A 142,450-nucleotide genomic window follows, 5' to 3' on the forward strand; every position below is an offset into this window, starting at 1 on the left:
TATTTGGGGGTAGTTGGAGGGCCCTCCACACAATGTGCAATCCCACCCCCCCCAGAAGCCGGATGAGAACAAACGCATTACCTACATTGGTCATTCTTAACCTGTGGTCTGTGGTTTGCAGACCTCTAGCACTTTTCCAGCGGAGGTCCTGATTTATATTCAATTAACTTACACCATCTGCTTGCTTTATTACTTACCCAACTAATTACCAAATGGTCAGTTCACCAGGGGCTTGTTGAAACAAGAAACAATGCAGTACCTATATTTTTACATTTATTTTGTGTTATTATTTATCGCAAAACAAACTTATTCTGATACCACTCAGTTGCAAAATTTCATTGCAGTACCACCTATAAATAACATAATATCCTTCCATACTGTTAACTCCAAGCAGGAGTAAATGCAAACACATATTCTTGGTTACACAACATTCCCTCCCTCCATTTTCTGGTCTCTAAATGGGAGCATAACGCCTCGCTGATCCTGTTTCCCTGACCACACGAGGCAGCTTGCCAACATATCCTCTTTGGCTTACATATGTCCAGAGGATCTCTTGACCTCCTGTTCCCCACAGTCCTTCAGCATCTTTCTCTTACACTCACAAATGTGCAAAACGCAGCAGGCACTTGGCATGATAGACTCATGATGCTAAGAAACATCGGCTTTTACACAGACGTTGCTACCAACTTCGGCTATTTCAGAGCATATTCATAGCAGTCTGCAAACCCATAGTTCAGAATGAGACCACTGTTTTCTCCTGTCCAACCAACAGGCAAAAAGCTTTAGAAAGCAGAGAAGCGTAAGGTGAGGTGCCTTTTCTATAATGATATGGGGCACTGAACTGACATATGTCAAAATCCACTAAGAAATAATCATTCTCACCAATGATATCTTTGCATGAAGGGTGTGAAAGGAATCTAGGTTTGCATAAATAACCTGTTGACCAAAGAAGGAACCTGTGACTTGGGGTCTGTTATTTAATTTTGTGTGGTCATCTTATTTCTATGTTATTAGTAGTAATCAAAGGATTAATGTGTCACCTGATAAAGGTGTTTGATAAAGCCCATTTGTCTGACAGTGAGGACTTTTTCTAAACTGAAGTGCTGTGCCACTAATAAATTCCTATGCATTGCGATGTGTTAAGTGATACAGCAGCAACCTTCTCACAAAATCCCAGATAACAACCACCTCCGCAGCTGATCAGCCATTGCAAAACTGGCTTGCTGCAGCCATTAGCAGCCCGGAGTGGCAACTGGAGAGGAGCGCTGTGTGTGTGCCTGTTGCTGACGCAGGCGTGAGTGGAGCTTTTAGCTCTCCCATGGAATATTCACTGTTGTTGGTGACCCCAGGACAGTGTCTGTACCCTGCCGCACCCACCACTGCACCCAAAGCGGTGCTGCTCTGAGCAGACCTGTTGCAGATAAATGCTCTGCTGAAGTACTCGCTCAGGTCCATCACAACTAACACTTAGAGAAGAAGCAGGGACATTAATTTCCAATCCCCCAGTCTGCATGCTTTGTGGTGGTCATCCATGGTGTACTGCCAGAGGAACCACTGGGTACAGAACCAAGGGGCATACCATCACACCAGGGGCTCTCTTCCCAGAACACCATGCCGTTAAGTCAAACAAGGTCATAGCTACGTCAACACTGTGGTCAACAAAGGAGGATGGTATAAACCAGCATTGTGGCTTGGGCATATTTAAACTCCACAGAGTTTAATGAGGTTTAAGCAAACAAAGTAATGCAAGGCATTATCTATGTGTAAACTCATAGTTGTCACAGACAATAATGCAATGTTAGTTCTACAGAGGAGACCTCTGCCTTACGCACTTCCAGAACGGACAATAAGCCAGTCCAGCAGCCATCCCGCAAACCGTCCTCCCATTACAATGAATTGTATGAATGCAGAGGCAATATACATTAGGACGTAGCCCATAGGAAAATGTTTCAGGAGCCTTTTGGCTGAGATCCAGCCTCGGGACAGCTGAGCGTCTGTGGGAGCGCTGGGCTCCTCGCCGCAAGCATTGTCTTTGGGCTGACAGCGTCGCAGCTGTGAAAAAGCACACCGAGGAGCCTTGGCAGAACACTCCACATTACTCGGCGCAAAATATTGGTGTAACATACGATGTTTTGGAGTAACTATCTGAGTTATCACTAAAACTCTATAAATGTGACGATATTCCTCCACTGCCTGAGGCTCACAGAACCATCTGTTTATCAGATACGAATGCGAGGGACTGGATCACACTCCAGAATTTTTTCATGTTGTCCTAGTACAGGCTGCCTTAAGAAAAAGAGAAATTGAAAAGGAAATTCCTGAATAAAGGCAAAAAGTTCATACCATATATGGCCAGGAATATTTGAGGAAGATGTGCTGATTAAAAAAAAAAATAAAATAAAAAAAAAATTATAGCTACACAGAAGATTATTGTCAATTTGTTCTGACGAACACTTTTGGCACATCTCATCTGATGGTGTCCAGCACTCCTCAAGCACTAAAAAGAACTGATGTAGAGACAATTAAGATAAATGGAATCTGTCTTGTGACTCCACTGGGATTTGGAATTTAAGTGCCAGAATGCTATCAGCATTTTATCACAAGCTTATGCACTTCCTAGTGGTCTTTCTGTCTCCTGGATTTGAAGATCACACCCCTTGAACAGAGCACAGGAACTCCAGAAAGAGGCAGGCAGGGAAACCTTTATAAATATATAGTAAGAGAAATACATAGATCTGGTAGACTCAAAGCATGACAAGCACGGGCATGAATAAGGATGATATAATTTCTGTATGATCAGAATCATGGGCGGTTTGGGGTTGGTTTTTTGTTGGTTTGGGGTTTTTTTGTAGTTGACCTCTAAAATGCAAGGGGTGACATTCTTGCCCTATTGAAACCAGTGGGATTTGTGCCATTGACTTCAAGACAGCTGGGATTTTACTCCATGTAATTAGCTAGGAAACCAAGCCAAAATCCCAAGTCTTCCTTGAACTCTGACTGACTGGAAATCCAGAGCCCAGGTTCAGCTGTATGTAACAGACACAAAGCAGAGGCTGTCACCTGGAGAAATACATCTGTAGGGGAGCTGGTCCCACAGACAGCTTCGAGGAAAAAGAAAACCACAAGCAAAAAATCTGTTTTTCATGTTGGTCTTGCTACTGCAGCTAACTGTTTAAGTCAGCGTGCCTCTCCGGTTCCCTCCAATCCAAAAGTCTTTCCCTCCTTTTTCTTGAAGAAAGGCATTTGAAGCACCAAAAGCTATTGCCAAAAATTTGCTTGTTAATGTCCCAAACTAATCAGGGGGATTTTTACTAACAAAAAGGAAAATATGATTTATGACCATATTTAGAAGATAACCAGGTTCATGATCATTTTTATGGCATATGGGAGTTCCCCGTGGAGAATTTTCCCATATCCAGTTCCCCATTTAATAGAAGACATTCCTCTGTTGATGACTCTGTAACACAGAAGAACTTGGGGTTTAATCATCACATTTATAATATGATACATGTCACTTTATTTGCAAGTGTAATAGCTAGCTGTACATAAAGAAAGGGCTGTATCGCCTCATCGGCAGTATACAATAAATTATTGACACAGTGGCTGCAAACGCCTTTCTAGAGGGAATCTGGAAGGACCTTAGTTTCTGGAGGAAATCCCCAAGTGCAATAATTAGTAGGCTGTTTTCACTGTCCTCTCTCTATTCCATCATTAATCTGTCCTCTCATGTCCATGTTCATTGTATATTGATCTCAGTGGACTTTAAACTCAAATGAAGAGCTGAGAGTAGTGCAATGAGACTCTGCTATGGGGAAGTGAGAAAAATATGCTGCAATTAGAAATTAATAATGGATTTAGGGGCTTGTCACAGACAGATGCCTTCTCCTATTTCCTTCTTCTGCATCTCATAAAAGGGAAATTTTACATCTCCCTTGAGCAGATGTTAGCAGCGTGGAGAATCTCTGCCTCAGAGTAAACCAATGTGTGGAAAAATAAGTCAGAGCTGGCCTGGGGCACGGCTGATGTGACGCAAGAGGGCTGCCCACCGCGCAGGATTGGCCATCTTCCTAAGGGACTAACTGCAGAACCGCCAGTACAAGGAGCCATCTGAAAGTTGGGATGCATCCTGGATGCATTCCTGACTGAGCATATTGAGAAATACGAACAGCCAGGGTGAAGACTTGCAGAAGGCTCTTCGTCTGATTTGCGGACTGAAGTTAGGAAACCCTGTTATAGTCAGGCCCCAACAGCAACATCATGAAAACATTTAGCAAGAATATGTTTCCATTATATTCACAATATGCTTTAAGACAGCTATCCACATGCCGTTGCCCATCAGCAGCATGAGATTATCACTATCCTTTTCCCCACAGAAGACTAAAGACAGCAGCTTTCACCTAAGTGTCAGCCCTTTAGCTTTTCAGCAGTTGTATGTTTCTGTTTAGTCTTTCTCTGGATTTTATTAAAATCTCAGCTGTACAAGCACTCTGCAAAATTTTTACTCCCTACTATAAAGCTTGATAAAGTATTTTGCAAGCAGGGAAATGCAAGTGAGATTTTAATGGAAGCACAAAGCTGTATCCTGGATACAGTATGGTCCATTTACCTGTATCGGGAAGAACTGTCCCACTCCAATGTGTGTGTGTGTTACCATGAGATAACACATGCCTTTGGGAATTAGGAAATACTTTGCCTTGCTTGTGCCTTCAGCAGACCAGCAGGAATTATCTCATGGTAATAAGTAACCCCAAATGTCTAATTCCTGCAACAAAATGGCAAGGAGAAAATAAACAATTACTTCATTGTTATGAAAGATCATGTTCCTTCCCACTGACAAAAATATTTACAATTGAAGATGCCTTGGGAATGTATCTGGACTATCTATATGCCTGTACCTAGTGCATCTATGGGTGTGCAGTTTATTATGCATACAGGTATAAATATATAGCGGTAGGTACCATTTTCAGATGTGCATAGACATTTGAAAAAAATATGCCTATATCTAATAAACTATGCACATATATTTCACTTTATAACTGTTTAATGCCCTCAATTCTTTAAACAATACAGTGCTGTTAAATGTCTGCAATTCGGGTCAGAGCAAGTTTCCCACATGCAGTAAAATTCTTCCTGAGGAAAAAATAGCTTCGTTTTCAGCTGGTTCCAGTCGTGGTGTTTATCATCTCTCTGCTGCTCTGCTGCACAAAAATCTGATTTACTGAGATGGAGAAGACATCATGCCTGACATCATGTTCATTCTGTGAGCTAAAGCAACTTTTCCAACCAGAACTACTCTCTTCGCTTTCATTCTTTGCAGCAGTCCCTTGTAACTAGGTAATTTCAGGTAAATTTGCAACACTTGCTTTCTTACTCTCCCTTCAACATTGGGAAAGTATACTATTAATTTCCCCTTAGCTGTTACTAGGGGGTTTTCCAATTCATTCCCCACGGGACAGAAATATAGACTTACCCATACAACTCTGTAGGAAACAAATTGGAATTTGGAATTGCTTTGAACATGTGGCACTATTGCACCTTTTAAAATGCTCTAAATGTTACTGCTGCAAGATGAAAATGGAGCTTTTACTACCTGGATTTATGTACAGGTTCATAACTCAGTTTTGGAAACATTTAGCAATACTTAATTTTGAAAATAATTAAATAAGCATATTTTAAGAATTATATTAATGGAATTGTTTCTATAAATGGCGATTAATTTTTTTACAGACTTTGAGAAAGAAGCAGCTTTATTCCAGAGAAGAATACCTTTTGTCCCCAAAATTTCTTGTTTTATAGGTACCAGGTATTGAACCTTCTCTTGATTAGAGCATCCTGCAGTATTCCGACACATCATAAAGCACTTCCCTCCATACTTAACTTCTGAGCTTACTGTGGACTTATATGCTTGGAATCTGGCACACACAGGCAGGCACATGGCTGTATCATTATTTTTGTCATCTGTGGGCAATATTCTACCACTCTCAGCCTTGGGCTCTTCAGGAATTTGCCAGAAGCAAAAAAAAAAAAAAAAAAAAAGAAAAGAAAAAAAAGGAAGGGAGGGAGGATGTTAATATTTGACTTCAGGATGAGGAAGGGTTTATGTTAATTATTGATTTGTGCCCTTTAATGTATATGATGTGTCCCTTGAGACTGATGAGATTGCTATAGAATACTAATGACCTTTCTCTAGACTAACGTTAAGCAAAATATTAACAACAAAAAGTGCATTCCTTTAGTCTTATTATTGGTAAGAGATCAAAGAACAAATTTGTAGCTCCATAAACATGGGCCTCGAGACACATTCCTCATACCAAGGTGCAGGAATCGGCCCTATTCATCCATTTACAGGATCCAGCCTTTGGTGCTCATTATTATTTGATAAATGACTAACAAATATATTGCAGCCAATGGCTCACTAATGAACTATGCATTAGGATGATTGCTTAGAATACCAGCTGCCTATAGTTGGCCTGATTTGTCAGATGGCACCATTTCTAATCCCTGTCTACATGACTCTCCAAACCATAGGAAGGTTTCAAGATGGTCAAATCATGCAGTTTATCAACTAGATCAACATTTGCACAAAAATTTGCAAAACTTTCTCGCTACCTACACATGCCTGCAAGTGAAATTCCGTTGATCAAAATTCTCAGAGGAAGCAAAAACACATTCAAGACTCAAAAATATGAAAATAAGAAAAGACAAGCCTGAATTAACATGTAGAAAATACAGCTCCACAAGAAGAAAATCTTGGTAGCTGGGGTAACAGCCTGCATCTGAGAAGATTCATTTTTTGGGTCTCTCTCTACTGCAGACTTTCTGGAGAGCCTCATTTATTCTTTCCATGCTTCAGTTCCCATTAGTATGAAGGGCATAAAATTTCCCAAGAATCCCAAAACAGATGGGTAAACGTGAATTTTGTCTTGCACTGAGCAGGTCTGAAGGGAGAAGGACTGCTAAGATCAGTGAAATGCAGATGGGGATAGGAAGAGTAATAAATTACTTTCTTTCCCTCTCCAAAAAGCAACAGCTCTTTCCTTTCCTCTGAGAAGCAGCAGTCCCAGCCTTCTCTCCTGTATCTCCCATGCTGCTGAGAGAGAAGGCTGAGATTGTGGTGTAGTTCTGCTGCATGGAAACCCAGAGCAAAAGTGAAGAGAGGGATGGGATGGGATGGGATGGGATGGGATGGGATGGCATGGCATGGCATGGGATGGCATGGCATGGCATGTGATAGCATGGCATGGCATGAGACAAGGTGGAATGGGATGAGACAGGGTTTGACGGGATGGGGAAGGCTTGAAGAGCTGCTGCTATGTGATGGTACCAGCAGCTGTGCTAGCAGGAGGTAGGGGTTAGGCTAGGACAACCCATCTTGGCTGTGCCATCCCTGGCAGCCTGCCCCCCCTCCCAGGGATGCCTGCTGCTGTGGGCCTGGTCTAAAACTTCCCAATTGCATGGAATATGGGACTACTATGATGCTCAGGTGCTATGGTAAAAGAGGCTGTATAAGTACCGGAGGTAAGATTACATCCCTTTTCATCTTGTCAAGGAATTCCCATATTCGCTGATGGCATTGTTTTGAATCTGTAATAAGGGGCTCAATCAGCACATTTCTCTAGCCATTCATTAGTGTTTTTCTTATTGCTGGTCACAATAAATTACTCTACAGTGAGTAGGTGATTGTTAAATATCAGTCAATTTTGTTGAACCATCTTCCCTAAACCAAACAATCATTTTTTTGGCTTTGTCCCTTGGTATTCTGTTCTCGCCCTGCTATTTACTATGCCCATTTATTGCATTGTTTGGATTTTAGACTGCTCTTCCATTTGTCCTCCACACCTTGGCATGGTAGGTACTGGTAATAGTAATAACCAAGATCCATATTCTGAGCCTGTTAACAGAAGAATAAATTTGAAGCTTCAGGGTTGGCTTCAGCAGATGTTTCGAGAGCTTGCAAGGACTGTGATCTTCACACTGAAGTTGCATATATGCATGGCTTTTAGTGCAGATCATGTTGTAACATCAAGGCTTTTGTTTGTATGAACCCTTAAACACACTACACTCCCGATCTCTCTCAGAGTATTAAAACAAATGAGTGTTATAAAGAATAAGTAGCACTTGTAATTACTAACACAATTACGACGAGAGTGGAACCTATCACCATGCACTATTTTGATATTATTACTATGCATTAATGTTTGCTTTGGCCCATGAGATGAGTCACACAGAGGACGGTCTACATTAACAATGATGGGGACCAGATTGTCTGCTGGTATGTACTGGGACAGCCCCGGTGGGGTCAACAGAGAGGAGCTGTCTTACAGCCTCAGGGATTATGGCCTTGGGAGCTCCACCACGAGCCTCGCTGGGAGTCAGATCCAGTCCCAAGCATGTCTTTTCTAAGAGGCAAATAAAATGAATAGCTAAGTAGGAATGAAAATTAGGGAAAGAAAAAATACTTGCACAAATGTGTGGTTCGCTTTCAGTGATTCAAGTTTACTGTACATGCTACATCAAAACAAATCTTTGCAATTACATTTTTCTTCAGGCAAGGGAGGTGGTGGTTTTGTTTTTTTGGTTTTTTGTTTTTTTTTTTTTCCTGGACTCCTACACCCTGGTTAAAAGCTTAAAACAGGCTGAGTTGTGCAAGGCTGTGTTGAGACTGATTAGGCAGGAAAGGGCGCTGTGACACTCCCATCCGTGTGAAAGAAGAATGGACCGGCTCCTGAAGTCCGTCCTCGCCGGAGCTTGATCTTCCTCCCACTTGTTCATGTCAGCAGTCCTGACGCAGGAGCAGGAGCCGCATCCAGGCCTTACTCAGCAACAACTGCTATGGAAATCAGAGGGAAGGGTGCATGCTCAGCTGCTCTTTATCCATCAGGATTTGAACTACTGCGAGTTCTGTTTCTAGTAAGAGCTCAATAAAAACTGACCAGAAGGCCTTAAGATTTGATCCGGTGGATTTTCAGCGTACTTCTGCAGGGCAAATACTGGCAATGCAGGAACGGTGCCAAAAGTTAGGCTTGAGACAGAAATCTAACCTGAAAACTTCGTCTACCTTTTTTGCAACTGAAATAAACTTTGGTATTCACAAAGTTGGACTTGCGAACCTTACTGGAAAATGTTTTGGTAGTCCAGTGAGATCCTCTGTCCCATACTGCAACCATATCAGATCTCTGTGAAAAAAAGAACTATTATCTTAAGTAAACCATTAGCTTGCTAAACTTATTCTCAGATATTTTTATTATATTTTTAGTGCTCCTAAAAGGTGCTGGACTTTACAGGATTTCAGCTATAAATATGTCCTTAGTTCGTTTTACACCACTATCGCCAACCCTGCTTATTTGAGTTTTGAATAGGTTATCCCAGACTAGGGACTGGCATTTTCTTCCCCCTCCCGTAAGCGCTGGCATCATCACAGAGCATTTTCTTTGGCACTAAACGAAGCTGATGAGTTACAGAGGGGAACAACTTTTCCTCTAGCAGCAGAAGCATACCAGGTGTCAGAGAGGAATGACTAGCCATGGTTAACCCCTGACAGATTTGAACAGTGACCTAGATATCAGAAGCAGCATATCACCTAACAACATGAAATACAAAGATAATCCATAACCTTTATTAAATGTAGTGTTGCATTTCATCCCACTGCAGATACGTCATTATTGCGCTGTGGGCAAAGATGAAAATAGCATGCCTGATATTATGGATTTATATAATACATAATAATGCTTAGCATACATATAGCACCGTTCATTCTCAAAACACTTAAAATCATTTAAACCTCAAAAAAAGCTGTGAGGTAGATCGATATGTTGCTTCTATTTTTTATTTTTTTTTAATAATTATTTTTCCACTAAAACTGTGCATCACATCAAGGAGCAATAGATCTATGGCCAAATCCCGATCAAATTACTTTGGTGAAACTACTGATTATCTTTGAAGCCAATGGAAAACTTCCAGCAATATAACCAAAATCAGACTCTGTATCCTATTCCTACATGTCGTAAAGCTGAGCTGTTATTGGATAGCTTGGTACATCTAAAAATAAACCCTTTGGTTTATTTTTAGCTCATTCTGGAAACCGAGTCGACATTGTTTCTTACTTCTCTGGCTAACTTAAAAAGTAAAACCCAACAACGTGCTGCTTTTCTTGTATGCCATGTTCTCCTATCTGTTTCCAGGCACCCTCCCTTCACAGGCTGGGGAAACAAGATGATGTGGTTTTGCAAGACGATGGTACCGGTGGCAGACTACGGCCCTGTACAGTCACCTATCACATCTCGGGGCGACCAGGTAACTCAGAGTAAGGTCCTCTTTCCTCTCCCTGCGCCCGACTTCGGGGTGTTGGGTTTGTGCAGTCATTTAGTCAATGCAGAGTGAACCCTGCTGCCTATCATTCTCATCTGGTTGTTTTACACCCTCCTAGGACTCTTTGAAAGAGACCTCTAGAATCCGTCCTCTTTTAAATCCATCGCTGAAGCTATTGCAGCCAAGGTCCTTGCCAGCTCCAACTCGGCAGCTCCAGCTCGGAGGTCCAGATGGCCGTTCTTTGCTCCTGATAACCTCGGAGATGGTGGGATGGATTCAGCTTAGTCTTCGGTCTGCTGTAAGATGTGGTCAGTGTGACTCACGGCAGTAAGCTGTTCTTTGCTGTTTTGTTCCATATACAAATTCTGGGAGAGATAAAATTTACTTTCTCTTGTGGGAGTAACGTGTTCATTTAAACAGACCATTGTGGTTTAACTGTTAAAAAATCCAGGAATGCCTGTGTCAGTTCTTCCCTTCCAACATTTTATTCTATCCTGTCATTTTGTCAATTATGTTTAAGGCTATTCTGCCAGTTCAGTGCAGTCAGCAGAAAACAAAACATGGAGAATGCTTTTTTTTTGGGGGTGGTGGAAAGGAGATGAAAAAAAACCCAACAAAGTACCCAACTTCCCAAGCCATTTTAAGCCTCAAAAGTGGTTGAATGACTCAGTAAAAAATGAAACCCAGTCCACTCAACAAGGTATTTTAACCAAATAAGATATTATAAAAATATGGAATAAAAGTTTTCCTAAATAAGAAAAAAATATTCCGTCACACAGACACATGCTTAAATCTTGCAGTCAGGAGTTTAGCTCAAATCCTGCTTTCCTTGGTCACCTTAAAACGGGGGAGAGGAAAGATGACTGGAACTGACCCCACACTCACTGAGGATTACATAGGGTCTTTGCAACAGTTAGAGATGTCCACGTTACAGAATCATTTCTGGGATTAACTCATATAAAAACCTGAAATTATCCCTGGATCAAAAGCTGTTTCAGTTTGAATCGGAGTATGCAATGCTGCTGCAGGATAGCTTTGCACCTTTCTGCATCAACAAGCTCTTGGTGCACTACTGTAGAATACATCTCTGGAAAAATTAGATCCTGCCAGGGATAGCAGCTCCATTTAGCACAGAGTTTCTGTTTCCACAGAAACCACACCACTGAAGTCTGCAGAGGGCAGATGTAGAGTGAGAACATCTGTGACCACTTAGGTTAATTGCCTTTCCCAACTCTTCCCCCACTTCTGGTCTCTGATGGCCCTCTGAAGATCAATGGCAGATCACCAGGCATCTTGTTGCAGGCTTTCTGCCATCCTGTCCCATCTCCTGGGGTTATCTAAAGCCGGTTTTAAATCTGTACCCAGAGTGTCCCAAAGGACTACTTATAGAGAGTCTGCTGTCTCCTTTGTCCCTGGCTTCCTCTCTGTTCCTGGACAGACCGTTTACTCTCTCTGCTCCTCAGATCTATGGCTGTAGCAACAGCTAAGGGAAGCTTCACAGGTCTAATGCAGTGGTGCGTTGTGTCTTGTGTGATAGGCTCAGGTACAGCTCTGATGGGAATCGTGTAAGTACCTGCTTTAAATAGTTATTTTAGTCTTTACCTTGCTTTGATAACAAATATTTTCAGATAAAAGGGATACCAAGATATTGCATTATGTTACAGATATTTCAAACACACTACGCTAAGTATACATGTTCATTGTTATTACTCTCTGATATGTAGTCTTTTCTTAGCACAATGCTAAAAAAATTAATGTGAAAAATATATTCACAGTGCTGATGCATGAAAACAATTCAAGCCTTACCTCCTCTGCCAATGTACTTAATCTAAACTCAAGCTACAAAACACAAAGAAAGAAAATGAGATTTTTAAAAAGCAAGTTTGAAACCACTATTGAAACCCACAACAGTCAAAAAAAGACTGCAGCAAATGAAAACAAGGGCTAAAATTCATGCAGTTGCCATCACCCCAGGTTTCGTTGTGGTTCTACCTCAGTGCTACACCAGCTTGCTAGTTTCCTTTCTGAAACTCTTCAGATGTGGGAAGAAGTTGGCTGTGGCTGTAGAGACTGGGGGCGTCAAAAGAAAGATGAGATATCAAAGCTGAAGGAAACAATTGAAACTAGTTATTTCTGGTGATGATTATTAAGAGCCGGAACAGGGATCTTTAGCAACATAGCACCAAGTTATAACACCCTTCTGTTTTTTCAGGCCATCAGAGGTATGTCCAGGGACAGAGCGAATGTCCTTACTGGCTTCTTCAGACCATTGGCAACCCACGTTATATACAGGAGGTGCCACCAGGGCTCGCTCCTGAAAGGTGCAGCTCTTCTTCAGGTGGCTTTCCTTCTGTGAAATAGATTTGCTGATCCCATTTGAGAGGCCTCGGGGTTGTGCAAGCAAGCTCTGTAACTACAAAGTTTTAGTATGATTTTATTACACTCCTCCCAGAGATCCAGGCTGATCAGTGACAAATGCTGCTTTTATTTACCGTTTTCATATGAAGTTCTTACGTGGACGTTCTTACGGCAGTTCCTCATAATGGCATCAAAATGATAAAAATCTTCAGTTACCCAGAAAACGTGGAGACACAAACTTAACTACATTTAAGGACAAATTTCAGTACGATTGACCTTGAGACAAATTCTGGCCTGTTAAATATGTGTAAACCTTTGTCTGCATATACATGATAAGAGTATTCACAAGAGGCATGTGTTCCTATTAAACTGAAAAATTGCTCGTTTGTTTGAAGGCTTAAAATATTCAGGGCAAATTATACTTTAACTTTTCAGTGAGATTGTACTCCCCAATGGGTCTTACGGCAAAATCAGAATCTTGATTGTAATAAATAATATATTTACAAAGTCTACATATATTCAGAGTACACATAATTTTGTTCTGTGTCTCCCATGAAAGCAAATAATCCATGGAGCCCTGTATCTGTAGTTTGTGTTGACCTCTGAAGTCCTTAATGCTATTTCAGTCTTATTACATACAGCCGGAGGTATATTGTTCCTTACATGTTTACCAGGTCTTTCATTTTGTTTTTCACAATATAGTAGATATCCTGGTGATGGCAAGACCAAGATTTTGCTGTATCTTGCTCACATCTCAGTGGTCACCTGTTCCTGCCTTATTTCTGAACGTCTCACCCTTTTGCTGTTGAGAACTAAATCTGAAAATTGTGGGGAAAAGCTTCATTCAGGTTAGCGTCTGAAATTGCTACTACAGTTGTGGATGGGATTCAGTCACTGTTAAAGCGGTGGAACATCCACCCTTCCAGTGCTGAAGTTCAAGTCAGACACTAAATGAACCGCAGACCATCTGAGGTGGGTCCGGAGGAAGCACTGGAGCCGGGATGCTGGTTTTGTGCCAGGGTGGGGGGCACTGGGGTTTCTTTGCTCGTCTGGCTGCGCTGCTCCCATCCAGCACATCCCTGCGAACAAAAAGAAAAGCGGGCCTAAGCACCAGCCAGCTGGCTTCGTGGAGGAGGAGGAGGCACATGGGCTTGGCTTCTACGAGGCACAAAGCTTCTGCCTGCGTGCAGGGAAGCTGGAGCTGACTCACTGCCGGAGCTCCCCTTGGGAGGGACAAGTGCTTACAAAGCTGACTGACACCTTAGTTTCCTCACTAAACAAAGTTGTCTAGTCATAAATAAACATGTCATTTCTGGCAAAAAAAAAAAAAAACTAATGCAGAGAATGAGCGCATTTCAGAATAATACTAGTGTAACAGCGAAAGTCTTGTGCTCTGCATCCTCTCTCTTTGCTGAACACCCAGCCAGGAACAAAAGAACCGGGCACTTGCCCAGGCTGGAGAAGGAACCTGTACAGGTTTCTCAGAGCTTGGGGTAAAAGACCCCAACCGCTACACAGGTCTTTCTACTGACACGAGTCTGTCCTTTTCACTTCTGATGCGAGGAGCCAAGGCTTCCTCCAGCCTCTCAAAACATGGATCCCAAGCAAAACGCTTCTGCCTTCCCCAAATGACAGCCTTCCCCTCGCTGCCTGGTGGTTGCATCCCTCTGCAGCCACGGAGGCCGCGCTGCCGCCACCATTGAGCCCTGCCTGTGCTCTGTGACTGATGCTGGGCACCAAGCAGGACTTAATGCCGCTTGAAGCAGCGATAACTTTCTGCATATTTTAAAGCAGGTCTCAGACAGTTTGGAGCATCCTTCTTCCAGGCCATTTTGCGCTCAGACCATTGCCCATCTTCTGTTTTGTCTCGTTGGAGAGCGGCTGGAGGATGATGGGACCATCTCTGTGGTCACCTTCTCCTCCATGCAGCTCCTCAGTCATTGTCCCTGCATTTTCTCACTCAGGGGAGACGAGAGCCTGTAGTCATAACCAAACAAAATTAAACCAAGCTATTAAATGAATGAGTGACCTTACTAATGTGAAAGAAGATGATAACAGTAACAACCATGGCCAAAACAACTGCAAAGCAGATCTTCAGATAACAAGAATTATTACACCTTTAATTTCTGATGAACCAACATTTTCCTATGAATTACTGACCAAAACATATTCAAATTCTAAGGCAGGAAGTCTTTTTAAGCTTTCCCTTAGTCACTGGTGCCATTAAACACATTTAGAAGACATTTGAGTTTACGCTCCTTTCTTCTCCGACCACAAGCGCGTACACGAATCCATACCACGATGGGCTTGCATCAGTGGCAGTTTTGACCAAGCGAGGGTTGCAGAGTCAGGCCCCACGCAGAGCCCTAGACACAGTCTTGTTCTTATTTGGGATAAAAGTGAATGCATTTTGATGAGCTAAGCAACCAAACTGGGTTAATATCCAGTTTGTCAACAAACTTGTTTTGGCATGCTGGCTAGACCATGGCTGTTTACCCCAACTAAACCCAATCTTGGATTATTTTGTTCCCAGAAAAATGAAGGACCCTGAAATATCCCTTAGCAGCCGGTAGTGCTATGTGAGGAGAGAGCCAAGAGCTCACACAGGCCCTTGCAAGGATTTCAGAGGCTTTGGGCTGAGGACTAGCTGGGAACCTCTATCATTCCAGACGGACAAATCATGCATGCTCAGAGCAACACGACGCTGAACGTGCAAAGAGCGAGTCCAGTCACACTGCTCGTACACCATGGGGGTGTTCTCTGCCTGTGCCTGCATCAGCTGCAGAGGAAGAGCTGTTTTCCCAAACATCTGGAAAACTCCACTGCCGGCTGACCAGTGCTGAGGATCCAGGGGCACCCTTTGAATCACCCCAGAACTAAATAAACTCTGTTTACTGTGTTTACCTATAAATATAGGCACATATATATATATAAAACCCATAAATATAGGTAATAAATAACCACCAATGCCCTTTCACAAAGATATAAGGGCTTCCTGGAGATAAGACATGCAACCCATCAAGTGCCTTCCAAAGTATTTTTTGTAAGGAAGGTCTTTCAGAACAAGGGTTGTGTTTACAGGATTTATGAAGATGTTAACAGCCTCAGCTACAAAAATCTGTCGAAATATTGTAATGGAAATTCAGGCACATTGTTTTGGTTTTCGTGCAGGGGAGGTTATTTTTTTATTTTTACAGATTATTTTTAGAATTTGGTGAAGGGTCTGGCTGCTTTTATACCGAGAGCTGCTGTCATGTAAACACTAGTAACTTCTCAAAGACAAAAATGTGTGTGTGGTTCTAATTTTAAGTACATGAGGTCATCAGTTAAGTGTTTGAGGACTGTGTGCCGGTCGGACACGAGCGGATAGATGCATCGCATGGAGTCTTGTTGATCTGATTTCAGCTTCAAGCGGGTAAAGGAGGCTGGCTGGCTCAGGCGCACAAATAAACGGCTTGATTTACACAGACGCTGACACAGGGTTTTACGAGCCTCCGGAAAGTCTGTGACTTGTGGACCCGGAGCAGTGCGGGAGGCGGGCAGGGCTGCCCCACCGCCCTTTCCAGGGCCGGCTCCTGGTAATGGGCGAGCCCCTGTGGCAACCCGCTCGCCATGCTGCAGCGAGGCCCAGCACCCCCGTGGGCCCCGTCCCGCGTCCCTCACGCAGGGGGCTGAGGGCTTCACAGGCGACTGATCCCCCGAGCCCCGCTGGCCTCCTCCCGGGGCCCCCCGCATCCCGCCCGCCGGCGGGCCCCGACCCAAGGGCAGCAGGACGCCCCCTCCCCTAGGCCTCCCTCACGAAGCGGCACACCTGCCCCGGCCCCGCTTCACCTCGGCCCCAGGCCCAGCGCACCCTCCCGGCTGGTCCCCACCCCGCCTGGGCCCGGCGCGGCGCCACTCGTGACGGGTGCCGCGGCGGGAGGGTCAGTGGCGCCGGCGGAGGCCTCCCACCCGCGTTTGCCGCGCCCGCCCGCACTGCCCGGCGCTTCCTGCGGCGCGGGGCGGCGGAGCCTGGCCGGCGGGGCCGGGCCCAGCGCGGCGGGGGGGGCGGGGAGGAGGAGGAGGGGAGGGGAGAGGAGAGACGGGGAAGGGAGCGCGGGGCAGCGGCGGCAGGAGGAGGAGTCGGTGCCGCCGCCGGATGCTGCGAGGAGGTGCCGCGGCCCCCCTGCGCTGCCGGCCGCTCACCTGAGCGGGCAGGAGGGAGGAGGAGCTGGCATCTGAGCTGCGCGGAGCCCGGCGGCGGCGAGGCGGGCGGGAGCGCGGCGGACTGAGGGTCGGCCGGGCGGGCGAGGCCATGGCGCCGGGCGCCTAGCGGGGCCGGCAGCGCGGCAGGAGGCTCGCGTCCCGCCGTGTGCGCCCGGCTGCCGGCGGGGGCAGCCGGCGGCCTCCGCCGCGGCCTAGGAGAGCGGGCGGCCTTCCCCTCAGCGCGCCGGGCGCGGCGCCGCCGCGGCCCACAAGATGTCCACTCGGACGCCGCTGCCCACCGTCAACGAGCGGGACACGGAGAACGTGAGTGCCGCGCCGGGCCTCCCTCCGCCGCGCCCCTTCCCCCGCCCGCCGCCCCCTCCGCAGCCGCCTCTCCCCGGCACCTGGCGGCGGCCCGGCCTGTCCCGCCGCCCAGGCCGGGTGCCCGAGGGGTGGGCGGGCCGTGGCCGTCCCCTCGCCCGGCGGGCCGGGCGCTCCCCAGCGCCGGGCCGGCACCGCCGCCTGCCCGCGCCTCAGGCTCCTCCATGCGGCGCTGCCGGGGCGGGTCCGGCTCGCTGCGCTCCACGTCGCCCCTGCCCGCCCGCGGCCCCGGGCCTCCCGCAGGGTCGGTGGGCGGCTGTCGCTCCGCACGGCGGCCGGGCAACCCCTTCCACCCGTTGTTGGGCCGGGCCGGGCTGGGCTGGGCTGGGCTGCCCTTATATGTACTTGGCTGGAGCCGGCGGCTGTAGGCGCATAGAGGCAGTTGGCTTCGGTCCCCCGCCGGGGAGAGGCCTCTGGCCCCCGCGGGCTGCAGGCCGGGCTCCCCTGCCTTCACGCATCCCCCAAGCCTGGGTCGGGGTACCCACTCGTGGGCTTCCTAACTGCCTGGCACTCGGCCCCGTCTCGCCTTGTGGGATTCAGCCGTACTTGCTCTTTGTTTGGTTTGCACTTCGAAGATGGTCCCCGGCGTTGCTGTTGCTGTATTCCTTCCTCTGGTTTGCTTTGTGTTGCATTTGAGTGAGGCTGTCGTTGTGTCCTTGGTACCTCCCGAGTTGATTGTCTCTTCCTTTGTGCTCTCTTTAAACATCTTCGCACTCTTCCTCTGCTCCGCCCGGACTTGATGGAGTAGAAGCATAGTGGTGTTGTCTGTTGTGGTGGTCTTCCTGCAGAAAATAACCAGTCTTGGTTATGATGGTGTAGCTGAGAAACTTTAAAATCCTGGACCATGTCTGGTCCTGTCCATCGGTGGTAATTATTTAAATAGGCAGTAGTATGGGAGGTGTGAAATTTTCATCTTAGGTGAGGGGACCGATGCTAAAAGAGGTATGTTTGGAATGTGTGGTAGATATCATTAGTTGCCTTTGGGAAGGTGACAGAAGGCGCGGGAGGGAAAAAGGAGTCATACGAAATTTAACACATGCAATCACGCCCAACTTCTACTTGGGTGGAAAACGATCAGTAAGAAACGAAGGAAGATGGATTGACAATCAGTTGAAGATCCTTGTTTGCATTGCATCAATCTATAGAAGTTCTGGCCAACAGTAGGAGCTTACAATGTTTGTTTACTGTACAAGCCAAAGCAGCAGGGTCAGCTGAATAGGTTCCTGAATTATATGAAATGAAAAGTGAATATGAGAAGAGGGTTTGGAAGGCAAAGGTAACAGAAATGAGATAATGTAGTTAAAGAAGTGAAACCCTAGCTCGGTGTCTTATTGTAATGAGCTTTTAGTATCTGTCGCTCAGTGGAAGTTTAATTGACGTAGCATATCAGCCTGGTTACTAGTTAAAGCTTAAAGCAAGTGGATGTATTTGGTCTGTCCTTACTCTTCATGGACTGAGGGGTCCTGTATTAGTATCAGAATGAAAGCAAATCCTTGAGATGAAAATGAAAGTTTAGATTTAATTAAATGACCAATCCAGGTTTGATTGATACATGTTACTCATGAGTCTCCATTTCAAATGTATATAGGAGTGTAGATGAGAGATAGATGACAGGAAGAGATAAGGAATATTTATGCATAAATCCAGTAACATAGTACATAAGACTTGCGAAGTACGCTTACACAAGGCAAATGGAAATATTCTCAAATGTTGTCAACTTCTGTAGAATGAAAACTTCAATTAAGTGTTAGTAGCTAATTTAGAAAATATTATGCTACTTTTGAATGCTCTACCTAGAGATAAATAAGGATTTTTTTTATTATTATTATTTCAGAGAGTGCATTGGGTATCTAAAAAAAAAGGCAAACCCATGTCTTTACAGGATATCAAAATACTCAAAATTGCCCATTTGCTCCTGAAAATCTTGGCATAAGTCTGTAACCTAATACTAATGAATATAATCCTCCAGTCAGATAAACAGTAAAGAGCCATGCAGTAGTAAGTTCCCAAATCTGTAATTCTAGTGCTGTCATTAGTATGGCGTCATCTGGGTTTTGGAGCAGAGATCTCCAGGAGGTTGTCACTTCTGCCCCTTGGGAAGCCCTCTCTGGTACCTGTGGTCTCCCTTACTTAAGACCTTTTGCTAAAGTGGCAAATGTGGGATGGAGGAGGAGGTGGCCCATTGCTGACTTCCCGAACAGCAGCATTCCTTGATGTAAAATGGACTCTGTCAGGGTGAGGCGAGACTCATAATTTACTTTTAATGTGCTTCCTCCTGCTAATAAACACTAATGGACTTAGGGAAGTGTTTATGCTGATGGGTCTTGATGCACAAAGTTTAGCCAGTAAGCTCTGGGTCACTGAGGTGGTAAGAAGTTGCAACTAAAGGGAGAAATCATTGGAAAGAGTGAGGAGTTAGAGCAGCGTAAGTATGAGTGGTTTTGGCCTGGTGAATAAATCCATCTTTGTAGTGCATATTTCCAATTCCCAAGTATGCATATTAGTGAAGCTCTCCCAAGGTCTGCAGTTAATAATGGTGATCTTCAGGAGAGAGCTCTTTTCTTCCGTCTCGTACGCGTGGCCGTCTCAGCAACGTTGCTCCATTGTGTGACTCTCAAGGGACAGACTGTAGCTCTGTATCCCGGAGAGAGCTGATTGATGGTTCTGAGCACAAACCTACGTACGCGTCCAGCTGTGCTTTGCACATGGCGTGAGGCTGTTGCATGAAATCATGGGGAACTACCCTACCACTGCCACCCCTGTCTTTTGGCAGCTGCTTTGAGTGCTCTTTAAAATAGAAAATAAGTAAAATTTCAATGGATGCTTTTCTCAGTGAATATTGAAGTGTGTGGTCTGTTGTTTGGAGAAAAAACAAAAAAGTAATAATCAGATATAGCACCTGTCATAAGAGTATACGTTCCTTGAAGAATTATGGGAATTCCTTGTGGGATGGGCGAAAAACGTGCCTATTTCCATAATTCTTTGTGCCTTTTATCACACAGTGCCCTTTGAAAATAGTCTGCAAGGGAGAATAAGATCATGTAGCCGATTACTTGATAAGGTCTTATCAGAAAGCTGGAGTGAAAGGTACGGGGACTGCTGACAGCGGACAAACAACAGGTGGAGGGAAACAGTGGTCGTGAAGCAGTCAGTATGTGTATAACTGATAGGTCTGTCTTACAGAAATTCACAGCCCCTTTTTTTTTTTTCTTTTCCTTTTTGCTATTCTTTAGGTCTCCCAGTGCTGTATTTAACTTTTCTAGCATACATCCATAAATATTTTTCATTGGAAATGTTGTTTCTCTTTCATTAAAGCTATGTTTAAGGAAACAGAATATGATTGTCAAACACTTACTGCTATTGAATGGTTTATTGGGAAACTTGGAGAAATTAATGGGTGGAGGCAGTACACTAAAGATTATTTTCATGTCTATTACCGGATTTATTTTTTTCAAGTGAAGGGTAAGAGTACTATTCAAAATAATTTTCTTGCATTTGGTTTTATACATGTAACTATTTACAGCTTCCTCTTGATACTTTTTATGTAGGCTGCAGTAGGTAATGTTTCAGTGCATTCAAATACTTGCAGTTGGGGTTAGTTTGGGTGAACTGAGCTTCCCATCTCTGCTGGGGCTAGAGGAGGAGAGGGACAGGACTCAAAAGCTTTGAGCTAGAGTAGCTCTTTTGTTTTCATTGAGTTGGTATTAATTGAGGAAAGAGGGGCTTTTATGTTTTTCCCTTCGTATTGTATCATGCCATTAAATTGGGGAATGATGGTCCTGAATTAATATATTACATCGGTAATATATTCCTTTAAGTGTTTTTGGGGAGCCCTGTATAAGAAAAGACTCAACAGTTGGCTGTATACTACTTGCTTTAGTAAAATTAATAAAAATGAGAATGCTGTAGTTTATTTTTTCTGATTTAAGGATCTCTCAGTCTGGCATAAGAATACATATATTTTTTTCTATAGTAATTGTAACTTAATCTTTTGAAGGTATTACTATTATTTGTGAAGGTATTACTATTTATTTGTGTTGTGGTATGACCCAGCTAGCTAAGTTTTAAGGTATTATTTTGCTTTGTACTTTTCAGACACATCAAAGTCGGTTAATTCTACTGCAGAGATCTTGCATGTTTACAGCGGAAGAAGGAACAAACAAGGCGGGAGCGCTGGATGATAACAGCTCTGGCCAGAGTCGAGGAGGAATGTGGGAGTTGTGGTTTGTCTTACTGGCCAGTGCCATATGAGAATGACTGAGAGATGTCATGGCAGAGGGAGTTTTAAGGAAGGATAGTACAGTGACCTATGATCATGTGATTTCCTTCATTATCATACAAATAATTATAATTTTGACACACATGCCCCCGTTTGCAGGCTAGCAAGGGAAGGGCGATGTCTCAGATGCCAGCTCGTGTGGGTGTGGTTAAAGATGACTTTCTGATAGTGGGGGTGAGTAGACAGCTGCATTTTAAAGAGGGAAAAAAACTTGAACAGGTAAGAGATAATGGAGGATGGAATAGAGTGGTCAGGTTGGGGTAATAATAATTATTCCATGTTTTAATTTCTTTCTGGTTTTTGTTTTTCCTTCTGGATTTGCCTTTGCACAATAAGAACACATGGTTTTGATTTGGACAGAGGGGGCGTGGGAGAAAGTATCTGACAAGAATTCTTTCGTTCAGTGCCTTAAGCAGAAGAATGGCCTAGTTTCCAAGCCTTATGGGTTCAAGAGTACAGCTGTATCTTTCTTATCCACAGGAGATGGGCTTTAACAAAGTGGAGAATGCCTGTGTTTTTTCCTTGTAAGATTATTTTCCTTGATAATAAGTACACCATTAGGTTGTATGTTTGTTTGAATGGTAAGAACAGAGTATGTTCTCCTAATCTTATTTCGAAGGTTTGTGTTTTCTCTGTGCAGACTTTTAGACTTTTGTTTTGGTTCAGGTCTTGAGCAAGCTCCTATGCTGTGGGGTAAAACACTTGTTTAGCTAGAGCATTATGCACGGAGAGAGCGAGGTTCATTTTGAAGTAAGTTATCCATTTTGAAGTTAACCTTCCATGTGAATCGGAGAGAGTCATGGGACAGGTGATTATAGATGTTTAATTTCATTTTCCTTCTGTAAAGAGAAATATTTTTGAACAAATGAGTGAAAATGTAGCTTCATGCTTCAGTGTTCTAGGCATCGTAAAAGAATATATAGGGTTAAAGTTCAGAAAGGGTTAATGTAGTTTGATTGTACAACTTGTTTCATTTCATTCTTCATGGGGTTTTTGAGGTTCGTAGGTAAACATAAAGTTAGATTGTTTGTGGTCAGTGCTCGGAAAACTGTACTTACGTGGTCAGTGGAGTTAAACGCTGAACTAGGACAAGGAGATTATGTTCCATGGAGCCTTGTTATCAGTGGGGGTCTCTACCATCATATTTTTCTGATCACATGGACTTACTGTTTATATCAATATAGCTATTTTCATTTTCTAACTCTGCATTTAAAATGTTTTAATCATTGGTAAAGGCAGGATTTTTTTTCCCCAATGGCACCCAATTATATTTGGAAATTAATGTTTCTACTATAAATGTGGTAGGTTTCTACCATCACAATTGCTGTTGTTTAGCAGAGGGAGCTCCTGCTAACTTCTAATTGATGTCAATAGTTTAAACACAGAAAAAGTAGTCACTTGATTTTTCTTTTAAGTGCAGATACAGTGATTTCTGTAAAATTAGTTCTCAATCAGTGATTTGTGTTTGCAGTTGCAGAGGTTTTTTTCCTCATTCTCAGAACTTAGTGTAGACCTAGACTTAATATCTTACTGATATTTGAGAGAGCTTTAAACACTATTTTCCAGTAGAGCAGATTTATTGAGAAACGATCCTATAAAAAGGAGAGATGATTTTATTATTTTGGAGCTAGAAATCTATGGTGCAACTAAAGCCCTAAGACAGATTTCTTACAAATTGGCCTATTAACAACTTGAGAGTTTGAGCAAACTTTTCAAATGTGATATCAGACAGAAAGTATTTTATCATTTCTGTTTAGATATTATCTTTTAGTAGCGTCAGCCTTTTTTTTTTTAATATACATTTATGCTCTGTGCTGCCCTCCGGGTTAAATATACTACTTGTAAGTTGCTGCAGACAGAGACATGTTTCAAACTTAGCTTATTTGTGTTGTGGTCATGACACAATATTTTTTTTGTTGTTGGAAACACAATGCTTGCTTTTTGTGGTGTTTTTTTGTTTGTTGTTTTTTTAATCTTTCTGGAATTACAGAATCACCCCAAAAATTTTTTTATGACTTCACAATTTTTTCTGAGTCTTCATTCTAGAATGTTTACTCCCCTCTAGATAGTGGTAAATTAAGAAGCAATGTTCTCCACAGTTGAATGTTTCTGAAAACAACTATAAAGCAGGAAAGTTCCATCGAAACATTCACATCGTTCAGTGTAATGAATATAATGCAACCGAATCTGAGTTTTAGTAATAAGCTCTTTCTCCACATCAGCTACCAAGCCTGTTTAATTGTTAACATTTTTCTATTTTTTTCACATTCTAAATTAACATTTTTTTTGTGTTCTCTCTGCTCAGTGCTAAACTGAGCTTTAAATTGGACCACTTGTATTTCATCTAAGAAAGAAAATTTCTCCTTTTTTTGTTTTTCTGTGAATAACTTAGTAAAGTAGTAAAATCAAAGGATTGCTGAGATCTCAAGGTCAGTTTAAGACTTCCTAGGTACATGTGATGATACAGCTTAGGTAATTTTGGTGAGCATCCTAGCAAATCTAAAGTTAAAAATTCCAAGAGGATAAGATGGTCCTTGTTCTTACAGCAGGTTTCCTTGTGCTTGTTTAATCTTATTTTTGCTAAGTAGTGACCAAAGACACTATAGCTATCATGGTAAAATAGTTTAATGCAGAAGCATTGGAAAGTACTCTCTGTGCTTATCATAATCCTGCTTCTTTTTGAACTGAGATGGCAGCTGAAGGAAAGGTTTTGATTTTGGGTTTGGTGGTGGTAGTGGTTGTTTTTTAGATGAGCATTTTGTCAGAGATTTCTTTATGTATGCTTTCAAAGAAAACACCAACTTATGCTGAAAGGCATATGTTCACAGTTGTAGTAAGGTGTCTGCACAGTTAAATTCAGCTGGGCTACAATTAACCTTTCAAAGCAATGAACCGGACGTGCTCGTGGAGCAGTGCCATGGCTTAGGCTGTAACAATTGATCAATAGAGTGTATTTGTGTAAAACCCAAAAGCGCAGGTTTTCTGTGCCTCTCTGTAGAACAGAAGATCAGTATGTTATTGTAAAATTCTTGATCTTACTGGGACAGCTGATCGACAGTCACTTTACATCACTTAAATCATTGTGGAAAGCAGGCTGTCTGTTCTGCTGGAATGAATGCATTGTCTGTGTGTTTTCAAGTTCTTGTGTTCTATTGTTTATTGTATAGGGATCAAGGAAAAAATAATTTTCCTTCTTTTATCTTGCCATTCCTATGCTTGTGGGACACCTTAGGTGTAGGCTGTGGGTGACGCAGTGAGAACTGGTCTGCACTTGTAAAGACTCCTGCTGAGCTGTTGAAGATTTAAGTGCTCAGTACCAACGTCTCCTGGCCTTTTGTGTGCAAATTATTTCAAGGTTGCAATGTTTTCGAAAAATGTAAGACATGTTATGGAAACCTGCATTCATAATGCAGTAATACAATGTATTTTGGGAAAAAAAAAAAGATTCTTTTTCTTCAAATGACTGGCAATATATCAGAAAGAGGACTCTTGGTTGCAGTAAGCTTTAGCCAGTTTCATTGTTTTAATTTCCAAGCTGTATCCCAAATCTAAAGAAGGACTTGCAAAAAAAAAAAAAAAAAAAAAGTGGTAAAACATTCTTTACATTGTGCAGTCATTTTGAATGCCCAGTGAGTATAAACCCGATATGTGTGGTTTCCTGGGTAAGGATTGATAAATGCAGTTGAGTTATTCTGAGGGGAGAATGAAACACATTCATGACTTCAGATCAGTGTCTGCCTTGTTGACCACAACCCTAGTGGTGTGTTGGCCGTAAGTAAATAATAATCCTGGTGTACATTTAAATACGTGGCCTGTAGAATTCATAAAAGCAGAAAAATGGTAACCGTGTTAATCAGAGCAGAGAATGATCTCTAAACTTATGATATATTTTCATTGATTCAACATAAGGAGCTTTGTCTAGTTGTGTTGCAGAACTGTATTTAAGCATATGTAGTTGTGATATGAATAGCTCGAATAATAAGACAGAACTTTTTTTACCTCTGAAGAAAGCACGTGTGTAGTACATGGACGTTCGCATAGCTGAACATAGAGTTATTGGATAGCCCATGGCAGTTTTTTGCAAGAGCAGATCATGATAATATTACTGGTGACGAAGTCTAATTGTTTTTGTATTGTAAAGTAATAGTAGTGTACGATAACTTTTAAAATTTCAAGCAGAGAGAAAATTAGGCAAGGTTGTTAGAGAGAAGTGATATCTTTCATTAGACAGATGTGGTTGGAGAAAATAGATTAGATTTGGATAGATTAGGCTTTAGCAGGGCTTGCTGTAAAGGCTCCTGCCCAAGGCTAACCTCATGGTAAAACCTGTAGTGCCTCTGCTTCACCGTGCCTCTGTAGGAGGACCCACGCCTTACTCATGATGCAGTAAAACACGCACCTTCTTGTAAGTGGAGGCACAGCCTTAGTCACTGCGATAGAGTGCTATTTTCAGCTCTCTTGGAAGCTTTCCTCCCAGCTTCCTCCCTTCCCCACTGTTGGTTCCTATCTTTTCCATCTTAACCAAATACTTAGGATGAAAGAAAAATAAAGTAAAGCGTGTTTTACTCATGTCCAAGCAGTCCCTTTTTTTAGAGGGGAAAATGCTATTTATTTGTAATCTTAATGCTGAAGTTTATTACATAGACCATTTTTCTTATTTATTCCCTCAAATATTTGACCAATTTCATTTTAAACCTGGTGATAGTCTATAACCTAATGTCACAGCAGCTTTATCCTTATGTACTTCCCAATATCTATGTTTCTGAGATTCCATTTACCCATGTTCATGAAGTTGCTGGCCATTTAATACCTGTAACTTCCTATTTTATCGCACTCTTCCCCCCCTCCCGCCTTGTTTTCCCCCACATTTTGCTTACTAACGTGCTTTTGTGCTTGAGCTTGCGTTCTTGTTGCCAACTTCCTTATGCTTCTCACTCTTTCTGGGACCTTTTCCAGTTTTGCTCATTTAATGACATAAGCAAAACCAATACAAAGCTTCACTAAAGCTATGTAGTTGTAGCTCCTGTTTATCCTTCAAGTAACATCCCTTTGTATGAATCCCAGGGAGCGTTTTAGTATGGGAATAATCTGAATTGTAAAGCTAAAGGGAGTGAAGAAATGCTTGGCTGTGGGTGGGTTGGGGGGGAGTTGTTTCTGTTTTGGGGATTCTTCTTGAAATTATTAGCAAAAAGGATTGTTACAACTTTAAATACTCATCAGTTAGACTATATTTTCCTCACTCTGCATTTCCTTCCCTCCCCCCTACTAAAGTTACTGTGCTTTCTTCTTCCAGACAGAAAAGAGTAACCAAAGCTTTATAATGATTAGTTAGGGCATACAATTTTGTAATGTCATCTGTAGAGGGAGATTTTCATCGTAAACTCAGCAGGTACATGAGGAATTTAATCTGCAAGAATTGCAGAGTTAGGGAAGCAAAGTGGAGGGCGTGCTGCATGCAGTACGTGTAGCAGCAGTGTAAATCACTTGTGCTTAAACAGTAAATATCTGAAATTCCTTTTGAGAGTGCATGCTTGGCTTCAGTTGTATGTAAGTATCTTTCTAATTCTTAGATGTTTCTGTCATTAGTTAAAATAAGCAGAGGCATAGCTCAACAATTCAGAGAATCTCATGGATTAAGAAGAGTCTGATTTTTGCCATGGAAATTACCTCGTCCTGTTAAATGCTGCATTGAGCTATTACAGAGGATATGGTTGTTTTCCACAAATGGATTACATGTGTAATGTACTTACTCGTATCTCTAGTCCAGCTAATATTATTGATTGAAGGTAATAGAATTCTTTAAAGCATTTGAGTTTTTATTTAGTAATTTTTTTCCAACAGTAATCAGATTTTCTTCCCCCTGCAATTATTACAGTAAGGACTGTCTACTGGTGGTAAAAAAAAAAAAAAAAAAGATGTCATTATTTGGTGAAGGAATAAAATAGTATTTTCTCCTCAAGATCAGACCCCAGAAGGAATAACAATTGTAATCATTCAATGCAATGAGATGAATACAGAAAATATTAATAATACTGTCTCTGAGTAGTCTTTACCAGGCATGCATATATATAGTAGCTTTTCAAATTTGCTTTTCTTAATTTGATATTAAATGAACAAGGCTGGCTGCTTTTTAGACTTCTTTCTTCCAGTGATAGATACAACATGCACATGAACAAAGAAAATTTATGAAGGCACTTCACAATGAAACTCTTGCTCCATCTACTGAATAGTCCAGAGAAATCTTATCTACAGAAAGTTGCTATGAGCAGTGAGGGTCGATCTAATATAGATGCTGGAATTAGTCAATGGAAGACATAATTATTATTAGAGAATGTATGCCTACAGCAGTGTTCATAGACAGGCTAAGGGAAATCTAATCCATCAACCTGTGCAAAGCAGACTGATAAAATAAAAACTGCATTTAAAGGTCCTTTTTAAGAAAGGTAGTCTTGCTTAGCCAGTGTTTGCAGAAGTATAGTGCTCATATCAAAATCAATTTGATGTTTTCTATATAGTACAAGATAAAATATTGGTGGTGGTTGTTGTTGTTATTTTGTTTGGGTGACCTTTTGTAAAATTTTGTATTTTTGTATTGTGTACAAGCTTTTTCGCCATTACTCATTAAATCCATTTCCTAGTGGCATGTAATACTTTGTTTAAATAGAATTATTTTCAAAGTGAGTGGTGTCAAGCCTTCTGGAGTAGCATAGAAGAGGCAAACCGGACTCCTGTTTTTTTCATTTTTTCATTCATTTTACATAATAATTGCTAACCTGAAGAACCTGAATTAAATATAGCACTTGATTATTAGACTGAAGTTGTTATGATAAAGTGAAATACTACTGCATGAGCCCTTTTCCTAATTCTCTTGATTTAATTGAAGATATTTCTAAGACTAGCTCAGTGAGTGACAAACAGAAAAAAGAAGGAAGCAAACTGGGAGACTGTCATGTATATTGGCAGGTAGTACAGTTATCATATACTGGAGTTAAGTTTACCTCCAGATAATTTTTGAGAAAGGGTGGAAAGCTGTGCCTGATTTCAGGTCAGCTGTTAGGTGTTAGGAAGATGGTAGAAAATGAATAGATTCTTTGTTAGCTGCTTGGTGAAACAAGAAAGATACTTAATGTGATGGATCTCATCCCCTGGGATTGGAAGGGTTCTAGTTAGTTGGGTAAATTAAGGAAGAAAATTACAGATGGAGTTCCCAGTGAGCCTGTGATAATTCAGGGATCACAACATTGCATAAGGGGATATGTGGTCATCTCTCCTGTAGTGCTGTGGCTTCTCTCATCTCTTAAGAGGCAAGGAGCATCTCAGGACTGTGGGTGGGACCCTTGGCAGGCTGATGGTGGAAGAGAGAACATAACACTGCTGTCGGGCCCATCCTAAGACTTGAAATAATTTAGTGATGTCCATTTGAAATCTGGATAAGGATGGCTCTCCTTTAAGGTTTAGAGGATGGATTTGCAGTTGCTGTTAGGGAGATTGATAGTCCCTGTTACCTGCTGACATTGTCCTCGGGTTCCCGTGACTTCTCTGCTTTCCTGACTTTCTGTTCCTTAAGACTGAATCAGATGAATTCCTGTAAAGAGATAGCATCTGATTAGGTAAGCCACCTCAGTTGGAGATTTCCAGACTGTAAGACGTGTTGCTCTAGTGTTATCCAAACTGTTCCAATGTCTAGCTCAGGACAGAACCAAGAGTTGCCACTGCTAGCAGTGAGCTGGAGGCCACCACTGCTACTACTGGTTATTTGCTGTACCTCACCATGTAGACAAAGAAGTCTGGAAATGCCTGGCTTTGACAGTGTGTGGGCTGGGGTATGTCTGAAGGCCATAGCTGGAGATCTGGGATTCCTCACCTACTGCTGAGGACTCAAGAAAGTTGTACTTTTTATTCTTTCTTTTTTTTTTTTGTACTTTTCCTACTGTTGGATTGGCTGCTTGTTTTAATGACTATATTCATTTTGAATACATATTGGGTTTTGTTCAGCCCTTTAGTCGTAGATTCTTTGGCTTGTATTCTTAAGCTTCATCCATATCTATGTGCATTATTTCTTCCACACTTTCTTACCTTTTTATTTTAATGGGCTGCGTAGATCCAGCACCTATTGTTTTTAATACTTCCTTTGCATCCAGTGATGCTTTTTTCTTTTGTTTCCTTTCCTGACTTATGTAACACGGGCTATTTCATTTGTTATGTTCATTCTTTTTCTTGTGCTTGGCTTTTACATCTCAGCTATACTCATGATTTCTGTTTATGGTTTGAATTCAGTACATTGACAGATATCTGCAGTATATGTGTAATTGTCAGTATCCATTATCAACTGTATCTGCCAGTTTGAGGCATATAAAGAAATGTATTATTTTTTTCTAGATATATTACGTACTTTCCAAAATGTTTGAGGAGTATGGCTGCTGTTTGCTTTTTTTTTTCCTTTTTTCAATTTAGCTTCCTAGTTGCATATATTTCTAAAGTGCTAAATTATAGTACTTTGTGATCATAAATAATTGAAGCTCAAAGGTTAAAATAGATGGTTGCACGAGTTTAGAAACAAGGGGCTCAGAGGAGATTGTAGTCTGAGCTCTGTGTAGAGCGTACTCTTTGATCATAAGATATGAGCTGGTCCAAGGGGCATACAGTGTTTGGACAGCTTAAAGTTAAGCATAAATCGGTGCAAGGTTGGGAATATATTTGCTAAGTTGAAATGTGGTGTAGCATTATCCACATAAAGGTAAATAGTTACTACAGCCGAACTGAGGACCTTTTATTTGATCTGTTAATTAACACTTACGTGAAAAACAGGGCAGAGAGCACTCAGCAGAAGACTGTCTTCATTTTGCTTTGTTTTTTTTTCTTTGAGTTCACCATGCCCCACTAATACCAGCTGTCTTGGCTACATCATCATAATCTTACTCTGTATGTAAAATATGGTTTATGCTTTTGGAAGACCAGCTAAGTTTAGTGGTGTCCTTATAACTTTATCTCTACCATCAGATCAGACGCTGCTAGACTGTTCTCGGTAGACAAAACCATTGTAACAGAATGCTGCTTGAGTGCAGGCTCATTGGTAGAAGTGTCCTATGCCATCTAAGGTGCTTCCTCCTCTTAGGAAGGTGGCTGGGTTTCCTGTGCCAGTTACTCCTCAAAGTCAACATTTGTATCAATGCTTATGAAAAAAAACATGTCTGCAGAAAGCTGAGTCTGATTATATCCTGTCTTAAATATTAAAACCGCATGTCCCTGGCAGATGGGGTCCTGTAGGCACTCTGCACTTCAGTCTTCTGAGGCAGCACTTGTTAATGACATCAGAAGGCCTTGTTGCAGAGAGATGCACCAGAAAATATTGTCAAGCCTTGAAGTTGAAGAAACTAAGCTTCTATGCTCTAGTGCAAGAGGCTGTGAAAGTGCTCTCCAGGTCAGGAAGGATTCCCTGCCCCTTCTATGAAGGCTGCAGCTCCTGTGGAAGGGCATGAGAAAGGCCCTATTAATCTGTTGTAGGTCCGTGCAGGTTTTTTTCTTCTTCTAATTCTCAAAATTAACTGGTTGCCCAACTACTTTTAGATACGTTTGTGTTGTATGAAGGGAAATATTAAGATGAGTCACCGTACCCTTTAGATTAGACTTCCAAGATCCTTCAAAGGTATATGTCAAAAGAATATTAGAAAATCCATCTGAATATTGGGTACCTTCATTTGAAACATAGCTTGACATGATCCTCAAAGATTGCAGAGTCCTGTACTGCCCTACAGTTTCTTTTCCAGGACAGGTGTACATCAATTAGTATGTATTGCTATCAGGTTGGATATTTTAATTGGCTATCTCATCACTTTTTAGAAGCAAGCTTTACTTCAGAAGGTTAATAAGACCTTGAGGTAAAATAGTCTTCAAAATAAGATGGTGATCTGTCTTGATGGATCCATCATTGGATCCATTGGATGAATCCAGTAATGGGGATGTCAAGACTTTAGAAATGCTGTCCAGCTTGCTAAAGGAGTAACTTAATTTTCTATTTTATGTAGCAGAAATGTTAAGGGTGCTTTGCCCATGCATGTCACTGCTAAAGGGTAGCTTCTTAAGCTCGTGTTGTGTGCTTTTCTGTCACAGAGCCAGTGCAGGTAAACAATACAAATAAGCAAGTCTGCTTATTTGTGGGATATTTTTTTGTTTGGGTTGGGGTTGTTTTTGTTTTCCCCAGTCCTTCTGTTTTTTTTACTTTGTTGTGGAATGGGAATAAGTATCTCCTAGCTAAACTTTCACTACTGGTGTCAGTTTGCCTCTGGATTATCAAGAAAAAGTGGTGTGATCAATTTTCTGACAGTGTGGTTCCACAAGAGCTTAACATGGAGGTGATGTGGCCCCATCTTCCTGGTGCTGGGTGTTCCCCTTCCTCCTTGGGCCTGCGCTGAAGCTGTCTGGAGGTTACCCTGGCAGAAGAGTCACTAGGATATTTGTCTGTCTTGGCTGTCCGTCCCTCCTGCTGCCCCAGTGGTAGTGCACTTGTAAGTGGACACAGACACATGAGCAGCATTGGGTCAGCTTCAGCAGCCATCATGCCACATGTGGACTGTTCCAGAGTTTGTTTTAGGTGTGCAGTGGGCAAGGAAAAAAATTCCAATTTCATAAACTTTGAGAGAAATAACGAGTTGGGATTCAGAGCCTGGTCCCAATTAGCTGCGTGTATGTTTTCCTTCTGTACGAAAAACCCCTCAGACCCAGAAGACTGGTTGTTTGATCGTGAGTGTCAGAGAGACTTAGAGCTATAATCTGGTTGCTCTTTTGTGAGTACACCTTGCCTCTTGCTGCTGTTCTCCTTGTCTGGAGGCAAGCCTCAGGTTTCCAGATTGTAGTCTCCAGACTGTAGAAGAAACAGCCCTTTCCCCTCAGTTTTGAAGTTTGATATTAAAGCATTTTCCACTCCTTGTACTCCTGCAAACGTTTGAGAAGCAACATGTGCTTGATATGATCCTGAACTCTAAGTTGTTTCATGCTTCTTCTCCTGCCTTTCATCAAGCCGGTTGAAAAATGACCTGGCTGCATCATTTGTAAGTGCAATAAAAACTCCTGCCAGTTTCCTTTGCCAGAAGTTTCGCTTTCTGGGTGTGTTCCTTGTTCTTGTTTGGTTGGTTCAATTAATGATCAACATTAGCATTTTGTTTTCTTTTTGTTTTACTGAGGGTTTTTGAGCAAACTGTGAGTGCCGTGGCATTCAGCAGCAGTGCCCCGTAGCTGCCTGCGTCTCCGGGCGCTGGCAAGATGTGCTGGGTGAGCTGTGAACGCTGGCTGGGAGCTCTGTGCTGGCAGGCTTGAAGATCTCACGAAATAGGTCAAAAAAGACTGGTGAGGTTAAACTGATCACCTCCTGAGGAAAGAGCAATGGCTGGCAAGAAATGTTGAAAGAACTGTCTCTGTGTGAAGGGCAGTGTTTAAATGTGGCCGGGCGGCTGCAGCAGGAATAGCCTTTCTCCTTCCTTCCCCCTCCCATAAGGGCTTTTCTTCAAAAACACGGGTTCGTGTTAGGTGTCATGGGTGAGGGACCTTAACCATTTTATCTTGACAAGATGGGAAATGTTTCACTGTCTTACTTGCTAGGGCTGACTGAGCTTCTAGTACTGTACCAAATGACAAATATAAAAAGAGTAAATGTAAGAGGATTTTGGGAAAAACTCTTCTCCCCTCCCCCTTTGTTTCCACCTGTGGTTTACTGCAGCAGCTTTTAGCTGGCTTGTCTCAATTTTCACTGGGGCTATAGGGAGGGTTCAGGTTTGTCATAGCAATTAATGGAGATGATATGGGCCGACTGTCCTGAAATAGCCCTGGAAAATCTTGTTTGTGTGTTTGGGATGAGTCAGGAAGGAAAGTGCCAGGTTGAAATAACTGTGCCAATTCTGAGCGAAATGGAACAAAGGCAGGAAGGTCCTGTTCTCCTGCACCTGTACGCCTGGCCGGGCTGAGGGCTTCGGGCCCAGGGACAGGAGGAAGCGGGTTAGCTGAGTTCAGGTTACAAGACCTGATTTAATGCTGTGAAGGTATTTGTTTTTCTGAAATGTTTTGGCTGACTTCTCAGGGGAGGACTGGTGCATTTTTTTTTTTTTTAATTTTTTTTTTTTCATCCTTTAAACAAAAAGTATCTGTGATTCCATGTGGTAATGAACTCTACTCTTCCATATGACATTACTGTTGTGTTTAAAAAAAACAAACAAAACCCAAAAAAACCCTGGGAGCAAGCTTACTATAACATGGACAGGATTTATGACAGGTTAGTGTCACCATATGAAAATTACAAGTATTCTGAAGAACCTTGTGTCTGAACTTTTGAAGCCCATCAGTTAGCTGGGAATGGCATTGCACTGGTAGATGGTGTGCTGTTTTCTATCCTAGGTGGCTTCAAGTACGGAGTTCTAAACCTTGCATCCTGTGTGGTTTGTGATTAGAAAAACAATTCTGTCTCGAATTTGGCAAACTTATTTCTGATATATCTCACAAAGCTATGTTGAGAACTTAAATAAACAAAAAATCCCAAACAAAACAAAAAACCCCACTAAAACTTCTAAGGGGCTTAATACCATGGTAACAAGCACAAGAAAAGATTTACTGAGTGCTCAGCATAAGTTTAGCTGTCACCACCATATCTGTGTGCTTTTAGAAAGGAATCTTTATTGTGTATTGACACTAAGGGATTTTATTTCACCTTGCAATAGAAATGTTTTACTATTAGCTTCAAAGTTGTTTTTTTGAAATACAGAATATTAGAATTGGGAAGAAAAGGAAGATACAAAAAAAAGAGTAAGGGGAAGTTATTTTGTTTAGTATCTCACTTGATATTATATATCAAACTCCATGCTTATAGTTTAGATTTTTTAAAAAAAGTTTTATGTAAAATGCTTCTCAAGAGTTACAGCATCAGCATTCCATATGCTTGACTGAGGCCAGTTTTATTCAAAATCATTGTTTCCTATTGCTGATAGCTTCAAGCTCTTTCAAAAGTTCATGCCTGGCATTCTTACATATTATGTACATTTGATATAAACAGAAAGATGCACATGCATGTGATTATTTTCTTTGTGCACTTTTGGAAAGCCTGTGTGAGCAGGATCAGGGTGTGGGTACGAGTTCAAGACAACTGTCACAATTTTGTCTGATTCTCTTCTGTCTCTGCCATGCATTGACCTTGGTATCTATCTGATTTAAAATCTATATATACTTTTTCTCCTCACTGTGTATGTTTGTTGGTTTTTTCTGAGCTGAGTCCTGCATATTATCCTGTTACAGTGGAGTAGGTTGATGGCTTTGTTTTTTTTAACAAGAGTTTCTATCATGCATTCCCAATCTAGTATGCACTTAATTGCTGATAAAAAATCATGAAAAGTATCATGTGTGCATATATTGTGTTTTTAATTGCCCCCCTCCAGAGCACTTTTTCACATGTATGAGAGGTATGAAAAATTAGCTAGTGCGCTATTAATGTTTTGATTAACATCAGAGGTGCTTTAGTAATTGCAGTATGATGTGACAGGTACATGTGGCAAGAATAAGCTGTGGTTTTGTGCAGATGTGAGGTTTAACTGGAAGAGGAGTAAACCCCCTTCTTCTGGCAGTAGCTGATGGATCAAGTACTATCATCTCGTGCAGTTCAGAGTTGCAGCATGCTTCATACCTGGAAACTCAGACCTCTGGGTACTCTTGTTACATGATGCAGAACAAGCTGATCTGAACATTTCCGTTGGTTTCTACGTTCAGGTTTACCAAAATCTTTCGAAAAATTGGACTCTCCTGGTTTAGTGTGATTGTTACTTCAGCAAAAGAAAAAGACTTGCTTGAGGTGCTTTGCTAGAAGCTCCTACGTCCTGAAGGACAGAAGCACTTAAAACATGAAAACAGTGGGACATCCAGGACATGACTTCTCATCTCTCCCCCCTTTCCTTTCCCTGTATTGGGAATCAAAGCTGTTGCAGATCAGAGCTGTTTAGAAGACTGTCTTCTAAACCCTTCAGACTCCCTCTGGGCTAGCTATTTTAATTACCTTGCAAAATATGACAGCTGTTACAAATGCTCACGTGTATGGCACATGCTTGAAAATGTTTGGAGTTGCGAATATAAAAATTGACTGCAAGAAACTTAAGTTCTGAACAGGAGATAACATTGAGAGAAGTTGTCTGATGATATACCTCTTCTAGCACCGTGTGTGCATACTTTGCTTCCAAGAACTGACTGTACCGAGGAATTTGTTTTGCGGTAATTCAAGAAGGGGAAAATTCAGGACTAAGATGTTTCTTTAATCAAGTGAGGTGTACTTGTAGGCAGATCGATGCGTGGAAGTTACCCCGTTACTCAGAAGGACTATAGAGGCCTTCAGTGTGGTTTGATTGAGAAAGACTCTGTGGTTTGGTGGCGGGAATGGTTCTGAGGACTTTCTAAGACTAAGCTGTAAGGGTATTTAATATATGCAATGATGTAAGATTAATTACAGTGTATAATCTGTGAGAATACTGCTCCAGTGGCTAGCTAAGTGGCTAAAGGATGCTGGATAAGTAAAGCAGTGGAGCACACACTTTGTATCTACTTGGTGGGCTTAGTTCTTCTGTACTTTCTCAAAGATAACGTGCCCGGGCATTGAGTCATCTTGCTTTTGCAAAGCTTCATTGGGTAAACAAGGAAAATGATAGCTTTGAGTCTTGGGGAAGCAATGGGTCAGGTTAACTCTCTTGTGATTTTAGTGCCATTGACGTTCTGTAGTAACTCTAATGGAACGTGTGAGAAACAAACCTAGTCAGGAGTTGTAAGTGTTAGTTGAGCTCTCTTCAGTCGCAATCTAAAATTGAATGCTAGAATTACTTTTTCTGAGATTTCTGAAAAGGTGGTGGGTTTTGTTTGGTATGGGTTTTTCTTGTTGTTTAGGGTTTTTTTAAAATACTTAGCTAATGTGCAAAATACCTAAATGGTACTCTAATATACTGTTTCAGCTCTAAACTTTTGTTACTGCTGCACCATTTTGTTTAAAATTGCATTTTGGTTTAAAAAACATCTAATTCTATGTGTTGATTTGTAGATATTTAACACTAACATAAACTGAACATATGGAGAGTTATATTTATGATGCACTAGTAAGGCAATGTTTCCCAATACATTATATATATCTAAAGATATATTATCAAGGTATCTAGAGAAATACTAGAATCCCTAATTAAAATCCTGTGTAGGAAAGGCAGATTGTTAGCTGGAATTGTTTGTAGATGGCACTGAACTTCAAGAAGAGTGGTGGTTTTTACAGCCTGCTTGCTTCCAGCACCCTGAAAAAATTTCTCAGAACTTAGAGATTGTTCTTCTGAAATGGCATTTCTACATAGCCACATAGTAGCTGATGCATAATGAATGAACGTATTGTAATTGACCAGAAAGTTCTCAAAACTACGTAGTCTGCCATTCTAGACAGTGTGGATATTGCATGCTTCTGTGGAATTCAGCTTTAGCATTGTTTGGAAATAATTTCCAAGATACTGTTATTTGACCTAATTTGATATCTTTTTTTTTCCCAACGTCTTAACCTTGTTATGTTTAGATTTTGTTGAATGCTGATTTCTAGAAGTTGATGAGTTTCTAGTTTAAATTCCTCTGTACTTTCCAACAATAGCAATCTGTTTATGTGTGAGAGAGAGGCCTATTGCAAGACTTAAGAAGAATAATTTGAATTTCATTCAGTGCTGTTGAAATTCAAAAGTTACATATATATAAATACACACACATATATGTGGTTCACAAACTAAGAAACTTGACCTTTTTAATGCAATTTTCTGTCATCCTTGGGCATAACTGGTGAGAATGCTTAACTCTGAAGATAATCTTTCTAAGAGGGAATAATAAGAAACTGTCTGGAGGGGCTTAGTTTTTCTGTAGCAAAAAGGCCAAATTCCAGAATCATCATGACCATGAACCTTGTTACGTCCCCCTCCCCCTTCAGATTGATTCTGCTTTATATTGTCGTTATGATTCAATAACTGATTTCCCTGTTAAATCTGCATTAAAATGATCTGTCCTGTGAAGCCATCTTTTGCTTTGCCTATGGCAGTGGTTTTTCTTGCCTATCCAACTGCTTATCTAAAAGATCCCTTCAAGTACCTACTGGAAGTAGGCTAATCCTATGAAGCGTATGAAATTGGCAATTGATATTAGGGTTGCTAATGCCTCTGGTAGGCATTGTATTTCAAGTAGTGAAGATCTAATTGTGTGCGGAAATAGGCTCAAAGACTTTTACAACTTGCTTGCATAGTACAGTGCTGTAGCTCTGGATGGGGTTCCAGGTATGGCTATAATATTCATTATTAGCACCGTACAAATACTGATCCTGTGGGATGTTTTCTCAGGCGAGAGTTTTATTTGGGCCCTGGTTTATTGCATGTAGGACTAGTGTCAGATGTTGAAGGAACATTTCAAAGCCTCTTTGCCTGGAGCTGTCCTTCTGATCCTCTCTTTCCAAGTCCACAGAAAGTATTTTAATGATGTGCTTCTAAAGGATAAATACTATTGCTAGTGTGTTATTTCATGGTTGAATAAATTTGTCTGATACACAGCATCTAAACATGCCTGGCTTGCTTGGTTCCACAGTAATCTGGAAAACAGTTTAGGAGTGAGGGTAAAGCAGTATTTTGCAGAGAGACTCAGGTAATGAAAAGACAAACAGAAAATTATATTTAGGACTGTTCTCCTAGCCATAGTGAATAATTAATAATGCTGGAGGTGATGTAAGCAGAGTTGTGCTACATTTGGGAAGAACATTCTGGTTGTGGTACACTCCTTGTTTTTTCCGGTTGTGTTGCAGCTGTTTGCTAGTTTTCCCCAATTCTACTAGTGCTTATGCCCTGAAATAACTCCGCTCGGCTCAGTGGGATTGTCTGTAAGCCTGAGTGTTTACAGGAGGGGATTGACTTCAGACTACAATAAATACACACTGAAGTTGGAAGCACTGCTTTAAATTCTGTTTTATAAGAAAATAATTCCTTCCATAAGGTGAGATCAGCATAGACCAATGTTAGGCTGGGTATTGGGAGAAACAGTGAAACATCTCACTGCCTTCTGATTCTGCTTTCAGCTTAAAGTAAAAGATCTAGAAACCCTTGGTCTGTAAAGAAACAGGCTCAGTTAGTGCTTTGTACAAAGATATCTTGACATTCACTTTTTGATTGAAGCAGTGAATAATGGGAAAATATTAAGGATGTCTTGAGTTTTGTTGGTCTTTAATGCTTAGCAGGAACTGAGCTGGGAGTAAGCATGCCTTTCTGGTGCAAAATCTAAAAACTGGTCTGAGAAGACACGGTTTCTACCTATACCATTTGCCTGCCTTAAAATGCGTAACTTGAGATTAGAGGCTAAACTTTACCTGTTAAAACATTTGTGCCCATCTGCCACTAACGTTAGAAAGCATTTGAAATACTGAAACATTTAACACTCCTTTGACATCTTCTGTTATTTTGGTTTCTCCTTGGAACATTTCCAAGTCCTATCTGTATCTTGCCCCTTATATACTTTGGAAGTTAGAGTGCAGAAGCACTGCAGATTTCAGTGACTAACATCTAATGTAGGATGATGTGTTGGCATGCATTAAAAATAACATCCTTTTAGTTCTTCAGTCTTTTTGAGATTTAAGATATATTTATGTGATATCATGGGGCTTTTTTTTAAGAATAGATTATTTTTAAATAAAGATACAGATTGTTTGTTACTTGAATGAGAACTTCTGTGACTTACAGAAAAGATGCAAACAGGTTTGGGGAACAAACATTTGAAAAAATATTTTTCTCGTAATGTTATTTGAGATGAAGAAAGTTAAGAAAAAAATAATTAAGTGAAGCCTTGTTTCCAAATATGCCAAAACACAGCACAAAAATTATTTGTATATTTTTAGAAGACTAAATTCGGTTATGATTAAACAAGTTTATTTGCAACATAGTGGTGTAGTGTGTAATTTGGCATAGTTTCTTTTTTTTTTTTTTTTTTTTTAAAAAAAAGTCTGTAATGGTTTCTAGCTTTACTTTTGGAGCTGGTGAAATCTTTCTGCGGACTTTTTTTCTTGATACATGTGTCAAACTCTGCCCAAAGACAGCATGTGCTGCTTAAGCTACCATCCAAAGTTATCAGTTATACTCGTAAAAGTGAATAAATGAATCCCCTCTGCACCTTTTTATGCTTTTAGTCTATTCTGCTGTCTAAAATCCAAGTAGCTAAATTCCTAACTATTTTATCTGCCTTCCAGCATACCTCTGTGGATGGATACACTGAACCACATGTCCAGCCTATCAAGTCAAGTAGCAGACAAAACATCCCCCGATGTAGAAACTCCATTACATCTACCAATGAAGAGCATCCTCACATTGGAAATTATCGCTTACTGAAAACAATAGGAAAAGGAAATTTTGCCAAAGTGAAACTGGCAAGGCATGTGCTTACTGGAAGAGAGGTAAGCCTTTAAAAAATAAGAAGGGCTGACAGTGTGTTTTATATTCTCTTTGTTTATCTTTATAATGAGTATTTTTGCTGTTCTTTTACCTTTCTCTTCTGCATAGAAAAAGCACATCTTTTGTCATCATAAAGGAAGATGCAAAGAGGCTGTTTCAGGATATAAGAGAAGTTACCTGATGTGCCTGAGTTTTCTCCCTCTAACCAATCACCCCTTTTCTTAAAATGTTACTTCTTGGTGAAGAGATCAAAAAGTTTGTTGTGCATCAGGGGGTATTTTTGGGGCTGGGAGGGCGTCTGTTCACCCCTAAGCATTCCAAAATTGAAGAGAAATCTATTGTTAGATAGATTTCATTGATATTGTAATCTATGGATAGATAGATCCTTGATAATGAAATCTATTGATAGATAGATCCTGTGTTTGGAGGGTCTGGTTTTGCAGTGGACAGGATAACATTGTTCTGTCCAAACACTGACAGATGTATAAAACTGATTCCTTGGTGGTACCATCTGGTGGCAAAGTTTTGAGCTCTTACTGGTAGATCCTAATAGGTGAGAAATTTTGCTTGATGAAATGCATAAAAGCAGACATGTATGCATGTCTTATAGGCACATCTATGCTTTTGCTCACAGAGGTGCGATATATTTTTGTTCAAACATTTTTCTGAATTTAATAATCCAAGGTTGTTTGGTTTTTTCCTAAGGTTGCTGTGAAAATAATAGATAAAACCCAGCTAAATCCTACTAGTCTGCAAAAGGTAAGAATATACCATAACATCTAAAATTCTATAGACAGTGAACTGTGATACTTTGTTTCTTGAGAAAAATATTTGGTCCCTTTATCTTGCTAAACAAACATCTTTGTGAATGTATGACCTTGGGAGACAGTGGTATCCTACTGTCCTTGCTATAATGTTCATGTGTGATTTCTCTGAGGGCAGTTACTCTGTGTGGTTCCTATCTAAGCATTGCCATTTTGCTCTTCTTTCGTCCTCCAGCTTTACCCCTTGCTGACAATAAAATTTGTATCTAACTAGCTACACAAGTAGTTTGTCTACATACTAACTCAAGATGTAATGTTGTAAAGGATAGTATTTTTCCTTTAATGTAGTAATTGATTTTTGTGGACTTATAAGAGTGCTAATTTTTATGGCTTTAATGTTTTTACCTTTGTTTTTATAATCTTTCAACTTTAATAGAATATTTGTTAAACTCAAGGGACCTTTGGCAATTACTTTTTGTGTATAGGATTGACGTAATTCTGAGCAGAATCAGAACGTTCTTGTTTGTGCCTGTAGATAGAAATTCAGAAGTCCTTCATAGCCATTGTGATAAGTATTTTAATAAAACCCTGGGGTTCTTTGTTTGGTTTGGAGAGTTTTTTTACTATTTAGCTATGCATATGTTTGGTTTTGGCTGAAGCACAGATATCTTGTATTGTCCTACCAGAGGCTGGCTGTTATAAAAACTTGGAATATTTGTTGTTTACAAATACTAGACTGCTGCTCTCCGTAGCTGTAGAATGAGAGAAAGAGGCTAGGGCTTATTGCTGTTCTTTTATCTCTGGCTGCTGTCGCATTTATTTTATTGTGTAACATTGGTTATGGGGAGTTATGAACAACTTTGCTTTAATTTCTTTCTTCTTTGATTTCTTTTAATTGTTTGATTTATTTGCTTTAATTTCTCTTCTGCGTATTTTGTTTGAGTATGGGTTCTTCAGGATTATTTTTTTTTTAAATTCAAGCTGCTGTGCAGAGTCCATGCAAAAGCTTTGCTATCCTTAAGTCCTATATCCTATGTCAAGCAAATCTCTTTGCTAATATTTGAGCTAGTGAAGAGGCACCCACAGAGATGGTACGTGACGGAGCATATTGAGGAAATCCTGTGCTGCTCACATAACTTGTTTCCTACCTAGCTTGGTATTTAGACTTGGAAAGCTAGGTGAGTTTGTCTCATTGATCAGCAGTGAAAGAGTAAAAAGTGTTAAAACCTCCTGGAAAACTAATGATTAAAAACTAATTTCTGGGATAACTGCTCTAATGATAAATAAATTGTATTTCACACAAAAATATTGAATAATAGTGCCAGAAATAATTCCAAGTATAAATGAAACTTTCATAGCCTACAAAAGATTCTGTCACACTGCCCAAGTAGTACACAAAATACTCACATAATAGGACGTTGCTGCTGTTACTTGTTTTTTGAGTGGGAAGCCGATAACAAGAGAAACGTTTTTACATACAGTTAGAAGCAACTTATAGCAGAACTGAGGACAGAAGTTAAATTTAGTGATTTAACCACAATTCCACTCTTCTTCAATAACTTCTAGAAATATTTATCCTATGCATCTTCTGCTTACACTGGAAAGTGCAATAATTTGCTGGTATAAATTTTTCCTTTGTAACATCTTGATTGTAATTTTCAGAAAAAATAATCTTTGTTTTGAAGCTCTAAATGTCTTCAGCATCCTACAATTTTCTGAGAATTTTGAGTGAAACTGAATATTGATTCCCTGAAAGCTTTTAAGTAGGCTTAAGCACGGTTTTTTGCACAGTAACTCAAGCAACTGTAGTTTTTTAAAGCAAATAAGAGTAGGAGGGTGTTTCATCAGCATGCTTAGAATTACTTCTTGTAAGTATTTGGATAGGTCATTTGTGGATTATAAATAGAGCAAGAAAAGAAATCTTGTTCTGTTCTATGAAATCAGTCTATTTTTCTTTATGCACTGAACTATTATATAAAGTTTGTGATTCTTTATGTATTATATAGTATCACTGTAATATGATTTTTTATAATTTTGTTATCAGGGTTACACTGTACGTAGGACTGTTAAGTAGTCAATTTTTTTCTTCAAGAGCTAATATTGGGAATGGGAAGTGGTGATAGTAGCATTGCTTTAATAGGAACAGATACTTTTCCAATGAATGTTTATAGAGGAATACTGGAGTATGTTACTGCCACAAAAATACCACTCCTGAGTTTGAACCCATCTAAATTAGCATAATTGGGAGGACAGTCTCTAGAATTTCAAAGCTGGTAAATTGTACGCAGGTCAGCAAAACTTTTAGGCCTTTAATCACTATTGATTATTATTAGTCAAACAAGTAAGTAATGATTTTGGACGCAGGGTCATTCACAAAGCCATCCCCTTTCCATTCACTATAGTATAAAGGATACAGAGTGCAAGTGGGTTTTGCCATAGTACTTGCTACTGACCTAATTAAGTAAAATTAGTTGAGGCATCATAGCTTCTCATGCACCGTTCTGTTTTGTAAACAGAAATATCTGAGCACATACTTCAGTTGCTGAAAGTGTCATACAAGCTGGGTCTGTAGTTAGTCACGGGTATGAAAGCAGGTAAAGTGTTGAGTCTGTTCTTAGCCACTCTCCAGTGTTATTTATGCCATAGAGTATGGACAGAAGGAAGGCTTTGCAAACATAGTTATTTTAACTTAAACTTTAGAAATGTTAGGAGATGACACAAGGAAGCTGGCCTTGTGAATTTTTAATTTTGCATCCTTGTGCATGCAGTGTGGTAGTCTCAAGTTGTATTTCTTGCTTCAGGACCTCTGCCTCTTTAAATAGCTAAACAATGTTGAATTAATGGCACTTTTTTGTTGTTTTCAATTCCTTCAGTATGTAGTTCCCATCTTACTCGGTGAGCACCTGTTTAGAAGACAGGGATGGCTTTTTTGTGAACTTGCTGTCTTAATAGTAACATACTGTACTGACTTGGCTTTTTCCGCTGTCATGGTTGTAATTTGTTCCTAAATGTAAGTATTTGGGTTTCATCATAACTAGAATTTATGTCAAAATAGCTGTTCTATTTTCTGTGTGTCTGCTACATTGAAAGTGTCTTCTTGTACTGGCTCCACGAGGGATGTTTCTGTTGCCCTTCTGCAAACTGCTAGTGGAGCAGAAGGTGGGTTTTTTTCTTAACAGGTTTGATTACCAAGTGGCATTTCAGGTTTTCCCTTTTTAGGGGTCAGCAGGCTTCTTTTTATTCTTTAAACATACCTAAAGCCTCAAACTTAGGTTCTTTCTGTTAAGAAAAGCTGAACAGAAGTAAAGAAGTAGTAGAAGATTTGGAATTTCAACATGTTACCTATTGAAAGCTATGCTTTTTTGCAACATCTCGTCTCAGTAATGATTTAGAAACTAGAGAAGCATTCAATCACATCCTTCAAAGCAAGAAAAAGCCTTGGTTAACTGAAGATTTTTAGTTTGATTGTAGACTTAAATTAGTAAATCTTAAACATACATGTCAGCCTGACAGCAAGTAGAAGTGTTTAGCAATAGTGTGACAGAAGATCTTTGTGCTTTCTGCAGTCGGTGCCCTGAGAAATGAAGCTGGAAAAGCAGGAATCAAATTTTAAAGCCTTGTGCCTTTTCTGTAGGTACAAGTTCTACAAAGTGAGTATGGTGCTGGCTGTCCTCTGCTATAAGTGAAGCTATTGAGACTCCAGCCCATTTGCAACAAGGAGATGCTTGTTCAAGAGCTTTTTTGAATGGTCGCACTTTGTTCAAATTGACGAGCAGTCCTATAAATTTGTGGGGGGGGGGGTGGAGAAATCAGGAAGCTCTTACACCTTCTGAGAGAGCAGAAAACTGCTGCTCAAGAAGAGAGAAGTGGTGTGTGAATTCTGAAAGCGCTGGTTTTTATCAGTAAAATAGATCATGATATAATCCTGCAGCTTGCTTTGTCACGAAAGGAGAACTAATCTTACTGTCCAGATTTCTATAAAATTAACAAACTTGGCTTTGTAGGAAACAACTATGGTTTTGTTGCTTTAATGCCTTTATATGCAGAGGAAGAGATGTATCCTGGGTGTTAGTGAGGGGTGTAGTGGCTATTATTTAAAGATATCTCTATTTGTAAATACGTAGTTACTGACATAACTAGTGATGATGACCCAGCATGCTTCTGCAAGGGTGGGGGGTAGAAGATTTATCCCAAAGTGGTGCTCCGTGGAATGCAGAATTGCAGTGTAAAATAATGTGCTCTAATACTTGAATACTGTTCATGTTTTTATTCAAGTGTTATCCATTGTTCAGAGATTTTCTAAATTGTTTCGCTCTTGTGAGAGAAAATTGGAGGAGCAAACATTGGCATTTTCTTAATATAAATGTGCATTTATACTGGACCGAATATACACCAGGACTCCAGAGAACAATTCATTTGCCCAATTTCCATTCCGCTCCCTCTCTACTGTTTTGAACATTTGTATAGAAATAAGGTTCCCTTTTCTTTCTCTTCACTCCACATTTGAGAGACCCTTACACATCCCCTTGGACCATATGGGCTGGGAGCCACACAAGGTGTAATGTGGCTATGTTTGTGGTCTCTACGCAGTGTTGTTGCATTATTTCAGTTCTTCCAGCCTTTCAAACAATTTCTTTCTTTCTGGGTTGGAAGGTATCCGTCATGCCAAGCAGCTTTAGCAAAGCTGCTTGACTTAGTTACGTAGCAGTATTATGGAATACGTAAATTACATCTGCCTAATTTGCAAGATGTTACCTGAGTAAAGGTCTGAAAGTGTTGGTAAACAACTGCTGGAAACTTGTCAGAAGCTGGTAACAACTGCAAAACACAAACTGAGGTATGTGGATCTCCCCAGGAAGCACCCACGAAGGCAGCCTTGGGTGCTGTAGTTTCAGTAGCAGGCAGGCAGTTGAGAGAGGAGTTTTGTAGGCAGTACAACTGCTTAGGGGGTTTTAATCTCTTCTCAGAGAAAGCCATTTAGTCAGCAGGTACCTGCAGGTAGATTCCAAGATTTTAACTATTCTTTCAATTCTGATTTTGTTGATTTCTCTTTCCCTGCTCTCACGCATTTGTAGGGAGGCTGACACCATCCCATCTGTAAAATAAAATAGCTGGTTTCCATTCAGCTTATGCTTGACATGATTTGTGCAGATGAGCATCACCTAAGTTAACTTCAGCTGCTTCAGCCTTGTCCAGTTCTTGCTCTAAGCATGCAAACGCATTGCAACCAATGTCTAAAACGCCTTTGAGTCAAGATCTCCAATCAAACAAGAAGCCCACCTTATAGCCACTAACCAGCAAGAAAATACCCAGATTTACCTTGTGACTTTGTTGAGTTCATTTAGAATTTGCCTTAGAATAGCTGCTTTCTTTCAAAAGGTTGAGACTAACTGCTTCCTCTTCATATATTCGTGGTCACTACCAGGTCTGTGTACCTGCTTTTGTATGAGAATATATGCTTTAGGTTTCTTAAAAATGTCTATTCTACAGGATATATAGTACAAGATGTTGTAAAAAAATGTCTTGATGTTTTCATGGAATAAACCTAAGCCCGTACTTTTAGGTCTTGGTGATGTCTTCTGTTCAGAACCGGAGCAATCAAATGTTTGTTTCATATAACAAAGTATCTGCATCAGGCTAGAGGTCAGTCATGTCTCTCTTTAGGAAATAGACTTTTATGTCCATTTCCTAATAGGATTTTTCCTTTACAGAAGAAAAAACTACGTACTATGTGGAACAAAATTTCATGTCACTGTGAAATCAATTTGAATCTTAAACCAATTAGTAAACTTCTAAATCCTGTGAGAATATTGAACAGAATAATGCACTCTTCTTTTGCACGTAACGTGCATCACACTACATGTAAACTGTGTTCGTTCATGATCTTTTTTTCTAGATTTTAAATTATTATAGAAGTTTAATATTTTGATCCTGCTTATGAAGACATGCATTCATTGCTGTAACTTTTATACTAGCGTTAATACTGTTAGGTTATGAAATATCTTTCCAATCTTCTGGCAGGAATTGCAGCTTTCCACATACCTGCTTAGAAGCTCTTCTGAAGCTGTACCATCTGTTGGCTTAGATTTGTTAGCTTCTGAATAATTGATAGCGATTTAGCTGAGAAACTTTTTCTTGTGCAACAAATTTGAATAATTAGGGGGAAAAAAGCACAAAGGTGGTATGATGGTTTTTACATGGGAATAACTGACTCTGAGGAAACAAGAATATTTGCTGAAGTTAATTCTAGTGCAGTTACATACCCATGTGTTACATTTAGAACACAAGCAAACTGCATCATACTGTTCCTGTTTTCTCAGAGAAATGCTTTTGTAGTATTTACTTCATTCTGAATTTTTTTTTTAATGGCAAATTGATAGTAACTTGCTTGAATTACTTAAATAATGTAAATATAGGACTACAATAATATTACTTGATCAAAAGCTAAATTTCAAAAAGATATTGCTCTATAGTCTTAACTTGTAGAATAAATGCAGAATTTTAGAAATGTTATGACTAAGCTGCACAAATGGAGTAAAAAAAAAAATCAGTGTTGTCTAAGCAAAATAATTTTAATTTCTCTTAACTTGTAGCCTTGGCCATCATAAAATAAAAACTAAAGTGCTACTCTTTGACATGGTGTTCAGTCTCTGGTTTGCATCATTGTACCCTTTTGCAAAGGTAGCATCTGAACAAATAGGACTAATTTTGAAAACGTAGGGAGAGATGACGTTCCTCAGGGGATGGTATTGGGACCCGTGCTGTTTAATATCTTTGTCAGTGACGCGGACGGTGGGATTGAGTGCACCCTCAGCGAGTTTGCCAACAACCACAGGCTGTGTGGTGTCGTCAACACACTGGACAGGCTTGAGAAGTGGGCCTATGTGAACTTCATGAAGTTCAGCAAGGCCAAGTGCAAAGTCCTGCACATAGGTCAGAGCAATCCCAGGCACAGCTACAGGCTGGGCAGAGAATGGACTGAGAGCAGCCCTGAGGAGAAGGAACTTGGGGTGTTGGTGGAGAAGCTCAACATGAGCCAGCAGTGTGCGCTAGCAGCCCAGAAAGCTAGCCATATCCTGGGCTGCGCCAAAAACAGCATGGCCAGCAGGTTGAGGGAGGGAATTCTGCCCCTCTACTCCGCTCTGGTGAGACACCCTCACCCCCCCCCAGAGTACTGCATCCAGCTCTGGGGTCCCCAGTACAAGATAGACATGGAGCTGTTGGAGCGAGTCCAGAGCAGGGCCACGAAGATGATCAGAGGGATGGAGCACCTCTGCTATGAGGACCCACTGGGGGACCCAGTTGGTGTTGTTCAGCCTGGAGAAGAGGAGGCTCCAGGGAAACCATATTGCAGCCTTCCAGTACCTAAAGGGGGCCTACAGGAAAGCTGGAGAGGGACTGTTTACAAGGGCGCACATAGTGACAGGACAAGGGGTGATGGCTTTAACCTGAAGGAGGGTCAATTTAGATTAGATATTAGGAAGAAATTCTTCACTGTGAGGGTGGTGAGGCACTGAACAGGTTGCCCAGAGAAGCTGTGGATGCCACCTCCCTGGAAGTGTTTAAGACCAGGCTGGATGAGGCTTTGGGCAGCCTGGTCTAGTGGAGGGTGTCCCCGCCCATGGCGGGGGGCTGGAACTAGATGATCTTTGAGGTCCCTTCCAACCCAAACCATTCTGTGATGCCCTCTGAAACATCAGACAAGCAAAACAGCAACAACACGCTTCTGTGTTGAGTCAAGTTTCTCTGTTGGGAGGACTGTAGTACTAAGATATTTCCAAAACGTCTAAGCATTGTGCTGGAGCCAGTGGGCTTTTCTCCCTTCATTGCAGCATCCTACTTCAGCCCAATGCAGAACTAAAGAGCGTGCAGCACAGTAAATAGATTTGACGATGTGGTTAGGCTGTTCATTTGAAGTAAAATAGTGCAAGCTTATCAGTATTGACAGCCTCAAGTATAGAGTTACAGAGCTATGTAGTTATTCTGGATTCCTTTCATTTGCCTTCTTCCCTTTGAGCCCCTGGGTTAGTCTTGCTTCACCTCTTACTTAATAAACCCATGAAAGCTAGAAATTTAAGAGCAAAGACCTCTTGGTTTTGATTTAAAAAAAAAAAAAGTAAACCCGCTGTTGTCTTAAGTATATACACTTAGGGTTATAAGTTTGTCAAATTGTTTTTAGTTATGTGACTCAGGATCATAAAGCAGACTTTCATCAATCATAAACCTTCAGGCCTTGCCAGGGGGACAGGGGACATTGTTTTTTGTGATCCAGCGTAAAATTTGGTAGTTGTGAGAAAAGTGAACTGTCCCGCTTCACCTCTGTGAAGCAGCAGGACTGGGAGACATCAGGATTCCTGGTGTCTAATTCCATTTTAACATCTGTGTGTTTGACTTTTCTGTAGTACTATACCTTGTATTTGCACCCGCAGTTATGTATTTATTCAGGGTAGTTAGCTGAGCTTGCCAGTCACCAAAGAAATTGGAGCGAAGAGATAACAAAAACTTGTGTGAATAATCCATTGGGTTTGGTCAATGTGAAACTCCAGAAAGGGCCATAAAACTTATCTGTGTCTGTTTGTATAAAGCTTAAAAATTAGTCTGGTTTTGATATGTAGTTGGTAGTGGTTATTTTTATATCAGGTGTAAGATGTAGATTATGTTTTCTGGAGTTCACGGCACTATATTTATTTATATTTTATGTATTTTCTGTGCCTTACGCTTCTCCTTTTTGCCATCTAAAATTGCATATCTTGCATAACTTCTCCCTAATAAACACACTCTAAGAAAATTATCTTGCTTCCTTGACAGTTGTTTCGAGAAGTACGAATAATGAAGATACTGAATCATCCCAATATTGGTAGGAGACCTGCATTTCTGCAAACTTTTTTCATTACACTGTTTACATTTTACTCTCTTTGGCTTTATTTAAATGGACTTTACTGCTATGCTTTTGTTCATTAAACTTTTTTGAGGTAATAGGACAGTAAGCATTCAGTAAACACTTTATTGTCTCACCTCCTTTATTGACTCTGCTTGAAACAGGAATTTTACTCTGAGGAGATAAACTGCTCACGCCAGGAAAACCTTAACACAAAGTAGGACATGCTGAGTCTATTGAGGGCCCCAACTCTCCTCTTCCATTGAAATTACTCTTGAGGCCAAAAAGCATGAGTTTCTTAGGTGAAAGTAGCAAAACTCCACAAGTTCAGTCTAGGAAAGACTCCTGCTGACTGATATTTCCAGCAAATTAGATTTACAAAGTATGTAATTTTCCCTTTCTGCTTTAGTTCTTTCACCTACCCCACAGCTTCAGGGCCTTACTTTGTGATGACAATTCTTCTGGCTGAGGAGGGCTGGACAGTCTTGTTCCAGAGACAGTTAATGGTCCTGAATCGGCCAGAGGGCTTGTCGCATACAAGGTATGGATGAGGTGTACAAGTTATTACATGCTAGGCACTCCCTTCTCATCCCTTGAATTGTTTGTTGCTTTTCCAGCATTCTTAGCTTCCGCTGCTTTTTGTTTTCTTGGGGGTGGCGGTGGGGGTGTGTTTGTTTTAAATGAGTGGTTGCTATTACAGTCTGAGAAAAGTCTTTCAGACTTCACGTTTCTGGTATCCACTCGGTTTTTAGTTGGTCAGAATCTTGGATTTCTAACTGGAAGCAGTTTACTAGCTAAACAGGGAAGGTATGTATGATCTTAAAGATGTCCGTGTCAAATTAAACACTAATTTCAGCATGAATTCGTTTGTACAGTGTGCACAAACTTCTGAGAAAACTGTTAATTAATATGCTTTATTATCAACCATGATTTAGAGCTTTTCCCCCCTCAAAAGAATGCTAACCCAAAGGATATAAAGTTTTTGTATGGTTTAGTGTTATTACTGGCCATAAATTATACTCACTTTCACTAGTATAATTTTTTGTTTGTGCTGTGCTTTTGCACCCTGCTGCAATCTCTCATTCGTTTTTCTTGCAGTAAAATTATTTGAAGTTATTGAAACTGAAAAGACATTATATTTGGTAATGGAATATGCCAGTGGGGGTAAGTGGATTCTTAATTCTACTTTAAGAATAAACTCAAATACAGAAAGCCATGCTGGTTGCATGCCTAGGAACGATTTAAGGATTTTATGGTTAATGGATTATTCCAATCTGGCCTTCTCAACAGTCCTGGCAGACCTGCCAGGGCAGACTTTCTTGCTTGCATCGCGTTCTGTAAAGTAACCTATTAGGTTTGTGCTTAAGGGTAGTTACCGTTCTGAGATTTCTGCTGGAATATCAGGAGGTAATCTGATGCTGATTCTGGCAAAAACTTGACTCAGCATTTATCTGCTATATTTAGGCAAGCACTGGTGCCTCATTTTACCTTGGAAATGTGTGCCAAAGCACTTGAAGAAGTAGGTGCAGGGGATGGGAATAGGGAACGTGGGAAAGGGGACCAGCAGGACCATAAAGAGTGAGAGGGATGGTGGGTGCCTGCTGGAGAGGCTGCTTAGCGTCTGAATGGGAAATGTTTGAATGTGGGAAGGGAGTCTAGCACAGGGCTAGTGACCAGCTTGGAAAAGCTGCTCCTCAGACAGTGCAAAGATGAGGATCTGAAAGGCATTTGAGCAGCTTTATTAGAGAACAAGAAAGAAAAAGCAGAAGTAATGCAGATAGCATTAAGTGAAGCTGCTAGAGATGTGCAAAACAAATCTGGAACATATGAAGTTGTCTGTTTCCCAGTGTGTCTTATATGCAATGTGAATGTTTTTCATGATTAAAGTCAATTTTATTTTCATTTCACAGTGTTTTTTAAGTAAATTTATTTTAAAAAGTGAAGTAGCCTTAGTATGAAGGGTTCCATTTTTTATATTTCTTGACTATTACATGTCTGAAAATGAAATCCAATCCAAAGAGTAAAAAGGAATTTTTCCTGGCTGCTTCTATTTCCTTTCCCTTCAAAAAGCAGGGGGAGGAGGAGGGGTATTGTTTTCAAGCATGATTTGATTGTGCATGACAGTCAACAATAAAACCTGGGCAATAGGACTGATGTTTTGTCCTTGTCATGGTCAGGAGAGGTGTTTGACTACCTAGTTGCACATGGAAGAATGAAAGAGAAAGAGGCTCGTGCAAAATTCAGGCAGGTATGAAATTAATGTTCACTCTTTCTTTTGTTTCTATTTATGGTGTTTTCAGATAGACATAAGTGTGAGTGTGCTTCTTTTACTTTAAAAAATATTCATTGTTGTGATAATGTTTATTAAAGCTGGAGTGGAAAAAATCCCTGAAGAGAAAAATATCTGCTTCCTACGTACTATCTAAAAATAGTAAGACCGTTTTACATTCTTTTTCAGTTGGATGTTCCTAAGAGCCACATTTTTTATTGTGACTCACTTGAGGTTTTAATCCTTTTCTGAATATTTTAGAATTTATCAGATGTTCTATCTAGAGAGATTGATATGGTGACATGTATTGCTCTGTCATGTCACAGTTTTGTATGAAGGGTATTCTGTAATAGGTTTTGTTCTTATTACAAACCTTCTCATGTTAATCCTTTTCTTACCCTGTTTTTAGTGATTATTTTGTGAAAAGCTTTAATTAAATAAAATTTGGTGGTATTCAGAATTAAGGTATATAATTAACATGTAAAGGAATTGCTTTTAACTTGGTGGGTTTTGTTATACATGTGAAAGATGTATGTGAGAATGTTGAATGAACTATTCTGTTAGGGATGAATTGCAGAGATATGCTGCAAATATTTCAGAAGATAAAATCTGAGATGGTACATCCGGCTATTGGATTGGGTGGTGGAATAATTTCCTTTTACAGTTATTGCTGTTGGGCAATCTGCATTTAAAATAGATGTTTCTCCTATTACCTTAAGGTAATAGGAATTAAACTTTTGTAATAAAAACATGAGCTGCTTTTAGGGACTTTTTAGTTTTAGTATTTGAGCTTTAATGAAACTTACATGAATATTTTCTAAAACGAAAGCTTTTTTTTATTAATTTCTTATGTTCTACTGAATCATATCAGGAGCCAAAATTACTAAATTATGTATGAAAACTTATACTGAGATTTGAAATAAAATATTTCACTGATTATTTTGGTGTTTCAGATTGTATCTGCTGTGCAGTACTGTCATCAGAAATGCATAGTTCATCGTGATCTTAAGGTAGGCTGTTACTTATTTTTTATTTTGCTGGTTGACAGTATAGACTTAATTTCATTCGATGTACTTGTCCTTGCCACTGGCTCTGAATGCCTCGAACATGTGAATGAGGGAACTATCACTTGTATTTTATTCTCAATTTTCTGAAGCACAAAAATAATGTAGCTTGCCTGTTGGAACAGGGGAGAGACAAGAATAGAATGTGTGTTAACTTTCATTCCAGTTTTGGCTTTAAGAAAAAGACATGCTCTCCAAAGAATTATACCTGCTGGCATGCAGCTATCTGCACATTGAAGCTGCAGAAGTTCAATGATGCCAGTCAGCACTACTTATTTAAAATATTTTCTGTTAAAATATGTTGCAAGATACATAGAACAGTCTTTTCTCAGTGATTCATAAGAAATATGTTTAGGGCTTTAATCCATTTGAATTTCTGGTTTATACTCTAGTATTTAATTCAGGCAGAAAAATAAATCGAAGATAAACAGAAATTAGTTGAACATCCCTTTTTTTTTTTTTTTTTTTTAGTGCTTTCTAATAATCTGTCTGTATAAACATACCAGACCATGTTAAAGAGTTCAGCAATTGCAGGTACAACTGAAGCCTTCAGTCTGAAGTTGTCTTCATACCAAGTGTAGATATTATGAGACTTGGACACAAGATCTTCTACCTGCTTAAAAGCTGGCTTGTGCTCTTGCTTTGTCTTTGTACATTTAGAAAGAAAACACTGCTATAGGTTCTTTTTTTACTAATGTATCTAAATACTTAGGAAAAGCTGAGGTTGAGTAATTCCTAAGGGTTGTTTTCACCAGTATCTTTTGTCTGTCTTGTAATACGCTGCAGCATGGTCTCAACCTCTTTCTTACAAATCTGTTCCCTAATACCTGTCAATCTGCCAGCTGCTGCATGTGCATATGGTGGTGGATAATACATCCTTTTCTGCTGAGTCCTCCCTGCCCCAGGACCATTGTCATCTGATGATGGTGGTGCTTGGCCAGTACTCTGAAGTCAGAATGCAAGGAAGGAAAGGGCTGGATCTCATTGAAATCTTGATTTAAAAAAAAAAAATCCTCCCTGTCTTGCCTGGTGGTTTGGATCCCACTAATGTTTTGTCAAGCTCCCTAGAGCTTACTGCAGGCACTGTTGTTGAGCCTTCCAGAAGACTGCACCTAGGGACCTGTGGGCTTGGCCGGACAAGCCACTTTCACTGGTTGTCTCGGGCTGTGCTTGGCTGGGAGTAGGGAGCCAGCCATCTCCTCCTGCTTATCAGGCACTGGCTTGCTCAGTCCAGCTATGGTATTGACCCTTACTGCATTAACCCCTGCAGTTATTCAGCATCCTGCATCTCGCTCTTGCTCCCAGAGCCCAATACAGCCTCCACCCCTCATTAATTTCTTAGTTCTGTAGCACGCGTACAGCTTGCTGCGTTGCTTACAGGACTGTCCAAAACTGCTTCGCAGCGTTCACGCAGGATTCCTTTTACCATCTGTCACAAGTACTCTGCTGCTGATCTCCTTCCTATTTGCAAGGCAGGTGGGCAGGCTCCAAAATAATTTCTTTGTTTACTTTTCTCTCTCCATCTTCTCTTGGAGTTATGCTAGACTCACGTGAAAAGTTCAGTGTTAGGTGTGATTGAGAGCCAGTCAGCCTAGCCAATGAAAAATACATTCCTCCCCACAAAAGAGGGCTAAACGTATGGCTTTGAGGAGGTGTTCTCACTTCATCTCTTCTTTCCAAACGTTATGTGTCATCTGTCTCACTTAAAACTCTTCTTATGGAGCTGCAGAGAAGGAAGCAGCAACTTTCAAGTTGTGTCCACATTCACATCTGCTTCTGTTGGCTTTCTTCATGGTGTCATCACACTGACCCAATGATGATGTTAGTGCTGTGAGGCAGAGGTCTAGCACCACTTTGGACATTTTTGATAAGCCTTTTTGGCTTTCATAACAGAAAGGGTAAACATCAAATGTAAGTTACTTCAGACTAAGCTAGGAAGATGTGTAAGAAAATGTGCAAGTTTGTCCAGGCTGTCCTGCCAGAGGAGGAGGGAGTGCAAGGCTCTCGGGTACTTAAACTGTCTTCTTTCAATTTTCTGTGATTATAAACAGCGTGCATAGAAAGGGCCATAACCAGTTCCAACTTTGCTTATCGTGTGATGCGCAAAACTTATCTTACCTTTTCAGTGACTGTTAATGCTTTTGCTCTGTGCACGTAACCAACAAGAGCATAGTCCTTCTATTTGGCCTATCAAAAAGGTGGTTTTGGTGGTTTTGTTTGAAATAAGGAACTTAAAAGAGCATGGGGTATTTGGGTAGCAGAGTACTGTTGAACTGGGAGGACTATTGTAATCGCAGAGCAGCTGCACTGACAGTAATGTTTTCGCCACAAGGAAAATGAAGTCTTTGTGCAGTAATGTAGAAGGCTGTCAAATTTGGAAAATATCTCTGTGAGTCTGTCTGCAGGCACATCAGCTGGAACCAGCTGAGATTACAAGTCATGAATTGAGAAAATAAAATATTTTCCAGGATATTTAGTTTGTAAAAATGGGCTGTATTTTACTCCTGATAAAGGCAAAATTCTGTTGTGTAGCTATTGGCTTGATATACTGGTATTTAGTTGTCTCCTGTTCTGTTCATTGAGCGCAAGTGAAATGATTAAAAAATAAAACCAACAAACAAACCCAAACAAAATAATGTTTACTCTTTTAATCAAAGCAGCTAACAAGTTGATTGCTGCTTCTCTGATCCTGAACTAAGACTTTTTTATTTCTGGGCTCAATTCTGAGCACAGGATCTGATGAAAGATGTATGTGTTTGCTATAAAACTGATATTTGACAATTAGGTGAATCCTCTGCTCTGGCTAATGTCTGTTCTCCTCTTGGAAAAGGAGAATTCCTGCACTGCTCAGTGCTGCTCCTGTGTTGGTGATATGCAGATCAGGAGCCAGGACCCAATTAGATGAGGAAGCATTGCCTAGTTCTGCTGCAGTCCTTGCACAGCATCCTTGCATTTTGAGAAATGCACTTTTATTTTGTTCCAGTAATGTATTAGTATTTCTCTAACCTGGCTCTTTTCATCTTCTGACCTACCTGTGATACTCAGTATAAGATCCTGTTTACTGACTCTCCAGGATCCTGAATACTTGCATCTATGTGTATGTGATGCATTGCATTCATATGATTGCTGCACAGGCATTAATATTCTTGGATTTATAATACATGCATTTTTTTCATACACAATGTAATACTTGTGTTAAACAATTTGGTGTTGTTATTGCCAAAGCAAACACTAATAATAAAGGGGAGAGGATTTTTTTGGTACAGACTGCTAAGATACAGCACATAGCTTGAAGCGTTTCATCTTGTAAGCAGAAGAGATCTTCTTGTAAAGCCTTAAATCCCTTCTAACATTTACCCCACCAAAATGGTAGGTGATGTCAGGGATTAGATTTACACGCCTTGGCATCAGAAATTGGCGTGAACCTGTCAAAAGCTGAAACTGCTATTCTGAGATGTCTGGATGCTTCAGTCTAAAGCTGAACTAAGTTATTTCTTCCAGAAAAGAAAATCTTCATAGCTGAGTCACTAGCTGACTTTCAAGTCTATTTAGCTGCTTTTAACAGTTATATTTTCCTGAGTAAACATAGTCAATTTTCAATATTTGTCAGAATGTATTCAGGGGGATTAGTTTCTTTTGTTCTGCAAAAGTACAGATGGTGAACCATTTTAGAAAAAGAAACATTTTTGCATTTATTGATAAATGATACACTGTAATATATTGATCTTATTCTGATACATCAATTGTCCTTTTCCTCTTTTATTTTTCTTAGGCAGAAAACCTTCTACTTGATGCAGACATGAACATTAAAATTGCAGACTTTGGTTTTAGTAATGAATTTACAGTCGGTAATAAACTGGACACGTTTTGTGGAAGCCCACCTTATGCTGCTCCTGAACTTTTCCAAGGAAAGAAATATGATGGTCCTGAAGTGGATGTGTGGAGTCTTGGGGTGATTTTGTACACACTAGTAAGCGGATCATTGCCATTTGATGGTCAGAATCTAAAGGTATAGTTACAAGATGAAAGTTTGGCTTTTACTGTCTTTAAATCTTCAATGTCATTGGTAGGCTCACCTTTTAAAACTTTATTTTAAAGGAACTGAGGGAGCGAGTACTGAGGGGGAAGTACCGCATTCCGTTCTATATGTCCACAGACTGTGAAAATCTACTTAAGAAGCTACTAGTACTGAATCCAATAAAACGAGGCAGCTTGGAAGTAAGTAATTTCATCTTGGGGGAAAAAAAAAGGATTTTTCAGATTAAGAAAGAATAAAATACAATAACTGCTTAAGACTTACTTATTTTTCACAATAGGTACTTTATTCCTGTTTTAAGGGCCCAAAAGTGTTGTTAAAAAAATTAAAAAATGAGGAAATGTCCAAGAACCAGTGCAGCTTGAAAATACAAAGTGTTAATGAATGAAAGTCTAACCTTAATTGCAGCTGACTAAAGAGTATAATTTAAGAGCATTTCGAAGTGCAAACTGCTCCCACTTGTTTCAGTCAGGTAATGGAGCTAGTTCAAAACGTGTGGAAAGCAGGACAAGATGGTAAATATCTTCTGCTTGGGAGTTTTTCAGAAAAACAAAACCAGCAGCAGGCAGTGCCATAAGCATTTTTGACTTAACTTACCATTTCTAGCATGATTTCTTAAAAAGGATAGATACAAGAAGAATAACTGTGATAGAAAGCTACGTGGGGTTTTTTGTTTGTTTCAGTGCCATAATACAGATAAACACGAAGAACTCTTTGAATGGTAAACTAGTAATTGCTAGTTTTTTCTGTTCAGTCCTTTCTTTTCTGAATAACTGGAAAATTAACATCTATAATAATACCTGCTGTGTACCTCGGCTAAAATCTGTTTTGAGGATTTCTGCTGAGTTACAATTTTAATTTTTTTTTGTTATTAGTAAATTAGGCTTTCTCTTCATGTGATGCAGAGAATTTCTGTCTATAATTTCTAAGGTGTCTAAAAGGTTCAGTGTTTTTAAGGGGCTGTTTTGTTCAAGATTGCTGTATTGGCATGTACTTGCTGGATAACTCTGGAGCTGATACTTAACAAATATTTTGTGTAGAGTTAACTCTAAATGCTGCTCTGTTCTATTTTGTGAATTCTTTAACAGAGAGAGACTTTTTAAAAAATAATGTCCACTTACCATAGAATGAAGGTAGAGCAGAAGATAAATAGAATGGGTTTAAAATAGTGTTTGTATGAGTTAATCACCAGTGACTTTTGTTTCATCTTTCTGTGCATGCTTGTGCTGCAGTGGATGTTGTTCCAGAGAATAAATCCCACTTAAACAGCTTTTTATTTGCGGTGGCATGACTTATGGATGCTACCTGTGCAAGGAAGCATGCATTTACTGAGCTCTGTCTGCATGCAACTTATTTCAAGCTGATGCTGGTTTGTGACTTGTTATAAAGGGTTTTCTTCACTTGAATAAAATCTGTGCTGAAGAGAAGAGTGAATGGTGGTTTCTACTTTACTGATAATTCATTAATTATGTTGTATTTATTACTGTCTAGAGGATGTAATGATGTCACTCAAAGTTTTAGGAAAATAGATTTTCCTTTTATTGAAGTTTCCTCTGGGTTTTCAGCAATGTCTCTTCAGATCTAATTTCACTTTCATTCTAGATCTTGTAGCGTTATCCAGTTCTTTTAAAATTCCTTTCTGTCCCTGGAGAGAGGTGTTGGATAGCAGCCTCGCTGGAACAGCATAGTTGTTGGATTGTCTGGAAGAGAGCAAGTAAATGTTATGTGTGACAAGGGGTCCTGAGCCAGTACCAAAATACTGATGATAACGGGCATTGATCACTATGCTGATCTGAGGGAGCAAGACATCCCAAAGTTTTTTAAAATGAATGTTCCTGAAATCACACGTTTGTTGAATTAAAAAGCTATGTACGTGGTTTGGAAAGAAATTACTATTTCTTCTCTCTGAGCACTTCTAAAAATATATATTTAGAATGAAAGTGTATATTTATTAGAAGTTTCTAAAAGTGAAAAGAAAATGTCATCTTAAGTGGGGAGGATTTTTGTTTGTGCTTTTGTCTTTTTAATTATTTGCTCAGTCCCAGCGCTACATGAGTTCCCATGCGTGTTTTTCCCAGACCATCCAATAGGATGTTTGTCAGTGACATTAGCATGAAAGCTGAGACTGACACTGGACCAACACCGGATGGATTAGGCTTAGCACTTTCCTCTGATAAGGACCAGGCAAATTTTATTAAAATGGTTTGTCTAGACTTTTTCGTCATTGCAGCAAAGAGAAAACATTTTAGAAGCAAGAGAATGTTTTTGTAAAACAGTAAATCTTCACAAGAAGAGATGGGAAAAATGCAAAAGCATTGTCAGAAAATATATGGATATGATCTTTAAGAAATACAATTTAGGTCAGATCTTTAAATGCCCTGACCAAGGCTGCTGCTTTTCAATCAGCTGACTGGAAGCTCAGCTGAACTTACACGGATGTAATATTGATCCTGGAATTGGATCATTTATGTCACTTCAAAATGCTTGATTGTAAGAGCCTGTTTTAAGAGTTGTACAATAACTCAATATACCTATGAGATCTTTTATTTAAAAGACAGAAGCTAGCAAAAATTTAGGTATTTGACAGATGGAAACCTAGAGCAGATTACATGGAACTGTAGATCCACCTGCTGAAGAGAGATGAAAAACTGTAAGTGGGAATTGTTGGGTTTGCCTATTAATTCAAGAAGGATCAAGAAAGGGAGGTAGGATTTGAGCAGTGTGATTCCTGTCATCCAAATACCTCATCATGCTTAAACTTTAGATTTAATTAGTAGTATCTTGAAAAAAATTGTACTTGCAGATACTGCAAAGTACTCTTTGGGGAGTCTGTCATGTTACTGGAAGGCTGCAAATACGTAACCAAAGTCTATTGTCAAATAGACTCGTGCTCGTGCCAGAAATGCAATATAGTGATATGTGTTCACAATCCCTTCCCCTTTATCCTCCTCAAAAGCCAAAAAATCAATTCTGTAATAGAACTTTGAAAAAATTTCTAAGTCTTATTGTCAGCAAAATGTTAACTGGCCCGAGCACAAAGTTCTGTATTGTTCTTGTAAGGATACAGCTATTTGGGTCTGTAATTTGGCAGCAGCACTACCTACAAAGAATTTGGTTATATCAATGGAAAGTTGAGTCTTGCTTTTTGTGAGAAATAACTTAATTTGGTGTTTGCGAGGCATATTTGGAGCCTGTGGGAAACTTGACTTGCTGGCACTTGTTTCACTCTTCTGTCAATCTAGTGAGCATTATTAGCATCTGTCCCTAAAGAGGCATGTGTGCCTCTTGCTGTAGGAGGGAAAATGTTTTTAGCTGTTTTAAAAAAGATGAGTATGTTCTTCAGGAGAAATTGTGGTGGTGGTTAGGGATTCCAGCTGATCAATCTTGCAGGCATTAAAAAAATCCAGGCCACAGCAGAAGAAAATTTTTCAAAGAATGCAGGAGAAATTTTTAAAGTAAATATCTACATGGCATAGAGTTAAGAGGCATTTCTCCCTCCAGCCAAACTGTGAACGTATTTAGGTCAAGTGCAGTGAGAAGATCCGTAGGAAAAAATGACCAGTTGGCATCACAGTCTTGAAACAAATGACTGCAGGAAGCATTGGCGCACTCCTGAAATATTTCTTAGTTTCTAAACACTTCCTCTATTATTTGAAGGAGTTATTTCTTGTGATAGAGTTGGTGTTGTAATAACACTTTGGGCTCTTAAACAAGTGTCAGGCACTCAGCAAGATGAGATTAAGAGACGGTGGAAGCGAAGGGTACAAAACGAAAGATTTTTGTGTGTTGGAAGTGCAAGCTTTTTCTCTCAGTACTTTTTCTAGTATTGAGGGGGGTTGTATTGTAAAGGGCAAATAGTAGGGGGGGAATGAAGTAATGGGAACAAAAAGATGTGACAGATAAAAGAAGAAACTAAGAAGTGAGGGGAAAAGTGGGAGGGAAATAGCAGTATTCAGATTATTACAAATTTTAAGTTGTTTTTTCCCACAAATTTGATCAGGCATGGTAAATGGCATCTTGACCTAAAGCTCACTTCTTTTCTCAGCAAATCATGAAGGATCGGTGGATGAATGTTGGCCATGAAGAAGAAGAACTAAAGCCATATACTGAGCCTGAACCAGATTTTAATGACACCAAGAGAATAGGTAAGACTTTTAGAAGGATGTTGCATCTGATGTACATAGGCAATTTGTATCTCAGATTCAATAAAAGAGTTTAGTTTGACTTACGAGATAAATCTCATCATACAAGTAAAATGTTTTCTTTTTATTTAAATGAGAAATTTCATTACAATGCCCTCCTTATAACTACTGTTGTGACTTCACTGAGCTGACATGAATCTACAAGCACAGCAAAAGACAAATAAGATTACAGAATTCAACAGGCAGAAGGAAACAGATTTTGTTACGAGGGCAAGAATTTTTATCTGCTGTGGTGAGAGAAAGATACTGTGTTGGTCCTGTAGCCTTTCATAGTTTCTATTTTCCAGTGTTTTATTTGTTTGTCAAATAACATTTAATGTTGAATAATGTTGAGCTATGTTGAATAACATAGTTGAGAGTTTTCAGGAAGAAAATAACAATGAAAGAGGAGAGTTGCAGCCTTTTTGATTTTGCACAGCAAAGGTGATGCTGGTTGAGTTAAATCCTAGTCATCTGTTAAATTATAAGGGTTTTTTCCATTTTCCTTGTTCTTAAGTTGTCAGTAAACCCAAGCACTTATTTTGCTAATATATCCAGGTTTTTTTACTTTTAGACATTATGGTCACAATGGGCTTTTCAAGAGAAGAAATCCATGAATCTTTAGTAAACCAAAAGTACGATGAAGTCATGGCTACTTACCTGCTTTTAGGTAGAAAACCACCTGAAGTAAGTGCTACCAAATTTATATCTTCTATTTTGACCTTTATATCTGGCTGGGTTGAATATTCTGGTTGTCAGTGTTCTTATGAACTATTTTGTAACGTCTTATTTTAAAAAATTGTAATTAGTAACTTAATGTCTTTACAATTTCATATCTTCTTGGATATCTTGTTAGTTCCCATATGAAGAAATAGATTGAATATAGTATCTTCACATTTGCTTGTAAATATGTTGAATTACTTAAAAAGCCAGCTGTTAATCTGAAGTGGCATGACTTTTAAGTGCTGAGTGTTCTTCCTGTCATGTGTTTACAGTTAAAATCTGAAATAGTTAATTTGATTAGAGCAATTATTCTTCTAACTACTAAGATGTGACATCCTTTATTTATCAGAAATGTACTCATCCTTTCTCATTTGTATACTATATTATAGTATATTTTATTATTTAATAAATAATTGCATCATAGTAATTAATAAATTGCGATAGAAAATCTTTTGACTGTTTTGGAACTAGAGGGATCTGTAGATCTTTTGGGACCACAGGGATTTTCAAGAAATCAAGCTAAGACCAACCTTTTTGAATTTCTTTTTGAAGGATTTTTTTTTTCCTGATGCTTCACTGGCCTGCCTTCATTTCTAAGATAGTGTTGATCTGATACATGCATCCTTGAGTGCATTTTCCCACAGCATTCTGAACCAGAATTCCCTTGTGATGGCAGAGGCATGGAGGGAATCTGTCTAAAATGATTTTGACTCAAACTGCTTGGAAGAGAATATTTGTCTTTTTCACTGCTCTTTCTTCCAACTTACGCTTCTTAGATATCGACAAGCCAGTGGTTGAGTTATGTACCTTACAAAGATGTGTTGAAGACCATAAAGAATCCTTGAGTCAGTAGTACTTGCTTTTTTTTTTTTTTTTAGCCCTTCTGACTCAATTCAATGCATTTTGAAATTGTTCCGAAGCTATAAATGCTCTTAAACTTAAGGGGGGGGGGGGGGAAGCAAGGGGAGCCATTCTTATGGTTTTAAATGGCACAGTTTTTGTTACTGTCAGGATTCTTCTAATTTTATTTTGAGCGTTCATTAACGTCTAGCTTAGCTGTGTGATTTTAAAGCACATTAAACACAGATGAAGTGATAGAATTTATCTTGAAGAAAATTAAACTGTGGATATGGTTTTCAATTTTTAAAAAAAAGCCTTTAATTGGAACTCTTCACTTTATTATGGTATAAAAGTACCATGAATGTTGAAATTTGTTTATTCTTTGAAAAATTCCTTTTGTAGTTTGAAGGAGGCGAGTCCTTGTCCAGCAGCAACTTGGGTCAAAGGTCTCGTCCTAGCAGCGACCTTAACAACAGTTCTGTGCAGTCTCCTGCTCACCTGAAGGTCCAACGGAGTATATCAACTAATCAGAAACAGCGGCGGTTCAGTGATCATGGTGGGGATGACATTCCAACAAGTAAAGTAACATACACAATTTAAGTCTGAATGTGCAGTGTTTTGTGAACCTGGCAGGTCCACCACTCTGTGCATTTGTTGTGTATCTCATCGTGCTCTGCTGTGATGCTTTTATTTGTATAAACGCTTCTGTGGTAAATCTGGGTCAATGTAATTTACAGATTTAATTTTCTGGAGTTGTTACTTGGTTGACTCATTAAATACAAGCTTGAGGATGTTTCCTGTTTAGGAAGCAATGATGAGATATCGGTCTGGGTAAACTCACAGGCTGCAAACCTTTATGTTTGCATATATTATGTTTACCAGTATATTGGGAAATGATTTGGCCTCAACTCCAAGAGACAACAATTTTACCAAGTATTCAGGAAACATTTTCAGGTGAAAGTGATTACATCAAAAAGAAGTGCATATATAAAACATTAAATGAAAGGTGATTTTTTTTTTTCCTCTTGAGAACTATCAAATTACTAGAAATATTTTTAAAATATTTGGCCCTTTTCTCTGCTTCATTTACATCGTTCTTTCTAATTTTTTTCCAATACTATTCTTGCTCTGTATTAGCGTATTGTTGTTTTTTCCAAAAAAAGTAACCAATACTGTGAAGATCATCAGCTGATGTAATTTTATTTCATGGAAATGTAAAATTCTACTGATGGAGGATTTGCCCCAAAGCATTTTAAAGATCAGAGGGAAAGAACTTCATTTTTTTTCCAAGTATAAATGTGCTTTTAAACAAAGTAGTTCTAGAGTTTTCAGGGGAAAAAGGTCTTTCACAGCGTTTAGAGGAAAAGATAGGCGGCAAAAAGTACAAAAAATATAATTTGAAAAGTATCCTCTAATTCCTTTTTTCATAATATTGCACAAATTGCATGGGTTTAGAATGAGAATTAAAATACTCTTCTAGGTTATGCATGTTGATATGAAATGGGAACTCATTCTGAACTGCAAATTGGTAATGAAGAGAGAGCAGGTAAAAAGAACATAGGCTGTCAAAGCTCAATTTAATAGGTTGGTATATGTGCTGAGTTTGCAGTCATGGTTGTTCAAATGCTGGTTTTGGACTTGGGGAATTATATTTAGACTATTTTGGCCAAGAAAAATGCAGTGATTATTTTTAGGTATTTATTAGTACTGTTTTTATTTGGCAGTTGGTCCTTCAATTCCTCCTGCTGTGTCATACACAAAAAGGGCTCAGGCAAACAGCGTGGAGAGTGAACAGAAAGAAGACTGGGACAAAGATGTCTCACGCAAACTTAGCAGCACTACAGTGGGATCCAAAGGAGAGATGGCTGCAAGTCCACTTGTGGGTCCAGAAAGAAAGAAATCAACTACAGTTCCTAGTGTGAGTGTGTGCGCTTTTGGCTTGTTATATTTATTTTTCCCTATTTAAACAAAATCTGCAGCATCAGGTTACTATAGACATAATGGTTACTGAATAAGCCACGAACACTATTTCCGGTAACTTTTACTGGCAGACAAAAATAGGCTACAGTGGATGTCTTTTAAAATAAACCTTTCCCTTCCCCCCAAAACTTTACTTTTTCCTAACACTAACATAACAGTAAGCACGAGAATGTCTGCGCTTGGGCAAACTGAAGATCTGTCAAGACAAATAGTGGATATTTAGGGAAAGAACATTAAGAACGGAGCCAATATGGAATGCTCTTTTGCTGGTTTCTAATGCTTGTGTATCTACAAGGAAGTCAAGGAACCTCCTGAATCAGAGATTTTATCTGAATAATCCTATGTGTAATACCCCTCATGAACTTTCTCTGTAAATTTGTCCGGTTTTAGCTTTCTAAAACCACTTCATTTTGGATTTCAGAAATAGGGCGAGGTGAGGAGGAACAACCCACTTGTTCCCTGGTGTGTGTGCCTGTTGATGTTAGGAGTTACAGCCTGGTTCTTGTGCTAAGAAATGATTAATTTGCTCGTTCTTCTGTTATATCATCTTTAGTTTTGTAAACCGCTATTGTATTGCTGCCTCAGACAGTTTTGTTCCAAATAGGAGAGTCTGTCTCTCCTGATGTGAAAGCATCTACTTTGCCTTGTGGAAGTTCATGTGCAGTAGTATCAGTGTTTGGGATACACAATGAAAAAATATTGCATAGTGTTTAAACAGCTACTTCGGAGCAGGAATTCATGTGGGAAAAAAAATACGCATGAATCATAATTTAAAATTCAAGTATGCTTTTTGCTATTTAAGAGTTGCTATATTAAATACAAAAATTCTGGCCATCTTTTAGTACAGTATATGGGCAGCAGGAATTCTTACTGCCCTTTAGGATTCTGTGTGCTGATTCCCATCTTGGATATTCAGGGAAGATGATACACATTTCTGCTAGAATTCTCTTCAAACAAAATAAATGCTGAAGTTCATTTAACTCTTCATGTTCTACAGGCTATGTCTGCAGTACATCTGCAGATGCTTTAAACATTTTTTTCCATTCTTAAATGGAGGGGTTTTTTCCCCACACACACAAAGTCTTTGAAATTATGACTGTGTGAATTGCATGCAGGAACTTTGAGTCTTCTAAGATTAGATTTCATATCTGAGCTTTCCCAAAACTATATTGCCCCAAAGCTGTTTACAGTCATGTATGGTACAAGCTGATATGTCAAAAGCATTTCTCGGCTTTTTGAGAACTAATTAAATGGAGTATCTTTGCTATGAAGAATGAGAAATTGATTTACTTGCTAATGGCAGCTTCAGTATTTGTACATTTTTAGCTCTGTTACTATTTTTGGGGACTTTGTGAAAGGCTTTGTCATGGGTAGAATTAAGGAGTAGTGGTGTCAGATATTGCCAACAGTAGTTAAGGTGGAGCAGCTTACACAGAAAAAAGTTAATTTTTTTTAAAACTCAAACATTTAAAATTAACATAGCAAATTTAATGTGGATAATTTAAAAATACTTTTGCATAACTTTGAGGGTAACATGATGTTAGGGAAGACAGGATCTCTTAAAAAATGTATTTAGCACCTTCAGTCATATTAGTAGCTTTAATTTCAAGAACAGTTACTGCAGATGTTAATCTTCCTTACGAGTCGGCTTTGAAACAGTTCAGTAGTCTCTGCAGGGTGATACTAATGCTGAAAAGCTGTCAGTGAGGGAAACCTAAACACACAGTAAATCTTGCAGAGTTCATGATGCCCTACAGTACCCGAGTTTAGTGTATTTGAAATCTTTTGCCAGCATGCGTCAGTATGTAATGTTAGCATTTTGCAAATCTCTCCCACCCCGAATTCAATATGCTGTACTGTATTAAAACCTGAGAATCGTACGTCACGTACTGAAAGTAAGTCTTCAGCAGCTAATCTGTGCGTGGCAGGAGGAGGAGGAGAATGTAGGTATTCTATGAAGTGTGTGCAAACTGAAGTTAGTAACAGAAAGACAGTCCCATCAGTATTCATTGCTACAAGACCTATTTCCCATGTTATCTGCATCATAATTTCTGGGTTGACTGACACAGATTGATAATCTTTTCATTTTTCTCTTGAAAACTCTTTTGACAGGGGGCAGCAAACGGTAAGGCTGCAGCTTTAGTTGGCAACTTAATCTGCACAGGGAAGCCGTTCAGGCAGCCAGATAGATGCGTTCTCTCGGATTCCACTTAGTTCCTTTGATCCCAGAGACAAATAATTCGGTAACAGCAGTATGTGGGAATTGGATAATAATGCTTAGTAAAGCAAGTGTTGGCAACATTAAATTTGTCTGCGTTTTCTTTTAGCGTAATGAGATGGTGAATGAGCTATTGGAAAAAAATAGCTGATGATATAAATGATTTGTGTCAACAGATTAACATAGTACATTTGAAGGCTTTAAGAATATACAAAAATGGCTGAAACACTACTTTGATTTGCTTCCAATGCTTACATTCTTTTACAACATAATACATAGCAGAAGAAAGAATTTAATTTCAGTCTTAATTTTCTTCTAGAATAATGTATTTTCTGGTAGTGGAATGACAAGGAGGAACACTTACGTTTGTGAACGTTCTTCAGATCGCTATTCTGCAATACAGAATGGGAAGGACAACAGGTATTCTTCAACTTTTCTTGCTTATTAATTTGGGTACAAGTACTGAGGCATAGAAGTAGTAGTTATGCAATTAATCAATACCATTATGAGGCATGGTGTGAAATACATAAAGTCCTACTGTGTGTTTTCATCTTGTCTTCCACTGCAGTTTCTATGTTTGTGATGAAATTTATAATTAAATGTGTAGATCTGCCTTTGCCTGTTTTTATGGCATTACATTTATTACCAAGGGTTGTCTTCCAACACAGAGTAGAGTAACTATGCTCACAACTAAGTAGGCAATTCAGCTGTGGAGAACTTCAGATGGGTCACCCTAACAGTGTAGCCTGATCCTTTCATTTCTTCTAGTAATCACTCAAAAAGTTAAGACTTGTCGCCTTTTCGAGATCATTTTTTTTGGCCTAAATAATATTTTGGTAGTGATGGTAACCAATTTGTATGCGGGATGATAATTACACACAGTTTAGTATGTTTTGTTAAATAGTAATGTATTTAACATTGCCACGATTACTTTTTTGAAAGTATGTTCTTTATTCATTCTTGGTGTTTGTTAACCTCTGTACCTGACTGAAAAATAAAACATTGGCTTTAATGGAGAGTAATAAAAACTGGATTTTTTTTTTTTTATTTTTTTTTTTTAGTTTAAAGCAATAGATCCTACTCTGATTTTTTTTTTAAGCTAATTAAATAAAACAGTTAAGGTAAAATGAACAAAAAAATCCCTAGCATGAAATAACACAATGTAGTAATGATGCATATAATTTTGGAATTAGGAGTACAGAGTTGTTGAGCTATATTAAAATGATGAACTATGGAACATGTAAAGTACAGCTATTTAAATTGCTTTAGGGAGGTATGTTAAAAAGCACAAAACTAATCTTCAATATAAATTTCAAATTATTAGATGGATGTTTTCAAAAGTTTCTTTCCAAATTTTTTTATACTGTTTAAAATATTTGAACAACTTTTGGAACAATCCTTTTTTAAAAAGAAAGAAGGTAACACACGTTGTTTAGATTTAGGGTTAAAATATATACTAAAATAGATTTTTCTGATCTCACCAAGATTGATAAAGTTTTTCTTTCAACATATTTAATACTAAAACCACTATAAGAAGATAGGATTTTATTTTGAAGTTTTTCATTTTACAATTTTTTTTTCTGTAGTATTGAAAAGACAGTTGACTCTTAATCCCTATTCCTTTCATCAGTGCAATGAATGTCCTCAGTTCTTTGAGCATGTTCTGAAAAATGAGCATGTTCTGAAAAATGAAGGACGAGAATTTTCTTTTGAGTTGTATTTTTGCCTTTCCTACCATACATTGTGTTGCAGTTCAGTTTGGATTTGGTGTCACTAAACATCTTGCGTCATTGGATTATTCATCCAAAATCTCTACTTCTTTGCTACAGATACTTAGCTTTGGGACTGTTGTCGCTAATACATTATTAATGCAATTTCATTTATGCTTGTAGAGGTAGTTTGTCTTAAGTCACTTGACTTTTGTTTTAAAAATTTATAACACGGTAGTTTTGCCGCTACTTTCATCCCTTCCTTGCCACTTAGGCAAAGCAGAAATAAAAGTACCAGTGGAAGGAACTGTATCTTGAAAGGGTTGGCTCAGCCTAGCAGTGGCTGGGATAGAGAGCTGCTACAGAAGGTGAATATTTTTGCTTGAAGCAGAGAGAATCATTTTGTTCCCCTTGGCAAGCAGCTGCAGGTGCCGCCCTGCAAGGCTCAGGAAAGAGCCTTCCCTCGCCTGCGGGGAGCACTGCCTTCTTCCTGGGGTCTTGGGCAGACTTTTACATCATGGCTCTGTTGGAGAAGTAAGCTCCTGAGTGAGCTTTTACAGCTTTTCAAAATTTTATTTCACTTTCAATGCTTATTTGAAGGCAGGTTTGAGGGGTTTTTGGTTATCATGTGCCTGTAGGGATTTCGTCTTTTGGAAGACACCCAGCATTGCAGGCCCAGGTACTGATAACCAAAGGATTTTTCAAATGGCAATGCTGTCGCTGTCAGAGGCATTTTATGGCAAATTGACATTCTCGAAGGTACTGAAGATGTCTTTCAGCAACAAATACAATTTTGTGTTGCTGAAGTGTCGTAGTCATGTAATAAGGTACAAGTAATTCCACATACATAACATTTCAAGGTGTTACCGTGATAGAAAACAAAGTGATTAGAAATATAGACACAAGGCTACCTATGTTTTGTCTTTCATTGTTCCTTAGTGATATAACACCTCTAACTATTTAATGGCTGAAGACATCTGGAAGAACTTAAATCAGAATTGAAGACAATTTTTTTCCTCTCCTGACAATATTTGACCACTTACCAAAAGTTCAAAATTAGCAGCTTTTTGGTAAATAAGGGGGAAAAAAAATTCAGAACTGCTTTTGTGGCCTTTGAGTGGTTGCTGCCTGGTGACCTTCTCTTCCATAGGTCAGGGCTTTCTGATGGAGCTACCTTTCCCTTAAAACACCATGGAAAAGTCCAGAGGTGAAGTACAACTCGGTCCTTTAAAAACAGTCACTTCCAGGTGATAATATGACAGCAGTTCCAAATGTTTCAAGTTTTAGGTGTTTGAGTTTTAACTGAAAATAAGGGTATTCACTTCACAAAAAGAGAATCAACCTAAGTTTTTCACTGATTTCTTTTTTGGTATTTTTTGCTATTTCCATGTACTCTTCGTAGTCTTTCTTCATTCCTTTGAATAATGTGTGTGTAAGCTTTAATCTTGGGAGGAACGAAAACACCTAATTTAACATAATGGTGATTTGATTTATGGATGAATGTAATTTTCTCAGAATTCTGTATTATTCTCCAGCTGACTAAGGCAGCCTGATCACTCAGTCTTCTGGTTATTTAAACAGCACTTGCTATGTTATAAAAGAAAAAAATTGCTTGTTATTTTCCCTGTTTTCTACGGGGTTTTACACTAACTTTTCTTTTCCCTTTTCATTTGTCTGTCCCTCCTGCCTTGCTGCCATGGTAAAAGCCTAACAGAAATGTCTGCAAGTAGCACATCTTCTGCAGGCTCTACAGTAGCATCTGCCGTATCAACACGGCCTCGACATCAAAAGTCCATGTCTGCCTCTGGTCATCCTATAAAAGTTACACTGCCAACCATCAAAGATGGCACTGAAGCTTACCGACCAAGGTAATGAATTGATTTTGTTATTTCTTTAATGCTGTGCACTTTGTTGTTCAGTTCATCGTACATTTCAATATGTTTCTAATCTATTCAAAACTGTCATGTTGTATTCTGTTTCAAAACAATAGCTTACTCCAAGTAGTGTGGATGATTTAAGCTTGACTTTGTTCATCACCTGTGTTTGCATACAGTTTAAAAAAAAGTTCTTTGACTGCCTCCCTCTGGAAGCTTCTGGAAGACTTTAGTTAAAACTTTACCTAATTTAGACAGGACCATACAGCACAGACCACCATAAATTCAAATCAAATACTGAACTGTTAACCTCTTAGGTTTGTAGATTGCTAGGCTCATTTCTGTCTAAAAGCACCACTGTATAGTTACTCTTATTAACTGCCCAAATAACTTTATAGAGTTGTGGCAGATGATTACTACTTAAGAAATATCTGTTAATTTTTTTGAGTGCTTGTGTATTAAAAGTTTTGATTAATATATTTTTCCAGAAGAGGGCTGGGAATACTTTCAAAACTTACTACAGACTTTTCTACCTTTTTCCTTTGTCCTGTTATCTGTGTATACTTTTTTAAAACTGTTCTTAATACTTTAGATAATTTGATTTTGCAATAAAAATATTTCTTGCTTATTTCTAAGTATGAATCATAAAAGCAAATCAGTTACAGATTCAGGTGTTAAATAAAAGAATCAAGAGCGGGGTTTTTTTTTTCCTATCTTTGAGAAATGGTTGTCATGTAGGAGGGTTTCTAGCATAGTCTTTCTCTTTATTTATGCTTCTGTTTTCCCAGCAGTGCAACTCAAAGAGTGCCTGCTGCTTCCCCGTCTGCTCATAGTATTAGCACTACCACTCCAGACCGAACCCGCTTTCCTCGGGGGAGTTCAAGTCGAAGCACTTTCCATGGTGAGCAGCTAAGGGAGCGGCGTAATGCCACTTACAATGGACCGCCCGCCTCACCATCCCATGAAACCGGTGCTTTTGCACATGCTAGAAGAGGGACATCAACTGGTATAATAAGCAAGATAACTTCCAAGTTTGTTCGCAGGTTAGTACCTCGATTTTTAAGAGAAAAAAAAACAAAAAGCCCAGCCTATAACTAGGGTCATAATTGTGAAGTCATTGAGAATTTCCAGTATAAGTCTGAAGTAAATGTAAATTTAGTTAGAATGCTGCTTGTTTTGTGTGTTCCTTCCAGACCCTGCCTTGTTTTACTTCTCTGTGTATATTGTAACCGTTATGTTTGACCAGCTGTTCTGCTTCTTTGTCTTAAAGGAGCAAGAGGATGCTACTCAGAAGGAGGTTTTTTTGTTCTTGCTTTACAGCTAAAAATACATAGATGCTACAATTAAGTTAAAATCAAATGAACTTAAGTACTGAAAGCAGTGACTTTAAAAATGAGTCATTATTTAATGTTAACAATATTTTACTTTTTTAACTGGGTGTGGTTTGTTGCAAGGGCTATTTTCTTGCTTTGCTTAGAGGGAATCGGTATTTACAAATTATTTCAGGGAATTCTAAAATCTGTGAATAAATGAGAAGCCTAGAAATGGGCAGAAGTCTGGATGTCTGGAAATACTAATATTTTGGTATCATGCAGCCTCTGGTATCATGTTATCAGTTTCTTCAAATGTAAGTTCAGGGATTCTGAAAGAAGAAAACCCACACATCCAGGACCTGCATGCATTCCTGTGATGATGCTAACAGTAACAATACTGTGAGGAGAGGTACTGGTAAAGATTTTGAGATACACTGTTTAATATCAAGTGACTGTTGACTTAACAGTCACAATAGCTTTCCCAAAAGGGAACTTAATTTTCAGTTTGCCCCTAAGTGATTTACCTAAACTCCATTTATGGATGTATCCTTACTGCATTATTGTCAGTTTTACGACAAATTATATCTTGGAAACCTCAATTTTCTTTGCAGAATTACACTGTTATGTACTGAATTTTATCATTTGTGCGTAAAAGGAGGATAAATTCAAAGCTAGGTTAAGCTACTAATTGCAAATTTGTAAGTAAAATATCATGAATCGCATAAGGTGATATTACAAGGGAAAAGAAGAGAGAAAGCTAGAAATGCAGTGATGTTCCTCATAAAAATGATTTCTTGGTGAGCTGATAGTGCATCGATGTGTGTCAAAGTAATACCTCCTATGATGACTTAAAAGAAGTATGTGAATGATTTTCTTTTTTCAGAAACCTGAAGATACAGGACTTTGATCCTCCATTATTGGTATCTCCCGCACTTACGTAGTTGGGGGAAAAGAATCTGTTCTCTGGTTTTAAAAAGAAAAAAAGTTACAGTGAAGTTAGTCAACTGTGGTATCAGTGTAGATTTTCAAATGAGAAGAATGATATTTTCTGTTAAGTAACTAACCAGTTTGAAGAGCACAGGCTGGTTTTTTGCATTATGGCTCATGTTATTTGCAAAGAATGGTATCTTGATTTTTTTGAAGAGTCAGATCAAAGAATTAATATTTTTATTATGTTAAACTACATATTAATACTATTAAAATAATGTAAACTATGTATTTAGAATTAACATATTGTAAATTGATGTCTTTTTAAATGATCTTTACTATAGAACATTTTTATACAATTTCCTCTTATGTTTTATACTGCTAAAAACACATTTTCCTGTAGTGAAGGCCTTGTAGGGTTTTTGTTGCTGGTGGTGGGGTTTTGCTGGTGTTTTGTTTTGTTTTTCTTTTTTTTTTAAACTTTGGACTGTTTGAGATGTCTAGTGGCTGGGGTTACATGGATGGAGGTTGGGGGGGTTGCTTTTCTTTTAGTTGGATCACATAACTGCATGCCTTTTAACTTCTGTACTGTTCAGGAAATATGGTTTAAAGCATACTTTGATTAGAAGGTGTCGTGAAAGACTTTTTTGACTTTATCTTTTGGCAAAGATAAATGCCTTTTCTGGTAAGTATATAAAACATGCATAAGAAGAATGCTTAATCAATAGGATATTGAAGTATTTTGTATCAGTGGTTTACGTCAAATGATACTTCTCTGATGTTAGTTACTAAAGTATTTGTGTTTTGAAGGTATTAAGTGAACTAGCTAATTGAAATTGGGTGCTAAAATGTTTGTACAGCAGCACTAGGAACGTACCTAGGTGGCTTATACAATCTATAGATGGATATTTTTCAAGTTGCTTCAGACCAAAAAGGCATAATACAAAACAGTTCCTTGATAAAGTACAGCTCTAATTCAACAAGATTATAAAAAGCTATGTTTAACCTCACGCGCACCGGTAATCTTACCAGAGTCAATGTAACAGCTGATTTGCTTAAAGTTAAGCAGATGTTGAAGTAACCTTTCTGAACCGGGCTCCAAACGTTTGGTGTCGCAAACTCTTAGGCACGTCTTATCTTTAATTACTTGAGTGTGCTTAAGCATGGGCATGTACCTAAGTGCTTTCAGGACTGAGGTCTAAACACCTGGCCCAGAAGGGTGCAGAGTGGAGCCCCCCTGGACCACCTTGATCAACTGCTCCTCTGTGCTTGCTGGAATTACGTGTGGCCATTGCTCTGTCTGCAGTAGGTTGAGAACAATGTTAATTTTACCATCAGTTTAAAAAAAAAAAAAAAATTACATGTCAGAGCTGAAAGAAGTTAAAGTATCATAAAGGGAAATTAAAATTACAGCTGTGGAAAAAATACTATTAAACAGTATTAGGCTTGACATTATTATACTGATTTTATTTTTTTTTTTGTTTTTTTGTTTAGTAGCTATTTAACACTGTTCTAGATGTAGGTTTTCTTAACTTTTATTTTTCACCTTTATCATTGAATCTCAACCTTAACTTTGTTTTGAGGGATCCAAGTGAAGGCGAAGCCAGTGGCAGAACTGACACCTCAAGGTGAGGAGCCACTATTAATACTTCGCTCCTAGGTCTTTCGCATCAAGGTTTAAGTGATTTCTTAAAGATTTTTAATCAGGATGTAAAATAGAATAGTGCTTAAGTAATCTGCATTTCAAAACTGTTTTTTATTTGGGGGGATGGGGGTTTTGGTGAGGTCCTTTATCCCTTGTTTTTGCTTTCTGGCGAAGTATTTAATATAAAACTTTATTTAAGCATATTCCTTTGAATAATAAAGCCCCCTTAGGAGTTAACCAATCATTTAGGCACTTAAAATCATGTTTTGACTTATAAATATGTAATGGTGTTTACTTTTGGTTTCGGTGGAAAACATAGTATACTTTGTGTGTGTCTGTGTGTATATATGTATATAGTAAATTTTTACTACAGCTACATACTGTGTTCATTACTAAAGCTGCTGTTTGCCAGAAGTAAACACCTTATAGTCACTGAGAAATGAATGTCACTTTGCACTGAGAAATAAAATAAGTGACATTCAGACAAAAAGGGCGGTGACTGCTAAATATTGAATTTATACAGCGACCGCTGTACACAAATCTATAGATGCTTTGTTAGTAATAAAGCATTCCTTCATATGCTCCTCATTTTCCAGTATATCTGCTCTTCTGCCATGTTTCAGCATTTGGTTCTGCATTTTTGGTGTGCTTAGCACAGCGCATAACTTTTTATTTTTATGCTCTCTAATGAACAGGCATTGTAGTTTGCGTTCTAAACTGGTCACTTACAGAAAGTATCGACTGAGTTTTCCAAACAGAAAGCCTTTATTTAAAAAAAAAAAAAACAGCACATTCTTAACGGGATACATTGTATAATACACAATGCATTTTATCTGTGTTAGCCCTTTTCAATTCAAAGTCTATTAGCTGTCGAATTCTTGACATGGAAAGGGAAAAGAGATTAATCAAATGCTCAAATGAAATGAAGTGTGAAGTCGCTTTCAGCTCTTGCTTTCATTCTCTAGCTTCCTCTACTTTTTGTCATCCTACAGTGTCTGTTTTGGGCTAAAAGTTGTTTGAGATCTTATCCCTGCAATGCTCTGTCCCTTATTATCGATGTGGTTCTCTGGGCATCACACTGGAAGTTAAATTAAAAATGCTTGTTTTGACTCCTCTCTGAATAGCAACAGTTTATAGACTGTTAAAACGAGAACAGCACCTTTCCCCAGTGATGGATGGGGAGTCATCAGGCATCTCAAGTACCTGGGACAAGAACAGAAATAGTTGGCTGTGGAATTACTTTAAAATAATCAGTGCTGTTTCTCAAAATGATTTCTACAATGGAATAAATAATCTATTTGGTAAGGAAGCGTCAGAGTAAGAACATTCATTGGAAATTACTCCCTTGAAATTTTGTCCAAGTCTCATTGTATCAACAAAAATATTTTGTGTTGCATGTCACTCTTTCTTCTGTGAAAAACCTGCTGGCTGTGTACTCAGCTGGTGGACAAACAAGCTGTTTGTCCAAATTACAGCACAAAATTCTGCTTCATCAGTTAAAATGACGCATGTTATTATAAGGTCTTTCTTACACAGAGAGATGTCAAAAATACATAATAAATGCCAAAGGGGGAAAGGTGGAAAAGAGGGGAGGAAATTAAGTGAAGGCTCGTGAATCGCAGGGTGGGGTTTCTTCCTCTGCTGCTTTTACAGTATGATTTATGCTTCAGGATTGTGTCCCTCGACTTCAGTTTTGTTGGTGTATGGCATGCTCCAGATCATGAAATCAGCAGAACTTCAGTCATGCTTTTACATAGATTCCACTTTCTTTGGAGCAGTATGGAGTAACGTGTGTCTGCTGCAGTTACCATTGCACATGTTGTCATCGGAACATTGTAGAGCAGGGGTTTCCCAACTTGCTTTGCTTCTGTGCCACCACTGGGAGCTGCACCAGCACTGGCAGCAGCTCCCAGCACTGTGCCAAAGCGTGCGGGAGCATAGGATACGATGCTGTGAGCAGTCGTGCACCCATCTAATTCTTTGAATTAGCTTGTGTGAGATTAGTAGCGCGTCAGTTGCAGTTTAGGAACCCCTGTTCTAGAACTGTATTTCTCTTCTGTCTCTTGGCTATCCTGCTTTTATTTTTGACTGTTCTGTATGTCACTTCTTCCAGGAGCACTTCTGGGGAGCCAAAAGACAGAGAGAAGGAGGATAGCAAAGATTCAAAGCCACGCTCCTTGCGGTTCACGTGGAGCATGAAGACCACTAGTTCTATGGACCCGAATGATATGATGAGAGAGATTCGGAAAGTGTTAGACGCTAATAACTGTGATTACGAACAAAAAGAGAGGTTTTTGCTCTTCTGCGTTCACGGTGATGCACGACAAGATAGCCTTGTTCAGTGGGAGATGGAAGTCTGCAAACTGCCGCGATTGTCGCTCAATGGAGTGCGTTTCAAGAGAATATCTGGGACTTCTATCGCATTTAAGAACATTGCATCCAAGATAGCAAACGAGCTTAAGCTGTAAAGAGAACCTAAATTTTTTGGGATCAGGGAAGATTCATACATGATCTACACTTTGAATGTACTGGTTACGCCTAATGTGATTGGCCTGTGAAACTCCCCATGTAGAAATTGCCCTTATTGCAATAAGGTTATACATAGTTATTCAGAATTGTAAAGTTAAATCCAGTATGACCTATATTAAATAACTGTAGCTAAAGAAGTTATGTTCACATGTACAGGTAAGTATATAGAGCATTCTGTTCATTTTATGTTCATAGAGTTGTATAATAAAAAGATGACTGCTTAAATTCAGATCTTGTATAGTTGTCTAGATTTCTGCACAGAAATGTATGTTTGATGCTTTGAGTTGGAAAAGTCCTTCCCTATCATTTACATTTTTGGTGGGTTTTATAAGTCTTACCTCTATCATGCGTTTTTTAAAAAACTTGTGTCCTGAGTCAAATGCACAAAAAGAGTTTTCACAACTGTAGCATGACCATTTTTAATTATTTAAAGATTGTTCATGATTTGAACCAAAAGTCGATGAATAATCGGCTTTTGTTCTCCACGAGACTGTTCCTGCTTATCTTTGGCTCTTATCCTCGTTATTGGACAGTGTTTAGTTGAATAAAAAAAAAAATGCAAACATGTTTACAATGTTGGCACTTACAGTTTAAAGACTTTGTTCTGCCTTGGGCCAGCTCAGAGCTGCAGGGGAACAGAAACCAGGCGTAAGTGATGTTCTGTCTGCAAATTACAGCGCTTAACTCCCATGGCCCGTTAACAAATGTAGCACCAAATGGAGAACCGTAATTATTTCATTTGAAGATCATGGCATAAAATATCACTTGTTTGCTGCCGTCAGAATACTATAAATTCCATTTTATGGAACTATTGGGACTGTTTAATAGCACAAGATAATCTGAAGTGTTGACCAATTGTATAAGTTAATAATACCACCTCAGGAATTAGCTTGGCATTTGGAGCGTGTGCCCCCAAAGAGCACATGCAATTCCACGTAACATTTTACAGCTAAACATACATTGTTTATAATGATAAATCGTTGATTTATGCTTTCGTGGTTGTACAGTTTGTTCCCATGTAACCTGTTTGTGTTTAATATTTTACCAGATTTCTTGTATTTATTCCACATCATTATGCCTGTAACGTGCAGCTTTGTAATTAGGCACTTGCCTACAGAAAAAAAAAACTCACATTTTTTTCCTTCATAATTAATGATTATAAACTATGTAAAACCACTAGTACTGGTACATTTTAATACTTGTTATTTTGTACTGAATTAACCATAGAGGTTGGTTGTGCAATGTTATTTAATGTCGTAATTACTGTAATATCAACACATGGGCCCCATCTGCACACTCTTGTGAAGAATAGAAAGTTCATTAAGAAATTGTCACTTTAAAAAATAAAAATTAAAAAAAAAAGCTGTGGTAAACTCTGTAACCCTAAGTTAGAAGGCTGTAAGTGTAGTAAATGTGCCATTCTCTAATGGCTTCTTGACCGAGATGGACTTTACATACTGTACTGTGATGTAGCTTTCCTATGTAACGGTTATGTTCGGAAATGGACGTGTATTGTTGCCTTAGAAAAAAGGGTGGTGTTTGGAAAGAACGAACTGTAGCCCCTTTTTTTTTTTTTATCTGATGTTCATGGAAACAAAATCTGATGCAAGTCATCTTGATTCACTGGTGCACTCTATTAAAACTTACTTGAACAGTTCTCATACTAAAATACTTGTTGTTTGCCCTTTATAAAAGCACAATAATTACTGCAGGTAGCAAAATAGTCTTCAGCTTCTACACTGTGTGAATTCAGGATTAGCATTGCATTGGTTCTGTGCTCCTGTGCTCTCCAGGCGACAGTATCAGTGGTTTAGCACTTCTTAAAAATGGATGTCCAGGAGCTTTTCCAGAAATTCACCGAAAACCAGCTTCGGGAGGGAGTTGTGTATCTGCTCAATTGACTCGTAAGTGTCTATGAATGTTCAATTATCCTTGAAAATACACCACGGGAACGTAACCATGATGTTAATCCAAGATCATGTATGACCTTAGTCGGAAAAGAAACGCCTTTGCCTTTTTGGAAGGTTCAGTGGAAAAAATATAGGTCATGCTGTGAGGCGGTAGATTAAGTACTTAGGCTAGCTTCCCGCTTTACGTGCCCTGTTTTTACACGGCTAACTTTGCCCTACATTGCTGCTGGTTTTCAGTGTTTCATGCAACTAGTGATGTATTAATGCTCCACAAAACAGAGATAGCGTTTCACAGGGACAGAGGTTACAAATTTTAGTTCAACTCCCATGACACATGGCACCCCAAAGTGCCAATTTAATGTTTCTGTATATGCACAGTTTGCAAATGATGTTATTTCCAGTAGCTGCCAGCACCATGAAGTTGCCCCAATTCCCAAACCCCACTGACCTCCCTTCTGCTGCCCTGTTGGAAGATGAGCTGTGACCACCTTACGTTCCCTGTAGCAAATATACCAAGTGCTTCAGCGAGTGCACAATCTGAGCGTGAAAGGTGTAGGGGCACCCAAACGCGCTGTTCGGCTTTCCCCATTTCCGGTTCCTGGCAGGAATAACATGGGAAGATACAATAAAAATACTTTTTCAGAACTTCTGGTTTTATTGGCAAGCAGAGCATACTTTGTATGGAAAGCAGGGAGATGTTGCATATTGAATCCTCAGGGCCTGTTTTTTGTGTCCCTCAACAGTTGCTTTGTTACGTACCTGTTACGTGTAAGTTACTCCTTGGGTAAGAGTGGGATATGAACATTTGGATCTGAAACGCAGCTTGACTTTCACATGGGAGGCATTTTATCAGCGCAGTTTTAACTTGAGGAGTCTGAAAGACAGGTAAATGCCACATCATGTTCCGCAGCTCCGGGAAGGGATAGGGATGTCTTGGATCTTCTGAGGGCTTATGCATTCAATTGTAATTTCTTGGCAGTGTTTCTAGGGGGTGTTTGGGGTGGGTGGGGGGTGAGTGGTTAGACTACCACATGCTTCTGCTGGTTGGGGTTGGGTTTTTGTTTTACTACTTTAAGGTATACAGATACTTCCAAACTAAGTAGGTCTGTTTTCATGCAGTCCAATTTAAAACATTACAATGTGTATATGTATAGTCAATGAAAGGACTATAAATGTTCACTACGGCTTCTGTGGATTGAAAATAATGTTTGAGAACCAAGTGGCATCATTAACGCCATACAGTTAGAACGATGCTAACATTCCATGAGCTGTTAGACGTGAGACTTTTGATACTTGGTGTCATGCACCAAAGGGGTACCTTGGACATCTTAATCTTGGAATGTGTTGTGAGTCCCCTGACACCACACAAATGGAGACAGTAACTCTTAATCGAGAGATGAATTCTCTGGGGTTTTGATCGCTGAACTGTGGAAAACAAAACAAACTCATGAGGTACAAACCCAGTCTGTGGGGAAAGGCCTGCCCTTCTTGAGAAGACACGTCCTCTTTTTCACTATCTTTGCACTTCTCATTTAGGGGCAAAGTATACATTCAGTAATGGATCTATGAATAGAAAACCTAGGCATAAACACTTTTCAAGGTCCCAGAAAAATACTTAATGCGGGTTTTCTTTACAATTTTTCAAGCTAGCTTGAGGTTAATAAAATGAAAGATCCCATGCAACAGCTGCTTACAGATTACTGGTATTTTATTTCTTGATGCTGCTACTTAATCAGCATCAAGCAATTACTTCATCCCTCAAACTACCTAAGAAAGCAGCACATTAAAATCTACAGCAGTGTATCAGAGCGTGCAAAACTTAACTCCTCTACCTTGCTGCTTCAGGCTCCCTACCATGAGACAGAAGCTACAGTGCTACTCTGTGTCTCTGCAGCGTTTAGGACGTACCTGCACCTGAACGCAGGCAAGCTCAGCATCTGCCTCCAGGAGGTGGGGGAGAGAACGGGGGGGATGGGCTCAGAAGTGGGCCCTGCAGGCCCTGCACACGCGGTCTGTCGTAGGTCTCCATTTGGGATGGGTACTTGGAGCATGAAATCCTGTCCTGGGGTTAGCTCTCCACCTCGGGAGATTGAAATTAAAAACCTGATGATGGTAACAGCAGTGGTGACGCCTTTCACATAAAATAGGGGAAGGGACAGAGCACTTTTCCCATAGTGACAGACCTGAGACTTAGCTCACGTCTCACCCTTCAGAGGGCCGGCCAAGCTGTCCGCCACACAGCTTTCTGGCTGGAGCTGTGACAGTGGTGAAACCCCATCCTTGGGGCAGAGGACTACGCTAGCTGCAGGATTGACTTCCTGGATGTTAAGGGCACACAGGTTCAAGGCTTTGTTCCTCGGTAAGAAAAATCCACAGTAAAGGATTAGCTTGTGCCCTTGTTGGACCTGCTTGTCCAAAGTATTTGTCTATATCAGACGTTGATAAATATATCAACTGTTTTAATAAATTATATCCATCCTCCCTATACAATTTTGCTTTTCTTGATCTACCCCAGCCACACGAACACCGCTTAGGCAGCGCAGCGCTTACACTGCAGCCCGCCCAGCTGCGGAGATGCGTGGCGCTCAGCCTCCCCGGCACCTGGGCAAAAACTTTGCCTTTAAATGGAGGATTTGGTACCTTCCCCTTGGCCTGGGATAGCAGAACGGTGCCCTGGCGATGCTGTTCACTCGAGGCTGTAGGTAGGAACAATCTCACAGAGGAATTACCAGGAAGTTTGGGGTGGTTTTTTTCGGACGGGAAAACAGCGTGATCTCCCGAACCCGCTGCTGGCGTGGAGCGGTGCGAGGGAAGGAGCCATTCCAGTGTTTCTCCAGTGGTCGCGGCGTAGGAGGCTACCGCTAGCGACAGGGTGGGCTTCCCTCCTCCGGAGCTGACGGGGGGCGAGACCCGGGCTTCCCTCAGCAACTCCCCGCTTCCCCAGCAAGGCGAGACACGGTTTTCCGCTCCAGAGCCGCGGCAGGGCCGGGGGTGGCGGAATCGGTGCCCGACGCCGCGGCTCTGCCACCTCTCGCCCCGGGCCGGCTTCCACGGGCACGGCCCGCACGGCGGCGGGGGCCGGGGCGCCTCTTCCCGCCACCGTCCCGCCCCGGGGAGGGGGCAGCCGCCGCCTCCGGCCACACCTGTGGCGCAGCGGCGGAGGAAGCGGCCGGAGGTCCGCGCAGACGGCTCGGCGCCCGGCGGCACCATGACGGTGGGTGCGCGGCTGGGCGTCAAGGCGAGGGGCAGGTACTCCCGCCGCGGGCCCGGCGACGACCAGGTCTCCATCCTGCCCGGCGAGGAGGAGGCGGAGGAAGCGGCGGCGGCGGCGGCGGCGGCTGGGGGCAGCGCCGGGGCCCCGCGGGCGGCGGCGCTGGAGGAGGAGGAGGAGGGCGCTGCCTCCAGGAAGGTGCGCTTCGCCCTCCTGCCCGACTCCTACGAGCCGCTGCGCCCGCCGCGGGCCGGCAGCAAGCGGCCCTACGGGAAACGGCTGAAGAAGTACGGCAAGGTGAGGGCAGAGCGCTCCCGGACCGGCCGCCGACGCCGTTGCCCGGGGCAGCCGGAGCGGGGAGGGTGGGCGGGTAGCGGGGTCCGGGTAGCGAGTTTTCCGAGGGGCTCTCGAAGTCCCGCTTGTCCCTCAGGCAGTTCGGGCGTCGGTGCGTGGCTCCGAGGCGGGGGTCAGGCCGCTGGCTTGCCCCTGCTCCTGCCGGGGAGGAGCCGGTCCTGCCGGGGAAGGCACGACGCGGACCCCTCGCCTGGATGAAAGAGTAGAAAATCTGCTGTTTCGGAGTGAAAACGACACTAAGCTGATCCATGTGACGGGTACTTTGCCTTTCTTTGTTCGGCATTTCCCTCGGCGTCATTGTTTTGACACCATTCCTTAAAAGTTCCAGTTAATTGGCCTGCCTTTCTCTTTCTTCTACTGAAGTGACCGAAAGAAAGGGCAGTAACATCCCTCCAGGACGCTCATTTTCCAGTTTACCTTCTAGTGTTCCCGGAAAAAATCACTGCCGTGAGTTAAAAGAAAAATGCAACGTGTTCTTCATTGTATAACTACTATTTTGGAGCGAAATTGTTCTTCTGCTTTCCTGTGTGGAAAGTCACAAGTCCTGCAGTCCAGTGGTTTATTTGGATGTTTGGGGTTTTTTATCCCTGGAGGGTGGGTGGTGCCTTTGATTACAAAAGTCCTATTTGGAAGAATTCAATTATTTTTCTGGTGTTCATGGCACTTAAACACAGCTCAGCTATGTCTTGGATATTTGTAGCAAAAAGCAGTTTCTTTGTTAGCAGGAAAAAACCTGTCTGGTGTCGGGAATCTTCTCCTACTGGAGAGATTACGGACGGCAGTACGAGACATGCCTTTCTACTGCGTTCTTTAAAAAAATGATGATTTTGGTAAAGATATGCTTGCTATGTCTGACATGCAGAAAATGCCGGTTAGCTTGGCAAACTTACTTGCTTTTAAAATTCACAAGAACTTACAGCTGACAGCATAGTCGTGAGCCTCTTCACAAATACTACTGCTACCTAAAGAGACGAATCGACTATTCCGTTCTTCCGGGATGGATTTGATACTTCAAGTTTCCAACGCTGGGATTTCCGACCACCTGTAGTATGAAGCAGTCTCAAGTCCAAAGAGCTTCCAGCGTAGGCTTGATTTATACAGAGCAGTTTTGTGAGCATGGTTACATCGCAGCAGTTCATAAATTCGCTGATGTGCTATTGCTGTAGGTGCTGTTGGTATAAGGGCGCTTATACTAGCGTTTCAAGCAGCAGGTAGTCCTTGGACACTGGATGTTCCCTTTTGTGTCGGTCAGACAACACCCCCACGGGGAAGGTTTGCCAGCTTAGCTTTGACAGTAAAGAGCAACTCGTGAAAGCACTGGTGAGGTCCGGGTAGGTAAGTTGTATGGATACATTGCAGGGAGGAGGAATGAAGTCACCAGTGTGACATAGTAGGACGAGGGCAGATGTGGGAAGGGAAAGCCCTGCGCCACCTCTATCCTCAGGCTCTGCCCCTGGGCTCCAGCTGCCTTTTTATTTTGCCATCCTAACTCCCTTCAAGTAAGTTTCCATGGGAGTAAATACAGCAAAATTCAGCTATGTAGTGGCATCGTGACAGCTGAAGGTTTTCACGTGCCCGTACCACTGTAATCCAGCTTTAAGAAATCCTAGGAATATCATAGATATTGACTGCATTTCACAGATTTAAAAGTATATCCTCTGTTTCAGTGTTTTTCACTGGAAACAGGAGATGATTTTGATCTAGTCCCAAGCCACCATAAAGTGTTACTAACAGTTACTTCTCGTATTCCTCCCAAACTGACCACATGACGTTAATTCCCCGGCCATGACCAGCCATGTGAGCAAAAACTAGCAAGAGTGAAATTAAAATTAGTTTACGGTTTTTAGTTTAAATTATCTGTAGCAAGTTATCTCTAATGCAGTACACAGATGAGTTCTTGAATGTTTACAGATGTGAAAGTGGGTCAAAACAGTCTTATTTTGTCCAAAAAAATCTTGTTTTGACAAAAAGCAATGAAATTTCCATGGAAGTATTCTCAGTGATTTATTGCCTTCTTGTTCAGCTCTAGTTTTAACAGCTTATGTGCTTTTAAGAGTTAATAATATACTTAGAACGTGTGTGCGGGGTAAACACGTACCTCTACAAACTAGGTACGAATTTAAACTAATTTTATTCTTGAACAGAAGCCCATGTAAAAGCCTGGCTTCCTGCGGAGGCTGCATCCGTTCGCTTTAACCATGCTCTGTGTGTGTGTATTTGCTATATAAAAATAGATGGTAAAATGTTGTTCCATGCTCAAGCCCTCATTAGCTGTGGGAGAAGTTAATTTTCTGGGTTGGAGACATTGGCTGTCGGAACGATTTTATGTGAAGGTATTTTCTATCACCTCTCTTCTTTTTTTTTCTTTTTTTCTTTTTTTCTTTTTTCTTTTTTTTTTTTTATTTTTTTTTTTTTTTTTTTTTTTTTTTTTTTTCTTTTTTCTTTTTTTTTCTTTTTTATTTTTTTTTCTTTTTTCTTTTTTTTCTTTTTTCTTTTTTTTTCTTTTTTCTTTTTTTTTCTTTTTTCTTTTTTTTTTTTTCTTTTTTTTTCTTTTTTCTTTTTTTTCTTTTTTTTTTTTAAATCCCCTTCTCCCGTCTCTCTCCACAGAACGTCGGCAAAGCTCTGCAGAAGGGATGCCGCTACTTGGTGGTTGGCCTGCAAGGATTAGCAACGGCTTATTCTGCTCCCTTTGGAGTGGCAGCTCAGGTGGCATCCTTCATCCGCTAGCGCAGCTCCGTGCACCCCACCGGGGAGGATGTGAGGCCATTGCTGCTTTCTTGGAATTAAATCTGAGACCTGCATCTGAGAAACCTCTCGGACAAACAATCCCAGCCCCGAGCACCTCCGCCAGCCCCTTCCTCTGGACTGAGTGCTCTACTCTGCAAAAACTTCCAGCGCTTTATGAAATCAGATCGGGTCAAAGAAATGCAAGGATGGGGAAATAATTGAGCTGAAGTTTGCTCTTGGACGTGAGTTGGTTTTCTAGAGCTTTGTGCTATGTGTGGAAGGGAGCCAAGGACAGATGGAAAAGCAAGTAGATGAGGGAGAGAGAAATGAAGGAAAATAGGGGGGGGGATGTGGAGTTCTGGGTCTGGCTAGTGAGAGGAATTGTCAAAGCAGTGGAGGAAACAGATAACAAGGGATCAGGAAAAGGTAGTATTTGGTTTTCTGATGTCTTTTTTTTTTTTTTTCCTGAGAGGGTTAAGATTGTGAGCATACTTAAAAATATATTTGGATATAAATGGACTATGATCTGAGACACAGAGAGCTTTGCTGCATCACGTCTGTTCATTTCAAACACTGGAAATAATGAGCCTTTAAATCTTAAGACTGATGTAAAAATCCAGAAAGAAAATGAGGTGTGTTTGTCTTCTGATTTTGGGGCATTAAAGGGTCACTGTGATTAATACTTTAAACTTTTCCTCTGCTGCTGTCAAACCTGCATACGTTTTTGTTTTTTTTTTTTTTTTAACTGAAAATGAAGTTTATATCTGACATACCTGACTCTAGAAGCTGGGGCTGTAAGAACACCCAGTTCTGTGGTAGTCAGCGGAGAAGAAAATGGATTACCAGCTGCATCTGAGAAAAACTACATACAGCATTTCGTATAAAAATGTACAACTGTTTTGTGTAAGAATGGAGCCAAATAACCTGCCAGCTCCATCTTCATTTCCGTAGGTGGAAGTTGTAGCTAGAGAATGTCAACATCAGATGGCTCAGCTCGGTGGTGCGGATGGAGGACCTTCTATGTCACACCTCCAGGGATATAAATCTTGTATTGATGACACAGGAACAAGGGGGTTTATGGGCCTTCAAAATTCTGTAGGTTTTGGTTGTGTTGGGTTTTTTTTTTTCTGTTAGTCTTTTGTGGTAGTAGTAAATGATTTCCTTGCGGGCACTTTCTCTGTATTATAGCTCCTCCTAGTTTTGATAGTGTTTTTGTAACCAAGGAGTTGACTTACCTGGGAAAAAAACACTGTTAATTTGCTTTTTCTTTTTTTTTTTTTTTTCCTTTTTTGAGTGAATGGGTTCACACGTCTTAGCGAACCACACTGTATTTCTTTTAAATGTAGCAAATGAAACAAAGGTGGGTGTTTGTTTTTTGTTTTTAATGCTCATTTCTATCTGGACTGTAAATGAAAGTAATGCGATCCACATCTTGTGTTTCCCTACACGCATAAGTAAGCGCAGAAAGAAGGTGTTTCTCAGCGGTGGCCCGAGCAGCGAGGGGAAGCTGCAGTGTAAACTTCCCCGTGTTGTTCTGGCTGTGGCCTCAGCCCTCGCCTAGAAGGACGCACGCGGTTGTAGCCCCGACCGTATGGCAATGCTCAGGAAGGGCAAGGTGCGGAGATGAGGCTGTAGAGGATCTAAGGCGGCACGAGCTGGGGTAGGAAGAGCCACAAAGGGATTTTGCTCATTGATTTCGTGCCTTTAGTTGTTTCTCTTGAGCTTCCCTGTGGGGCCATCCTGTCTGTCCAATCTGCCCCACCAGGGTGCCAGAGGGTGTTGATAACTGCTGTGTCTTCTGCAGTGCCAACAGAGCTGTCCTAAAGCCCGCGTGCCACACCAGCCTGCATATTTTGGGATTAACTTCAAATTTTGTTCCACCACTCTATATTTTATAGCATGAGTCATTAACAGTTTTTTTAAAGTTACTATCGCAATGTAGGGGGGAATTGTGTCTCCATTTTTCTATGTGAAATGAGTGTCCATCTATTTGTCCGTGTGTCCCCTGAATAGCAAGACTGCTCCCTCATTGCAACACCCGTGGTCCAACCCATTCAGTGCAGGGACTTTCAGCAGAGGTAAACATGAACTTTAGCTTGTGGAACCACTCAGCATAATGGTTACCACAGACTTCTGCCTGCTGACCTCAGGTCTCTGTTCGCCTGGTGCAACTTTAAGGGAATAACCTGATTGCTCTCCGTACCGAACTGGAATGATATGTAAATGCTGTCTCTGTGTGACCCTGAGAAAAGAAAAGCTTGATGTATATGGGCGAGTCAGCTTCTGCTGAACGGTGTTTCTAAAGTATAGACCCCCCCCCCCAAAAAAAAAAGAAAGAGAAAGTAAGCAAGCAAGCTATGCTGTTCTTGTAGAACAGCTGGTGATTCATGCCAGACTATTTTCCTTCCTCACTGAACTGATAGTTCTCAACCAAGGCTACCAATTAGTGCTGCTTATCAGTACTCCTTGAGCAGTAATTGACTTCTCAGCTGGTGGAGCCATTGTGCAAGGCCAAGCCTTGGCCTCAGGGTTTGCTACTCTCACCAGCCCAGCTGACACGGCAGCACCTAGAAAATCTGAATCTGGGGGGTGAAGTTCATTTTTCAGCAGGGTGGATGGCAGAGGGCTGTAGTTCCTGTCAATCACAGCAGCGTCCCTGCTGTGCCAGATCTGGCTTAGCTACGATGCAAACAGGTGGGACAGAGCAGATCCTGCAGCGCTGATGCGAAACGTCGTCTCGGTGCTGTGAGAGACAAGAGGAAATATTCCCCGACTCACTCGGCGTCGCGTGGCAGGTCATCCCGCTCAGCGGACGAGAAATGGCAACCTCCGTCTGAAGCAGAGCCATTGTGCTGGAAGTCTGCAAGTGACTCAGAAGAGAGCGAGACGTCGGTGACGGTGAGGAGGCTGGGCTCCCCGGTGCAGGCTTGACGGCATGTCAAGCCAGGAGGGCAGTCTGGCATGAACACTCGGCTTCTGCACAGGCTTTATGTGCTCTTGGCAAGGCTGGCCTTGGAGGAGCCACCCCAGCAGGGAGAGCTTTCAACCCACACCTGCAAGCAGGCTCTTTTATTAAAATGGGCTTGTCTGCAGCTTGCTTCCAGGTTCCTTTTAGGAATAAAATGGACATTTGACCCTCTTGTTGACAAATGTGGTGAATATTGGTGCTGGATGAAACGCATTCCTCCCTTCAGGCACTTGATTGGCACCTTTACCATCCCTTCACCACGCAGGTTTTTGTTTTTGGTGGTGTGCTACTGTGCTATCTGGTTCCCTTCAGATTTCTACCCACCTCTCACATTGTTTTATGACAAAGAGCAGGATAAGTAAGTTCAGGAAGCTGAATACATGCAAGAATGGTGAGAAGTAGTCAACTCATCCAAGCTTCTCTCAGAAATGAACAGCCTGGCAAGTCACTTTTCCATTAAATGCCTGGCTATTCCTTGTGCCTGCTCAATGAGTCACAGAGCAGAATAAAGCTTATTTCTGCTGGTTTTGCCAGAACATTTAATTACTGCTCTGGCTTACCGTAAGCTCTGAGGAAGTGGCAGAGGACTCACAGCTATTGTCCTTTGTCCTGCAACGTTAGCAGCAAGGAAGCACTCTGGCACAGCTTGCTTTTGAAGTGGTATAACTGAGTAGAGCCATACCACGTCACTTCAGTGCTTCCAGGGCTTTGCCAGTCCCAGGCCAAGTGTCACTTCAGGGATGAGTGACCCTTCTGCCCTCTGCCTGTCTGTAAGACTGGCAAGGGGGCAGGTTTTGTCTTGGGGTGCTATAAAACCAGTTGTCTCTTTTTTTCTGTATGCCGAGTCCCTTGTTAGATAGGCACTGGCCTCTTCTGAGACAAAACTGGCCCTAAAATCTGTACCAAGTTGCTGCAGTTACCTGTACAGTCTGCTTTGGAAATCCTTTTTCTTCAAGGAGCAGTAGAGAATCTAAAGAGCTTGTAGATTAATGAAGATAATTAAAGGGAAGTAATGGAAGCAAATTCTCCTCTTCCTTCTCCTTGTAGGAAAGAGCTATCAGACTGCTAGGCCTGTTTCAGGGTGAAGTCTAGCCTGAGCTCAAAGAGGGTGGTGCTCCTTCCTGAATCCTGCATCACCTACGAGAAGAGAGAGGCTCAGGACTCTAGGCTCCTTTAGCTGGAGGAGGGAAGAAGACCTAGGAGGGACCCGACAGCAGCTTTGTAATACCTAAGAAGGGGTTGTCAACAGGATGGAGTTGGGCTCTTGACTGAGGTCTACAGCCAGACAGCAAGGGGCAATGATCATAAATTGAAACAGGAGTTTCCAGCCAGATATAAGGGGGAAGAAAATCACTAATATGATAATTAAGCATGAGAAGAGGTTGCCTTAGGAGACTGGGTAGTCTCTGTCCCTGGAGGCTTTCAAGGCACGACTGTACAAAGTGCAGAGCAACCCAGTCTGAATTCCATGTTGACCCTACTGTGAGCAGGAGGCTGGAGGAGAGACCTCCTGGGGTCCTTCCAGCCTGGGTGACTCTCCGAGGCTACGAGTGGGATCCTGCTATGATGAGCAGAAAGCTTGTCTTTATCTACTGTATGGAGATGTAAAAGACAGATATCCTCACCCTTCCAAAAAGCACAGACGCGAAGAGTAAACCTTTGCTTCTGACAAGGAGCGACTTGCGAAGGCGGCAGTGCAAACTGCCTGAAGAGCAGTTTGGCCCCCAGCAAAGCTTCCATTGCATTGCACGATGCCGGCTGAAAGGCAATTGTCCTTTAGTGCCATCTCCTGGGAAAAAAGCAGATTTCCAGCCTCGTCAGCCTGCCTCGCTGTTCTGTCTCATCTCCTGCAGGGATTGCTGCCCTCCCCTAGGCTGGCCTCCCGGTTTGTCCGGACCCATCTTCAGGATGGTGGGTCCCAGCAGCGTAATGTGTGGCTCGGTGTACTGGTGTTTCCTACCCCGAGCCTCCCGTTTGCAAGTGTTTCAAATGTAAAGGCATAGCAACGTTGTTCTTGTGTTGTTTGTTTTGTTTTGTTTTTTTTTCTTCCTTCAACACCTAAAAATGCATTTCGCTGCCCTGAGGTTCTTGCTGTGCCCTAAAAACATTCATGAAGTATGCTTCACTGGAGGAAAGTGGACCAGCCACGGCCACCTCTTGTTTCTGAATGTTATCCTCCACTGGAGAAATCCCAGCTGCTTAAGACGGGAGGTGTCATTTCAAACGCAGGAGGAATGGAGGACGGCAGACTGGAATGACCCCCGCAGAAGCTGCCTTGCACCCAGCTCCAGCACGCCGTCTGTGCTTGTCTCCTGATGCTTTCTGTTTTCCCCTACTGCTGCTGCCCATAAAGCAATCCTTGCTCCTTCCTTTCCTGGGACACTAAGCTAGCATTGGATTGCTTTTTCAGCTGTGCCCGAATTAGGGTGGGGACTTTCCTGTCCTCGGTGAATCCCATCCTCCCCCTGTGATGCCTGCTAAACCGTAGCTGCAGAAGTGTGTTAGTCCTTGTGCAGCAGAATAAACGCGCTGCTCCCCACTGAAGCCTCTCCTTTGGCCCTTCCCTGCTCTCCCAGATGGCATGCAGCTCTACCCTGACTACTCAAATTCCTAAAGCTGCCTGACTCATAGTATATTCACCTGAAGAATTGCATTTACAGAAAATGTAAATGCATTAGTTAATACTGGGCCGAACATTTGCCTGGAACAGCTATTTCTGTAGTGTCCTGGTGGATTTAGAGAGACTGAAGTTGAACATTTGACTAGATGAAAAAGACAATTTTCAATTCATCTTCCTATATGACTGGACAGTGAACAAAGTAGCCTACCGATATGTCTGGCTGCTATGTATTTATGGATCCTCTGCATAGGAAAAGCCTCACAAAAAAGATCCCTTTCTCTCACTGCTCTGGCTCCATTAAAAGGCATCTATCATTAATGATTCTATTTTTAATTCTATCATCGCCAATTATTCGCCTGAGATTTTACTGAGCTCATTTCTAGCGCATGACTCACTGAACTATGATTTCCTTGAAGACTGAAAGAGGAAACAGCAATGCTTTTATCCTCCCCTCCTCTCTATGAGGGAATCTTTTGAATTTATTGTTTATTCTAAGTTTGGAAGAAGGATATAATTTGTGTGTGTGTGTAATACAATTTTTATCATATCTTGTTGAAATCAGCATGGGATGACTGCATACTCAGTCATGTCATCCCCTCATCCCTGCCTTTTGCTGAATTATCAGAGAGTTGGTGGAAAAATAACTGGGATATCCCAGGTGTGGGCATTTGACCCTATTCCTTCACTGAGACAAGCCCAGCCTACATTTAGCTCCATCCTAACACCCTGCCACCTAATCTAGGCCAGCATTTTGCTGTCTTTATTACTGGGATTTTTTTTTTTTTTTTTTGTAATGTCCATCCAAATTACCCCCTTGGTACAGTATTTTATGCCTTTCCTAACTATAGTACTGTCCACGTAACTAAAGACCTACAAAATCCTCAGTCACTTGTCTTTTTTTTTCAGTGGAAACAAGTAAAATTCTTTGAATCTTTCCTCATCGTGCACCTTTCTTGGACCTCTGATTGAGCCGTTGTTCTAAGACAGAGTCTAAATTTGTCTCTAGAATAACGATCTCCAATTGCCCCCTGAAGGCAGATATGTCATTACTTTCTCCATAAAATCTGTTCCACCTGAAAATTTGTCATGTGGATGCTTCTCAGCTGACACCATGCTTTTCCAAGATAAGGCGGCATCACCCATGTCTATGCCTGAGAGAGCCTAGCCCCAGTTTGCCGTGGGATTGATGCTGCAAATCCTCTATCTGATCAGATGCATTTTACGCAAATTCAGCCTGAGGTAAGGACCTGGTGTAGAGAGTTTCAGCACATCTGTCCTGAAGTCTGATGAAGTGGTAAGCAATTGAAAACACAGTCGTTTCCTTTTAAGTGTGGGTTTACCGTGCCTGCTCTGGCAAATACAGTTCTGTCAGGCAAGAGGCTATGTTTGGATTGTAACAAAAGCAGGACCTACATTTTGTCTGAATGGCTCTATTCACATTGTTTTACAGCAGAAGGAGTTGGTGGCTCCTAGGGAAGCACAAGTCTGCCTGGGATGGAGGGTCACACAGACCTGCCGGTCAAGCTATTTACTGGAGGCTTTTTGAGGGGTGTCCAGAGGTATGGGTGAAGAGAGCTTTTCTCAAAGGCTGCAGGCTTAGACCTGAAACATTAAGCCACAACCATGCTCTCTGCAGCTATTTCTAATTTTACGTTCCTTGTATCACAGCAGGAGAGAAGAGATTATGCAGATACTGCCGCCTTCTGTTACTCCTCTTTAAGCTCCTTCACACTGTAGTCTCCAAGAAGAGTCAGGGCTGGAGGTAATAGCTGCTTTTCAGGGCTGGTCTCAACAAAATCTCCTTAGGCTCCATCCAGGCTTGTAGATTTAGGGAATGAAAGTTTAAGGTCCTTCTTGGATTTAGAAATATTTTCTCTAAATTAATAGGTAGTCATAAGGAAAGGTGAGTTATTTCTGAATTCAGTTAACAAGCCTTAAAACTGGCAGAATCTGGTTTGGTTCACCATTGTGCTGCCCATAATGTGTAACTAGGGAGGAGCTGTAGCTATTCCCAACACTGTCACACTATACAGGTCCATACTTCTCCAAATTCTCATGCTGCTAAAGTATATATACACTCCAGACCTATTTTCTCTGGCACCCAGGAGAAGGGAGCAAGCAGTAAATCGCCCAAAATTTTCTCCCCTTATTCCAAATCCTGTCATTTGGAGGCCTCATAGACTGAAGTTTAGAGGGCAAAAGCTTTCTGCATTTTGTGATTTGCACAGCGGAGAGTACTACTAGTGCTCAAGAACTCACAGGAGATAGTTACTCATTTTTGCCTTAATATCGTGAAAATAACATCAATGTGCGTCAGGAATGCCCATGCTTTTTTAAAAACGTGGTCAGTTTTTCATTTATTGCATTTGATGCATTGCTTTTATTGTTAGATTCTAAAACCAGTTTGTGGTTTTGTGTTTTTATCCCTTTAGTACTTAATTTGTTTCAATTCATGCTTATAAACATGGCTTATCAGACAGTGCTCACTAATTAGATGGTCATTGCAGTTTTGTCGAACATTTGCTAATACATTAGATGCCTGGATCCCCTTACAGTGTTTTTCTGCTCCTGTGGGTGCAGCTGCAGATTAAAGATCTCTGTGTGAATTCAATTAAATTACAAAATATTGATTCCGTGCTAAATGAGAAGATGAACAGTTATCAAAGAGCATGCAAGGGCTCTCAGTCTGCTCAGCAGGGCTGGCTCTCCTCTCGTGTCTGTGGCAGAGTCATAAAAGTCATCACAAGTAATTATTTTTGATTCAGTGGGTCAATGATTTCAAAGTGGTGGGGTAGGTCTGGTCAAACCAGACCAAGCAGTTTAGCACCTGTGATTTACCTGGCTCAGTGTGGGGATCCCAGGGGTATGGAGGATGGGGTGTCTCACCGTGGGTGAGTGGTCACAGCCCACCTGTGCTGCAGCGGGGACGGCGTATGGTGGGTTCAGGCTTATTGCCACAGCTGCCAGGATCCATGGAGCGAGGAAAGCCTGTGTGTGAGGGGATCAGCCCTGCTGGAGGTACCCCTCGAGTATTTCTTGTGTCGATCCCTCTCAAATGTACCAGTTCTGCCCCATTTCAAACTGGCCATTTAGGGTTACAAGCAGGAGCAGGATGGGAGGGTTGTACTGGTGAATGGAGGAGGAAATCTGCAGTGCTTGGCAAAACTCCATGTCATCCTGGGTGTCTGGGAGGGCTTACAGGGACCCGTGATCTTGAGGCCAGGGACTCAGTGACTAGGCAGGATGAAAAGGAAGCAACCTTCAGAGGATCCCCGTGTCACAGATGCAAGACAAGTAACTTATAAAAACACTACTTTACTGAGCAAATTGGGGTTAAGTAGGGGTTTCCAATGACATGGAAGGTGAGCAGGTGGCAGACTATCTCTGCACGTGCCTTGCATGTAGTCCAACAGCAGCACAAGGCTCTGCTGATCAACAGTTAATCTCCAGAACAAGCTGGGCTTGTTCCACAGGCAAATTCAAAATAAACAATAAGTTCTGCTTATCCTTATGTTGTGGCCTACTTGTAGAATGTAGAAAGGTCTCAAAGCCCATGAATGGCATTAGGGCATGACTTAAACAGAAAAGTGGTGAACAAGAGGGCAAAGGGATTGTCCTCCCTCCTGCCCTTTCCCAAAGCTAATCTTATCAGAGACCTTCACCCCAAAATCCGTCAGTAAAATAAGAGTAACAGGGAGCGATCACCCAAGATGGCTGGGAGACCACTCAAGTAATACTGTCCTGATGAGGAATGTAGATGTTACTCTCTTCTGCACCACAGCTGGTCAGGTAGACAGTGTCCCAGCACTGCTGCCTGCCCAGCACCCCTCACCTGAAAGAAGCAGGCAAACAGATGTGCAACAAAATCAGGTTTATTTCCCTTCTCTGCTGCAGCAACAACTGCACCCCTGTGGTCAGGCAGATGTCTGTCTCTTTAGCGTTATTTCCTTCATACTTTCATGCCCACAATCATATCGTGGACCTTTTGGTTGAGGGCTCCTCCGTGGACTCCCTTCTTGCCCAAGAGGAAGATCAGGGCTTTGGGGGTCTTGCCAATACAGATGGATCTGCTGTCACTGCCCTTGCTTCTGACATCCATCACATTGTCTTCATCCACCAGCAGGTTGTCACGAATCACACTGCACTTTTTGCCAGCTACGGTGATTCCTGTTACCAGGAACGTTTTCCAATCCTGGCCCACGATCAAGCCCACTTCTTGAGGCGAGATGGCTGCGAGGAGCCCTCCTGGCTTGGCCGCCCACACGCACTGGTTGTCAAAGAGGCCTATGATAGCCACATCTTCAACATTCCTGTCCGCCAGGATGCTGTTGATGTAGTACTTCCAGTAATCCATCGTCCAAATCTCTCAGAAATGCCCAAGTCTGAGCTTCCCCGTCTTCCCCCTGCTGGGACTTTGGTCTTGGCACACTGATCCTAAAAATTTCAATTTGTAAGTCCAACCTCCAGATCCCTGCAAGCCTGGATGGGGGGACCTGGGGGAAATCAATAGCCAAGGCTTTTGCTTTGCCTGCCAGGAGAGACCTGTGATGACAGTGGCATTTGCCACTCCAGTTTGTCACTATTCTATGATGTCATATTTGCCTCATAGCCAGGTGCCCCACAAAGTGACTTCCCTGCAACCCTGCCAACAAGCAGGAAGCTCTTGGAGGGGGTCTGACAAGTTTTGTACCAAGCAGACAGCACAGGCAGATGCCCCAGGGCGGCCAAACAGCACAGGACACCCACCCCAACCTGAGGTGCCGCCATTTGCTGACCCCCCCTTCCCCCAGCTCTTTGCCTCCAGTCACCCATTTCCCCCTTCTTCTCTGAGTCGACCCAAACGGCTGGATTTCACATACTCATGTATTTCTACACAGTTCATACTTTTCCTGCAACATTGCTTTTAATAAAAGCCCAGATATTAAAAGAAATGCATTTGCTGCCAGTATTTTGTCAAGCTGGACACTGACTGTGCACTCGAACTTTTATCGTCCGCGCTGTGATCGTTCTTTTTCTTCTGGCCCCGCGGGGGCCTCGGCCTGGTGTAGCGAGCAGGTACCGGTGAAACTCCGCAGGCCGCCCGCAGCGAGACCCCTTAGGCGCCAGGCGCGGCGGGGCCGGAGGGGGGCGGCCGCCTGCCCGCGGCCCGCCTCCGGCCCCGGCCCCTTCAGACGCCGCGCCGCTGCCGCCGAGGCCCGGTCGCCATGAGCGGGGCGCGGGGCGCGCTGGGCCTGTCGCTGCGGGCGGCGCGGCCGGGCTGGCTGTGGGGGGCGGCGGCGCTGCTGGCGCTGGGCGCCGTGCTTGGGGCCTGGCGGTGGGTCGGCGGGCGAAGGCGGGCCGCGGGGCGCCGCCGCCGCTTGCAGCGGGTGGGGACGGTGTTGAGCCTCTTCGTGTACCCGGTGAAGTCGTGCCGGGGGATGGCGGTGCGGCGGGCGCAGGTGACGCCGATGGGGCTGCGGAGCGGGGAGATGCGGGACAGGTACGGCCGGGGCGGGCTGGGCAGCGGGGCGAGGCGCGGTGCTGCTGCCCGGCCCGGGGGCAGGCCCTGCTACCAGGCCTCGGTTCTGGCCGGTACTGCCGAGCCCGGCGGGAGTGGCCCGTACCCGGCGGCGGCCTTTAACGTTGTTCAACGCGTTCCTGTCCCCCCGTCGCGCTACAGGTTTTGGCTTGTGACCAAGGAAGATGGGCACATGATTACAGCTCGCCAGGAGCCGCGGCTGGTCCTCGTTTCTGTCAGCTGTGAAAATGGGCACTTGATCTTCGATGCCCCAGAAATGAAGCAGCTGTGCTTGCCTGTAAAGCTCCCCAAGAAAAATCCTGTGCGGAACTGCAGGTACTGAAGAACGGTTTTTCCCCCCTCCCTTCTCTCTAAATACTGTCATGCTTTGTTTTTGCGAGAGTGTGTGATGGTTTGCATTTTCTTATGCAGGAATTGGAGGGTGAAGTTCTCTGCTGTGTGTTATTGAGAGAGGCCAGGATTAATTATCATAATAAAAGGTCTAGTTTTAATCTGCTAAACATTGCTGAAAACGAATCTGAGGAAAAGATAGCATAATACTCAAAGACCATACACAATACATCTGCCAAATGAACTGTGATCCTCACTCTTCAGAGACTGTCATGTTTACTCATTTGCGTTTACTGTCAGTGTTTTCATTTTTGCTTGGGTGAGCAATTGCCTCAGTCATGCATTTTGGTATTTCTTGGTCAAGTAAATGTATCAACATTTTTGGATACACACTGGCCATTTGAAATTGGTGTTGGAGTTTAGATTCCCTCACCCCTGTCTGTAAGCACTTAACTGAGGTGCCTGAATTAGTAACTTGGTTGTCTGAGGCTCTGTCTGTGGTCACAGGGGAAAGATGGGCATCCCCAGAGAGCAGGTCATTCCCTGTAGGTGCTATCTCAAAGAGGTTTCAGGGGAACAGGTTACAAATGTAGTCATTTAGCTCTGTGCAGGCTTAGTTATTTGATCCATGTATTCAAATCCACGCTGGAAAACTGACAAGGGGAAGCAGAAAACCTTTCTCTGTTGAAATGTCGATTGATATGTAAGACTATTAAGTAGCCTCTACAAAGATACTGATAAGTATTTTTTTCCTTTGGATAGCAGAAAGGTGAATGTACCAGCTGCTATAATTAAAACTAAAAGAGTGCTGGAAAGGAACTGCATTTGCTAGCTTTTAGCATAAATCTGTTGCTGTGGAAACCCTCGATCAGCATAGCTCAGTATCTCTGTTTATACAAGGCAGGCGCAAGTTACAAATGATAGCATTTCTCGGAGAAATAGGATGGTCTTTTAAAAACCTGTCTATGGTGTGTATAGCTTTGCCAATGACATACACTACAAAAACATGCAGTTTTCAAGATGTTATTTTTCTAAAATTTGTTATGCCATTAGAAAAACATTTAAATAGACTAAATGTATTTCAATAATGAAAAATTATCTTGGATTTATTTTCTAATTTTAAGTCTCAGGGATTTATTTTTTTCTTGATTTTTTTTTTTTCTTTGCCTAAATAAACTATTGCACTCTCTGGCTTTAAAATTGCTAGAATTTGGGAGTGCAAATAAGCAAAAGTTAGATGCATGTAAATGGACTTTAAAAATTACCAAGTTGTCTGGTACTGTAGGTGGTGTCAGGATGCAAAATTAGCAATGCGCATAGTTAAACATTGCCTTGTACTTCTCAGGAAGAATCCTGAGGTTTTCTATGACTCTGCTGTGCTTAAACAATTTGCTTTTGTCAGCTAAAGGCTGATTCTTTCTGATCCATTGAGCCATTCATAAGAATGAGGTTTGGGATCATTACTGTATTCAGACAAATGAAGATTTGGCTTTTGCTCCTAGATTCTTCCCTTCCAGCTTGTGAGTGGGAGTAGCTGTCTTACTGCACAGTACGTTCTGTCGGCAAGGCCCTCTGCACAGACTTGTATTTACTCCACCGCCGGGCAAGCACTGTGCCTTCAGATGGGCGCTGGCTCATACCCAGTAGTTTGGAGCTAAGGCAGTGTAATAATCTGTCTGGCTGCAAAAGGCTGTGCAGACTTTAATCTTTAAAACTGGTAAGTCCAGTTGCAGGTTTTACATGGATGTTTAAATATCTTGTGTTTGGGGGAGTCAAATGTAGGACCGAAGCCATTGTGTAGGCACAGTTTCTATTTGTGCAAATAGTAGGTGGTTTTTATAGCCTTCTGGTTAAGACACCTCATGTTCTTCATTTGTGCCCTCTGTCAATATGTGTTGCAATACTTCAACTACACAATCTATTCCCACGGATCCCTGTACCACTGAGTACTCAGGATAGATCTGCGTAGAAAACAGTAGTGTTGGAAGCTGTGAGACCCCCACCTTATGGTCATGCCAGCCAGAAGGCACACCGGCACTGAGAGAATGGAGGCAAGAGAAGGGTGGTTGAACGCTGTCTGGAGCAATGGCATTTCGTCCCAACCTGTCCCACAGAGTTGACACAGGGATCCCAGCAAACAGAGCAGGGATGTTGCTGCCAGCACCCTAATGATTCATCTCTCCCCGAGATGAGTAAAGGAGGGCTCCTGGGAGCTGGGCTCAGGCTAGATGAACTGCCCGGGCATCTCTGGGCTTTAAGCTGTGCAGAGTATGGTTGCAGAGGTAGAAGAAAGTGCAGTGCGTTTGGGTCAAAACCGCTACTTTGAACAGACTAGTAAAACTATTCATGACTGGTGTTGAAGTTTATTGGCTGATTTGACTGAGTTGATGTTTTCTTGCCAGGAAGGTGTTCCTCGTTTAAGCTTGTTTGTATTCTGCTGCCAGTGGCCTTTTATGACCCATGGACTTTGCTTCAATTATAAATCTTTAACATCTCTTAGCACATAGAATAGCTCCGTATTTCAGGTTTGAGCTTAAGAGTTTCACTCAGCTCTGGCTAAATTTTTACAGCACTAAAATCTGAAGGAAAGCTTCCCAACGATTAGGGACATTTACAATTAATAACATTTGTAAATGTCAGTTACAGTAACTAACGACATCCTTTCAAACTATCGTTCATTTTCTGAAATGAATTACCTTTCAGTTGGTATCTGGGTAGAAATCTTTTGGTGTTGCAGTTGCATGCAAATGCAAGAGTAGACCCCTTTTTTTGCTTGACAGTGTGGCAAACAGGTGGGTTTGTTACTGGTCATTAACGTGACAGTTAGCTCTGGGCACCTAAAGGCTATTTCATGGCTCATTCTTTCACCAGCTGGTATTGTCTGGCCATGTCCACGTTACTTAGCTTTCAAAACAAGGTGGCCACAGGAGATTGTACACCAGGAATGACCCTTGTGCCAAATTCAGAAACCAACTTTCACCTCATTATAATCCAAGCAGTTTGTTTGCTGCAAGTTGGTACTACTGTTAAAACGAGTTGTTTGCCTTTGAATAATAAACGTCCTTGAGCCTTTGGCTTTCCAGCTAACTTGCTGATGTGTCGTGTGACTCCTCAGGGTGTTTGGACTGGACATCCAAGGCAGGGACTGTGGAGATGAAGTGGCTCAGTGGATCACCACTTTCCTGAATTCAGAGCCATATCGACTGGTGCACTTTGAGCCCTCCATGGTGCCAAGAAAGTCAAAGGACGTAATAAACCTTTTCAGAACCACAGATGAGGTAAATGAATGTTCTTTTTCTCAGAAGTACTTTCTTTTAACCATTTCCCACCCACTGAAACCTACCCATTCCATCATGGGTGATTGAGCCCAGTTTAGCAAGGCGTGTAGTCACGTACGTAAACCGCATTAATAGTCTCCTTTTCTATGGAGATGACTTGCTTAAATTTTACTTTAAATCTCTTCTAAGCTATTGACCATTCATAGCTAGGGTCTGATACTGATACTTGAAGAGGAACGATTGCATTGCAGAACAGCATTCCTTTCGTGCCTCAGTGAACAGAAAAAAGTGAAGTTTTTAAAGATGTTTAGATGGTGTAATCTGTGTTGCATAGAAACCTTCATTCCCTATCCCTTGTTAGGTCTAGGAGTGCACTGGTATGAGTTGTGTTACCAGGTATTGTGTTTCAAGGAATGATGCTTAACCCAGGGCTCTATAGTTGTGGGCCTAGGAATTAAAATCCAAAGAAGGTTACAGACATTTCATCTCTCGCCCTTTCTGTGGAAGGAGGCTTGAGGGTGTGGTATGGGAGAAGGTTAATGCGGGTAAGGAGAGGAGATGGCTGTGCTCAGATGTCCCTGTATCATTGGAGCCACTGGTGCCCTTTTTGTCTGAACAACTGTCTTATGTGAAGATGGTTTGAACTGTACCTGAGGAGTGTAAGCTTTTTAAGCAAATACAAATTGTGAGTACCTTGTCTTACTGATATGTTACCTGTAGGGCATCAGTGTTTTTATTATGTAAGGGCACTGAGATCAATACGGAAAACTAGGTTTCAGTGAAAAGGATTAGGAGAGGTGACATTCAGGAATCCTATCATGAAAAGAGGGTAGAATTGTTTGTATAGTTATTTCAACACTCATCTTCTTGTGGTTGTAAAGGTATGTACAAGGAGGGGGGAAGGATAATATAAGAGAAAGACAGGAGGAGAGCTATACACGGAAATTCTTGCCAAAATTTCTCCTTTTTTTTTTTTTTCTTCTCTCCCCTGTGGAACTGGCATATGTAGGAGTTTTCTTTTAACATTGTTCATTGGCTTTTTTTTTGCTAAAATGGAAACCCTCCCGCTTCCAAGCACACTTAGTCTGACAAATGGACAGTTGCAATTTAGTATTGCTATTCTGTATGTGAAACTCCCTCTGGTGTTGTGATAGGATAGATTCATTCTATAGAAAAATCCAGTTAGTTGATTATAGTCAACCAGGTAAGTTCAGCAGGTCCATAAACGTCTTAAGTACCTTTCACAACTTAGTTACATGTTAAATTTAGTTCCGTCTGTAATACCCAGAATAAATGTCTGGGGAATGCATACTGTATTATTTTGTAAGAAGTTTGGTAGCTTATATAATTTTGGTTTAATTCTATAAAGAGAAGTTTAATTTTACAATTTGAGTAAATGAAACTTGCCGTGGTTACTGACATAGGAAGGGCACGTTTTTTTAATTGTTAACCTACTGCCAGGAAAATTAAAACCTGAATGCAGGAGCCTAACAGTCAGGCTAATATGCAGCCCTTGGTTCCAACATATCTGTCCTTTTGTCATTCAGTAACTTTGTTCCCATGCTGTTACAGCAGCCTTAGGATTTGTTTGTTTGTTTAGGTTGCCTATCCTGACTGTAGCCCAGTCTTGATCCTCTCGGAAGCTTCACTGGATGATCTAAATACCAGGCTGGAGAAGAAAGTTAAGATACAGAACTTCAGGCCAAATATTCTTGTGACAGATTGCAGTGCTTTTGAGGAGGTAAAATAACTGTCTTAAATGTCTTTTTGACGGCTTGGTTATGTTTCTTTGTAACTCAATTTCCTTGTGGGATGGTGCCTATAAAGATGAGGAAAGCTGCTATTCTGTGATTTTTACAACTGGATTCCAGAGAGATACAGTTTCTGCTCACATCAGTGCATGTGAAACGCTGAGGAAGGAGACAGGTCTATGAATGCTCATTTAACTTGGCAAAGTGTATTTAAATGACTGGCTGCTACTGAAAGCTCATCTTTAAATGTAAAGTACGGAAAGCTATGCATGCTGCAATAGATCACTTAATGATACAAATGAACAAGTTGTAAATTGACAGTGTGATGTTTTATAGCCTTTGGCACAAGAGCAAAACTGACCCTTGCAATCCTGCAGTCTGTCACTGCATATCTGACAATATTCTGGTAGTTCAAAAAACACTGTCTAGGAAGGTATCTGGTGATGAAGTGAAATGGTGATGGTGGCTTTTAAGTGTGTTTGTGTCATGTTGCCATTTTTCCGAAGAATTTGCTCTGGATAGATCTGATAATTTCCCAAATTCCTAAAGTGGAAATGGGATTTCATCTTCCAAGAAGGATTGCAATAGGAAGCTTGTGTAAACAAGAAGTGAAAACTTATTTCCACCAAAGATTTTCTTTCTGCAAAACTGGTGACTTACCAGAGGTCACAGATCAGATTATCACATGTACAATAAGAATAAGCTTGCTTTAGGTTCAGACAAGTGCATGCTGGAGAATGGGATTTATTATTTGTGTATCTTTCTTTCCAGATATAATTACTAGTGGGTCCTGAATTGGATGAATGCAGTGACTGTTTTTGTTAAAATAGTACCGTAATAGAATTGTACTTATTTTGAAGATGCCAGTAAAGGTGACCATCTGGAATGGTACTGCTTCTTCTAGGAATGACTGCCACTCCTTGAAAAATGATTGCGTGTGGATACATCTAATCTGTGCATAACGTTTACCTTCCCTCAGGATGCCTGGGAGGAGATTCTTATTGGCGATGTGGAGCTGAAAGGGACAGTGTGTTGTGCCAGGTAAACATTTGAGACCATTATTTTATATAGATGTATAGAGATTTATAATAAGAAGTTATTACTGATTTGGCACTGTCTGTCATTGCAGGTGTATTTTAACAACTGTTAACCCAGACACTGGGGTCCTGGACAGGAAGGAGCCACTGGAAACATTGAAAAGGTTGTAAAAATACCAGCGCTTCTCAGGCTGTGAGAGTGGATTTAGGCTAGATCCCAACAGATGTTAGACTAGTGTTTTAAAAGTGGTTTGAAGTATGTGTGGGACATAATAATACAGTGTAAAGGTCTGTGTATATTGGCTTCCATTCTACTTTCTGCAATTCTATATGGTAAGAAAAGTCAGGAAGTTCTCTCTTCTTTCTTGCAAACTTTACATTGCCTGTCTCTTTCATCTCTGCTAGGGTGAATGCCTGGGGTAATAGGTATTTAAAGTATTTAAAGGTCTAACTTTGCAACTTCGGCATTTCTTTTTATAAAGTCTTTTGTATGTGCATTATACATGGATGTGTGAATACAATCAGGCTTTTTTCTGTATTTCAACTGCTTGGTTCTCTTAACTGTAATATTTATTTAGTTTTTCGTCTAGTATGGTGACCAAAACAGGGCATCACTATTCATATGTCTTCTCTTTCATCACTGATATTTTGATGTTTAGAATTTACTGCCACTGATTCTAAAGAAGTGCTCTCTCTCTGCAGTTACCGCTTATGTGATCCGTCTGAGCGACACATATACAAATCCAGCCCTCTCTTTGGAAGATACTTTGCTGTTGACAAAACTGGAACAATTCAAGTTGGAGACCCTGTGTACAAGATGGTCCAGGAATGAGAGAGACTTTGATCAGAAGATGTCTTTTCACTTTGATATGCAAATTGTTTTCCCATGAACGCAGTCACCAGCATAATTTTGTCTTATTCTTTGCAATATTTTTTGTGCTATGTTCCTTTGTAAGGTGCAGGGGGGTCTTTGAGGCTATGAAGTGCCAATCATTTCAGATCATGTCATCTACTAGCATGCCTGTAGCAACCATGTCTTTAGTTTTTCTGGAGGCTATGATAGAAGAAACTCTAATCCAAGATAGACTTCACAGCACTACTGTGAGTATCACACCTCCTAAAATTTTATGTCAAGCTTGATATCAGAATCCAAAATTATGTACAAGGGCTTTGCATTGTGTGTTAGATACATTCAGTGCCTATAGAGAACCACAAAAAGAGTCATGCTAAGCATAAAGTATATTGGTCGTGGGGCTGCCTCTGCAGGTGAACAGGGAGTGCAGATGGCAAGGCTCTGTCTTAGATTCCATCCTTCTTTGGTCCTAAGCATCTTACCCTGTCTATGTCTGGAGGTACTTCCTTGCAGTGTTTCTTATCCTGCAGTCATTTCCTGAAGATTGCTACTGTCTTTTGACATTTGAGCTATATCAGAAGTAAAAGGGTTGTGACCTGACTAAATGCTACTCTAATCTAGAGGTGGGAACACTGGCTAACGATGTGTGAGACTGGGGGGTTCCTTTAGTTTATGACCTCTGCTTGATAGAGTTTGAACCATCATTTTTTTCTCCTGTGAAGCATACCATAACAGCTAGGCTGTAAAGTAGTGATGCATTTGCTAACGTATCAGTAGAACTTCCAGTTTGACTAAAAGAATTAGGTGTTCACTGGATCAGAGACTTTACACACATTGGAGGGGAAGTAAAAGCTGTTGGGAGTGATCTGATTCTGAGCCTGCCCTGTTCAAGCTGATGTCCAGGCTCTGTGTTCGTGCGTAGTTCCTCTCTGGCTCAGTGAATCTCTTACTGTAGGAAGTTAGGCTGCTAAGCAGATGTTTGGGAAGCTGCGGTTTCATAGTTACAGGTTATGCATTTAGATCTCTGGTTGCCCCCCTCCCCTGCCTCTGCTCCTATTCTAATCAAAATGTCAGCCATTTGTATGAGGCTGATAATTATATTTTCTGCTATATTTTACACTGCATAAAACAATTAGAGGAGGAAACTAGTTGGATGATGGCAGTAGTATCTTTTCTTTAAATATTATATCATTAAAAAAAAAGTGGACTCCAAGACAAAAGCTAGCCATCTTTCAAATGTTTGGCTGCCTGTTGCTCTGTTAAGGATTACTAGGTCTAGAATGAGTGTTGAAACAAAAAGAGGAATCTAATTAAGTGTGAAGAAGGAGAAATCATGACTCAATTTCGTGTTAGACTCTTTGTTTTCTGTTGTGAATATGAAACGCGAATTTTGCTGCATGTTCACAACTCAGACCTGTAAAATGAAGAACCATTGTGCCTTTGAGCAAATTCAGACATATGTACCTGGCAAGCCTGAAGCAAGCACAACGGGAAGGTAGTTTTCTATTATTTGTGAACTCAGTGTTGCTCTGAATATCCTTTCATTAGCAGAATGCTCTGTTAGTATTAAGTTTTCCTGTGATGGACAAGTGCCCAGTTTGGACTGCACATTGCATATTTGTGCATTGTTATGCCTGATGAAGCAGCTAGTGGGAGGAAGTGAGAAAAAAAAGCATCTTTTAAAAAGGAAAATAATCCTCAGTTTCACTTTTAAAAAGCATATGTTGAAGATCCTTAATATTAGAAGCTGAAACCTTGTGGAATTCCTGATGGTATAATTTAGCAAAGACAGCCTGCTGGTCTGCCAAAACAATTAGTTAAGTGTGTGTCTCTTCATTAAGGCAAAGAAGCGGAAGGAAAGCGAGCTGAATTTTTGCCTCTAGCCAAACATATTTTTCCACTGTTGTTTTAACACCACATTTGGATTTACGTAACAAATTGTGTGGTATGGATATGCTGCTTCTCGTTAGGCTGTCTTCGATTGGGCTAATTTGAAATTGGGGCTGTCTTTCCAATGAGAATCTGCATCTGCCTGCCTGTTAAGAAAATGCCATAGATCTAAACCCCTGATTTATCCCTGTAAAAGCCCCCTAGAAGAATTTGGCTAGAATCCTAAAACAGGTATGCGTCTGAGTACAACACATTTCACAAATGACACTTAAATCAGTTATGTGATGAAAGAGGGCCGTTCCGGGAAGTGGAGAGCATAACTTACGAACAGTACAATATCAATATCTTCATATAAACGTTGAACTGCTGTAAGTGTAGGAATTGTGTTTGATTTTGCTAAAGCCATTTAGGAAACTGATTGAAAAGATGTCAATCATAAAACACTGGTTTTTAAATTGTGTACTTAAAAATGTTAATTGCTTTTTTAACTCTAGAGGAAGAAAACAAAAGTATAAACTTCTATTGAATCAAAACTCCTGTAAGATGTAAAATTTGTGAATCTCTTTTTTTGCTTTGTTTTTGTCATGGTTTTGCCCCAGCTGGCAGCTGAGCACCGCGCAGCCACTTGCTCACCCCTCCCCTCCCAAGGGGATGGGGAGGAGAATGGAAAAAAACCCAACTTGTGGGTTGAGATAAAGATGGTTTAATAGAGTAACAAAGGAAGATAATAGTAATAACAACAACAATCATAACAATAGTACACAAGCGATGCACAAATGCAATTTCTTACCACATGCAGAAGGGAAAAAAAAACCCCAACTCGATACCCAGCCTGCTTCTGAGCAGTGATCCCACTTCCCCAGTTGGATACGGAGCATGCTGTTCTATGGCAGGGAAAATCCTTTTGGCCAGCCTGGGTCAGTGTCCTGGTTGTGCTCTCCCAGCTTCTCGTGCACCTGGCAGGGCATGGGAAGCTGAAAAGTCCTTGATTTGATGCAGACACTACAACTACCCAGCAACAACTGAAAACATCAGTGTGTTAGCAGTGTTATTCTCATCCTAAATCCAAAACACAGCACTATACCAGCTACTAGAAAGAAATTTAACTCTTATCTCAGCTGAACTCACGACAGTTTTCTGTTTTGGCATTAAACTTTTGCTGATGTTTCCAGGACCTCATATATAATTAACAGTGATGATTTTTTTTTTTTTTAATCTTACCTCTAAGTTCAGGAAAGTATGCTGTTAACCAGAGGAAGCTGTATGTGTAAGGGAGCAGAACCATCAGATGTAAGTAATCTTCACACTCAATTTTACAGCCCTTATGATCTAGATGATGGAAAAGATGTTTACAGACTCTTCTTTTTTCCACAGACTTAGGAAAATAGGGAAAAATGGGTTTGAAAGTAGGAAAGCTTAGTACACTCAAGTCAACACAAGGTCATATTTCCTATTTCAGGTCTCTAAGTATAAAATCAAAACTTTTTTTACAGCGTTCATGCACCAACATAATTCTTGCAGAAGATTGTGTGAGAGAAGGACAATCCTTGCAAGCAGAAATTTCCTGGGTGCTTAGGATTTGAGGTGGGTACATCTTCAGTGAAGACTGCCCCCCACAAAAAAAGAGAAAGATCCATGCTTCTGCATCTTAATGAGAAGAAAAGCCTTCCAAAGGCATTGCTCCACTTCTCCATAAAAAGAAAAGAGATTCCTGGCCCTTGCCAATCCAAATGGCTAAGGTTTCTAAAAGGGTTGCCACAGGGTGTTCATCTCTGGTCTGTTCTAGTGCCTTAAATTGCCTTATTCTCATTTTGAGATCCGTAAGAAATTCCCTGTACTGGGCAGCTGCAGCGCTGAGGACTAAACCTGCAAAGTCTTTGTTTCTTTTGGACAGAAGTTTCTTAAAAAAATAATGCAGGCATCAAAACTATATGTGTATCAGTCTTTTCTTCAGCTGGAAGAGAGGCAGCATTCATACTGGGTAAAGGTTCCTAATTTTACATATTCTACATGGCCATTGTGTTAATGTTAACAGTCTCTACTTAGAATGTCACTGTCACTAGTAATTATTTTTGCATTTTCCCCCAGAGACACTGGTGAAGTCAGTAAGGGTTTCAGACACTGGGCCTCTTCTGAAACAAATCATGACAATATTTGGATTCTGGAGCCAGAATCTTCACCCGTAATGACTTTCCTGGTGTGGGACAAGGGTTTTCACCTATAGATGTACCTCCAATTTTGTTCTCTTTTATTTATTGGTGTTCCTTTTCAAGTATCTTGAAACAGTGCCATGCCTGCTTGCTAGCCAGGCTGTTTTCTGGGTAGCGTATGAAGAAGATACCCACTGCAGAGAGGGGAGTGCTGGATGCTGCTGTGTGACTGCATCGTGTTGCGTGGGAGCGTGCGGTACTGGTCAGTGCTGGTGAAGCGGGAGTTAATACCTCTTGGCTCCTGAGCTGGTAAAATGCATGTTTGGGATTGTTACAACTGGGACGTGGACAGTCAAGCCTAGCAATGAAGCTTGGAGTGAACTTGGGGTGAAGGTGGATATCATCTGCCACAGCTAAGACTGGCATGAAGCCATGAAGCAAAGAGCTGAGGAGGTGCCCATCCATCTACAGCAAAGGGAAGGATGGTGTCAGCATCACAGTGGCAGTTTGCTTGGGCAGACAGACTGGGGAACAGGACTGGTTGGAAGGGGAATGGAGGTGAGCAAGGCTGAGGTGCGTGGAGGGTGTGTGTCAGGGCTGGAGCTGCAAGAGATGGGGCTGTGAATCAAGGCAGGGAACGGGGTGGTTGCATGTTCCCAAGGCATTTCTGTGCAGATGGATTGAGAATGAGCCTTAGTTGTGGGATAGCGTCAACTTCCAATGTTCGCTACAGCCACTTGTAGCCTGGCCTGAGGAATGCCACACTCCCCAGTGGGCAACAGTTCATCACGTTGACTTCAGGAGTCAAAACACAAGTAATTGTAGCCTGAGCTAAAGAGCAGGTAGAGACTACTTTCTGCCTGTGCGGACTATAGACAGAGAAGGCTGTGGTGTGCTGTAGTGAAGAGTTTGGGTGGGAACATCTCTCATTTTTCTGACCCTATGTAAGGCTAAAGCATCTCACCTTTGCTCTTGGACCATGATGCACTAGGCACCTACCTCACTGAAATTTGGCTTTCCTCCAGGATCGGTATTGTAGAGAAGAATTGTATCTCCTCTAGTGCACAAAATTGCTCTGACAGCTTATCACTGCTTATTTACCAGCTGACTGTTCTCACTTTCTTTAGGGGCTAGATAAGCACGGTGAAACAATTACTGTGCTTCATTGATGTGCAAAGCTTCATAGCCTCCTTGCTGTTGAATTCCAAAAACCAGCTACATTCATTATTAATTGAGGTTTGTCTTCCAGAGATTATGAAGGATGATGATTCTTCAGTCATAGCAGGCACGATTATGTGCACTGACTCATGGACAGTTATTTTCAACAGACCTGCTTATGTCACCTTGGCATAAGTAAAAGGTGATGGCTAAATCTCTTAATTTTATCAAGATCTTGCTCATAGAAGTGTAGGACTGAAAGAAACCAGCTGGGTCACAGAGTACAGTCTTCTCTAACTCCAGAAAACAAAGCAATAGACCTTAAATTCAGACTTGGAGAATACCTGCTTCATCTGTCTTCACATACCATGGGCCACAGGGCATGTGGCCTGTTACACTTTGAAAACTTTAGATTTTTGGTAAAAGGTCAGAAGCCACAGTGATAAGTTGGACTACAAGAAGATCATGGGAGAGAGCAAGAGTACCAACTATGTCCTAGATCCTTTCAAAGGTAAAGACTGAGCTCCTCAAAACATAGATCTTCCACTGTGTTTACAGTTGTGTGGTTTGGTGGTCAATAGTAACTATTCATTCATTGGGTTTATGTAAGGTAGAGCAGAATATCAACCTTTTTCCAATTAGCTCAAGAGACAGGTGACGTGAAGTTTCGTTTCCCTCAGTTCTACTTTATTCCTTTATTTCTGTTTGATAGACCTAAAGCTGTCCAATAATGGTTTACTCCATCCCAGGCTGCATGGCCTTTAGCAGAATTAATTCTCTCCCAGCTCATGTTCTGTGTTCAGAAATGTGAGTCACAAACATTCTAATTGGGGTGGGGGGGTGAGGGTTGCTATGTAATTATTGGAAGGGCACCAGGAAGCCAAATAGATCCATCAATCTAAACTTAGTTGTAAAAAGTCTGCAAAAATACCTGATCCTTTCAGACTTCCATGAAAAATACCTGCTCAGCCCTGGAAGGGTTGTAGGAAAAGGCTGAGTTTACTTGAAATGCAAAGGCACACAACTTGAGTCCTTCAACAACCGATTCAAAAAAGAGGAGGCTCTTGGGCACGGTGTCTGATGGAGCAGAAGGTCTATGCTGAACCTCACTTTATGCAACCCTATGTGTAACTGCTCTCTAACTGGGCAAGCTGTGCCATGTTGTGTGACCAAAACACCTGCCTAAGTGGTCAGCTGGGATCTCCCTCGTTGTGAGACTCTTCATCTGCTAGGTAGGGTGGCAATGTTGGTTGTGCCTTCTGGGAGTACCTGTTCTGGGAGCTGCTGTGCTCCAGAAAGCCACTGTGATTTGTCAGCCCCTTGGAGGATGCTGAGAGCAGATGCAATTTGAACAGCTTGTTAGGACTTCTGTGGCACTGCTGAGAACTTGGCTTGGTTTCTCTTCTGGACTCAGCTCAGCCTTGCGGAGTCTATTTTTGGAAGTGGTGGCAGCAGTGCTGGAGTCAGTGTTGTGCTTCCATGAAGAGGTAAGCAACATATGCTTATTTTAAGATTGCCAACAAGAGCAAAGTCCATCTGATTTCTTTAAGCTGAACATGCAGCTGGATCCGAGGGAAGGCAGGCAGTGCAGCAGACAAGAGAAAGCTGCTAGACTAAATAAAAAGATTAGCGTTCTTTTCCCCTCTTTATTCTGTTGCACTTATTGACTGTAGAGAAACCACAAACATGGATGTCATGGCTAAATACTCTCCCTGAATGGCGAGCAGAAGAGGTTAGCTCCTGCACCCAGCGAGGTTAGAGGCAGCAGTGTGTCCGAAGCGCTGTGCTTCCAAGGCGTGCCTGCTGCTCTGGTGCTGCTGGAAATACTCTGAAGCTTTGGTGTCTGTGGCCCTGGCTGAGAGCTTCTAAGACCCAAACGGCACGGGAGCTGCGGGCAGGGTGCGTGCTAGGCAGATCCTGGCTGGGGCTTCTTTGGGTGCTTTGAGTATGGCAGGTTTCCTCCAGAGTGGCAGGAGGCTGAACTCCAACTATACTCCAAAGTAAAAAAGAGCAGCCTGGTACACCCCTCTTCCCATAGCATCTCATTTCCACACAAAGCCTTGGTTACTTAGCTTGACTACATAATTCACTGCTGTTAAAGCTTGGTTTTTTCATTTGCTTTTCAAGAGGGCAACAGAAAGTTATCACTTCTTTATTTGCACAGGTATGTTAAAATATTATTTAATTTAACTTAAAAAAAACCAACCCAAAAACAAAAAACAAAACCACCCCCAAAACAAACAAACAAACAAAAAAACCCCAAACCCTAAACCAAAAAAACTTAGGGATTTTTTTTTTGTTGGTTATGAAAAAGGTTCCAAACACCTCAGCTCCAAGCAGTAAAGCTGCATTGCCGATCAACAAGTGCAGTCCTTTACTTAATACGCATAATCATTATGAAGCCATCTACCAGCATCTCTTTACTAAAAATGCATTTTCCTAAAAAGCCCTGTCTAGTTTAGCGTCCTTACCAGAGCCTTGGAACACAAATGTTTGTCTTGCATTCCTCTGACCTTTCTGCAACCCAAAAATAGCTGTTCCTACCCCACTGAACTTTCTACGTACATAAATAAATTTGATGCCAGCTACATTTGAAGAAAATAGACTCTATTTAAAGCAATTAGTTAGCATCACAGATAGTTCCTGCCCTCCCCGGTTCCCCTGGGATTGTTTGCCCTTTTTAAATGGAATAGGTTTGGATATAAAGTATGTGTCTCTGGCTTGCCCGGTCTGAAGGGGCCTCCCACAGATGCTATTTAATATATCCTCCATTAATTTGAGTAGGAGAGGTCAGTATATTTTATCTATTCGTCTAGAAGGAGCTGTCAAATTGGATTTGGAGCTGGATGATTAGACATGAAGATAGGTAAATTTAAAAGAGGGGGAGGCATGCCCACAGGTAAGTCTGAATACAACCCCACTTATTCTTTAAAAAAAAAAAAATTGATTGTGCAGTGTTTATAATAGACTTCAGATAATGCTTTTGTTTTTGTTTAAGGTTTATTTGTGGAGTGTCAATGTTCAGTCTGCATATTCTCCCCAAAATTACAAAGTCCTGAAGTTCTTTGCAAAAATCACACAGTATAAATGCATTTTCAAAAAAATCAATTAAATTCCTCCTGTCCTTTCTCACTTGTGTTTCGGGGTAGTGCAATATGGACATTGCATTTCTTTCACTCTTAAACCTGTACTGTAGTCAGCTCTTTATTATAGAGTGTGTTTCTGTGTGTGTGTATATATATGTGTATGTACGCATATTTATCCTTGAACGTATAAGAGATCGACCTTTGTTTCAAAATGGCATGGTTTGCATTTATACTCAAATACTTTGTTTTGTCAGGCTGCCCTGCCCCAAACAAACGTCTGAAGGCATCTCAAGTTGGCAAGATAATCAGCTCTGACCACTTTATTTCCATTCCTGACTGCTTACTTTTTCCCATGAGAAAATCGTTTTGAATGACGTATTTAACTTGTATAAGGGAATGGAAGCTCCATTCCTGCAAAACGTGAAGGTTCCCTGGCTTGCTATTCTTGTTTCGTGCTCACCACAACTTATTACAGATGCATGCATGGATTTTTTGTTTGTTTTCTTCCCTGGCAGGTTTCCACAGGAAAATGGAGGCATCACTTTCGGTGCATCCTCTGGACTAAAAGTTTCCTGGCATCAGTGAAATAAAGCAAGACGGTACGTAGTGTCCCAGCCCTGGCTGAAGTTGTGATAGTTAGCTTGTGAACCTTTAAAACATGTTGGGTTTTTTTATTATATATTTCTTTTTCTTGGTTTAGTTGTCTTTCTCCATCTTTAGTGACTGAAAAATGACCTGATGTAAGGGACCTTAAAGGGAGCTTTTGCTAAATGTCCAGCCTTAGTGCTCCCTCCTGCACTTTTAACTTCCTCTCTGTCATACAGACGGTGCATCCCTTAGCGTATTTGAGTACTTGGTCACCTCTTCTGCAGGTTGAACATCTCTCCTAGACCTACAGTGGCTCTTAGTCCAGTTGCTCGCGTAGCCTTTCGGGCTGTAGTGCAGCCGGATGGGAAGCGGGCGATGGGATGGCATTGGGACTCTGCTCGCCTTAGTGTGTAGTGAGGTCAGGGAAAGGAAAGGGAGAACAACAGCTATCATAATTCATTAGAATGGTAAATAGTTTGGGTTTTTTGTTTGCCAAGGCCCAGGGGACAATGTGTTTCTGCTGCATAAGGCAAGTTCTGTGAGAATGTAGGGCCCTCACCGTTGCTCTCAGGCTTCCACATTTTACCCCAGCAGGCTCAGCAGGTTCCTAGAGAAACCTGTGCATGGTTGTAGGTGCAGCCCCGTCCTGAAAACGCTAACCTCCAGCACGTGGTGGGGTGCACCTGGCTCCCTGGCAGCTACATGCACGTGATAGTGTGTCTGTAGGGCTGGGGTGTGCCGGGGTTTCCACCAGCTGTACCAGCAGTGTCTGCGAGGCGGCTCTGCGGGGAGGTGGGGAACGGACCCTGCGGCCTCCCTCTGCGCCACAGAGCCAGCCGGCAGCTCTGACGTGTGCATATCTGTTGCAGCCTTATAAAATAAGCTGCTGCGAGCTGGATGGCATCAGTGGCATCCCCTGAGGTATTGAGTGGAAATGGAAACCAGCCTTGTGTGTGTATTAGTGACCGACTGCAGCACGTAGTCTGCTTTAGCTTGTGCTACGACTGGGAGGCACTCCCTGCTGAAGGCTGTCTTCTGGCCTTCTCTGGAGAACGATGTTGCTTATCCTGGTTTTGCAACTTCAGTAAATCCTTCGCTAACTGTCTTTTCTAAGCGATCGCTTAGGTGCACTGTGCTGGGACAGGTGGGGTTTTTCCAGTGCGAGATGCTTTCCTACATGTTGATTGTGCCTGTACAGTTGCAGAAGCTTTTGATTAATGTATCACCTGGCTTTTCCCTAGATGCATGCCACATATCTAACCTCTTGAAGATGATATACTGAGAAAGAAAGATGCAAAATCAATTTGGGATATAGGAAGTCCCAGGCTTATTGGGTTAGAGTGAATATATTTATGTCTGATCCCATTGGTGTCAGGAGTTCTGCTTCCCTGCTTCGAATCTTCACCCCATATTGAAATTAAAAGTCTTGGCAATCAGCAGTGCCAAGAAATAAATAACAGACCGAGATTCTCTCTTCAAACGTGTCCCCAGTGAAGTTTTGTGCATGATTATTTTTGTTTTGGTTGCATCTCTGACCGGAACCAGTCCCTGCCAGTGGCATGGCTGAACAGCAGCCCGCGCTTTGGGGAGCCTTCCATCCATTGCACGGGACAAGCCCAAGCCAGGCAGGAACGCAGGAGTGACAATAAACACATGAAGGTTTCACACACATCAGCTTCTTGAAAATGCTGTACACGCTGTCAGTCTCTGAAGGAATAACTACGTTAGGCGAAATCTTGTAAGCGGCTTTGAGATGCCCTCGCAAATTCTGCAACAGGGACTAAACAAGCGGGAAAACAATCACCTAGAAAGGAGATCTCTGGGAGCCGCTTTCAAGGCAGGCAGAAGTGACATCGCAGAAAAGATGCTTCATCCAACAAAGCAGTTCTTTCAGGGAGTCTTTTCTAAAGTCAGGGCAGGATTTATTTGTAGTAACCTACGATTGCTGAATTGACATGTGAATAGTTGAAATAACCAAGAAGCTATCTGTGAACACGTGGGCATGTAATGACTGGGCAGCACACCCTGAGTGAGGGTGCTGCGATAATGGTGTTGCTGGGGTGTGCAGTACTGGCAAGGGGGGCAGAAGGGGCTCCTGTTTTCCAGAACACAGCTTCTCATATGCCTGCCTTTTGCCCAAAAGTTCAGTATTTTTAACATCGTTCTTTTAACATCCTTGCGATGCATCAGAACAAATGGGGAAAAAAGCACTCTGCGCACGTTACAAAAAAACCCCTCCTGGGTGCACTTTCACTACATTTTGGAAGAGCGCTGGGGAAATCTCTCCTCTGCACACCGGGATGCTGAGGCTCAGCCCCGGGCACCAGCCTGCCCTGCAGTGCCTCGCCAGCTGCGTGCAAGGGAGGTGGCACCGGCCGGCGGTGCAAGGCACCGAAAGTCTCCAGTCTCTCCTGGTTTTTATCTTGGTAATAACAAGCTCATGAAAATGCTGTTGAGTGTTTCTGCAGCCAACTGGCAGAGCAGGAAACCACTTCTGAATTAGAGCCAGGAGTCACTTGTAAAACACGCCGGTGGCCGCCCCGCAAAGGGCTCGCAGCACCTCGGGCGTGTAAATTCAGCACCTGGCGGGCTTTGGGCTGCTTACAAACCCCACAGGAGATGGATAATCATCCCCTCTTTCTCGGAGAGGAGCAGAGTGAAACACAAGAGGCGAAATGCTCCGATAATGACAGTCGGCTCCTGCCAGCACTCTGCAGTCAGAAAGCGAGAAAGCGGTGGCTCCTGGAGAGCTGCCAGGCATTTCTCAGAGACAGGCGAGAGCCCGCGTGTGCCGTGCAGGGCACGCACCGTGAGCCTGCGGCATCCAGGAGCCTCCAGCGTGCCACAGTACCTGGGTCTGGAAGCCCCACGGTGGTGTGGGCCGAGGAACTCCAAGGCAGCAGCGGGTGAAGGCTGGCACCCAGGGCTTTGCTCAGTTGAATCCAGAATGGAGGTAGCGCGTGAATCCTGCTGAGGACTATCTCTGCTTGGTGCTCGGCTGTGCTGCGAGGAGCTTGGGTTGTTGCTAGAGAGTATTTTTGTCTTGTGCTTGTCAAAACTCACAAAGCAATATGGTATGTTTTCACCCTCAGTTTCCACTGGAAATTGCTTTTAGAGTGACTCATTCCTTACTTGTGTTCTTTTTGTGGTTCCTGACACTTCCACGTTTCAGTAGCTCTTCGTTTGAATACACACAGCCTTGATCACTGGCATTTTTTGTTTTCTTCTTTGAACTGTTGAAATTAAGGGTTTGTAAGCCCTCAGAAGCCAGACGTCCAGCATCTTCAAGAGTGAGACCTGAAACTGAAGAATTATTTCACCTGAAAGAGGTGAGCAGGATCTCAGTGTGCTACAGATGATCTTTCCCTTTCTCCTTCCTTCAAGATGTTTTTGTTGAACAATTCTGCAGGGATTTGTGCTGCTGCTTCTTCAGAGCTCTCTTTTTTTGTGTGAGCTGTTTAGACTGATAAATCTTCCACACAGGAGCATCCCTTTTTTTTTGTTACCGTGTTATTCATATACAAAAATGCAGCACTGGAAACATAGCGCTTTTGCTGCGAGACCTGTTCCAGCTGAAGTCCTCATCCAGGAAGTCCCGATGTGGTCTGCTGCCACTAGAATGTCTGTGTGGATAAATGAGAACTGTGTCTACAAGGGACTTCAATGCAAATAAACTGAACTCTGCCTGTTTTCGACCATCTTACGAAACTCAGACTTCTCCCAGATAAAAGAATTCAGCATCAGCTCTCTAGCCTGCCTTAGGACTGTGCATGAACTTTAAGCTCCCATAAATATAACAAAGTGTAGGTTTCCAGGAAAGGGAATAATTAATTTGAGGGACTGATGTCCTTTGCTGCATCCCAGAGGACAGATCCAGCTGAGGATCCTTCACTCTTGCTTGGAGAGGCTTTGCTTTTGGCAACACCGGGTCCTAAATCTGTGCTAGCTCTACGGTTGTCAGCAAACTATTCTCCTACCCCTGTCCTTTTCCAGATGTTCAAGAAGTAAAGCTGCATTTTACTCTTATTGTCAGCTGTTTGACAGTGCTGCTGCTTTTTAAATAAATACAAAAGTTAAGATCTTAAATCACTGATAAAGTATGAACACACTTTAAAAGCACATTTGAGTAGAGACGCTGTTGCTCACCTGTCAGGGCTCTGTTGCTGTTGGTGGAGCTCAGCTCACCCTTGGCTGAATGTTTCAGGGAGCGTGCTTTGCTCCCCTTACAGGAGACGCGACTCTTTGGGCTGGGATCTCGGGAGAGATCTCCCTCTCCCGTGTGCTGCTTGTGGTGCGCCCCCAAACACCCCGCTGGCTGTTTTACCGTTGGATTGCCTGCCCCCTGTATCAGTGGAAGGTTTGCCATTGTTTTTAATAGAAAGAAGATCAGGTCTTTAACAGTTTAAGATTTGATGCGCTTTCTTTATTTTACATCATTTCAACTCACTCGTTGAACCCTAGGAAAAATGTATAATAAAACTGGTGGAAGAGGCCACCCATACTAGGCAACCTGTAGCCTTACAAATTCTCCCAAATATACTTCTCTGCTCCTTGCAAATCCAGAAAGCACCCAGCTCTTTTGCTACCGAGTGAGGGGTTTCTGGTGATGAGCTGGGAGAGAAAGCAGACCTTTGCATATCCACAAACAGGCATTGCAAACACATTATACTGCAATATATTTTGCCCTTTTTTGTTGCTGGGAGGAAAAAAGTGCCGACTAAAAACTGTGCTTTAAGTGTTTCTGCTTTTCTGATGGTGAGTTTAATTTTTTCTGGTACTTGAGGCACAACTTAAATGATCCTACTCTCAATCATCTTAACAAACTGGTCTCACGTCCAGCGAGGGTCTTAGAGCATCGGCTGCTTGAAGATGCATTTCAGTGTGGAGATGCCTTCTTGAAAACTTCCCACCTGGCTGCAGGGTCCAGCAGAGGAGTCTGGAGTTAGCGAGGCCAAACCACCCTCAAGAGATGCCTCTGTCTTTCTCCTGACTACACAGAAAGCAAAGACAACTGGTACATGGTGTTGGGGGGGGAGAATCCGGGCTCTCACTTACAAAGTGGGAGCTATCTGACAATATTTTTTTTTCTGAATCCAGGTTTCTGAAATAACTACCATATTCCCTTCTGATTTGGGTTTTGCATTGCATAGACCTCTGGAAAAATATTGTCCTTATGCAGATCTTATGACTTGCCAAACTTTATTTATTCTTTGCTGTCATGTCACCTGGTGATATATTGATGTTCGATCTTTGGGTTTTCTTTACGGCATGAATTTACTCCTTCTATTAGAACAACAGTCCTGAAATTAATACGAAGTATATTTTAGACCATATGTTTTATCTGATCAGCAGAGTAATGCAGCAGAAGGAATGTGACAAGGCAGGCAGTTGTTGTTTACTGTACTTTTTCTAGCAGACCAGTGTAACCAGAACACAGTTAGGTTAGATGAGAGGGATGGGATGGCTTTGCTTTTTTTTCTGTGCCATTATAGCTTGGACAATGTCCTGAAAAATATTGTCAAGTAGAAGGAATGTTGTAAAATGGCTGCAGCAAGTCATTTCGTCATGAGCATCGCTACCTGTATTGCAGTAGTATTTATTCATTCGCTTTCCTCGCCACCTGTCTGCTCTCCCTATGCTAATCTGTCCTTGTGGTTTTACTTCATCTTTGCTCACCGGCGCTCACGTGGTTGCTCCTTGCCCTTGCTCTCTTTCCTAGTAACACCCAGCAGTTACTGTAGCTGGTAATGGACAATTCTCACTCAGGCTCCCGTTGACTTCAACAAAACCTCTTTTCCCGTATGTTTTTCCTAAAGGGGCAGATACTCTGGTAAGTGCTGAGGTGATGGAGAGCAAGTGCCACAGCGCTGGGCTCTGCTGCCCTCTGAGCAGATCCCCGGGCAGAGCCTGGCGAGCCGGAGCTTGCTGCGCCTCTGTGCAAGCTCTGAAAGGAGATGCGCCCTCCCGCAGCCCGCCCATCGCTGCCTGTTTGTAAGACCCTACAGCAACAAACATGGCTCTATCTGCGAGCGCAACCACGTGCGGGAGAAAGGAGGGAAAAGGCAGCGTGATTTAGCACCAGGATATTTAAACAATGTCGGCGTTTGAAGTCTAGCGATTCTGCTACAGCAGCAGCTGTTATCAAAAAAGGGGCTGGACACTGTTCTGAGAAAGAAATTCAAAATTAGGCTTCATGCTGAGGCCACAGACTTAGGATCTCCCAAAGTCAGAGCCAGCACACAGCGTGGAAGCAGGTGTGGGTCTCAGAGCCAGTTTCCAGAAATTAAGAATATGCTGGGGTGGCAATTGTCTACTGCTGTATCGCTGATGTGCAGCATACAGTCAGCCCTTTCTTGAACTGGGCTGCTCAAAAAGAGAGTGGTCAGAGTACCAGAGAGGTTTAATCATCTGGGACAAAAGTGGGTATGGGAAGGTGAAATAAATCAAAAGATGATTTCATTTACATTACCCTCCGGTCAGCTTTTTTTGGAAAAGAAAGTGAAGGCAGCAATTTTGCCTTCGTGCTAGTGTAGCTACATTAGTGTAGCATTATTGGGTTCCATTAACTTATTAGAATTATATTAGAAATAATATTGTCCAGTCATTATTGCCATTGAAAATGAATTAATATATGGGATCAATTTTCTACCTAACTGCGTAAAATGGTATACTATCTGTTGCAGATGGGACTGTAACTCAGATATTCAAAAGGTGGAGACTCTTTTGATGATATGTGACCTTGGGAAGGCTCAATATTGTATAAGTGATAGCTCTCGCTTTTTACTCATGACTCCTTCTTTGATCTGAGTAAGCAGCTCAGATCTTGTGTAAATGAACAGTGTTTCCAATAAATGTATATATTTACAGTGCATTTCATGTATAAGAGCTCAAATCAACTGAAATGCTAAAACGTTTCTTTAAATCAGGTTTGGGTTTGTTTTTTTTTTTTAAAGGAGTTTAGATATACATGACTTCATGTTTTCATTTTGATCAGCTCCTGGTCTTTATGTTGTATGGATTTTGTATACCTCCATCCCTAAACTCATGTATGCAACCGCAAAAAAAGCCCCCAAACAAACCAAACCTCAATTCTCAGGTGACAGACACACACTTGAAAGAAGAGGTGATTGCTTTTAGAAGTATGTCTATCAAAAGCAACATTGACTAGGTTCCTTCTACACAGACTTTTGTATTAGATGGTTAAGTACCTTGAGAAGTAGCTCATGGTAATAGAGATAAATGTGTCAGAAGGGTGGTGATGGACATTTTATCCATCTGTTTTCTGGCTGCAGCTGCATGATGGACAACCAGGGGATCAAGGACAACCAGGGGATCAGGCCCAGCCAGCACGGGTTCGTGAAAGGCAGGTCCTGCTTGACCAACCTGATCTCCTTCTATGACCAGGTGACCTGCCTAGTGGATGAGGGAAAGGCTGTGGATGTTATCTACAGGGACTTTAGTAAAGCCTTCGATACTGTCTCCCACAGCATTCTCCTAGAGAAGCTGGGGGCTCATGGCTTAGACAGGTGCACTCTTTGCTGCGTAAGAAACTGGCTGGAAGGCCGAGCCCAGAGAGTTGTGGTGAATGGAGTTAAATCCCGTTGGCGGCCGGTCACAAGCGGTGTTCCACGGGGCTCAGTCTTGTTTAACATCTTTATCAATGATCTAGACGAGGGGATTGAGTGCGCCCTCAGTAAGTTTGCAGATGACACCAAATTGGGTGGAAGTGTCAATGTGCTCAAGGGTAGGAAGATTGCAGAGAGATCTGGACAGGCTGGGTCGACGGGCCAACGCCAGCTCTATGAGGTTTAACAAGGCCAAGTGCCAGGTCCTGCACTCTGGTCACAACAACCCCATACAATGCTACAGGCTTGGGGAAGAGTGGCTGGAGAGCTGCCTGGTGGAAAAGGACCTGGTGGTGCTGGCTGACAACCGGCTGAACATGAGCCAGCAGCGTGCCCAGGTGGCCAAGAAGGCCAACAGCATCCTGGCTTGTATCAGCCATAGTGTGGCCAGCAGGAGCAGAGCAGTGATCATCCCCCTGTACTCAGCACTGGTGGGGCTGCACCTCGAGCGCTGTGTTCAGTTTTGGACCCCTCACTACAAGAAGGACGTTGAGGTGCTGGAGCATGTCCAGAGAAGGGCAACAAAGCTGGTCAAGGGACTGGAGCACAAGTCTTTATGAGGAGCGGCTGAGGGAGCCGGGGTTGTTTAGCCTGGAGAAGAGGAGGCAGAGGGGAGACCGTATCGCTCTCTACAACTGCCTGAAAGGAGGCTGTAGTGAGGTGGGTGGTGGTCTCTTCTCCAAAGTAACTAGCGAAAGGATAAGAGGAAATGGTCTCAAGTTGCATCAGGGGAGGTTTAGATTAGATATTAGGAAAAATTTCTTCACCAAAAGAGTGGTCAGGCATTGGAACAGGCTGCCCAGAGAGGTGGTGGAGTCACCATCCCTGGAGGCGTTCAAAAAACGTGTAGATGTTGCACTTCAGGACATGGTTTAGTAGACATGGTGGTGTTGGGTCGATGGTTGGACTTGATGATCTTAGAGGTCTTTTCCAACCTTAAAGATTCCATGATTCTATGGTGGGAGTCAGGATTTCCCTGTTCTCCTGAATTTCCTCTTTGCAGTGGCTAATGCAGAAGAGCCGATACTCTCATTCGCTTTTTGTTTTGTTAATGGTTCTCTCTTCATTTGTCCGTTAGTGAAAGTAGACAGGTGGGATTTTACCTATAGGCAGCCTATAGCTTATAGGACTGGCATAATCCTTTAGAGGAAAGCAGTGGAGCAAAGTGGATGAGACTTTTGTTTAGACAGGGATTCCGTTCCGAGCTCTGCCTGAAGTGACCCTGCGCAGCCTTCCTGAGCCTCTTCTATTTTATCTCTGACACGGGTGGATTGATACTTGCTTTCCTCATAAACCAGGATGGAGCTGTGCTTAGTAATAAACTATCTGAAGTGTCAGTATCGTTAGGCATAATCAGGGGAAGAAGTAAAAGTAGGACTGCCGAGCCTTCCCCTGGCTAGCAAGGCACTCCAGCAATCCCAGCTGCTCTTCCAGTAAGTGCTAGGGTCTGCTGGGTTGATTTGGTTGTTTTTATAAAAGGATGGAGGAGGTGCAGTGGGTTCAAGACACATGCTCAGAGGAGGTAGGTAAAGCCTCTTTCGAAGTGCTAAAAAAGCATACAAAAAGTGAGATTCTTCTTTTTTTCAGTGAGTGGATTTCACACCGGCGCCACGCCGCCTCTCAAATCCTGTTGGACTCTCTTGTCAGGAGCTGAATTCTTACTACAAACCCTAGAAATAAAACAAGCTTTTTAAAGGTATGCTGTTAAAACAGTGTAGTTTTTACTGTCCTTATTTCTAGAAGTAGATGCGGGTCAATGTAAAGGGTGAAACGTTTCCTAGAGTATGCATATATTTTTTGCATTCAGTCTGAAAAAGAAAGCAAAATGAAACTGAGGCCGATTGATCTGGGTAAGTATCAAAAGGTTAAGGTAGGGTTTGGGATTTACTAGCAATTTTGAAAAATCAAAATCTCCAACCCCGTAATTGCTTCTTTTTGGTATCACAGATGGCATCTTGAGAATCTAGCCTGAACACAACGGGAATGTCAGCATGAAAGATTTTACTATTTCAGGTTTTTCTCAGTTTTGTTTCATCTAGAAATATTAATGGAGTTCAGATGTAATTCGGTGGAGTCCCATGTATAAACATTTGTCTGCTGTCTGCATTTATCCTAAGCTTTAGTGTTCCTCATCAGCTTTATCATGTAGAGGAAACTGTTTAAAAAATATATATATATATTTAGCTCTACTCAGATCAGCTCTTTTTATGTGCTTGCTTTGTACTTGATTACACTGTGTTTATGTCCAGATTTTCTCAGTTCCTTTTGTAGGGCAATTTTCCCTGGTTTGGATGGGTCTTTGAAACCAAAAAAGGCAAAAAGAGCATCTATTAAAGAGAGTTGAAGGTGTGATATTTAAACCTCTTTAAATCTTATTCATTTGTGGTTGAAAAAGATTTCAGTGTAACAACTTTGTTAGGGTCTAGGGTAAACAATCACTAGAAAATGAGAAAAATGTAATTTAATCAGAGCAGATTAATTACGTGCATTAATGAAACCAAAATGTGTATATATATCCTCAATAAGCCAAGTACAGGAAAGCTTACTTGGGATTTCATGTACTCAGTCTTGAGCAAGAGCTAGATTTTGGTTGCTCAAATGTCCTTTTCCCTGCCCCGCTCTCCTATCTTATCATCACCCCAGCCCTGGGGCTTTGATATTTTGACACCTGCTGGGTCTCAGGTTGAACCCAGTTAATTAGTCCATATGTTGTTGTTTATTTCAATAAAAATACCAGATTACTTACAGAGAAATTAAGCAATCTTTTCAGCCTCTGAGCACAGCCTCATGGGACAGCCAAGGACAGCTGTAAAGTTCTTCTTTTTAAGAAGTTCTGGTTAATGTCAGCTAAGAAAGCTCTCGGTAAACAAATGAATAATTGATTGCTCAGCTTTCACATAGCTACTGCGTTTCTGGGGTCACATGACTCATTTGTGAACCATTCCTGTCGTCCTAATGCCATAACATTGGAGAAATGATGATTGTTTCTTGGAGGATTCTTCTGTGGACATAGTTGCCAAGACCAAAGCTGTAATGGTTTGTTATTATGACCTTTGTTATTCCATTAGGCTCAATAGCTTTAAAAAAAATGATGTGTGCATACTTTAGGAAAGTTTTTACCCTTTACATTGACCTGACATCATAGTTTATACTACAAAATGTATTAATGACAAAGTAGTGTTTTCATGTCAGGAGGACAAATTTTAACAACTATAATCTGCCCTTAGTCATCATAAATACAAATGTATTGGTAAAACAGACCTTGTTAATGCAGCCAAGACAAATGCTAGACCATATTTCAAATCAATTGAAGCACTAGCCTGTACAGTCCGCGATTTTTTTCTGTAGCTTCAAATACATTATTGTCAAACTCCTGTTAACATGCGTTTTCCAGTGGGTATTGTAGAACAGTAATGACCCATCTGATGCAAACAATCTAGGTCGTTTTTCTCGATTACTTGAAGATGTGTAAATGCCTCTGAGGATATGGAAGGCCATAGGGAGCATTCAATTAATATTGTTTTGATGGTTTTTTAATACTTGAAAAATCAACAGTAAAAAACCTTGTGAGCGTGACAGTACTTGCAAATTGCCTTGTACAGTAAACAGTTTCATTTGCAATAAATTCTGTGCATTATAGTTAACCGAAGTGCACCCCTGCTCACTGCTGAGATGATGTAAAGTAGGCTCACCATTTCCAATTGCTCCAGCACTTCAAGGCCACTATGCTGTCCGCAAGTGCTCCTTTCTGGTTCTGCTTCCATAAATTCATTAACTATATTAAAACTATATGCAAAGGGCAGGTTTGCTTTCTTCCTCAGTTTACACCCTTCCTTGGGCATGCAGGGGCTTCAGGGGGCAGAATGGGGCCCTGGAAGACACTATGAAACAGGCTTTCTTCCAGCTCCCACTCGTGTTTTCTAGCTAGCATTAGAAGAGCTCTTGTCACGTGGATAGACCTGCTCTGAGAGGTCCTGAGGACATGGGTGGGAAACTCTTGGCCTCTTTTCTTCCAGTGTCTTTCTGGAGAGGAAGTGCCTGTTACTGTACCTATCTCTGACACCAGCATGGAGACTTTGCTGTAAGGAATTCATGCAGAGAAAGGAACTAATGAACTTTCAGAACTCTTTCACGGATTTGTAAGGAAGCAGAATTGATGCAAATCTGGGTATTGGTGTGTGGGGCTGGGGCAAAGGGAAGTTTCCTCACTCTGCTTGCAGGAGATGTTGAGCTCACCAGAGAGAGGTTTACAGGAGAAATGCACCAGAAGGTCTCACTTCTGTTAACAACGGCACTGAAGAAATGTTTCTGTCACTTAAACTAACACTGCAGTAAGGCAGTGAGAATACTTGTCCTATCCAGAAAGTAAGCTGAGGAACAGGTATTTACTGCTACAAAAAGTGATGAATAATTCTTAATGTCAGGGCATAAGAAGAAACTTAGTTCAGCATCTCTCTGCAAGGAGAATACATCCAGGGCATGTTGTTATCCCGTGCAAATGGATAGGAGCATATTTAGAGACTCATCTTTCTCATTTTAGACCTAAATCCTTGTGGAAAATAGTATGCATCTTAGGAATCCTAGATGCAAAATTATCATGCTTCTGCTTGGTGCTGTTTAACTGCTGAATTAATCAAGTACAATTGCTTAAGGCCCGGGAGGGAAGGATGTAATAAATCTTGGGAGTATTTGTTCTGGTTTATGGCTGGGATAAGCTGCATAACATTAAATCAGATGTTATAAACATTGGCAATGGCACATTTTCCTTACTCGGGGCATCGTGGCATGAGTCTTGAGAAACTAAAGAGGGTATGTCTTAAGGGCTGGATGCATTTCTTCTTTTTTATAATCGAGGGCATCGCTTTGCGAGGGGTGGGAGCGGGCCGGGTTGCTTGGCGAGCCGCACGCTGTACATCCCGCGCCGTCGGGCAGAGGGCAGTCGGATACCGCAGACGGTGCGGGGAGCCCGGCTCCGGGCTGAGCCTGCCGCCTCCTGCCCTGGCCTGCCCACCCTGGGCTGGGGGCAGACAGTACCCCCTCCCCATCCCCGAGTAAACTTGCGCTTAGTTGGAGAGACGGAGAGATTGATTCGTTCTACCTGGACTCTGATATTCCTCTGGCGTTGGGAGAAATTGCTGATGGTACATGGAGTTTCTCCTTCACACTGGGAGCAGGAACTGAAGAGACGTGCAACAACCAGTTGCAAAATTGTCCTCCCTTAAACTTGTATTTTCCTGCGTTTAAAATGGAGCTGCCTTGAGCTGTTTTCCTTGCTGCAGTGGGGGACGGTCCCAGCGCGCTGCACTGATCAGAACGCGCGCTGTTCTCATGCACGGCACGTCCTGCCCTCTGGGACCTCGGTCGCTGGAAGCAGAGCAAGGAGGCAGATCCTCTTTCCCCAGATAAAAACCCTACGTGCCTGCCATCCCTGCAAAGGGAGCTTTGTCTCCACTTCAGGGGACAGTGTCCCAATAGAGCTGCGGGGTTTTCTCTCCTCATTTACAACTACCTGAACAGGCTGGTTGTACCACGCTTGTACGCTGCGTGCTTTGCTCAAGGCTGCTTGGGACCTTTGGAAAGTGTAAATGTTGTCAGCCTGGATGAGGGGCCGAGGCTGGACCCCTCTTGTTCCAGGGAGGGAAGGGTGTGCTGAAGTGTCTGAGTGAGCCCCGAAGGGCCAGCAATGCTCCTGCTGCAGCCAGGGATGGGCGAGGAGCTGCTGCTTCTGCGCCCCAGCCTCCCTCCCTCCCTCCGCAGCCGTCGCTTGCTGACTCGCCGGGGGAAGCAGGCAGAAGGGCTGTGCCAGTTGTCTTGCCCTGGTAGTCCGTGGCCCTAGACTCGGTGCCAAGAGCTGGTGGTGGTTGGTGCTTCAAGGTCAACACCAGAACTGTGAAGGTTTGGGCTGTTCCTCAGGGAATAGCGAGGAACAGTATGCCCCGAGGAACCGTACCCTGTGGAGGTTGTCTTCTTGCTCAGGTATTTGAGAGCCTCTGGATGATGGGAGGGTGCAGCTGGAAAGGGTCACTTGTGAAACGGCTGCAGAAGGTGCATTGCAGAATTTGAGCTTTTGTTGTGCCACTTGTTTAAAGGAAGGCAGAACAGGAAGGGCAACCAGGCTTTTGTGGTGGGGAAGAACACGGTGATCCCAGTACAAATCAGTGTGTTGTCAGAAGTCCAAGGCTGCAGCCAGCCTGGAACAAGAAGCGAGCAGCCCTGTTTACCTCAGGGCTATTTTAAAAATGTCAGTGCTGTCCCTTGGCTTACTGCTGAAAGGTGTAGCTGTTACTTCAAGTGTTCCGGTACTTGATGGCCACATTGTTGGCCACGAGGTGGATGGTGGGCTGGGTGACCAGGGACAAGTGTCTGCTGCCAAGGCTGAGCAGGTACTGTTCACCCATCCCCTTGGACTGTAAAAGCCCAGCAAGGACCAGTGGGACCGCTTCGCTTGCACCAATCCCCAGTCTGGTCCCAGTGCTCCTCTGTGTGCTGGGCCATCTCACCCAGCTCCTGCGGGCTCCCCAGACCTTCCCATAAGGAGCTGCACAGTCACCGGGCAACGTGTGAACAGAGAAATCAGCCGTGCTTTAAAAATGCAGCTGAAAACATAAATGATGCGGGATGGACCTGCATCTGGGGGGGTGGCCAGAGACTCTTCTGCTTGACGTCTTGCAGAGGCTGCAGCGTGGAGCACATCCCCAGAGCTGCACAGGGTGGGAGCCGCCTGCCACAGCAGCCTCGCAAACACCAAATCCAAACAAATAAATATTCCAAATGAATTCCCAGCTCCGGTGCTGGCAGTGCTGGGGATGCTGCCGGTGCCTGTGGGCACAGCCTCAGCCAGGATCTCCGGCTTTCTGCTCCCTGGCACCTGCCCTCCCCGTGCCGGCGCATCGGGGCTGCACGGGCCAAGCGGGACCACGGGTGTGCATCTCGCACGTGGTGCCCCGGTCCTGACAGCTCAACACCGCGCCGGTTTTGTTTGCAACAGCTGTAGAGAGCAGCAAGGCCACACTGTGAAGTATAATCATTTTTTTTATTAGAACAATTTCCTGGGGAGCTTTTTTTTGCCTTTTTTTCTCCCCCTCTTTTTCCTTCTGTAACATTGCTTTAGGTTTTAAGAGGGGAAGGAAAATAATAAATAGTCTAGAGAAAATAGATTGCCGGGACCGTGTCGTATAACACTGGAACAAAGGGGCATTCAATGAAATTAAAAGGTGGCAAACTCAAAACAGATCAGAGGAAGTATTTTTATATGACGTGTGTTCAGGCTGAGGAGCTCCCTGCCGCAGGAGATGGCAAAGGCCAGCAATGCAGCAGGTTTTGGAAAGGGCTGGCGTTTGGATGGGCAGTGTGAATGCTGAGACTTACCGAAGTCAAGAAAGGGCACGTCGTATTAATAGGGTAGAAATACGAAGCTTTTGGGCAAAAGATGACCTCTGATTATCGCAGGCTAGGATCCGAAGTGGGACGGGTTACTTCAGGACGTGGTGGGACTCCAGGAGCAGGTCTGAACATCACCGGGACAAAGCAGCGATGCGGGGAGTGTCGCACAGGGAGCCTGCGGCAGCACCAGAACACGGGCGCCAGCCACGGGGCCACCCTTCCTCTCGGGGCCAGGCTCTGGCTTTCAGAGGGGCTCTTCGCGTGAACAAGGTGAGCAGGGCTTGGCCACGGACGCGCTGGACTTGCCTCTGGTGAGAAATCGTAATTGCGAGTGTCAAGGAACTTGAGTTTTATTCCTCTGCTTCAGTGTTGTTATAAAAATAAATCTCTTTGGAGATATTCATAAAAGTTAATAGAAGTTTTGAATAGAGCTTTTTCCCCCCCCCCCCCCCACCAACCTAATAAAAGGTATTGCTTTTTCTCCCAAGTATTTTTATATTAGCAGGCGGTGGCTGCCGCTGGAGGAGAACCGTTCTAGTGCTGTAAAATGACTCCAGATGGAGACCTTCTCGACGGCCGCTGACTGCAGGCCCAAGCAAAGCTGGAACGTAATGCTTGTCCTGATGGTCACCATCCTCGGCCAGGAAATAGGGGAATGTGTTTGGCTCGGGGAACAGCTGCGTTCTCCCCTTACGACATCTGATTTATCGTATGTCTGTTAAAACAATAGTTCTGGAATAATTTTTAGATTTGCTTTAAGAAAAGGAAGAAAATGAAGATGAATGAAATGGGACCGGTGCTCTGGGCTTGACAGGCATAGCGCAGAAACCGGTCCCCACAGACTTGGTGCTAAAAGTCACACTGAACGTCTGGATCCAGTGCTCCTGGCAGATCATTTTTCCATCTGCTTGGGAAAGTCACCGCCACTCTCTCCCAACAGCTGGCGCGGGGATGCAGCCAAAGCTTCCTCTTGGCAGGCTGTGCCGGCGAGGGCTGCGGGTGCCCACCGCCATCCTGACCAAACGCTGTCAAAAAAAATCAAAAATATACAACTTGAGTGGAAGTAGTGCAGGGAAGGAAAAAACCCCTTTTTCCTGCGTGCAGAGGTACGTCGCTGCCGTGGTGGCAGCGAGGCGGGGGGCTGAGCTCACCCGGGGCTTGCTCAGGACATCTCCGCAGAGCATCCGGTGTCCAAACACGCTGCCGCAGCATCAGGAGGGCATCCAGGCTGGAAAGGCAATACCAGCGCCAGGATACGCAGCAGCGGTAATGGAGTAAGGATTTTCTGTCAAATGCTGAAATGCTTCAGGGTTTACCTATCACGGTCTCAAATCTAAACAAAGAAAATCCTGGCTCTGGTGAGGCAGTGAACAGATGCTGCCTCTTGTTCCTTCTGCACTGGAGAAGGCAAAGGAAGTTATCTATTAGCTGATCCAAGCTAAGGCGCATAGTACAAAGGATCTTTGCGTCATCCCCCATTTTTACTCTTGCAGAAGGAGAAAACCCACCCTTTCTCATCTAGCAGATAATTTATGCACGCTGCCTGTTTTCTTTGGAAATGGCTTGCGCGGCACTAGATTTTTTATTCTCTTTTTTTCTGCCGTCTGCCAGGTTTTCTGCAATTTTCTAAGTGACCCACGCTTAAACAGCTTGTCCTGGCTGCCGTGCTATTGTTCCGCACGCACGTGGTATCGCCACTATTGCTGCCGGGCTGTTTGTCTTTCGATTACGTGTGGCTTGAAGATTAAGCCTCAATGAGCCGGCACCGTTAGGTTCACACGAGTTTTCCTCTCCTGCGGCAGCTCAGCCTGGCAGGTGACTCGGGCATTGTTGTGCCGTGTGGGGCTACGTACGCACGTAGGAAGTTCACAGGGGAGGTTTTTCTAAGCTTTCCTTTCCTGGCGAGTGATCTGTAAACACGCTGTCCAAGCCAAGCATTTGATTTTTCTGTTGTCTTCATGGCAGCACGCTGAGGATCAGCTGCGCGCCACCGATTTTTTTTTTTTTTTTCCTCCCTTCAGAAAAATCGGAGATTTCAAGGAGGTGAATTGTAATCCATTGTTGGATACCAGTTCTGTTGGGTTTCCTTCTCCGCTGAAAACAGTCGACAGGAAAGTAATTACAGGAGCAGATGTGACTTGTGACGTAAATGTTACTTCTGGCCTTTTTTTCTCTCTCTCTTTTTTTTTTTTTAAGTAGTCGAACGGTGTGATTCCAAAGCAACAGTCAACTGGTACATGAGACACATGGGCCTATGGTGGCCATTTCAAGCTTTTCCTTGACTCAGTCAGATCCAGGGATGATTTGCAATACTTTACAGGTCACTTTTTCAAAAGAAATTAGTAAGAAAGACAAATTTTGGGAGCAGCTTCAATATGTGCATCCTGTGTAACTGCCTGCATGAATCCCGCCACTTTATCCACTGACTTACTGATGTCTCTGTCCTGAGCAAGGCATTGAAGTGCTGCTTGTAATTCTTCTGGAGTAATAAATCAGTAAGTATTTTGCATCTCACCTTTCTATTGAAGACAAGTTAATGCCATAGTCTAAAGTCTGGAAATAGAGCTGGATTAAGCTGTTTAGGTCTTTTAAACCACCTCATTTTCAGGATGTCAGGTAATTTCTGCTGAATCAGGTGCAGCTGTAAGCATGTTTATAACCTTTCTAGATGCTCACTTGTCCAGATGTTTTGTAAGGATAAGCTCAGTGAGCTGTCACGTTTGCTGTCCCTCTGTGCCCGTGTCGAGGCCAGCAGTCCGGCCGGCCCCTCGGCTCGGCCCCTTCCCCGAGCGGTCTGGTGTCCGTGGGTCACCCCGGGGCTGTGAACTGTCCCCCCCCGCCCCGGCAGCTGCAGCCCGAGAGCTCGTGTCTTCCAGCACCAGCAGCTGGATGTGTCCGTCGGCTTCCTTGGTGCCAGCCCAGCAGTGCCTCAGTGCTGTCCTCGAGCTACGCGCCAGCCTCGGAGCTCCGAGAGCGGTAACCACCACTGCTGGAGCCCCGGGAGCCGGGCCCTGAGGATGCTCGTCTCTTTACGCACAAAACTTTAATCCTTCCCAAACTCGCCTGGCAACATCTGCCCAATGCTCACATGTCAGCTGGAAAATGGATGCACCGGCTGTTCCCGACTGGCGGTGGCAGAGCCAGGAGTAATGGGTACGCACCTCGTGCGGGGGCTCGTGTCGGTGCATGTCCCAGGGGCGTTACGGAGCACGCCTGCTGCTCGGCGCCGCGGGGTTCCTCTCCCTGCCCCGAACACCGCAGCCACGCAGAGACACTAGAAATAGTAGGGGACGCTACGCCCTCTCTCGAAGTAGGGCATTCCGAGGCTTAATTTATTTCGTGCCCTTCTTTTGCTTTTGTGTTCTGGAGGGGTGGCCGAGGACAGGAGGTTGGCAGCCACAGCTGGCAGGAGCGGCCACCGGCGCGCTGCAGCTCCGGGTGGCACCTGTTTATACGAGGGCTGACTTTGTCTCACGTTAAGTTATTCATATTCTCTTATTTCTGGCCAGAAAATAGTTCTTCCAAAATGTGCCCTGCCTCATTAACAGTTCCCACCCAGGGACCTCCTTTCAACTTCGCCAAGCTTCCCAGCACCTCGCCGCAGGGACCGGTCGGGGACACAATAGCTCCGGCCTGTTTATTTCATTTCACTTTTCCTCTCTGCTTGGCTGGCAGCCAGCAGAGATGTTCTCTGCAAAGATAATAGTTTCGACTTAATCATTCACCTCTTATGTGTCTAAAAGAAGTTAAGGAGACTGGAAGTTTCCAAGAAAAATAAATGAACAGAACTCGGTCGAGGGGGCCTCTTTAAGGCTGTTTTATTGATTTAAAAAAAAAAAAAAAAAAAAAAAAAAAGAAGCAGCAAGCTGTTCCTGCACATCACCCATGCCCTATTTAATTTTTAAATGTGTGTTTAAATTTGGAGGGACAGTCATGAATAGGATTATGAAGTGTTTCTCTTTGTGAAGGGATTTGCAGCATATTTGGAGAGACGGCTCCAACTTGAAATTCTAGTTGTGTTCATTTTGGGAGTTGTAGAGCTGGATCTGGACCTTGGGGAACTCCTTCCTAGTCCTGCATTTGGGTGACAGGCAAAAACTCAGCCATTTATTTGGTTTTGTTTGTTTTTAAGGGGACTGTGATTCTGTCTGATTCCTTTTGGGGTTGTTCATCATGTCCGATGTTTCAGAAAGTTGGAGGACCCAGTCCCTTCATGATGGATCCCATTGTGTTGTCTCTAGTTAGGCAGCCACCGTCACCAATTTCTCTTGGAAATAAGGCCTTCGTTTAAGCCACAGAAAAAAATATCTTCCTTCCACCTGGCCCGGCTGAGGGACAGTGATTAAACCCCATATCTTTCTCACTTGCATATCCTGTCCATAGAGCTGCTGAGAAAATGCGTGTCCTTGGGAACTGTTCATAAAATCGAAAGGTTTCTCTTTCAACAGCATTTAACATGGAGACTTTCCAGATTTACTGAAAACCTGAAAAATGGGATGTTTTTGGTGAAGAAGCAAGAGAAATCCCTGCTCACTTGTAGCTGGGGGTGGGTTAAGACCCCAGCCGTAAGCCTGAACCTGAGGAATGAGCTCCTAAATCATATGACTTCAGGGGAATCCGGACTTTCATTTAACCACCAAACCAAAAGCATCATTACAGTTGAGCCTAAGTCCTAGGAACGTGCCCCGGGAAGAGACGAATGCCGGCTGGAAAGGCTGGAAGGACCCGGCAGCGGGGCAGCTTTTGTCCCCGGTCGGGTTTCCCGGCTCTCTGGAGCGAGATGGTGGGTGGCTGCTCCAGAGCATCTCCAGGAGGAGACTTCTCCTGCCGTTACTGCCATTTCAGCCAGAGATGGGAGAGGCAGAGCGCGCCGCCGCAGAGCCGTGGCAGGAGAGCAGCACGCCATCCACGGCGGGGACCTACTGCGATCCAGTCGAACTGGTAACACGGACAGATCCCTCCTCCCCTGCAGTGTCTCTCTGTGTTTTTCCCTACCTTCAAGGAAGCTCCTTTCTGGAAAAGAGTGAAATACCTGAATCCATTCCTCCCCTTTCATCGCCCCGGCTCCATCCTCTGGCCAAAGTGTCTGTGCAGTGCTCTGGGCTCTCCGGTGCGGTGCCGCCCCTTGCCCACGCATGCATATGTATACGTGAACATATATATACTTAGCACCCTTTCCCTGCAGGTAGGGAGGGTCTCTGCTTGATTCCACTTTTGGAAAGCAGGCTTTCTTGTCGGAACAGATTAAAGGACTCACTTAAATCTCCATAAAATACTGGAAAAAGGAATAAAGTTGTAACTGTCGTCACCTATTCAGAAAAATTCCTGCAGCGCAGACACCCATTTTCCAGCCTTTGATGACTCGGGGAAAAATCATCTTGCCAGGTGGAGTGTGATTTCTAGTTCTTCAGTGAACGAAGGGCTGAATTTAGCAAGTTTGGCGTGAGATGGAAGTGAAACATCCCTCCTTCTACCTCCTCTCTTCTTCCCACTCCCCCTCGGCAAGCAGCACCCTTCTCGTTAGAGAACACATCATCACAGATGTGTTAATTTTCGTAAGGCCGTGATGAGGCTCTGGGCTGGGTGCTTGTTTCCCTTCCCCCTCGCCGAGCGCTCCAGTAACCACACGTTACCCAAGCCGAGCACTTTCTGCATGACTCAGATATTTTTTTTTAAGAACTAGAATCCAATGGACGTTTTTCCTTGCTGATACCACTGGGACTAGAAGGTCTTTTTTTTCCCACCAACCTTAAAAACATGCTGATATACTGCAATTTTTTTTTTCCTTTTCAATATTTTTTTGTTGTTATTATTATTAAAACAGCACCAAGTCCCACAGCAGCAGAGGATGGGATCTCTTCTGCTCTTTTCTCCCTTCCTCAACAGCTAACAAAAAAAAAAAAAAAAAAAAAGGGTAATTATCCATAAAAGAAAACATTGAAGACACTTTGACCATCCCTGCCGGCTGGGCTGATCTGGGGGAGCTGGCAGCGCAGGATGGGGCCATGGCACAGGTCCCCATCGCCTGCAGCTGAACCACCCCCACCCTGGGGTGCAAATGCGAGAAGGGGGAACAGCCAAGGACTAGTGTCCCGTCATCACCGCCATCCTGACAGTGGGTCATGCTGGACACAACCTGCACTGTTCTTAGGCCTGAAGCTTCCGACAGAGGCTGGGCACGCGTCGGCCGATGTCAGGCAAAGAGTGGAAAATGGCTCAGTGAAGGCAGAGGTAGCGACCTGCGGTCCCTCTGTAATCCAGGACCTTGGTTCCCAAATACAGACAAAACTGCCGAGGGGACAATTAGGTTTAACAGCAAAGCAGTGAGTTCCTACACGGAGGTGTCTGAAACCGAGGAGAGGGGTTTTGCACTAGCTGGCACCAGCTTCGGTCCCAATATAAGGCAGCACGTACGACCTACGTGGCTTCTCGTGCTGGAAACGAAGCTCTATGGTGGATGTCTGGGTGGGCGCGTGCTCGTGGCCGCTCAGCAGCGGGGATAGCCCAGCCCTGAGCTTCCCCCGAAACCACAAGCGACATGTGGAGCCAATGTGTGTTTTCTCATGTGAATCCCGACGAGTTCAGATGAACAGGTTTGGGGCCGTGGTTCCCATCTGACGTTGACTGCTTGACGTGATTATTCAACCCTGAATTCCTTCAATTGACAGCCGCGCTATTTCCAGTCTCTTAGTCAGCATATACCACTCCGCTTCCCAGTCTGATGAGACCTGGATTTTCCCACAGTACCCCTTAAATGGAAACACATTGTTCATCTTCATTTTATTTATTTATTTGGTACAAAAAAACAAGATACTGCTCTAACTTTGAAGTGCTGGCTCTACAATGGTTGGTTCCTTTTCGGAGCAATGGGTTTTCCTAAAAGCCACTCTCAGCAAGATCCTTATCAAACTTTCCTTAGCAGGAGACAATGAACATTTCACAGCATGAAGAGGAAAAAAATTAAAAGGTCAGTGAGAAGACAAATGCTCTATGTGAAGAGATAGCCAGGGTGCAGATGAGCTCCCTCAGCCTTGTAAACACAGATTATTTTCTGTCTAACCTACAGTTTCTGAACGTTTCACCCATTGAGTCAGCTCCAGAGTTTATTGAGGGGTAAAAGCAGGGACCTGAGCATTATCTGGATACTTCCATCTGAGACCCATAAACTTCACCCTGACGTGTCCAAATACGAAGGGCCTCGCCACCTGCAGCTGCCAGAGATGGCAATTAGGATGGGATTTGAGGTCGCACGTGCCTCTGCAAGCTGCCAGGGGTGACTTTCCGCAATTGGGACCAGTTTCTCACTGGGTTTCGAAACCGGTGGGTGACCTGCACGGTGGCACCGTGCTTTCCTGCAGCTTGGGGTGGTGGGGAGAGAAAGGGTCCGAAAAAAACTGGGGAAGCCTGGCTGCCCAACGCCATGGTGAAGGGGCACTGTCTTCTCCCACAGCCTGCCCAAAATCTCTCCTGCGTCAGGCAACTGCCAAAAGATGCTCTGAGCAGGGACAGCCTGGGGTCGGCTTCAGACCTGATCTGCCCCCAGATCGCCAGTGCCACTGGATAGCTGATCTGGGAGATGAGCAAGCACGGTAAGAGGTCATCCCCCTCCAGGACCTGCCAAATTTGACCCAACCCCCCAGCTCAGCTCCACGAGAGCCTCTGCGGGGGCAGGTGCTGGGGGTGGCTGATACTCTGGGTCTAGGTAGGGGCTCGGTGTTGGTTTTGCTGGGGCAATCACTGCTTTGCCCTGGCCACATGGGAGCACTTCCATGCAGGCGGGTAGCAGCTTTGTGTGGAGGAAACATGTCGGCTGGCATCTGCCGTTTTTTTTTTTTTCTTTTAGCCTAATTGTATTTTTAATTGTTTGGCGGGTGGTTTTGAGCCACAGCTATGCAATCCATCAATGTTTGTTGGTTAAAATAGAAGTAAACACTAGGTTAATATAAACAAAGGAGCACTCTGGTTTATTGCCCAGGGATAACGCCGGCATTGTTGCATGGATCCTCGCCTGAAGGCTTTGAAGATCGCTTGCTCTATTTATTTTTCTAAAGATGGGTAACTTTGTTCTATTTGCTCAGCTTCTTACCGGCTTGAATAGTCAAGGGGTAAAGTGCGGTAAAGGTGGGTCTGGCTCCAAAGGAGCCTGGAGGGAAAATGTGTTTTTGGATTCTGATCTCATCCAAAAAATGTCCCGCATTTCAATACCCTTAGATAGCTTACACATTGGAAATGCCAAGGAACTGGAAACTTTCGCTCCAAAGTCAACTCTGCTTTCATTAATAATTATTTTAAGACAGCATTCAGAGAACAAGACAGTACTATATGGAGCAGAAAGAGACCCGCGGGGAATTCGGGGCTGAGCAAGGGTTCAACCCACCATCCCCACTCTCACGCTGGATGTCGAGGATTAGCTCCTGAGATGCAGGCGAGGTGTTCAGGAGAGGTCACGGTGAGGGTAACGATGAAGGGGAGAAAGCAGAGCTGCCCTCCAAATGATAACAGCCACAGCAGAGTCCAGCCATGCCGGGGCAAGGCAGGCACTGGGACGGGCAGGACCGTGTGGCCAGGGCTGTAGAGGGGCTGAGCCCAGCTCAGAAGACCCCCAGCACCCATGAAGGCAACGTCTGGGGAGCGTGTGTCCTCCTAATTTCTTCAGGTGGTAGAGATGTGTTCTTGACCCCGTTTTACAGGTGGGAAAACCAAGCCATAGAACATGAAGATGCACATTTTACTGACAAACATGGGACTTGACTTTCTCCTTTGGACCTGACCTAGTATCATCCCTTGCCTTGTTTTCCTGTCGTAAAGACTCTGCCTGTGCCTGTAATCTCCTTCTACCAGTCCTGTAGATCATTACAAATACTATTAGATCTATCTACTTCTGTATGTAATGCACCAATCCTGGCAGCACATTCTGAAAGCACAACAGCAACAAGAAGCCTATGTTCTGAGAGTCAAGTTAGTGGGATTTTTTTTTTTCTGCCAAGGACAATAATTTTTTTTGTCTTTCTTTTTTTTTTTTTTTTTCAAAATAAACATCACGCTGGAATGTGCTGCAGCAAATGGCTTGGGCTCTATTATATTTCATGCAGCTTTCTAAACAATTTTCAACCCTGCTGGCCCGGTGTCAAACAGAAGGCAACCAACAATAGCAAAATCCCATTAAAGCTGAGAAGGTTCCTTCCTGAGGTGAACACGGCCAGAAATAGTAATCTTGGCTCTCTTTTCAATTTGGCATTGGGGACTAATAATGCCTGTTCTCCTAATGGAAATTATCTAATTTCATCCAAGTGCAGCTCCAGAGAGAGCTGGGCTGACGCACAAACAGTCAATATAACAACATTCTTCTTGAAGAGCTGAACAATGGGGCTTTGGTGGGACCGTGATTAACAACGTCAAACTAAGAACAAACAGAAGGTGTAAAAATAGGCATCTGAGGAGTTGACACAACGGACTATTTTTCATCTGTAAGGCCAGAGGAGAATAGCTTGTTAAATTGTATGCTTGGAGCACTTCATCAGATGTTGTGTGGAAGGACAAAAAAAAAAAAAAATCCCATTTCCCATCTGGGTCTGAATGTACTAAGGAACTGCACATGCCTTATTAATATAAATCACGCTAGGAGTATAATTCCCATTAGCATTAAAGAACCATTTTTCAGTGAAATACTTTTGCACCAGGAACACCTAATGGGAAATAATGATGTTTGCTTCATTTGAAGAGAATAGTAAAATACAGTGTGGAGATGGAGAAGGTAGAGAGCCGTTTCTTCTCTCCATCACTACGGGTTTTTGTGGCTGTCGTAAGATATCCCCTTCCCAGCCCAGCAGGGCCGTATCCAGCCGCGGTGCAGAGGCCCTCAGAGGTGCTAGGGAATGGGGATGGGGGCCAAGTGGTGCTCCAGAAAATTGGAGCATCGCTGCAGACCAGGGGCAAAGTGCTGCTGCCCAGGCTGGGTGAGGGAAGGGGTCCAGCGTCCCTCCACCCACCCCTGCTTCCTCCCCAGCACAGCCTCAAATTTGGAGAGCACTGAGATGGCTTCAGGCCATCTCCACCCTCTTACCCGCACGGTCCAACCTCACCCTGGAACTCCTTGTCATCGACCTAAAAATTGCACTCCCCAAAACCAAATCACAGTCCTTGCCATTATTTATCACATCTCGAGAAACAACATTGCTCCCTACATTTCCCTTTAACGCTGAAGCCGCAGCGTTAAAGGACTCGCAACGTGCCCGGTACATTAAAAAGCAAAAGCATTAGAGGTGGGTGAAACCACCGCATAGCTCATTAGCTCTGGTGCCTCGCCTGCTTTCCCCAGGGCTCCGGCTTCGGTATTTGCCCTGTAAGGAGCCGCATGTGCCCGGGGGCGAACGCTCGCCCCCCGTGTTTGTGTGGGCACACGCTGGCTCCAAAACCTCAGCATCACCTTAGTTTGACACTGAAGGTTTCATTCTCCTTCCCTGGCTTAGGCATCGCAGCTCCCTTCTAGCTCTTAATGAAAGGAAGGTCTAGCCTTGAAACGTTAGACAAAATTTCCACCTCTGGTTAAGCAGGTATGTTTTTTTAAAATTTTTATGAAATCTTGAGTAGCTGTTTGCTCGCTGTTATTTTTAGAGCATGAGAGGGGAGCTCTGTGTTTTTATAAAATCCCTAGATGTGCGCTCGGGCGATGGGATTTTACGCGGTACGTGTCACAGTTAACTTGCCTCCGCGTTGTGGCCGATGGCATCCAGGAATGACCCCGCACCCCCTCGCTCACCCCGCAGGTCGCCCCCTGTTCAGAGTCTGCCAAAATTGTGTCATTTTCTTGTTCTCCTTCCTCCTAACAACAATAAAACTGATGAAACCGATGGAAATTGCTAGTAATGAGGGAAAAGCACACCAGAAGTAATGCAACACCGCATTGCCCTCAGCCTCAGCTTTCACACCGTTAGTCCCCAACTCTCCCAGAGACCCGCACCTTTCTCCATAGGAAAGTCCCAGTCCCCCCTCCACAGCCCAGCCCTGCTTCCCGCAGCCCAGACCCAGGCTCGGCCCCCTCCCTGCATCAGCGCACCCCTTATTCGCCCTCATTTTTGCCCCCGGTCCTTTCAAACCAGGCGAGATCTCTCGCGCAGGTCTCAAAACACCCAAGATATGAGGTAGACTCCTGGCAACGAACGTTTCTTACCTCCAGGCTTTCCCGACAGCAGCATCCCATAGAAACGAAAGCAGCGCGGCACGATGGCGAGCCCGTGCCGCCTGCCTGCGGGCAATGCTGCCGCCTGGGTCTGCCAGAGACCCGGGCAACATCCAGCATCCAACAAGTGCCCAAAGCATCCGTGGGGGTCCTAGAGAGGAAATGCGCGAAAGTTTTGGAGCGCAGAAGGGAAAAGCCTTGTAGCCGAGCTCATCTCCAGCGGTTCCAGTGGCGATGCACCAAGACTGAATTTGACCCAGGAGGGTTGTTGTTATTGAGGATTTTATTGTTAGCTTGCACTAGAGGGTGCTACTTCGTTAGCGTTTGGGAAAGGTCGCAGTAACAAGATCGTCTTCGATGTCTTTATGCCTTGCAAAGTTAGGCTGAGATTTGAAACGTGTTGAGATTCGTATTACCACTCAGCATGGCCTCAAAATGAAAAGGATTGCTTAGCTGGGAAAAAGAGAATGTCTTGGCTTGGAAAAGAGTTTATACATCTGGGGGGCAAAGGTAAACATTTGGGTTAGACACGGTGACAAATGAAAGGAAAATATGGTCAGCCTTGCCTTTTTTTCTCTCCATTTCACAATTCTGGGATGAATGGATGCCTCAAGGAGCTAACTGAGAAAAAAAATAAGGACAGTGAATGCAGGCTGATAGAAGATAATGAACCCTTGGAATTCACTGCTGCAGGACAGATAATCAAAATCTCATGATAAAGTTTTCTAGAAGAAATAAAAGCAAAATACATTTTATGACCGCTACAGTCTTTTGGCTAAGATAAAGGTAACCAGATCCCAGGCATCGAGATATAAAATGATGTGTTAGAGGTATCAGTAGGAAATGACTTCCCCTGCGTGCTGCGTTGCTCCGTTCCCTGCGCCGCCTCTGTTTTTGTTTCCATTTGCCGAAGGCGTGGAGGAATGGCTATTGCTGTCGGCAGCATCCCAGACCCGCAGGCAGCTATGCAGGGGATACCCTGCGCCACTCTGCTCAGCTCCGAGAGCATCTCCCCACCCTCCCGGGTGTTTCACAGGGACAGACCTGCGTCTTCCAAGACCTGGTGGAGCCTGGCATGGGGAAGCCGTGAGCTGCCCGCGGAGCTGAGGCACAATGGCTGGACTTTAATTAGGGCAGATTCAGTGCCAGTGAGGGAAGCAGGTCCAGAGGGTGCTATGTACACACTGTATAATCCGGACTGTAAAACTTCCCTGGCTGGCGCTTCCATTTGGCACCCACCAGAAAGCATCTCCCATGGGCAAAAAAGGTTAAAATGGGATTTTTTTTATTTTTTTTTTCAAGGGCTGTGATGGCATTATTCTGCTGGGATTTTATATGTATGCTAATAGCAAGGAAAGAGCTGGTTTTAAAGCCGAACCGATGTGTACCTACTGCATTTAAGTCCACTTAGAAGATGAAAGGAGGGTTGGAAGAAAAACAAAAACTGTTCTCAAATCCATGTGAGTTTTACAGAGTAATTTTCTTCTAGAAACTTGACTTCCTTCAGGGGTTGTTTTTGCCTTTTATGTGACTGCATTCTGATAGCTTTATTTCCAGCTTCCCCACATTTTTGACCACTGTTGGCAAGAAGGAGGAAACTGTTTCTTACTAAAACTTTTATTAGGCAGTTATTAGTATTTCCTTCTTCGATATTGAATGGCTTTCCTGTGCAGTGCCTTTAATGTACTGCTGCTGGAGGGGCAGTGGGCCTACAGCATCAGCTTGGTTTTGTGGAAATAGATGGGGTTGCTCTGAGCAAACCATAGGGGTGATGACCTGCTATGGGAATAAAAAAAAAATTTAAAAAAAAAATCCCTTTTTTGTTTCCATCTGTACTCGCACCTAAATATGCTACTTGCACTGAGACAGCAGCAGTTTGCCTCAGTTAAGGAGCTGCCCCTTTGGGTCTCAGCTGAAAATGGCTGTAATTATACTCTCCTGTCAGATTTAGGAAATACCCGTGGATGATCCTTCTGCGCTGAGACTGGAATCGCCTTCATTTTATGCAACAATGCTTGCTTTCAGGCGCTGCGCACTGTGCAAACTAAACCCGGTGTATACATGTAAATGCTTCTCTCATCGACGGTTGCACATTAGAGCAGGGGGTCAGCACTTCTGCCCATCGCGCCACCTTTAATCAGCTACCGGGGGGTTAATTGCAGACCAGCTCTCTGCAGACCTCTCTGTCGGTGTGGCCTGGAAAATCGCAGCTAGCCCATGATAACTGCAAGCTGATTACGGTCCGATTGCAACATGAAGGTGGAGTAACCTATGAAATCACTGATGCTGATGGAAATGAAAGGAAACCCGGGCTCTTTCCAGGCGAGAAGGACCCATTTTAGACTGCAGGAAGTAGCTGCAAGAGGCAGTACTTAAATTAAGGGGTGACCTGGTGAGAGGTTGGAGCAGACTAGAAGAGGGTTGTTGCGGTCCTGCCAACTCCAAATGCATGTTTCCCCCCAGCTCCTTCACTCTGGCTATCCACATGATAAAGAAGTTAGTTTAGGGAACTATAACAGCAAAAAACCTTCTTACTGGCAGAGTTAATTGTCTACTGTTTGACATGCCCAGGGATGGGAACAGACAGGAGGGAATGGAGCGGGTGTGGAAGACTAGCACCTCAACTTAAACCATCCCAGTGTTACAGGCTTACAGTGCCTGGCTCCCAGCACAACATCGGATGCCTAAAAATGGGCTTCAGGAAAGCCAGCACAGTGGGCAGGACCTGCCTGCTCTAATCCATAGGAAACCCTGAGGAAGGGACTGTCCTGACCCTGCTGTTCCTCAGAGCGCAGCCTCCTTTCCCGGGGCTGCGGAGAGACACTTCTTTCCAACTGCTATTTATTACTGTGACCCTTCCTGAAGATTTATTTATCTGCAAGTTTTCATGAAAAAAAAAAAGGGAGAAAAAAAAAAAAGGAAGGAAAGGTCACCCCTTTTTCTGTAAACATGGCTGTGGAAAGATGCAGAGCCCTCCCACATCCCAGATCTCTGAGCCAGACACGCAGGGGCAGAGGGGAATCAGTGTTTTCAGGTCCCCCCTCTGTCTGAAGGGACTTGAGTGACTACGCAGCATTTGGGAGAATGCAAAAATTCTCTCTGCTTGAAACCTAATGTATTTCGTCATACCAGCAGTTGAAAGAAAGACACAAGTGCAAATGTGCAACTGTGAGAACAAGTCTCCAGCTCAGCGGCTGGCGTGCTGTCCCTGGAGCTGGGAGCCTCAGGGTTTGATCTGCTCTAACATATGGATCTATTCTGCTATAACATAGGGATAATCCTCAGGGTGGCTCACATACAGAAAACCCCATGGAGTTTTCAAAAAGCTGTAGTTGGCGTTTCAGAGGGATTTTGCATCGGAGTAATTTTAGCATGCCCTGTGGACTCAATTCCCATCAAGCATTCCTGCTTGTGCACCCCGAGACCGCTCCGTGATGCAAAGCTGCAAATGATCAGGATCGGGTGATTCCCTCCGAAAGCACACCCTGACCCAGCCTGAACCACTGGTGCAAACGCACCCCCAGGACTCTTGAAATCCCGTCCCACCGCACAGAAACCCAGATCCTGTCTGTTTTCAGGCACCTTCCACACAGGCTCAGCAAATGACATAAGATTGGTCGTTACTTACTGACACAGGTATTCAACTAAATAACGCGTGAAACAATAGAAAGGAAACGTCAAGGAGTTGACCAGCTTAGTCACTTAATTCGCTTGTGGTTCTGGGCAGTTCCTGCCTGCAGCGCCTGCGCTTCTCTTGAGCGTTTCAGATAACAAACTGTTGATCAGCTGAGGGAAGTCCAACCAGCCCTGCGGCGCACGCCTGCGGCCTGCCTCCAGCTGCGGATCCCCGGGCCGGGGCGGGGGGGACTCGGCCTGCGGTCAGATTTGACGGCCCCGCTGCAGCGCTCCCGGTTTCCCGGG

General features: G+C 42.4%; 4 protein-coding genes and 2 long non-coding RNA genes across 14 annotated transcripts; 4 read left to right on the top strand and 2 right to left on the bottom strand.

Annotated features, from left to right (window-relative positions):
* Positions 1-8,534: 8,534 nt before the first annotated feature.
* Positions 8,535-15,471, bottom strand: LOC142601316 (uncharacterized). The gene is made up of 3 exons (XR_012834919.1): positions 13,330-15,471; positions 9,116-9,176; positions 8,535-8,990 (listed from the first exon to the last, which is right to left on the bottom strand). It is a non-coding gene; the product is annotated as an uncharacterized LOC142601316 (long non-coding RNA).
* A 1,500-nt stretch (positions 15,472-16,971) lies between these two features.
* Positions 16,972-77,138, top strand: MARK1 (microtubule affinity regulating kinase 1). 9 transcript variants are annotated; one of them, XM_075749302.1, is made up of 18 exons: positions 16,972-17,175; positions 39,762-39,965; positions 40,669-40,722; positions 49,536-49,584; positions 50,704-50,769; positions 51,783-51,853; positions 52,828-52,884; positions 56,711-56,947; positions 57,037-57,156; positions 61,020-61,119; positions 61,730-61,842; positions 63,121-63,295; positions 64,443-64,636; positions 67,236-67,336; positions 70,332-70,493; positions 71,291-71,542; positions 74,323-74,367; positions 76,498-77,138. In XM_075749302.1, exons 1-18 carry the CDS (start codon positions 17,125-17,127, stop codon positions 76,850-76,852), a joined length of 2,406 nt encoding a protein of 801 aa, XP_075605417.1. In that variant the 5' UTR covers positions 16,972-17,124; the 3' UTR covers positions 76,853-77,138. The 9 variants fall into 9 exon arrangements, with proteins under 9 accessions (XP_075605417.1, XP_075605419.1, XP_075605416.1 ...); XM_075749304.1 differs by having other exon boundaries at positions 63,121-63,274; XM_075749301.1 differs by having other exon boundaries at positions 71,288-71,542; positions 76,498-76,999.
* Positions 77,139-81,917: 4,779 nt separating this feature from the next.
* Positions 81,918-86,545, top strand: C3H1orf115 (chromosome 3 C1orf115 homolog). The gene is made up of 2 exons (XM_075749310.1): positions 81,918-82,331; positions 84,996-86,545. Exons 1-2 carry the CDS (start codon positions 82,032-82,034, stop codon positions 85,113-85,115), a joined length of 420 nt encoding a protein of 139 aa, XP_075605425.1. The 5' UTR covers positions 81,918-82,031; the 3' UTR covers positions 85,116-86,545.
* An 8,107-nt stretch (positions 86,546-94,652) lies between these two features.
* On the bottom strand, positions 94,653-95,456 carry PFN3 (profilin 3). The gene has a single exon (XM_010298964.2). The coding sequence runs from the start codon at positions 95,055-95,057 to the stop codon at positions 94,653-94,655; it is 405 nt and encodes a 134-aa protein (XP_010297266.2). The 5' UTR covers positions 95,058-95,456.
* A 381-nt stretch (positions 95,457-95,837) lies between these two features.
* LOC104633060 (mitochondrial amidoxime reducing component 2) lies at positions 95,838-105,893 on the top strand. Its single transcript, XM_075749311.1, has 7 exons — positions 95,838-96,182; positions 96,363-96,536; positions 99,667-99,829; positions 101,430-101,570; positions 102,560-102,621; positions 102,710-102,781; positions 103,320-105,893. The coding sequence occupies exons 1-7, from the start codon at positions 95,908-95,910 to the stop codon at positions 103,447-103,449; spliced, it is 1,017 nt and encodes a 338-aa protein (XP_075605426.1). The 5' UTR covers positions 95,838-95,907; the 3' UTR covers positions 103,450-105,893.
* A 1,082-nt stretch (positions 105,894-106,975) lies between these two features.
* Positions 106,976-129,823, top strand: LOC142601114 (uncharacterized). Its single transcript, XR_012834717.1, has 3 exons — positions 106,976-112,353; positions 127,417-127,620; positions 127,839-129,823. It is a non-coding gene; the product is annotated as an uncharacterized LOC142601114 (long non-coding RNA).
* Positions 129,824-142,450: the final 12,627 nt, after the last annotated feature.

Source organism: Balearica regulorum, chromosome 3 (assembly GCF_011004875.1).
Source record: "Balearica regulorum gibbericeps isolate bBalReg1 chromosome 3, bBalReg1.pri, whole genome shotgun sequence".
NCBI classification, from domain to species: Eukaryota; Metazoa; Chordata; class Aves; order Gruiformes; family Gruidae; genus Balearica; species Balearica regulorum.

What these genes read in the sequence shown, in the direction of transcription:
- MARK1 (XM_075749301.1), top strand. Translation starts at nt 17,125, where the DNA reads ATGTCCACTCGGACGCCGCTGCCCACCGTCAACGAGCGGGACACGGAG. An exon ending in ATGTGCTTACTGGAAGAGAG is followed by an intron (nt 39,966 to 40,668) that starts GTAAGCCTTTAA and finishes TTTTTTCCTAAG; the next exon opens with GTTGCTGTGAAAATAATAGA. An exon ending in TAATGACACCAAGAGAATAG is followed by an intron (nt 61,120 to 61,729) that starts GTAAGACTTTTA and finishes TTTTACTTTTAG; the next exon opens with ACATTATGGTCACAATGGGC.
- C3H1orf115 (XM_075749310.1), top strand. Translation starts at nt 82,032, where the DNA reads ATGACGGTGGGTGCGCGGCTGGGCGTCAAGGCGAGGGGCAGGTACTCC. An exon ending in GGCTGAAGAAGTACGGCAAG is followed by an intron (nt 82,332 to 84,995) that starts GTGAGGGCAGAG and finishes CTCTCTCCACAG; the next exon opens with AACGTCGGCAAAGCTCTGCA.
- PFN3 (XM_010298964.2), bottom strand. Translation starts at nt 95,057, where the DNA reads ATGGATTACTGGAAGTACTACATCAACAGCATCCTGGCGGACAGGAAT.
- LOC104633060 (XM_075749311.1), top strand. Translation starts at nt 95,908, where the DNA reads ATGAGCGGGGCGCGGGGCGCGCTGGGCCTGTCGCTGCGGGCGGCGCGG. An exon ending in AGCGGGGAGATGCGGGACAG is followed by an intron (nt 96,183 to 96,362) that starts GTACGGCCGGGG and finishes GTCGCGCTACAG; the next exon opens with GTTTTGGCTTGTGACCAAGG. An exon ending in TTTTCAGAACCACAGATGAG is followed by an intron (nt 99,830 to 101,429) that starts GTAAATGAATGT and finishes TTGTTTGTTTAG; the next exon opens with GTTGCCTATCCTGACTGTAG.